The sequence below is a fragment of the Microcaecilia unicolor genome, chromosome 11 (genome assembly GCF_901765095.1).
Source record: "Microcaecilia unicolor chromosome 11, aMicUni1.1, whole genome shotgun sequence".
NCBI classification, from domain to species: Eukaryota; Metazoa; Chordata; class Amphibia; order Gymnophiona; family Siphonopidae; genus Microcaecilia; species Microcaecilia unicolor.
In genome coordinates this window covers 127,242,913-127,375,521 of record NC_044041.1, presented here as the reverse complement: position 1 = coordinate 127,375,521, position 132,609 = coordinate 127,242,913, and the positions used below count along the sequence as shown (strand labels likewise).

General features: G+C 44.0%; 1 protein-coding gene across 1 annotated transcript; it reads left to right on the top strand.

Annotated features, from left to right (window-relative positions):
- Nucleotides 1-69,216: 69,216 nt before the first annotated feature.
- Nucleotides 69,217-131,075, top strand: LOC115480823 (solute carrier family 22 member 6-A-like). Its single transcript, XM_030219747.1, has 11 exons — nt 69,217-69,433; nt 69,689-70,354; nt 71,028-71,131; nt 83,650-83,804; nt 96,572-96,740; nt 97,231-97,354; nt 98,850-98,965; nt 104,507-104,721; nt 115,271-115,379; nt 128,653-128,856; nt 130,991-131,075. Exons 2-11 carry the CDS (start codon nt 69,965-69,967, stop codon nt 131,058-131,060), a joined length of 1,656 nt encoding a protein of 551 aa, XP_030075607.1. The 5' UTR covers nt 69,217-69,433; nt 69,689-69,964; the 3' UTR covers nt 131,061-131,075.
- Nucleotides 131,076-132,609: the final 1,534 nt, after the last annotated feature.

The window sequence follows — 132,609 nt, the reverse complement described above, 5'->3', positions numbered from 1 at the left end:
ATGAAATTCTAATTCTAAATTTTAGGGCTTTTCAATATAGTGTACCATTATACTTGGCTAATAAAGTTATTCCATATACCTCAACTCATTTATTGAGGTCTCTAAATGACTTTAGGCTTGACCCTTCCAAAACCTTTATCGGCTACATTTGAACCTACCCGACATTCAGCATTTTACTTTTTAGTGCCTTCTATATGGAACCACCTCCTGTCATGAGGTTAGAGGTTAGGGCTCCTCAGCCTGAAAAAGAGAAGGTTGAGGAGATATAATAGAGGTCTACAAAATCCTGAGTGGTGTAGAACAAGTAGAAGTGAATCAATTTTGTACTGTTTCAGAAAGTACATACACTACGGGACCCTCAATGACGTTACATGGAAATACTTTTAAAACAAATAGGAGGAAATATTTGTCACTCAATGAATAGTTAAGCTCTGGAACTTGTTGCCGGAAGATGTAACAGCAGTTACTGTATCTGGGTTTAAAAAAGGTTTGGACAAGTTCCTGGAGGAAAAGTCCATAGTCTGCTTTTGAGACAGACATGGGGAAGCCACTGCTTGCTCTGGGATTGGTATCATAGAATCTTGTTACTATTTGGTTTCTGTCACATACTTGTGACCTGGATTGGCCACTGTTGGAAAAGAATACTGGGCTAGATGGACCAGTATGACTATTCTTATGTTCTTATGTTGTTTTAAAAGTTTAAAAATGGACTAAAAACACACTTTCAACTTTATTTAATGTACATTTTTATTTTTGGAGAAAGCCTTGTAAGTGATTGAGTTGGAAGCCACAGAGTAGGTTTTTAGTTTTTTTAGTGAAAGCTTCATATTAAACATATTTGCAAATGAAGGCATCAAAATAAGTAGTGATGGATCTTTTGTAACCTTGCTGTTCAACAACATTTTTTGAAGGTCAATTATAATTTCACATATATTGATGGGAGCCCAGATCCATATGTGCCCTTGAGTCAGATTTGACTCCTGGTGACCACATATCAAGGAATCGATGGAAGTAGCAGCATTAAATTATATCCATAAGATGGGTGAAAAGCAAAACAATGATACGTGTTTTTTGACACAAATGTCTACATTTGTTTTCATATGTTCCTGGGGAACTGAGTTCGATTCCCGGCACAGGCAGCTCCTTGTGACTGGGCAAGTCACTTAACCCTCCATTGCCTGCCGCATTGAGCCTGCCATGAGTGGGAAAGCGCGGGGTACAAATGTAACAAAAATAAAAATAAGCAGGTACCCTGAAGCAGCCAGCAATGGCAAATGAACATCTATTGTTAGTATCACAGGATGGTATTTTTTTACAATTTGCTTCTTGTCAGCAAAGATAGTTCATGGACTTGTTGAGGATAAGTTTTGTTGAATTACTATTATCATTGTGTATTTCTTTGAAACCTTTTGAATTACAACCTCCTTTATTCAGCAACAGCATATCATCACTTTGGGCATTGAAGAGCAGGGTACCACAAGGGTTCATACTGTCACTTATTTTGTTTAATATCTACAGTAAGCCTCTCACTGAACAGATTTGGTTGATGTTAATGGATACAAAATTTCTTATCTATGCTGATGATGTACAAATTCTCATAACCACTGAGCTTTGAGTAAATTCTTGATTGCTTATCTAACGGCAACTTAGGAAGGGTTAAAAAAAAACCCATCAGATTCTGCCTGAACTCAAGTAATTCTGTGGGTTTCTAACATAAGGTCAAGATGAATTACTGAAAGAGATATTCCCATCCCCACCAGTGCAGGCCTTCCGACAGCCACCAAATTTAAAACACAAGCTGATCAGAAGTAAACTTCCAACACAGACGGAAAAAGAAAAGGGCACGTTTCCGTGTAACACAGCCAGCTGCAAACTATGCCAAAACATTTCACAAGACCCCACAGTCATTCACAAAGGAAAAATATTCAACATAAAGGACTATTTTACATGCTCATCTTCCAATGTGGTATATATCATTCAGTGTAAAAAATGTAACGAAGGATGCTATATTGAAGAAACAGGCCAGATGCTTAAGACAAGATTCAATCTGCACAGACATCACATGAAAATAGCCGGTGCCAGTCAGGCCCCCACCCCTGTGGGCCAGCACTTCACAAGACCAGAACACTGCACCAGTGATTTCACAGTAAGAATACTGAAAGGTAATTTTAAAACAATACAGGAACGTAAGACCTTTGAAATAAGAATGATTGAATATTTTGACACCCAACAAACAGGACTTAATAAGGATCTGGGTATTCTAACTCATTATAAAACATAAAGCTGTATTTCTCTGTTTATTACCCTCCTCTCACCTACCAACACCCAATCTGTTAGAATATCAATGAAATGCTTTGATGTCCCCAAGCATATCCCCACCCTCCCACTCTGTCAGACTGTCAAAGTAATGCTTTGATGTTTCTCTCATATATACTATCTGCTACCACATTTGCTTATTTCCGATCTGAGGAAGAAGGGCAACCTTCGAAAGCTAATCAAGAAATGTATTAAGTTATGTCCAATAAAAAAGGTATCATCTTATTTTCTTTTCCATGTTTTATTTTGTTTGATTTCTATTGATAACACAAGGTCAGGAATTTACTTTGATCCCAAAGTAGAGAGGTGTGGTAGCCGTGTTAGTCCACTCTTAAGGTTATCAATAGAAATCAAACAAAATAAAACATGGAAAAGAAAATAAGATGATACCTTTTTTATTGGACATAACTTAATACATTTCTTGATTAGCTTTCGAGGGTTGCCCTTCTTCGTCTGACGAAAGCTAATCAAGAAATGTATTAAGTTATATACTTTGATCCCACAAATTCAGGCAACCTTTAAAAACTGTTCCTATCACCTGTAGCAACTATGAAATCGCCATATATTAAGAAGCTATACTCTACGTGACCTTTCAATTCTTTTAATGACACAACATAATACATTTACACATTACACTTAATACATTATATGCATTTTCCATTATTTATTCACACCATACCAGGATACCATCTCAGATGGAATTCCGCATAACATATTCACTGGCATACCCAATGAATCAAGATATTCCCAGTTACATTAATTTCTGCAGCTGTTTCCACCTTCTTAATAGCTGATCTTATTTGAACAGCTCAGACAAATGTCCAAATAGTTAGCACATCATTTCATAAACCTTATATCCACATTGAGATTCTGTCCATCCGTGTTAATTCCTTTTATCAAACATCCAGAAATCGCATAAAGATGAATCCAAATCAGTTTAAATGTAGCTGACAAACTCAGTCTTTACATTTGTATACAACGGAGTTCCACTTCCGGTATCCGTACTACTTCCATATATTTATCTCATTCGTAGATCTCAACACAGGCCGTGTTTCATATTTACTTCCTCAGGAGATCCTTTATGAATAATATACAAAAGCACAATCATACACATTCACCACCACATCTTCAACAAAACATACACTTTTTATAATATCCTACCAGCCGCATTAGAGCACCGAGCACACCATACGGAATCTCAGCAGAAAACGTGATGACATCACGATAACTTGAATACTCTAACTTTATGCAGTGCTTAGCTTTATACTGACATCAATAAAGCCCAATCTACCTCTTTATTTAGCCCTAAAAGCTGCACAGTTCTCCAATTAAAGATAAAACGCTGTTCTCTCCGAATTAATTCTGATTCAGCATTCCCATAGTTGCCTTGCAAACTGTTGATGACAACAAACTGCAGATCCTCCACCGAGTAATCCAGTTGTAACCAGTGATTGACTAACGGGGTCTCAGTTTTTTCAAACGAATGTTACTCAGGTGTTGTGCAATACGCATCTTAACTTTCCGTGTTGTTTCTCCAACTCAGTTGTATCCTTTGTATGCTAAGACCACATGTACCTCCTGTAATGTGATTTACTTGATAAAATGTCCATGCAATTTGTATTATGTGGGTCAGATTTCTAGACAAAGACATGGTTGATTGAGCACAGACATTGTATTCAGGCAAACAAGTTCAATGAACCTTTAGCTGTGAATTTGTAGAAAAACAGCATGTGTTAGCTGACATCCAACATATAGTGCTGGAACAGCTATGTGTCATGGAGCGCAGAGGAGATATTAGACGTTTATTCCGGTAGCATGAACAGCACTGGATTTTTTTCCCTTGCAATGTGTGAAACCCAAAGGGTCGAATTTGTTGATAGAATGGAAAGCATTTTCGTAACAGGTAAGGATAGTGACGTCATGACGTTCTATATTCTGACGTGGGACACTGAATGTTTAAATCTGGGTGTTCTTGTAGTGACTTCCGCCATATTGACAGTGCCATGTGTTTGAAAGCCATTTGGAAGTTGCAATTATTTTTTATTTTTGCTGTCTTGGATTGGACATAAACTTTTTTTTTCCCCTGAAGCAGCTTTGAGTGGCGAAACAGGGAACCCCTGTCTGGATACGAGTGGCTATACTGGAATATCATCTGAATTGCAGAGACATTTTGGTATTCCAAGATATGTAGCATGTGAAAATATTGATGTGGCAACTGAGTATTTTTTACAATATTTCCTGAGCTCATTCTGTATCAGTAAGTTTTTTTTGTTTTGCTATTTTTTTGCTATTTGAAGGACTATTTTGGGGTCCATATAGAAGTGGATTTTGTTTTATGACTGATGATTATAGTGAGCCACCTATATAATATAGGCTTGCCTTACAATTAGGTGTGTCTCCTTTTCTACTGAGTTCTTTTTTCTCCACTTTAGATATCTGAGGCAATCCTTCTGATAAAAAATATTACTGTAGAAGTGTTTGTTTTGGATGTGAAGTTTGATTCCTTGTGTTTGTGGTAATTGAAATCACCCATTATTATAGTGTTGCCCATTCACCAGCATTCCTAATCTCATCTCCATGCTGTTATCTGTTTCATGTGAAATGTTTATTTTATTTGACTTAATTCCCTATTTAACATATAGCGGAACCCACCCTCCAATTTGATTCTCTATCATTTCAATACAACTAGTACCCTATTAACACAGAGGGGCATAATCAAATGGGGGTGCCCATCTAAAAGGGCGTCCATCTCTAAGGATGGCACTGCAAAAGGGCGGGGTAACCCACATTATCGAAACAAGATGGACGGCCATCTTTCATTTTGAAAATATGGGCGGGGACTGCCAAATCTCAACATTTTGGTCGACCTGAGATGGCTGGCCTCGGTTTATAATAGTCTCTACCATTTTGCCCGGCATCGACATGAGGCTCACCGATCTATAATTTCCTGAATCACCTCTGGAACCTTTTCTAAAAATCAGCATTACATTGGCCACCTTCCAATCTTCCGGAACCACACTTGATATTAAAGATAAATTGCATATTACTATCAAAAGATCTGCAAATTCAATTTTCAATTCTATCAGTACTCAGAGATGAATACCATCGGGTCCAGAAGATTTGCTACTCTTTAATTTGTCAAATTGCCCCATTACATCCTCCAGGTTTATAGAGATTTTGGTCAGTTTCTCTGACTTGTCAGCTTTGAAGACCATTTCTGGCTCCGGGTTCTCTCCCAAATCTTCTTCAGTAAAGACCGAAGCAAAGCATTTAATCTCTCCTCTATGGCTTTGTCTTCCCTGATTGCCCCTTTTATCCCTCGGTCATCTAGCGGTCCAACTGATTCTTTTGTTGGTTTCTTTCTTTTAATGCACCTAAAACAATTTTTACTATGTGTTTTTGCCTCCAATGCAATCTTTTTTTCAAAGTCTCTCTTTGCCTTCCTTATCAACACTTTGCATTTGACTTGCCATTCCTTATGCTGTTTCTTTTTATTTTCAGTCGGTTCCTTCTTCCATTTTCTGAAGGATTTTCTTTTAGCTCTAATAGCTTCCTTCACCTCACTTTTTAATCATGCAGGCTGTCGTTTGGTCATCCTTCCTTCTTTTTTAATATGTGGAATATATTTGGCCTGGTCTTCCAGGATGGTATTTTTGAACAGCATCCAAGCCTGATGTAAATTTTTGACTTTCGCAGCTGCTCCTCTAAGTTTTTTTTTTACCATTCTTCTCATTTTATCATAGTTTCCTTTTTGAAAGTTAAACGCTAATGTATTGGATTTCTTGTGTACTTTCTCCAAAGCCAATATCAAATATGATCATATTATGATCACTGTTATCAAGTGGCCCCAGCACCATTATCTGAGTGGTTTACAATCCTAATGAGAGAGGAGTAGTGAGAGATAAGAGGGAGGAGAGAAGAGATTTCATGATTGTAGTTCCATTTTCCTTCCCTACCCCTTTGCTTATCCTCCCCCCTTAAATCTCTTCTCTCCTCCCTCCTATCTCTCACTACTCCTCTCTCATTAGGATTGTAAACCACTCAGATATTTCCCTATGAATTGTAGTATAGCACATACTAAATAAACTTGGAAACTTGAAACCCTTTTACAAAAGGGACAGCTATTTTTCTATGAAGAACCTAGCATGTGTGCATAACTCCCCTATTATTGTTGGCTCTTTATTCCAATAATTTATGTACTGCTACAATAAATATATTTCTATTTTTGTTAAATTTGAGCCTTGTGTCAGTTACTTGTCAGTATAACTAGGGCTGTGGACTTGGATCCATAAGGGATCATATAGTTGGTCTTATAAATTCCAGAGTGCTAATCCTAATTAGAATAGAGTTCTTGTTCTCAATTGCCCCACCCACTGAACAGAGACAGGGTAATCTGTTTAGCCCCACAGATTTGGAGGTCCCACCAAGACCTAGCTAAGATAAGAAATCTAGATAACAGCTGTCCCATACCCTGTATTGCATACCTTGGGTTTGCAGTACATTAACTTTTCTGTCACTGTTCAGAATGTTTTCCAGCCTTTGGTAGAGGTTTGGAGTACTTCCCAGAATATGCTGCCATTGTTTATAGTACATAGGGTACAAAATGTGTAAATAATTCTGCTTTGGTATTTTTCCAGAAAAATAGGACTCATAAAAAAAAAACTGTTTATTTCCTGAGTAATAATAAGCAGGAAGAAACTGCTCTGAAGCAGGGATGTCCTACTTAAATGCTGGGTTCTGCTAAGATGTCATAAGTGCAAAGTAATTAAAGACATAAACAATGAGTTGTGAGAGCTAGATCTTCTCCCTAGAAGAGCAATTAATTAAATAATTATAGTGACTAAATTCATACTGACAAGTGAATAACATTATTATTGGGGTCCCAGGCCTGACTTTGGGTCAGGATTTAAAATGAGATAAAAGCTTACAGGCCTGTGTCTCTGACTTGAACTTCAGTGTTGAAACACTGCAGAACAAGCAGAATACCACAAGAGTGGGGGGTCTAACTGACAGGGTAACATTATTTAGTAACATGGTGGCCACAGATGTGTTAGTGAAAAATGGAATAAAGATGGCTTCATGGGAAGATGACCTGGTGTCACAGAAAATGTTTTGAGGTAGGTGTGGTCAAAAATGTAGAAATGAGGGGTCTTGCAAGAACATGACTTAGTCTTCCAGTAAGGGGTGGTATTTTGCTAGCTTTTCCAGTAAACAATCATTACAATAGCCAATCAGTGTTAACCATAGCATTAACATAGATCCAATCAGGTGTGCTTACTGTCATTTTACCTGTATCCTGAGTGCACCTATAACAATTAGTGTACTTCCTACTTCAAGCTAGAGAGGGGCGGCCACTGCTCTCTCTCTCCATGAGAAACCAATGTAGCACATCAGAATTGGCAAATTACCCAATTGCTTTCTCATGAATACCTTTGAGTGATAAAAATATATCACATAAGACTAAGACCCAGAAAGCACCTGTGTACAGCTGGGATACTATATTCCTATAACCAATTGATTGTACATGCCACTTGTATATTCTTTGGAGCAGTGGCGTAGCCACAGGTGGGCCTGGGTAGGCCGGGGCCCACCCACCTAGGGCTCAGGCCCATCCAACAGTAGCACATGGTAATGAAAATGCTGCTCTCCACAATACTGGCACCTTCACATGCTCAGTTTTCAGCGCATGCCTGCTATAGACTACCAAGGTGGAGACTGGAGAGAAGCAGTTTCCCACCAGCTGAGATATTTTTTTGATGTGGGGGTGGGGGAGAGAACATTTGGTGCCCACCCACTTCTTGCCTAGGCCCACCCAAAATCTGCTGTCTGGTTATGCCCCTGCTTTGGAGTCTCGGATATAGAGGTAATTTCATATAGAAATATTTTGTAATAAACTTGAGAGCTAATTACTCATATTCACTAGTTCTTCTTGGTTATTGTCTTCTGAACTACCTTGAGTGAGTGCACATCTCTAGTAATTAAGGAGTCTGCACAATACGAGGTAAATATATTAAAAGCAGCCTTGGGAACTTCTAGGGATTCAGGATACCTTCAGCTGGTCTGGGGTATCTTGAGGACTGGAAATAACCCAGAAAAATATATACAAGTCTTTACTGCTTTTATATAAAGGCCATTAAATAGCAGCAAAAAAGGTGTAAGTTTGAGGCTTTCATTGTTCTTCCATGCTATCATTTTGTCTCAGTGTCTCAATCTGTGTGTTTTTATTCTGACATATTTTTCTCCAGAACAGAGAAACTTGGACTGAACTACTTGGTTGTAAGTATGTTCTTTTAAAATAAACATAGCAATAAAAGCTGTGAGAAACTTTAAATAACCAATGCTGCCTATTAGCCACTGTTGAACAAAGCTGTACGACTGCTGTGATATTACGTGTTTCTAAACAGCCTGTTTTTATTCTGTGTGCTGGACTGTAACGGAAATAATTTCTAGCATATCTTGCTTGTAAGCAAAGTAAACTTAGTGATGTCAGAGGAAATTTGGTACACAGACACTTTCACACCAAGGCCACTGAGGGGGGCAGGGGGACAAAATTCTCCGGGTCTCCAAGGGGGGCCTGGCGCCGGGGTCTCTCTCCTTCTCCTGCTCCCATGGGATACCAACAGCGGGGAGGTCTGCCCCTGTATTTTAAAGAAATCTCTGAATCGGCAGCGCAGTGCAACGCCAGCGTGCAGTGCCTCGCATCTGGGTGAAAGAAGCAGATCGCCTCGAGCCTTCCCTCACTGTGTCCTGCCCTCTCAGAAATAGGAAGTTACATCATAGGAGGGCGGGACACAGTGAGGGAAGGCTCGAGGCGATCTGCTTCTTTCACCCAGATTTCTTAAAAAATGTAGAAGACCGGGTGGCAGACAGGAGGAGGCTGTCGAGGGAGCTGAGGGTAGGCAGGTGGACACTGGGTGGGAGGGCTCAGATGGAAGAAGGGAGCTGGAACTGGGGTCTGAGAAGGGGCAGGAGGGAGAATAGGGCCTTGCTTTAGGCAGGGATAGGTGGGAGAATGGGTCTGGGGCTGAAAATGGGGGTCATAATGCAAGACAGATGGATGAAGGGCACTGGAACTGGGAGCTGAAAAGGGGCAGAAGCTGAAACTGTGGGGACTGGGGACTGAAAAGGGGACAGGGAGAAAGTGTCTGGGGATGAATCTTGGGACTGGTGGTGGGAGAAAAGGGCTGGGGCTAAAACTAGGAGCTGAAACTGGGGACTGGTGGGATAATGGGGCTGGAACTTGGGACTGAAAAAAGAGGAGAGAGAGAGAGAGAGAGAGGACAGATCCTGGATGGAAGGGAGAGAGAGAGAGAGAGGGCAGACCCTGGATGGATGGGACAGGGAGGGCAATGGTGGATGGAAGGGGCAGAGAGAGAGGCTAACCTCTGAATGGAAGGGAGAGAGAGAGCAGACAGTGGTTGGAAGAGAGGAGAGGGCAGACAGGGGCAGATAGTGGTTGGAAGGGGCAGAGGGAGAGAAAGGACAGATGGTGGATGGGAGGGTGAGAGAGGGCAGAGAGCAGAATGAAGAAGAGCAGCACTGGAGGACGATCTCTTCTGCTGGCGGGGCCTTGGGATCCCCGCCAGCCAAGGTACTTAACAGTTGCGGCAGGCAGGAGCAATCGGGGAGGGTGGGGTGGCGGTAGCATTGATTGGGGGGGTGGCGACAGCAGTAGCAATCGGGGGAGCAGTGGCAGCAGCAATAAGGGGTGGCAGTGGCGACGATCCTGGGGGGGGGGGGGGGGGGACCTGGCGGCGGCCTTGCCCCAGGCCCAGCTCAGTCTTTCAATGGCCCTGTTTCATACAAGTTGTTTGTAACTTAGCCATAGTGAGCTGTACATACAGACAGTTAAAAGCTGATCTGTTTCTCTGTCAGCAGGAGCTAAATGATACATAGTTGCTACTTGAGCAAGCCCTTGACAACTATAATAGTGCCAAAAATAGCTACTGGGAGACATACTCAAAGTGGAGGAAGCAGAGGTTCTAATGTAATATGGACAGATGTCAATTTAACTTGCACAATTAAGTAAAAGTGCTCCCCACACTAAGGTCCTTGCACTAGTCAGAATTCCTGTTTTATATTGCTTAAAGTAAGCATGACCTCATACAACATAAAGATAGATCACCCTCAGAGTAAGGCTAGGCTTGAGAACTTAGTCTGGCTAGTGAAGTTCTGTAATGCTCTAGAACAGTGTTTTTTCCCAGGCCCAGTCCTGGAGTACCCCTTGCCAATCAGGTTTTCAGAATATCCATAATGAATATGCATGAAAGAGATTTGCATATAATGGAATCAGTGTATGCAAATCAAGTTCATGCATATTCATTGTGGATATCCTGATAACCTGATTGGCAAGGGGTACTCTAGGACTGGACTTGAGAAACACTGCTCTAGAACCTCCTAGCTATAATGAAATAAATGAGCTATGTGATACCCTCAGAGCTTTACTTACGCAAATGGACATGGATGGATGGATGGATGGAGGGGAGGGAAATCAGGAAGGAGATGCACATGGATGGAGGGGAGGGAAGGGAGGAGAAATGCTGGACATGGATGGGGTGGAGGGCAGGGAAGAGAGGAGAAATGTTGGACGAGGATGGAGGGAAGGAAAGACAAAGGAAGGAGATGCACACAGATGGAGTGGAAGGGAGAGAGGAGAAATGCTGGTCATGGATGGAGGGGAGGGAAGATCCTCTGTAAAATGTACACAGCTCAATCACTGGTCAAATAAACCTCAGTTTTTTAAACTTTTTCTTTGCAATTTAAAACATCAAATATAAATTCTTTTTCCAAGCACTCATAACCAGCACTAAACTTCTTGCAGCAATCTCGACGGGGACCCATTTCGCCACCGGTTTTCTCAAGAGAACTGACTGCTTGTATCCTGTGCCTCTATAACTCTATAGAGAAAATGCTGCTTAGATAATGGCAGATGAGATGTAGAGGGGCATAATCGAACGTGGCACCCAAGTTTTCCTGCGGACGTCCTCGCAGGACGTCCCGGTGAAGGGGCGGGGAAACCCGTATTATCGAAACAAGACTTGTTAACTGTAAAGTCTCAATATCTTGAAGTATAACCTTGGCACACCAGAACACACCTGAAGTCTCTTTATTTTCTGAAGTTTCTTTTATTGAATAAATACAGATAATTTACTCACAGTCAGATGTTCAGAAGTGTTGCCCCAGGGCACATAGATTCCGTAATTCTGAGATGCACATGGATGGAGGGGAGGGGAGTGAGGAGAAATACTGGATATGGATGGAGGGAAAATTGCTGAATTTAAGGGCTGGATTGGAACACTTTGAGGGCAGATGTTGAAACTGGAGAAAGGATAGGGATAGGACTACAGATGGTAGACAGGACACATAAGGACACGGAAGGATGGTGGACATGGTGAGAGAAAAAATATGAAATGGAAAGAAGACACTGCATAAAACAGAAGACACTGGGACCAAAGCTAATAGAAAAACTAAATGCTCAGACAGCAAAGATAGAAAACATTTTTTTAGTCAGAATTTATTAATTGGAATATGTCAGCTTTTGGAAATGTGCATCTGTGATATTTTGTATGCAAGTTTCAATTTTTCTAGTATTGCTGCATGCTGAGTCTGACTTCTTGAGGTAATTTTCCAGTTCAGTATTTTGCCTTCATATCTGTTGTGTCATGTGTTTTTCATATGTGATCAAGATGCAGTAATCTGCTAGCGTGTAGTATTTGCAGCCCTTTTTGTTTTGTTTTTGTTTCACTAGGTTGTGTAATTATGGTGCTGCCTTTCCACGCATAAGGTTGTAGCTCGTCCTGTCCTTGGAATTAGTGCTGTTATGGTTTGGTAAGGTTATGAGTGTGTTTTTGCACAAGTTTGTGTATAGTGTTTTGCAGTGGAGAGATTGTGTGTTAGCCTTACTGAGGTGGCACCAAAATATCAGAAAGGGTATGCAGCCTAAATCATGACACACTACCTCTTGAAGGATCTACATATGGTCATTAATAAAAGGAGCTCATTGTGAACACTATCTACCCTAAAAGGGTGTTTTGTGGCTCTACATGAGAATTGTGATATTATGATCCCTTGTTTCAAATTGTTGACAGTCTGCATTTTCCGTATGGGTGGTATATTGGTGTATTAGGGTCTGCCCAGTGTAATATTTATGGTACAGTAAGGTTCTGAGTGTGTTTTTGTACAAAGTTGTGCATAGTGTTGTGCAGTTGAGCGATTGTGGTTAGTATATGCTTTGAGCAACCAATATGCTCTGTAATTTTGTTCTTAATAATAATCTCTACCATTTTGCCTGGCACAAAAGTCAGAGTCACCGGTCTATAATTTCCGGGATCTCATCTGGAACCTTTTTTAGAAATCGGCGTTACATTGGACACCCTCCAATCTTCCGGTACCATGCTCGATTTTAAGGATAAATTACATATTACTAACAATAGCTCTGCAAGCTCATTTTTCAGTTCTATCATTACTCTGGGATGAATACCATCCGGTCCAGGAGATTTGCTACTCTTCAGTTTGTAGAACTGCCCCATTACATCCTCCAGGTTTACAGAGAATTCATTAAGTTTCTCTCACTCGTCAGCTTCGAATACCATTTCCGACCATTTCCCACCCAAATCTTCCTCGGTGAACACTGAAGCAAAGAATTCATTTAATCTCTCCGCTATGGCTTTGTCTTCCCCAATCGCCCCTTTTACTCCTCGGTCATCTAGTGGTCCAACCAATTCTTTTGCCGGCTTTCTGCTTTTAATATACCTAAAAAACTTTTTACTATGTGTTTTTACCTCCAACGCAATCTTTTTCTCGAAGTCCCTCTTAGCCTTCCTTATCAGCGCTTTGCATTTGCTTTGACTTTCCATATGCTGTTTCTTATCATTTTAAGTTAGTTCCTTCTTCCATTTTCTGAAGGATTTTTTTTTAGCTCTAATAGGTTCCTTCACCTCACTTCTTAACCTCGCCGGCTGTCGTTTGGTCTTCCTTCCTTCTTTTTTAATACGCGGAATATATTTAGCCTTGGCTTCCAGGATGGTGTTTTTGAACAGCATCCACGCCTGATGTTTTTTTTGTTTTTCTCATTTTATCATAGTCTCCTTTTTAAAAGTTAAACACTAACGTATTTGATTTCCTATGTATACTTACTTCAAAGCTAATATCAAATCCGATCATATTATGATCACCATAGGCGCCGGGTATAAGAGGCTTGGACAGGCTAAGCCTCCCCTGCTGTGCTCTGAGGGGTTTAAATTGTTGATTTACCTCCATCCTCACAGCAGGAGCTGCAGTGAAAGCCCTCTAGCCTTGTGTGTATTCAGTTGTAGAAATTGGTTTATGGTTTATGGTTTGTTTACTTTACTGCTGGGAGAGTGGGGGGGGGGGGGGGGGGTTGGCTGGAGGTGTCCTGGGTTGCCAGGGAGATATTTAACGAGGATGACTTCCTGACCTGCACTGAGGACAGATAGCAGCAGATACTGGGACAAAGGTAGAAAAGATCATTTTATTTTCGTTATAGTGTTTGGAATATGTCCACTTTGAGAATCAGGTGCTCAACATTAAAAGTTTATATTTATTTACTTATTTATGGCATTTTATCCCACATTAAACATTAATTAGGGTGTTTTGTGGCTCTACATGAGAATTGTGATGATATGATCCCTTGTTTCATATTGTTGACGGTCTGCATTTTCCGTTTGGGTGGCATATTGGTGTATTAGGTTCTGCCCAGTGTAATATTTATGGTACAGTAAGGTTCTGAGTGTGTTTTTGCACAAAGTTGTGCATAGAGTTTTGCAGTTGAGCGATTGTGCTTAGAATATGCTTTGAGCAACCACTTTATTCTTTGACATATGATACATATCTAATATCTAAACTTAATAAAAGGTATTAATTGTGACTTTTATTTTTATTTATTTATTTTTTCTGTGTGTTATTAGACAATTATGGATTTAAGCTACACCCCTGGCCCCACCCCTAACCCCACCCCCTTTAGCCTCCCCAAACAGTTGGGCCACCGACCGCCTATGATGATCACTGTTATCAAGCGGCCCCAGCACCATTGCCTCCTGCACCAGATCATGCGCTCCACTAAGGACTAGGTCTAGAATTTTTCCTTCTCTCATCGGCTCCTGTACCAGCTGCTCTATAAAGCTGTCCTTGATTTCATCAGGGAATTTTACCTCCCTAGCGTGCCCCGATGTTACATTTACCCAGTCAATATCAGGGTAATTGAAATCACCCATTATTATTGTGTTGCCCAGTTTGTTTGCATCCCTAATGTCCTTTAACATTTCTGCATCCGTCTGGCCAGGCGGACGGTAGTACACTCCTATCACTATCCTTTTCCCCTTTACACATGGAATTTCAATCCACAGTAATTCCAAGAAGTGTTTTGTTTCCTGCAGAATTTTCAATCTATTTGATTCAAGGCTCTCGTTAATATACAATGCTACCCCTCCACCAATTCGATCCATCCTATCACTACGATATAATTTGTACCCCTGTATGACAGTGTCCCACTGGTTATCCTCCTTCCACCAGGTCTCAGAGATGCCTATTATATCTAATTTTTCATTTAGTGCAATATATTCTAAGTATCCCATCTTATTTCTTAGGCTTCTGGCATTCACATATAGACATTTCAAACTATGTTTGTTGTTCCTATTTACATCATGCTAAGTACTTGACAGTATTAATTTGCAATCTTTTGTCTGACTTTTATTTTTTATTTAAGGACACCTGATCTACTACTGCCTCTTTTGCAACCTCACTATCAGGATACCCTATCATCCCTTTATGCAGTTGCTTAAATGGTAAGTGCAGGCTTGGAATTACTGCAGGCAGTGGAGAGGGAAAGAGGAGATTATCTGAGAGGTTCAGGAATTTGTAAAACATCACCAATCAGCCACCCCTGTGTAGCACTCTCTAGGTTTAAGAGCTGCCTTGTTTCAATGCAGTAGCTAAGGGTCTCTTTTACCAAGCTGCGCTAGCAATTCCCATATACCAATGCCGACAAAGCCCATTCAAAGACGGGCTTTGTGGATTGCCACACTGAGAATCGCTAGCACAATTTGGTAAAAGAGGCCCCAAGTTGGCAATTAATCACAAGAGGTGGGTTGGTGTTCCCTGAAACATCCTGCACACCACAGACAAATAAACCTATGTTGACAATGGAGTGAGTGTTTCAATCCCCTCAGGGAGCAAGCAAGGATCCTGTAGGTTTTTGCAAATCTGATAAAACTTATATTGCACAGATGTTTTAAAAATATAGAATCAAAGTGTCAACAAAGTGAAATGTTAAAGTGCCAGAACAATTTAAAATTGTTTTTAAAATCAAAGCTGAATAAATATTACAGTGCTTTTCTCTTTATGGTAACTCAATTTTTGGAAACCCTCTTGTGCAAGGTAAATAAAGCTTATACTCAACCTTAAAATTAAGTTTTCACACTTCCTTCTCACAGGTTCCACTCCTAATAGAATAGGTAAGTATTTTCTGTGTTAATATTCCCAGCAACTAATTTTTCTTTCCTTAGAATGTGCTTAGCTCTTTAATAGTTACCCTAGTGGGTGCCAGGTGTCTGAAGATATGCTATTGTCCAAAGAATACCAACAAAATTTAATTTACAAATAAAGGAAAAATAAAGTTGTTTAACAAAAAACCTGTATCTTCACCAGCTCGTTGCTTGCTTGCGTTGGGTACCAGGGTCCTCTGTGATGCCACCAGGAGCTCTTCAATAGAGAAACTAAAATCTCAGGAGCTCAGCCCCTACTATCCTCACTAAACAAACTCAGCAAGGCAAAACCTAATTTCCTTAGTGTCTGTGCTCTATGTCAGTGTCTTCTTAGGCACAGGCCATATACATCTAGCTAACTTTAAAATAAAATCAATAATTAGAGAGCCCTATGCTAATCCACCCAGTAGAAAATCAAATTCTGGCTCCACTCACCAAGCTCACCAAAGCAGATACACATTTGCCCCAAAACAGGACTTAAACATGTGTCTTGCTCTTTAGTAACAAACTAAACAGACATAAACCCAAACTCACGGTATGCCCAAAGCAGCACAACACTGCGGCCACTTGAACAGCTCTGCAGCAATTATTATTCACAGCTTCACATTGAAAATTCCAAAACTGTTTGTCAATAAAACCACTGTTTCACAGAAAAATTAAGCCCAATGAATATTTCTCCTTTCTGAGCAAAACAGGTTTCAGGCAACTCTACAGTCAAAATCACTCTGTTGATCCATCTCTCAGTCCCACTCTGATATCTCTAAAGACTGTTTCTCATTTAAAAGTACCAGCCTTTTCCAAGGTCAGTAGAAACCAGGAAAAATTATCAGTTTTTAAATCCCAGCATAAACTCTCTTAGGACCCTATTTATTAAGACAAGCTAGCATTTTTAGTATGTGCTAATATTTAGCGTGCACTAATGCTAGAGACACCCATATATTTCTATGGGTGTCTCTAGTGTTAGTGTACACTAATTTTTAGCACATTCTAAAAACGTTAGCACACCTTCAGCACGGCTTAGTAAATAGGGCATTTAATTTCTTAACCATACAGTCTATTCTCTGGCTATCCCAAAAGGCACAGACTTCAAAGAATTGATTTTCTTCCTCAAAACTCCAAACTCAGGAAAACTAGTCAAATTCCAAGACATTTTTTCAAAACCCACTAGAAGATGAGGTTCTAAAAGAAGCTATTACCAATCCCACCAATTTTTTAAGCTTCACTATCACACTTAGCTGACTTAAAGAAACCAATGTTTTTCTTAAAACAGAATTCAGGCACTCAACTTTTAGAATTAAGCACTTCCAATCAGATTTTTTCCTCAAACCCAGCCAAAATTCAGACACAGGATCCACACATAACATCTTCCGCATTATCCAGCTCCAACTGCTTAACAGTTGTTTTTTCAATCCTGCATGTGCTTGCCAGCATAAAATTCCATCCAAGTATTTTTATTCAATGTACACTCTCTATGTCAACATTCTGCTTCCTCAACAGCCCCTGAGCTGTGGCTGATCCGCTACTGCCTTGTACTGCCTACATTCTCCCACTGCTGCATACACACACGCACAGTACACCACGCAGCAAACATTCGGGGCAATCGCTCCTGCCTCTCCTTGTTGCTGTGCCCACAGGGGCCATTCAGGGACTGTTTCTTTGACACCGTGACCTTTGATGCCGCAGAACACCTGAGCTCTTGCTCTTCTCCCCCCTCTCTGAGCCGGAATTTCTGTCCCATCCATGCACATGCACACTAATTGCACATATGCGATTGGTGCAACTCCCGTGGCTACATGCCGCCGCAACTCCCACAAGTACAGTGGCTCCACTGCTTCTAGCGAGAGGAAAATGCCACCAAGAAGGTGGAGGTACGCTAGGATCCTATGCAAGGAAACGCACACAGCAGGGAGTAGGAAGGGAAGGTTCCTCCAAGAAACCAGGGAAGACGTATATTGTAAATCAAACCTTTATTCCAAGTTACACAGTGAAAAACTCAACTCGACACAGCGGTGTTTCGGCGCTAAAAAGTGCCTTCCTTAAGAGTCTACAAAATAAATATTACTATTAAAAAATATTTCACAAAGAAAGGAGAAAAAAACATCACATATGTATCTTAATATAAAGTATACAAATAAACTCTTTAAAATAATATAGTAAAATAGTAACATAGTAGATGACGGCAGAAAAAGACCTGCACGGTCCATCCAGTCTGCCCAACAAGACAAACTCATATGTGCTAGTTTTTGTGTATATCTTACCTTGATTTGTAACTGTCATTTTCAGGGCACAGACCGTACAAGTCTGCCCAGCACTATCCCCGCCTCCCAACCACCAGCCCCGCCTCCCACCACCAGCTCTGCCACCCAATCTCGGCTAAGCTCCTGAGGATCCATTTCTTCTGAACAGGATTCCTTTATGTTTATCCCACGCATGTTTTAATTCCGTTACTGTTTTCCTCTCCACCACCTCCCGCGGGAGGGCATTCCAAGCATCCACCACTCTCTCCGTGAAAAAATACTTCCTGACATTTTTTTTGAGTCTGCCCCCCTTCAATCTCATTTCATGCCTTTCATGACACACAAGCAAACCTATTTAAAAAAATGTATACAAAATAACTAATAAACTATTGGACAGGTATAAAAACTATTTCATAAAATGGTGTTGTAATTCATTTTTGTCATTTAAAATTAAAAACGTATAAACACATTTATAAACTTATTTAAAAGAGAAATATTTTGTATATTCGTCTGTGTCTATGGTATACAGCTTATAAATATTATGTACACAAATAAGGTTAACAAATAAATGATCATATATATATCCATAAAAAAATGTATGAGCATTAGAAATCAATATAAACTTATAGATCTACATGCTGTTTTCATGCTCACATAAAAATATTCTTAAAGAATTATGTATGCATACCATTGGCCTAAAAAAACATTATTATTTAAAATGCCAAATTAAGGACAAGATCAAAAATAATATATGAATAAACGAATACATTTTTTACTGACCTTATAGTATACAGCTGATTTTGTATATTCTATTATCTGTGATATATTGGTGTTACGTAATACCGGATATAGGTATTTTATCCTATAAATAATAGCAGAATAATCGCTAATTAATAAGCATGAATATCTCAGGATAAAAAGGACAACAACAAAGAAGGACTATCTAGATTTATGAGTTAGTGTGTACATGTTCCACCCATGTGTCAAAATATGGAACATACATTATAATGACGTGAATAATAAAGGCATGGGATGTCTAGCATAAATAAATGTTTCAATATCAAATATTAAGATAGACTAAAAACTTTGGATAAAAGGAAGAAAAAAAGACTTAAAATATATATATCTCATATATGTCAAATATGCTGGCTGTGTCCACAAAACATCTTAAAAGGTCAACATAGTTAAAAAAGGCACCCTACAAAAATATCCCAAATTGAAATAGGCGTGATTGGGGAAAAAAAGGGGGAGCTAAATAAAAAGCGTGACGAGATAAAAATATCTTGACCAGAATAGAATGTCCATAGTGCTGTGGCTCCACTGCTTCTAGCCCCAGTCACCCCAAAACCGCCCTCTACCTCCGGAGCCTGGCTCTGTGAACCCCCCTGAGTGCCTTCCCTTTCTAGCTCGGGAGCACATTCAGGTTTGTGATTGTGAGTACCTGTGGCCCCGTTTCCTGGACCTCATCCAGAGCTGGTATTTTTATCTGCTTACATTCACCTATTACTGACCTATGGCATATGAGGCCCCATATCCCTATGCATCATCAGCAAAGGACCACCCCCCTGCATGTGACTAGGAAAGCTCTGCAGTTGATCCGAGGCTGCAGGAGAAAGCACAGGCAGCAGAAGAGCCCTTCTGTTGTCAGAAGGAGTGGGTGAGCTCTTTTATTGGTTAGAGGTAGTGGGAAAAAACAAAAGAAATGATCAGCTCTTCTGATATATTACAAAACTATTGAATGGATGTTGCACAGTGAATATATGACTCACACAGGCTCTTTCAACAACCTGGCCACATCCTCAACAAGTTGCCATATGGGTTTGCAGAGTATTGCCAGATGGAAAAAGTTTCCACGCCTAAAACCAGCCCAAAAACCACACAAAGTCATTTGCATACGAATGACAACATTAATAAATATTAATGATGTTAATTTGCATACAAATGACATCATTAATAAATATTAATGAGGCCATTTGCACACGGTGGTAACCGGGTGGTAATCGTCATTGTATGCGAGCTGACGATTACCACCCAGTTAAACCGTGAGACCTTACCGCTAAGTGAATGGGTGGTGGTAAGGTCTCAGGCCCAAAATGGCTGCACATCCATTTTCAGCCAATAAAAAGGCCTTTTTTGAAGGTGCGCTGAAAATTGGATCTGCGTGTGTTCAATACACATGTCTACACCAACTCAGGCCACTTTTCGGCGCACCTTAGTAAAAGGACTCCTTATTTCTTCCATTGAGGCCGCCATCTGAGACGACCATGCTCTGTTTGAAGTTTTCTCTGGAGATGGAGGGTCGAGCTTTGATTGTTTGGAACCAGTTGATACGTTGGAATTGGCATCTTGTTTACTGGGTTTTGAATTAGACATCTATAGAAGTCTGAAGATGATATAGTAATGAAAAGAATTCACTGAGAGCTTATTATAACAATGATTTTCGAAAATCTCTGGGTGGAGCTCTTTTCTGAAGCAGCCATCACCAATGAAGTCTTCTAGCGCCTTCCCCCCCCCCCCCCCCCCCCGATTCTAAACCAATTCTGACCCAACATAAATACCTAAACCCTGCAACACAACGAAACCAAGGCTCGGATTAAACATAAATTAACTCTTCCTCTCTACGAAACCATAGCTCGTAATGGACATAAAATAACTCTTCCTCCCTATGATTCCCTAATGCGTCGGTCATATATGAAGTTTATTCTACCATGACATCACTTTTGTATTTGTTCATACCGGAATTGGCAAATGCCTTTATGGTTATATGTAAGCCACATTGAGCCTGCAAATAGGTGGGAAAACGTGGGATACAAATGAAACAAACAAACAAACAAATAAATTAATAAATAAATTGAAGTAATATCTGGCTAGGTCCTTTTCGTGATCATAACTGTAGGGGTCCTTTTATTAAGGTGCGCTGAAAAATGGCCCGCGGTAGGGCAGATGTGTGTTTTGGGTATGCACAGAATTATATTTCAGTGCACCTACAAAAAATGCCTTTTTAAAATTTTTGCTGAAAATGGACATGCGGCAAAATTAAAATTGCCACGCATCTATTTTGGGTTTGAGACCTTACCGCCAGCTATTGACCTAGTGGTAAAGTCTCATGCGGTAACCAGGCGGTAATGACCTACGCACGTCAAATACCACTTGGCACGTGCCCGATACGCACATCCGAAAATACAAATTATATTTCGGATGCACGTATCAGACGCGCAACAAAAATAAAATTACCACAAGAGCCACATAGTAGCCGGGCGGTAACTCCATTTTGGCGTGTGTCGGGCGCACGTTGGTGCTTATGCAGCTTAGTAAAAGGGCCCCTTAGTTCCTTATAGGATTTCCCGCCCATGTATTGTGGATTCAAAACTGGTTAAAATATAGAAAACAGAGAGTAGGGTTAAATGGTCAGTATTCTCAATGAAGGATAGTTAGTGGGGTTCCCCAGGGGTCTGTGCTGGGACCGCTGCTTTTTAACATATTTATATATGACCTAGAGATGGGAGTAACTAGTGAGGTAATTACATTTGTTTGTGACACAAAGTTATTCAAAGTCATTAAATTGCGGGAGGATTGTGAAAAATTACAAGCGGACCTTACGAGACTGGGAGACTAGGCGTCTAAATGGCAGATGACGTTTAATGTGAACAAGTGCAAAGTGATGCATGTGGGAAAGAGGAACCCAAATTATAGCTACGGCTTGCAAGTTTCAACTGTAGGAGTCACGGACCAAGAAACGGATTGTCATGTCCCCTACCTCAACGCAAGCGGTGTCCTCGGGCTGCGCAGGGTCCCATCGACACGCACACTTGACTGGCATAGCCCTGAGCCATGTGTGTGTGGTTCTTCTTTGGCTGCAGGCTCCTTGATTGCTTTGCTTCCATGCACCTGCCTCTGCTCTCTCTCTGCCTGGCTTCTAGGCTCCTTGAAAGCCTTGCTTCCACCCACCTGGGTCTGCTCTTCCTCTGCCTAGCTTCCCTTGCTTCTCTCCTATTGGTCTTCTGGTTCCTCCTTCCCCTGCTCTTGTCCTATGGCTGTGCCCCTTCTCCCTGCTGATGTCAGACGCCAGCACTTTATCAGCTGAGCTCTCCCTAGACTCCTTGCTTTGGCTTCCACTTTGGTAGGTTTTACTTGCTCAGTAGTGTGCTTCTCCTCTACTTTGTTCTTCATTACTGACTCTGCCTGTACCTGGATTACTCTTGTGTCTGCTGCCTGCCTACTGACTCTGCCTGTGCTTGGATTAATCTTGTGTCTGCTGCCTGTCTGGCCGTCATGTTCATCACCCCGTTTCTTGCTCCATCTCGTAAGCCCTGCCTGCACCTAGGGGGCTCAATCTCTCAGGAACGGCGGTCAGTGCAGCTGAAACACGAGGTTGTCTGGCCGCCAAGCAGAACCTGGTCCGAGTACCGGGCTCGGCAGCATTCTGCTTGGTACAAGAACTCACAGGCCTTACAGGGATCTAGATGACGTCGTTGACGATACATTGAAACCTTCTGCTCAGTGTGCTGTTGCAGCTAAGAAAGCAAATAGAACTTTAGGTATTATTAGGAAAGAAATGGAAAACAAAAATGAAGATGTTATAATGCCTTTGTATCACTCGATGGTGCGACTGCACTTTGAATATTGTGTTCAATTCTGGTCGCCGCATCTCAAAAAAGATATAGTGGAATTAGAAAAGGTGCAGAAAAGGGCGACGAAAATGATAAAGGGGATGGGACGACTTCCCTATGAGAAAAGGCTAAAGCGGCTAGGGCTCTTCAGCTTGGAGAAAAGGCAGCTGAGGGGAGATATGATAGAGGTCTATAAAATAATGAGTGGAGTTGAACGTTTAGATGTGAAGCGTATGATTACGCTTTCCAAAAATATTAGGTCTAGGGGGCATGCGATGAAGCTACAATGGAGTGAATTTAGAACGAATTGGAGAAACATTTTCTTCACTCAACGTGTAATTAAACTCTGGAATTCGTTGTGATAAAGGCGGTTAGCTTAGCGGAGTTTAAAATAGGTTTGGCCAGCTTCCTAAAGGAAAAGTCCATAGACCATTATTAAATGGACTTGGGGAAAATCCACTATTTCTGGGATAAGCAGTATAAAATGTTTTGTACTTTTTTGGGATCTTGCCAGGTATTTGTGACCTGGATTGGCCACTGTTGGAAACAGGATGCTGGGCTTGATGGACCTTTGGTCTTTCCCAGTCTGGCAATACTTATGTACTTATGACTTTTGGACAGCCAAAATTGTGGCGCCAGAGAGTCAGGCTACATTACGAGCAAGGATTGCGGTTTTGGAGAGTCACAGATCCCAGAGACAATACAAATGTAAAGTAGTCCATTGTCCAAGGAAAGCGGAAGAAAGATGTATTTCGGGCCAAGCATGACTTTCCTGGACATCCAGCTGAGGAGATTATGTTCAAGATCTTGCATAGAGATTACTATTGGCCAGGAATGAGCTGTGATGTGAGCAGCTGGATAAAGGAATATCAATGCTGCATATTAGCAAAAGACCTATATCCAAAGGACCATGCACAATTTAAATGTTTCCAAGTAGCTATTCACTGGAAATTTTAGCAATGGATTTTGTCATCCTGGAGGCAAGCAGCAAAGGGATGGGACATGTACTGGTACTCAGATATGTTCACCCGGTTCACAGTTGCTATTCCTACAAGGAACCAGACTGCACACACTACTTCAAAGGCTATAGTTTGGCATTGGATATCGTATTATGGATGTTCAGCATAGTTGCACTTGGACCAAGGCCAGAACTTTGAATCGGAATTAATCTTGGAGCTCTGTAAAATGCATGAAATGTGGAAAAGTCATGCAACACATTATCACCTGACAGGGAATATTCAGTGTGAGCAATTTAACAGAACCACGTTAAACATGCTGAGAATGCTATCAAAAGAGAAGAAGCGTAATTGGGTGGAGTATCTCCCAGAACTTGTCTTAGTATACAACAGTAGCTCACACAGCTCTACAGGCTATTTTCCATTTTATTACTTTTTGGTCAAGACTCCATATTGCCCCATGATCTGCAGACAAAGTTTGAGGAGACGGAAATTGGGAAGTTGGACAACTGGGTCCTGTCACATCATCAACGGTTAAAAGACTTTTTAAAATTTGCTCAGCAGGAGTGCACACAGCAAGCAATGGTGAGGAAGAGGCTATTTGGCTGGCACTTCAGAGAAAATAAGAGCTAAGTGGGAGGAGGTCCCTTATGAAATGGCTCATGTATTTGAGCCTGAGGGAAGCACATACAAAATTAGGGACCCTTGGAGGTAACCTTAAAGTTGTACATCAAAATAATTTAAAAGTGCTGTCAGCACCAATGTTGAATGCTTTTCCATGTTATGGTGGAAGTATAACACATAGGCCTCAAAACCAAGATACATATATAAACACAGATACTGAAACACATCAAGACAGTGGGACAAACTTAGACAATGTGGAGACTGCTTGGTTTCTCAAAGAAGATCCTAAGCCCATCTTTGAGGGAAGGGCATCTGGAAGCTTGAATGGTTTGCCTGAAATAGGATAATGTTAGGTTTGGCTCTGATACTAGCCAGACTAGGCCAAAGCATGAGAATCAAGGGAAAATGCCCAAATAACAGAGTGATTATGTGGTATACTAATTTGTTAAGAGTATGCAAAGTTAGAGTGAGTGTATGGTATGAATAGATGGTATGTGTGTGGTTGTGTGGAATGTCGAGGTCGACATTTTCAAAGGGGGGGGGGCAAATTTAAGAAGTTGAAAATATCAGCTCCTTGTGAGGTCTGGGGAACAGGGGTGCAGTTACTCACAAACCCGGAAGTGCTTCAGGGATGGAAAGGAAGGCACTGTGGGATTCGTGGGACCAGACTCTGGAGGCAGAGGGCAGTTTTGGGGTGCCTGGGGCTAGAAGCAGTGGTGGCAGTGGAGCTGAGGCACTCAGGTGTCGTGGAGGCATGGGACTGCGGGAGCCGAACCAATCGCACATGCACTATTATTGCGCATGTGCGTGGATAGGAGAGAAAGGCCGCTCAGAGAGGGAGGAGCAGAACAAAAGCCCAGATGTTCTGTAGAGTAAAAGGGGTCGAAGAAACAGTCCATGATTAGCCAGTGCAGGCCCAGCAACAAGGGGAGACAGGAACGAGGCGCAAGTGCCCCAGATGTTTGCCACATGGTGTGCATGCATTCATGCAGCAGTGGGAAAGTGTAGATATCATAGGACAGTTGCAGGCCAGACACAGCTGAATTTTTAAGCTCCCTGAGCATTTCTGAAGCTTAAGGACAGTTGAGGAGACAGTGGGGAGCTGCTGGGGCATAATGCTGGCTTGGAGAGTGGAAGCTGAAGTACTGTATGTGGCTAAAACATGTGGCTGATGGCTGCTAAACTAAAGGGAGTGTGGGAGTGACTGAGCTTGTATGAGTGCAAGACAGATGGGTGTGTGTGTGTGTGTGTGTGTGTGTGTGTGTGTATAAATTGAATGAAATTTTGTACTGGCAAGCACATGCAGGATCTGGAATGTTTAGGTGTGATGTCTCTAGAAAAACAAACAACCATTAGGCAGTTGGAACTAGGTAAGCCAGATGCTGGTTTTGTGTGGATACTGTGCTTGACTTTTGGCTGGGTTTTAGGAGAAAACTGATTGGAAGTGCTTAATTGTAAACGTTTTTGGGCTTGTATGATAAGGAAGTTAAGTGCTGTGTGCCTAAATTATATTTTAAGAAAAATGTTGATTTCTTTAAGTCAGCTTAGTTTGAAATTGGAACTGAAAAATTGATGGAATTGGTAAGGGCTCTTTTTTAAACCCAAGCTTCTATTGAGTTTTGAAAGAATTTATTGGAATTTGACTAGTTTTCCTGAGTTTGGAGTTTTGAGGGAGAAAATCAATTCTTTGAAGGCTGTGCCTCTTGGGATAGCCAGAGAACAAAATGTATGGTCAAGAAATTAAGAGAGTTTATACTGGGGTTTAAAAATTGATAATTTTTCCTAGTTTCTACTGACCTTGGAAAAGGCTGGTACTTTTAAATGAGAAAGAGTTTTTAGAATTATCAGAGTGACACTGAGAGAAGGATCTACAGAATGATTTTGACTATAGAGTTGTCTGAAACCTCTTTTGCCCTGAAAGGAGAAATATTTATTGGGCTTCAGTTTTCTGTGGAACAGTGGTTTTATTGACCATCAGTTTTGTAATTTTCAAAGTGAAGCTGTAAATTATAATTGCTGCGGAAGTATTCTAGTGGCTGCAGTGCTGCGCTGTTTTGGGCATACAGTGAGTTTGGATTTATGTTTGCTCAGTTTTTTTTTTTTTTTTTTTACTAAAGAGCAAGACACATGATTGAGTCCTGTTTTTGAGCAAACATGCATCTGATTTGGTGAGCTTGGTGAGTGGAACCAGAATTTGATTTTCTACTGGGTGGATTAGCATAGGGCTCTCTAATTATTGATTTTATTTTAAAGTTAGCTAGATGTATATGGCCTGTGCCTAAGAAGACACTGACATAGAGCACAGACACTAAGGATATTAGGTTTTGCCTTGCTGAGTTTGTTTAGTGAGGATAGTAGGGGCTGAGCTCCTGAGATTTTAGTTTCTCTATTGAAGAGCTCCTGGTGGCATCACAGAGGACCCTGGTACCCAACGCAAGCAAGCAACGAGCTGGCGAAGATACAGGTTTTTTGTTAAACAACTTTATTTTTCCTTTATTTGTAAATTAAATTTTGTTGATATTCTTTGGACAATAGCATATCTTCAGACACCTGGCACCCACTAGGTTAACTATTAAATAGATAAGCACATTCTAAGGAATGAAAAATTAGTTGCTGGGAATATTAACACAGAGAATACTTACCTGTGAGAAGGAAGTGTGAAAGCTTAATTTTAAGGCTGAGTATAAGCTTTATTTACCTTGCACAAGAGGGTTTCCAAAAATTGAGTTACCATAAAGAGAAAAGCACTTTAATATTTATTCAGCTGTGATTTTAAAAACAGTTTTAAATTGTTCTGGCACTTTAACATTTCACTGTGTTGACACTTTTATTCTATATTTTTAAAACATCTGTGCAATATAAGTTTTATCAGATTTGCAAAAACCTACAGGATCCTTGCTTGCTCCCTGAGGGGATTGAAACAGTCACTCCATTGTCAATGTAGGTTTATTTGTCTGTGGTGTGCAGGATGTTTCAGGGAAAACCAACCCACCTCTTGTGATTAATTGCCATTGATATTCTTTGGACAATAGCATATCTTCAGACACCTGGCACCCACTAGGGTAACTATTAAATAGATAAGCACATTCTAAGGAAAGAAAAATTAGTTGCTGGGAATATTAACACAGAGAATACTTACCTGTGAGAAGGAAGTGTGAAAGCTTAATTTTAAGGTTGAGTATAAGCTTTATTTACCTTGCACAAGAGGGTTTCCAAAAATTGAGTTACCGTAAAGAGAAAAGCACTGTAATATTTTATTATTATTATTATTTATTTATTGCATTTGTATCCCACATTTTCCCACCTCTTTGCAGGCTCAATGTGGCTTACAATACATCATGAGTAATGGAAATATATCAGAAAATAGACATTTAGTGTTACAGCAGGATTTTGGGTAACATGATAATGATAAAACATGGTAGTAGTATAACAAGCAGTTATTGTAAGACAGTCCTGAATATATGTGGGGGAGTTGTGTATATTCACATTGGTTGATTTTTGTGGTATGCCATGTTAAAGAGATAGGTCTTCAGTAGTTTGCGGAAGTCTGTTAGTTCGTAGATCTTTTAATTTGCGCGGCATTGCGTTCCATAACTGTGTGCTCAAGTAGGTAAAGTTTGACCATGCATTAGTTTGTATTTTAGACCTTTGCAGTTAAGGAAGTGCAAGTTAAGGAATGTGCAGGATGATCTTTTGGCATTCCTGGGTGGTAGGTCTATCAGGTCTGACATATATGTTGGTGCATCTCCATGAATGATTTTATGGACTAGAGAGCATATTTTGAATGTGATACGTTCTTTAAGTGGGAGCCAGTGTAGTTTGTCTCGTAAGGGTTTAGCACTTTCGTATTTTGTCTTACCAAATATGAGTCTAGCTGCAGTGTTCTGGGCTGTCTGAAGTTTCTTGATTATTTGCTCTTTACAGCCGGCGTAGAGTGCGTTGCAATAGTCTAGATGACTGAGCACCATAGATTGTATCAGGTTGCGGAAAACTGACCTTGGGAAGAAAGGTCTTACTCTTTTTAATTTCCACATAGAGTGGAACATCTTCTTGGTTGTGTTTTTCATGTGGTTCTCGAGTGTTAGATGTCGATCGATGGTGACTCCAAGAATTTTTAGGGTGTCCGAAATTGGAAGGTTCAAATTTGGTGTGTTAATGGCAGTGAATTTGTTCTTATTATGTTGAGAGGTGAGTATTAGGCATTGGGTTTTATCTGCGTTAAGTTTCAGCCGAAATGCATCCGCCCATGAGTGCATGATATGGAGACTTTGGTTGATTTCATTGGAGATTTCCGATCTTGTTTGAATGGGATGTAGATCATTACGTCGCCTGCGTATATGTATGGGTTGAGATTTTGGTTTGATAATAGTTTGGCTAAGGGTATCATCATTAAGTTGAATAGAGTCGGCGAGAGGGGGGATCCCTGTGGGACTCCACATTCAGGTATCCATGTGGCTGAAGTAGACGAGTTGGATGTCACTTGGTATGATCGTGTGGTTAGGAATCCCTTGAACCAATTGAGAACGTTGCCTCCTATTCTGAAGTACTCAAGGATATGTAGAAGTATTCCATGATCAACCATGTCAAAAGCGCTTGACATGTCAAATTGTAGAAGTAGTATGTTCTCTCCGGTTGCAATCATTTGTTTAAATTTAGTCATAAGAGTAACTAGTACTGTTTCAGTACTATGGATAGACTGAAATCCCGACTGGGAATCGTGGAGTATTGAGAATTTATTTAGGTAGTTTGTGAGTTGTTTGGTCACTAAGGGAATGGATGCTACTGGCCTGTAGTTGGTTAGTTCACTGGTGCTTTTCTTTGCGTCTTTGGGTATTGGGGTAAGTAAAATGTTTCCTTTCTCCTATGGGAAGAGTCCATTTTGTAGCATATAATTCAAGTGTTTCGTAATGTCTGTTATAAATTGTTGAGGAACAGATGTCATAAGGTTGTTTGGGCATATGTCTAGTTTGCAATGAGATTTGGCAAATCTTTTGAGCGTTTGGGAGATGATGTCCTCTGATAGTGTCTCGAAATTGGTCCAGGTTCTGTCTGTTGGGTAGATGCCTGGGTCTGGGTCTAGACAGTCGAGGAGTTCAGCATAATCGATGGTACTGACAGGTATCTTAAGTCGCAGTTGTATGATTTTTTCGTTGAAGTATCTCGCAAGATTGTCTGCTCCTGTTGCATCTGTGCTGTTGGTTGTAACTGGTGTAGTATTTAGTTGACTATTCACGAGTTGGAAAAGTTTGTGTGTGTCCTTGTAGCTTGGTCCGATTAGTTTTGTAATACAATCTTTTAGTTTGTCTAATGGTATATTTGTATTTTCTTTGGAGTTGTTTCCAGGCGTTAAGTGTGGGTTCGTCTTTCTTTTTATTCCATGCGCGTTCTAACCTTCTGATTTGTGTTTTAAGTTTTTTCAGCTCTTCATTGAACCATGGTATTGAATTCTTTCTATGTGAGGATCTAGTTTGGATTGGAGCAATGTTGTCTAATATAGATCTGCATCTGTCATCCCATTCTAAGAGGAATTGGATTGTATCTGCTTTTGTTGTCCATTCGTTGTAGTAGATCTGTTGCCAAAATATTACCAGGTCTATTTTTCCTCTCGTGGTATAGGTTTTTCATTCTTGTTTATTCGGTGAGTCTTTCTTTCGCCATTGGAGGGAGATGTTTGCTTTATAGTGGTCAGACCATGGTGTGGCTGTCCATTTTGTGTCTGTTAGTATAAGGTTTGATTCGGGATCAAATTTGTGTGTGACAATATCTAGTGTGTGTCCTTTGATGTGAGTTGGTTGAGTGATTGTTTTATGGAGATCCCATAGTTGTAGGAATTCTTCACATTCTTGGGTGTTTGTTGAATTCGGATGTTCAAGGTGCAGGTTGATATCTCCTATAATGATAAGATTTGAGGTGGAGACACAAGTGTTCGAGATGAAGTCCATGAATTGTGTTTGTGAGTCTTGCCAATTGCCTGGCAGTCTGTAGAGCAGGACTGCGCTAAGGTGTTCCTGCAAGTTGGGGTGATTGAATCTTACCGAGGCGATTTCAAGTTGTGGCAAAATGGATTCGGCTGTGGTTGTGATGTTGAACTCTGATTTATATATTATGGCTATTCCTCCTCTTCTTTTTCCGTTTCTTGTCCAGTGGGTAATTTTGTATCCTGGTGGACATAGATCTAAGATTATTCAGCTGTGATTTTAAAAACTGTTTTAAATTGTTCTGGCACTTTAACATTTCACTGTGTTGACACTTTGATTCTACATTTTTAAAGCATCTGTGCAATATAAGTTTTATCAGATTTGCAAAAACCTACAGGATCCTTGCTTGCTTGCTCCCTGAGAGGATTGAAACACTCACTCCATTGTCAATGTAGGTTTATTTGTCTGTGGTGTGCAGGATGTTTCAGGGAAAACCAACCCACCTCTTGTGATTAATTGCCAACTTAGGGCCTCTTTTACCAAATTATGCTAGCGATTCTCAGTGTGGCAATCCACAAAGCCCGTCTTTGAATGGGCTTTGTCGGCATTGGTATATGGGAATTGCTAGATCAGCTTGGTAAAAGAGACCCTTAGCTACTGCATTGAAACAAGGCAGCTCTTAAACCTAGGGGGCGCTACACAGGGGTGGCTGATTGGTGATGTCTTACAAATTCCTGAACCTCTCAGATAATCTTCTCTTCCCCTCTCTACTGCCTACAGTAATTCCAAGCCTGCACTTACCATCTAAGCAACTGCATAAAGTTATGCAAAACAGCTGCCCTAACTTGTGCTGAGTTAATCGGGCACCAGTCTGAATTGCCCCAGACAAGGCTTGCAGGACAGCGACTGCGTGCCCGACTCTGCCTCCTCACCAACCTGCTCACCCAGAGCAGGGAGAGACGATTGAGCTTCTCCCATGGGGGACCGCATGGGCTGTGTGGAAGCGGTCATGTGCCCGGCTCTGCCTCCTCACCCGCCAGTTCCTCAGACGGCAGCAGGAAAGGGGAGCACTGCCCAGTGGAGCTGCCCCAGGAGCATGGAAGTTATGGAGGTGTGAGGACGCTCTCGGAGGGAACCGCCGAAGGCTCAGTCGACAGCACCGAGACCAGAGCGCAGCAGCAGCGACAAGAGGAGAAGGGGCAACGTGGCGGAGGCCCTGGAGACAGGCTCTGAGGGGCTCAGAGCAAAGCAGTAATGGCAGCCTGAGGCTTCTGCCCCCCCCCTCTGGTGTCTACCTCCAACATAGACACAGCTCCCAAGGTTGCGGAGTCTCTGTGCCCTGGGCAACGCGTCCGATCACCGGACCATGAGTAAAGTGCCTATTATATTTCAAGATATTGAGACTTTACAACTGACAAGCCTTGAAAGGCCTGACAGTAAAAACCAAAATAAAAACTGAATAATTGCTAGTGAACTGAAGACACCTTCAGCGGGACAGGCGTGCCTGAGAAGGAGCCTTTTGCACTGCATTTGATCAACCGGAGAAGGCAGGCTTGTGAGGAGAGCAGATTGGGGCAACATGCTCTTAATAGTAACCACATACCATAATGAATACCCTCACCAGACCCACCCAAAAAACATAAGCAACTCATGCATCCAGCCATCAGAACACCGTCTTCCTAGAAGCCCACAGTAAAAAATAACCAAAATGAACACCTTCAAATTACTGCTAATAACCTACTCCTTAACACTGCTCCACTTTACATCAACCACTCCTCTCACGGAACATAACACTGTACACATATTGTACAACCACCAAAGACTGATCAGACACACCACACCTCATCAAACTGACAATAACTTAACCAGAGGAAGAACACCAACATGCAGACAATTACTACAGAATGCAAAGAAGTGTCCAAACAAGTATACCACAACAACAAACGACAACTAATAAAGGTCCACACAACACCTTACACAGAAGACTCATACCAAACAATCCAAGTGGGTTACATCAACGCCAGATCCACAGTAAACAAAACAGAAATACTAACAGACTGGACCATGACAGAAAACCTTGACCTACTCTTCATCAACGAAACCTGGATCCATGACCAAAAGGATCCCATAATCCTAGACTTGTGCCCTCCAGGACACAAAATCATACACTAGACCAGAAAGGGAAAGAGAGGCAGAGGCATAGCACTAATTTATAGATTCCACTTCACCACCAAAATCAATGCCGAGTCCATGACACCCCAGCTTGAAATAGCATCAATTAGAATCCATAGCAAAATATTACGTGACCATTTGAGTTGTGTCCTGTTCTACAGACCCCCAGGCAACTGGGACAAAGTCCAAACTAACTTCATGGACTTCATCTCAAACACATGTGTAGCTGACTCCAATGTATTAGTACTAGGAGACATCAACCTTCACCTAGAAGACCCAAACTCAACTAACACACGAGATTATAAGGAATTCCTCCATTTATGGGATCTCAAATGGCTGCAAATGCAAGCAACCCACATCAAAGGGCACACACTAGACCTCATCTCACACAAACTCTCAATAGACCAGAACCTCATAATAACAGATATTAAATGGTCAGAAACACCCGGGTCTGATCATTACAAACTAAATCTATCCCTACACTGGCGGAAGAAGGGATCACACCAAACCCAAGAACACACATCTTACAAAACAAGAGGTCATGTAGACACGAAAACATTCTGGCAACTGCTTTACAACAATGAATGGACAACACAAACAGATTCCATACATTATCTCTTGGAATGAGACAAAAGATGCAAACACATATTAGACGAAATAGCACCTCTATGAACAAAAACATCACGTAAGAATAACTTGATACCATGGTTCAACGACGATCTGAAAAACCTAAAAACACAAGCCAGGAAACTTGAACGAGCATGGAAAAAAACAAAAGATGAGCACACACCCAATAAATGGAAACAATCACAATGAAAATACAAAAACGCAATAAGACAGACCAAAAGATCATACTACAAAACTAAAATAGGGACAGATTACAAAGACACGAAGAAATTATACCAACTCATGAACAAACTCCTAGATACCAACTTGGTCACAACAACAAAAACAGCCATTCCATCTGCAGACAAACTTGCCAAGTAGTTCTATGAAAAAATCATAAACCTACGCAACACACTATCTCACAACAACACTGACATCGAATACTTCTTTAATGAACTGGACCCAACTAATGGAGGATACCCGGCTGACTGAATCTGGTTAAACTTCGACTTTCTCACCGTTGATATAGTTGCGCAGGTGATCAGCAGGTTCTCCAACACTCACTGCAAACTAGACACTTGTCCCAACTACCTACTGAAATCCACCCTTGACTGCTTCATAACAGACCTCACATCCCACTTAATTACATGCTTCAGTGAGGTCTCTTCCCTAAGGAAAATGGCAATATTCTACTCACCCAGATACCAAAGGACTCCACGAAAAAAAACAAATGAAACCAATAACTACCTTCTAGTTGCATCCATCCCGATGTCAGTCAAACTGATGGAAAGCATGGTAACCAAACAACTCACAGAATATATAAATAAATTCTCAATTCTATACGAATCTCAGTCAGTTTTCCGTCCCCTACACAGCACAGAAAATGTATTGCTCACTCTCCTTTCCTAATTCAAACAGGAAATAGCAATAGGCAAAAACATCCTCCTCCTCCAATTCGACATGTCTAGTGCGTTCGACATGGTAAACCACAACATACTACTAAGACTACTAGATAAGTTTGGGATTGGTGGTAATATACTAAGATGGATCAAAGGTTTCCTAACTACAAGAACATACCAAGTAATATCAAACTCAAACATATCACCGCCTTGGAAAGCTGACTGCGGAGTACCACAAGGATCACCACTATCCCCAATCCTCTTCAACCTAATGATGACCCCGCTAGCCAAGACCCTATCCAACCAAGGCCTTAACCCTTTCATCTATGCTGACAATGTTATAATATACATTCCTTACAAAGCAAATCTGTCTGAAATCACCAATGAAATCAAGATCAGCTTCAACATCATGGACACTTGAGCAAATGCATTTCAACTGAAACTCAACAAAGAAAAAGCACACTGTCTCATCTCAACACAGTGTGGACAACCCCACAATTATCAACTGTAGCTGGGTCACCCATCCAGGACCCAGCCAGGCTTGACCCTTCTTAGCTGCCTCTTCCTCCACACAACTGTTGCCTTCACTCCACAGCAATCTGGCTCCTCTGAGCCTTGGCTCCAGGCCCTGCGAACTCCCAGGACTTCCTCCTCCCTCCGTTCCTTTCACAGAGGCACATTCAAAGCCCAATGTTTATAAGTAAGAGCTTTTATTTTCTTGCTTCAAATCAACAAAACACCCTTCACTCCAGGTTGTTTAGGCTCGCAGCCCAGAGCACAATTCAGGTTCAAAAACAGTCCATATAACTTCAAACTCAGGTTCAAAAACAGTCCATATAACTTCACTTCCCTTTAGTTCAGATTACTTCACTTAGGGAACAGTACAATATCAGAGGGAAAAACCCAATAGCTTGGTAGGTTGCAGCCCAGACCTTTTTAGTATGAAACAGTTTACACAGTCTTTCTTGTACCTTCTTACAGCACGGTTACACAGCTTTATTCCCACCTGGTTCAGGCTGGGGTTTCAATTGTGCCCAGCTCTCTTTCTCTCCCACAGGCTGCACCTGTTTCCTCTTTAGTAGAGATTTCCCCCAGTGCCTTAGCCGCTCTCCTCCGGTCTTCCACCAGTCTCTCCAAGGTACAGCTAGCCACCCTCTTACAGCAGCTTTTTGGATTTGAGCCAGGGCTCCAATCTCCATCTGTTCCTCCCCTAGCCCTTCAGTAATCTCCATTTTATCCTCCTCTCCAACTTCCCCCGCCCCCAATCTCTCCAGCTGGCCCTCATCACCTTCCTCAGAGACCATTTCCCAATCTTCTATCTCCTCCCCTAACTCTTGCACAGCCGGGTGGGGAAGAGAAGGATTCTGGGACTGGTAGTTCCTCCCCTTCTTCCTTAACCCAGCCAACCTCTCTGCCTCCGGTAGCCCAGCTTTCTGGATGTGGGTGTTGTGCACATGAAATCTGCCCCGTTGGGATTCCCCAGCACCCTGTACCCCCTTTCTTCGTGCCTTCCCGGATTCCCTTTCACCTGCACCCTCACACAACACTTCAGACCACACCCTCCCTATCTCAGACAGCCTGAAAATCCTCGGCGTCACAATAGACCACTACCTAACACTAGAGAACCAAGTGGCATCCACAACAAAGAAAATGTTTCACGCAATGCGGAAACTCAAACGCATCAAACAATACTTCCCGAGGGAAACATTTTGCAATCTGATACAATCAATGGTACTAAGGCATTTAGACTACTATAATGGAATCTATGCGGGATGTAAAGAACAAACCTTAAAGAGACTCCAGACCGCTCAGAATACGGCAGCCAGATTTATCTTTGGAAAAACCCGATATGATAGCGCAAAACCCCTCCGTGAAAAACTACATTGGCTCCCAATTAAAGAACACATTGCTTTCAAGATCTGCACAATGGTTCACAAGATTATCTACGCTGAAGCCCCGGGATACATGACAGACTTGATCGACCTAGCTACGAGAAACACATCCAAATCATCACGAATGTACCTAAACCTGCACTACCCAAGCTGCAAAGGACTCAAATCAGGGCCGTGCCTAGGGTCTCTGGTGCCCCCCCTGCAGACTATCAGTTGGCGCCCCCCCCCCCCCCCTCCGTCTAGCAGAGCAAGAACAGAAGGGAGCAGGCAAGTTAGCCGGACCTCAGGAAAAAATAGCACTGTATGCATCCCTCATTGATAAGTCTCTGACTCTAAAGTTTAGCAATTTCATTAAAGCAAAATGTATTTTCATAACACTTCAAAGATTTCCAACTCAAAATAGGAATGCTAATTCAAAATGTGAGCAAAGTCCTCTTAGTTTCCAAAGATTCTTTTTCTAATCTCCTTTGCACCAAAGGATATAATTCAGATCAAACATTTATCTCTGATCAACTATCTCAGATCAAATATTTATTTCAGATCAAATATTAAGGTTTCCTTGCTTACAGTCACTTAAATCTACCTAGCCTTTATATAGCTTATAGGATTTAAACACACTCAAACTGAAATTCACCCTTTTCTATTCTTCATAAACTTCAAGTAATCCTGAAATATTCAGATCCTTTTCTCACTAGAGAAACTTCAATCTCCACCAACCTCTTTTCATTCATATTTTCTCATTTACCACATAATCAGGCACTCTTTTATAATTTCAGTCAACACACACAGGAACTCACAGCTGCATGTCTCTCTTGGCCAAACCGACAGTCAGTTGCTGTCTCACTCTGTTCCCTTCCTGGCAGATTTCTAACAGAAGCTGATCATCCAATCAGAGAGCTCTATTTGAATGCAGATTAACATACAGACACTCATGGGAATTTTTAGTGAAAAACACTAGATAAACCCTTCGTTTTTGGATCAAACTTTACACTTTTGATCAGAGCCATGACCTAACATTAAGGCTGTAAACATTCCATCATTTTTTTATCCATAAATATGCAAATGAGAACCTCCCAAAAACGGACTAATTTGCATATGATTTAAACAAATCTGAGCATATGACAACCAAGTACAGACTCCCAGCACCTGAATTCTGCAATTAGATTTAATGCAAATACTTTTAAAACTTATTTTTAGCACTTTTAAAATTTCAGGTTCTCTTTAATTTGAATGCTGTTCAAGCTCTGAAGCTCACTGTGAGTGAGGAGTTATCACCAAACCAAAGCATATATAGCAATCTGGTTACATTTTCTCACATAACTTGAAGAGCCTGCCTGCCTCAGTGAATACTGCTGTGTTGCTTTCACTTTCGGTGAAATCGCAACTTCAGGTAAAAGATTTTGCAAGTGAGCGGAAGACAGGGACAGCAGGGCAGCGGCGCCCCTCGAAGGCAGGCGCCCCCCTGCCTTGCTTACCCCGTTGGCACGGCCCTGACTCAAATACTGTCACACTAGTGAGGAGAAGTGAGCCCTTGGGCCACTGCCGAGAAGCGGCAGCGGCAGGAGAATCACCTAAGACAAGAGACAAGGCAGAACACAGACAATCAGATAGAACCAGGACTGAAGCAGCCGGACTGAAGCTGTAGCTGAAGTAGAGCAAGCTGGAATAGGCAGGGCAGGGCACAGAAGAAGCTTCCAGGAAACTAAACAGAGTCTTAGGCTGGCGGCAAGCAGTAGAATAAACCAGGGAACAAGCCAAGTCTTGGGCAGGCAGCAGGCAGTAGAAATAAACCAGGAAACACGCCGAGTCTTGGGCAGGCAGCAAGCAGTAGACATAAACCAGGAAGCACGCTGAGTATTGGACAGGCAGCAAGCAGGAGAAATAAACCCCCGGAAAACAAACAGGGCAGGTCCACCACAGGATAAGGAGAACCGGTAGCAGTGCAACAACTCTCACTGATGAGAAGCTCATCAGATGAACTCTGTTGCCAAAGCAAAGTAGAAAGTTTCCAGGTGGTTAATAAAGGCAACATACGGATTCAAGATGGCGGTATAGAGCAGACGTGTGTTCGGTGTGCTCTTCTGCCCAAGACTGGGATTGGAAATCTGACGCGCTCCCCATAGTAATATGGGAAAAGAAAGGGCAAAACCGGAGCCCCAACCTCCTCAGGCCCGGCGGTAAACCCCACCACACGCTAACCTACCTTAGAGGCATTTGGTATCCGAACGCCGGCGAATCCAGTGGTAACCTCGGAAGTAACTGCAATTCCAACGGCAAACAGCAGTTCGGAGGGAGTGTCTCTCAGCCCTCCTGTAGGTGTAACCCCGCCGCGACCTGGAAGCTCGACGGAGCTGGTGTGCAGGGCCCCGGAGACGTCCGAAGTGGGCTTTGTTTCCTCGTTCCCTGGAGGAGATCAGCTCATGGACAGTCCCCCTGGAGGTACATCAACTGGAGTTGGGATGGTGACATCTACTCCCACGCTGACCAGAGGGAACGCTTCCAGTGGACAAAGCGGTTTGGTAAGACCTCATAAAGTCACACTTGACAATCTTTGGGACGCTATCCAAGGGCTCAACTCTTCCCTTCTTCAAATAACAGCCTCTCTTCGAGGGGAGACAGTGGAAATGAAAAATAATATTGTACAATTGTCTAATAAGATGGAAGAACATACAAAAGGGATTGAGACTATAGAAGAGGAGGTTAAAAATGTTAAAGTGGTGGTGGAGTCAGTAATTAAGGATAATGCCGCCAAAACCAGGAAACTGGAATATTTTGAAAACCAGCTCAGAAGGAAAAATTTGAGATTTTTGAATTTTCCCGTCTCACCTTTTATCTCTCCATCTGAACTATTAAAGAAATATTTCCAGGATATTTTAGGTTTGGCAGTAGAAAATCACCCACCAGTGACAAAAGCTTATTATATAAAAAGAAAAGTAAGAAATTCTGACCAGCCACCTCAAGAGGATCTGAATCTCACAGAAGTTTTGGAAACATCTATTGAGAAAGAGCGTGCAACTTTACTGGTTTCTTTTGATCTTGAATTAGACAAGATAAATGTGTTGCGGTTATATTTTCATCATATAAATGACCTTTTCATGGGGCAGAAAATTAGTATTTTTCCAGACTTGGCTAAGGAGACCCAATTGAGAAGGAAGGAGCTCTTGACATTTCGGTCAAGGGTATTAGCCCTAGGGGCTACCTTCTTCATAAAGTTTCCTAGCAGATGTTGTATTTCCTTCGAATCTAATAATTACATTTTCTCCGACCCCAAGAAATTGCAAGAATTTGTGGTTAGTAGGGAACAGATGAAAGGCCCTGTTGGTGTAGCTTCCCAAATTAGAACTGCTGCCTGATTGTTACCGCTGAAGGAACTTCTGCTCTTGATTTAATTATGTATTGCATGTTATGATATTAGATTTTATAGTTCCTTGATCTTGAAGCCAGTATTATGGGTGGAGAATGAAAGTATAATTTCTTTATGTTATTTTGTAATTCTGTTTGATTGGAATATTTCTACGATTTCTGTAATGTTTCTATATGGTTTTGTAATATGGAAATAAATAAAGAGAATTAAATTTAAAGGCAACATACAAGGGTGTTCACCAGGTAAGGGTGCTGCTAAGTTCCAAAAATCCCAAGACAGTCTGGAAGGCTGGAAGATCCGGACCGGACCAGACTGGCATGACTTCTGGAACATGGGAAACAGCAACCAGACAATCCATTGCAGCCATGAGATCTGACCACCAGGGGGCGAAATGAATGAGCGCATGAAACATGGCCACAATCGTAACAAATACAAATCAACCTACGCATCCAACTTTTGCTACATAAGCACCCAATTGTGGAACGCATTACCAAAAGTCATGCAAACCTCGTATGACCACCTACACTTCCAGAGAACACTAAAAACTTATCTTTTAAAAAAAGCATACCCTACCAACCCAACAAATGCCTGATCTCTGCAACACAATAACACTAGAATTCAAAATGCACAACACACAAGTCTACCACTGTTCAACGACCTTATGTGGCTGTCCCACATGAACTTTATCTCATCTCAACATCACTCTGTATTTGTAAACACCGGAGACTGCAAACGCACCTCCGGTATGATGTAAACCACATTGAGCCTGCAAATAGGTGGGATAATGTGGGATACAAATGCAACAAATAAATAAAAATGATACATAGGGATATGGGGCATCATACGCATAGGTCAGTAGTAGTTGAAAAGCACCTGTGCTCTTTCAACAGTTTCCTGAATGGCTCAAAGTGCCCCTAGCACCAAACAGGCCAATGCAAAACATACTCCAAGTCAAATGGTGTATTTCTTCATAGACAGGATGTTTACAGTCTCTCTGTGACCTGCTGAGTATGTATATTATCTAATTCCTTGCCCTTAATATCTAGCCAAAATGTCTATGTACTTTGAATAAAATGCTAACGTGTCTGTTCAAACAAAATGAAGAAAGTCATTGCACAATGTTCCAGTGGTGAGAGGTCTGTTTCCAGCTTGGTATCTTCCTTCACCAGTAGGTGTGAGTTAGTCCTGCTGAACCAACATTTACAGAACATGGGTCAAGGGTTAGAGCATGTGAACTGATCTACGGTAATACTCACTGGCCAATAGTGAAGCAGCTGCAGATACAGCTCACAATTGAGGTACACACAGAAGGCCATAATCAAACGGGGTGCCCAAGTTTTCATGAGGGCGTCCTCGCAGGACGACCCCACGAAGGGGCAGGGAAACCCGTATTATCGAAATAAGATGGGCGTCCATCTTTTGTTTTGATAATACGGTCGGGGCCCAAATCTCAACATTTAGGTCGACCTTAGAGATGGTCCACCTAAATGTTGAGATGGTTGACCTTAAAGATGGTCGTCCCCAGTTTTCGGCCATAATAGAAACCGAAGACGCCCATCTCAAAAACGACCAAATCCAAGGCCTTTATTCATGGGAGGAGCTAGAATTCGTAGTGCACTGGTCCCCCTCATATGCCAGGACACCAACCGGGCATCCTAGGGGGCACTGCAGTGGACTTCAGAAATTGCTCCCAGGTGCATAGCTCCCTTACCTTGTGTGCTGAGCCCCCCAACCCCCAACAAAGCCCACTCCCCACAACTGTACACCACTACCATAGCCCTAAGGGGTGAAGGGGGGCACCTACATGTGGGTACAGTAGGTTTCAGGTGGGTTTTGGAGGGCTCACATTTACCACCACAAGTGTAACAGGTGGGGGGGGGGAGGGGGGGCTGGGTCCGCCTGGCTGAAGTGCACTGCACCCACTAAAACTGCTCCAGGGCCCTGCATACTGCTGTCATGGAGCTGGGTATGACATTTGAGGCTGGCATAGAAGCTGGCAAAAAAAAAAATTATGTTCTTTTTGAGGGTGGGAAGGGGTTGGTGACCACTGGGGGAGTAAGGGGAGGTCATCCCTGATTCCCTCCGGTGGTCATCTGGTCAGTTCGGGCACCTTTTTGAGGCTTGGTCGCAAGAAAAAACGGACCAAGTGAAGTCGGCCAAGTGTTCATCAGGGACGCCCTTCTTTTTTCCATTATCGGCTGAGGACGCCCATCTCTTAATTACGCCCCATTTTCGCCTTTGCTACGGTGCCGAGATGTACCCATGAACTTTGCTCGTCCCCGCGACGGAAAGCAGTTGAGGATGCCCAAAATCGGCTTTCAATTATGCCAATTTGGACGACCCCGAGAGAAGGACGCCCATCTCCCGATTTGTGTAGGAAGATGGGCGCCCTTCTCTTTCAAAAATAAGCCTGACAGTGATCATAGGGAAAAATGCTTTTGATAGGATATTCCACTACTGCATTGTGGAACACCATGTGATGACTAGATTATGATAGAGGAATCCACTACTCTAATCTATGGGACAGAAGCTATGAGAAATACAATGATTACTGACTGTGGTAGAATAGTCTAGGCCATGTCTTCAGACATACTAAGTCATACGCATTTGGCGTGTGACACATGCATTTGCCCCCGACTCCAGCTCACATGCTAAAGCCCCCTCATCTCATGTATTGGGATTGCCCTGGTAGTCTAGGGTAGGTTGGACAGCAGTGATCCCCCAGTCGCTGTTTCCTGTGCCAGTCAGAGGTTCTAAATGGTGGCTGCAAACTCTCGTGAACCTACTGCAAGAGATCACAGCTGCCATTTTGAGTCTTAGAGCCAGCACAGGAAGCAGAGAGAGGGAAGAGAGAGGGAGAGATGCTGGTCAGGAGAGAGAGACAGGAGGGAAGGAAGAGAGAGAGATAAGCTGGCAGGTGTGTGTGTGGTGGGGGGATTTGGGATAGGGAGATGCTCAACATGCCGGAAAGACGGGGTTGATGTTGGGTCAGATAGGAATGCAGAGAGAAGATGGATCATGGACATAGAAAAGAAGTGCCAAATGGACAAGGAGACTTTGGCAAGACAGATAAGAGAAGAAAGAGGAAAGCAGAAACCAGAGACTAGGACCAACACAATAAGAAAAAATAACCCCTCCGAAGGGACACTACCTTGTAGTGGTGGAGGGGCTTCTGTGTTTCAATGACTCAGAGGGCTATGCTGAAGGGTTACCCATATCAGACAGGCCTCTGAGGAGAAACCAAAGACTGTCCCAAACTGGGAGAGTGGTAAGATGGTGACCTGAAGTTCATATGCCCAACAGCCCAGCTGCCCTCTGAAGTTTTGTCTTCTTTAGGTAAATTTCCTCTCTGCAATTGCAGTTACCTTAACTGAGAGGAAGGGGATAACCGGCAGTCAGTCGCCGATGGCCAGCGTTTTGTCCCCTGAGCAGCAAGTGCGGGACTGCTGCGTGACGAACTGCCCACAGATAAAAGGGTTGGTAAGTCCTTTGACTAGCGCCGGCGAAGGAGCGTCGACGCTCTTGGACCTGGAAAAAACAACTCCATCGCTCCTGAATTATTCAACCACAATGTCCAAAGGAGTGCAGGAGTGAGTTAGAGGCATATGCTGAAACGGAGCACATTTACAGCAGAACCCAAATCAGCGGAACCACTCCTAAACACCTAAGAGAAATCAGCTTGGAGTTTTTGGCTCCTGTGGAAGTTACATTGAATATCATCTGGAAGGCGCTTCGGGACCTAATGGTGGCAGTAAATAACTTTGTTTCAGATATAATTTTATTGGAGAGTTACATGGACAATTTAACTGAATCCTTTGAGAGTGAAAAATTGATATAACAAATGATTCTACACGAGCAAGAAGTGGTTATGATCTTGAAAATGATAATAGACCAGAAACTTTGAATAATAAAATGAACATTATTATAGATGATTAATATCGAGATTATTGTTTTTCCCAGAGTTCAGGGTATGACTCCTAAAGTTTTCCTCAGAAATATTTCCTCAATTATTACTTTAAAAGGAGTGAAGCCTGTGAAAACTGGGATTATTTTAATCAGTGGGATTTGAAATAGAGATTTAAGTATATGTATTGTTAAATAACTTCTGGTTTTTAAAAGAGAAAGAATGTGAGGTCATGTGACGCTATGAGCTGAACAAGACGCATGTTGTTTCAGCTCCGAGACCTTCACCCCAAGATTGATTAATTTTGAAACGTCTAGATCTTTTAAAACCGCTGATTCAAAAGACAAAGTGCCTATGGACAAATTCCTACAAAAATGGCACTCCGGTCCAGGAAAAAAGAGAAAACTAAAGTGGGCGCCGCGGATGGGAAAATGGCGGATGGCCCCTCTGAAACACCGCCGTCTACAAGCTTTAATGAGCAACAACTAGCTCAGCTGACAACAGCAATCGTGAAAGCTTGGAACCCGAAATGGGTAGCTCTAAACGATAAACTGGACAGCTTTCAAACAGCATTGGACGGCTTGGGGACCCGCGCCAGTGATTCAGAAACATGAGTATCCGCGCTTGAAGATGATTCCCGCGGGTATGGCCCGGATCTGCGTGCCGCAACAATTGAAAGAGCAAGAAGATCGGCTTGACGACCTGGAGGGCAGATTGCGGCGGAATAATCTTCGTATCGTTGGCCTACCAGAACAACTACCTGAAAGAAATTTAGAGAGTTGGCTGGAAAATTGGCTGGCAAAGGAACTGGCTCTTACAGATTCCTGTGGCCCTCTAGTCATCGAACGGGCGCACCGCGTGGGACGTAAAATGAAGGCTAATGCCAGACCACGGGTGGTGGTAGCGAAGATTCTAAACTACAAAACAAGGTAGAGTAATACTTCAAGGTTTCAAGCTCCACAGAGACTCGCTAAAATATAGAGGACAGTCTATATTGATTTTTCAGGATTACACCCAAAAGGTCCAAGATCAGCGCAGGAAGTTCCAACCCCTTTGCACTATGCTAGCTGCGAAGAAGATAACATTTACACTACAATTTCCAGCAAAACTGCGTGTCTCCCTCCGGGACTGATGGCAGACCTATCACTCAGTAGAAGAAACAAAAACAGCACTAAATGAAAGTCAAATATTGGAAGGGACCTGACCAGAGGACTTGCTGGTAATCATGTTTGATTAGGTTATTCATGTATATGTATTCTTTGGTAAAGTTAAAGACACCTGTAATTTAGTCTTGGGGTGGGGGTCTCCTAGCGACAGTATGTGATTCTCCTATCTTCACGGGCCTAGCAGCCCGTGTGGATGACACAGGGTATGACAGGGGACAGGGGTAGGATAGGGTGGGAGGGAGGGAGTGGGAGGGAGGAGGGGGGGCGAGGGTGGGTGGCATGTGCGAGAAAGGTTTGGAACGAGAGAAAAAGTATGTTGGGCCACTGGAAAAGAGAAGTATAGGATATTGTTGAGATGGTCACCCCCTGCTCTGATGGTAGTAGATGCGCTTCCGGAGAGGGCTGGGCCTCCGGAGCCCTTTTTCGAATGTATACAAGGAAATTTGGAAGGATCTTTTGAGATTAGGGGGGATGGGTGATTCTGTCCTCAGAATGCTTTCCTGGAACGTGTCAGGAATAACATCCCCAATAAAACGTAGTAAAATCTTGACACAACTGAAATGCCACAAAGCCGCGATAGCGTGCTTACAAGAAACAAAACTAACAGATACTGAACATATGAAGTTGTGCCAGCAATGGGTGGGGGAGTGTCATTACTCCTCTTCTGGGAATTGCAAGAGTGGGATGGTGATTTTAATTCGGAAAGGTGTGCCCTTTCAAACCAAAATAATATATAAAGATACTGCTGGAAGGGTGGTATTGATACAGATTATTTTCCAAGGGAAAATTTTTTATCTTTGCTCAGTGTATGGGCTCAATATATTCTGCCCAGCCTTTTTCCAGTCACTAGCTGCGTTGGGACAGAGATACGCAGATGCCCCATGGGTGTGGGCAGGTGATTTTAACCAAGTCATGGATCCCTCTATGGACAGGTCTAACCCCAGAACTCAGTCATCAGTGGGAGGGGGGAGAGGCCTCCCAGCACTGTGGAAATCTCTTAACCTTGTAGACCCCTGGAAACTATTGCATCCGACATCCCGGGATTACACCCATCAATCTAAAGTCCACCAGACATGGCTGCGGATAGATTATGTGCTTTAAACTCATTCGTGGTTTTTTCAAGTTAAAGATGCATCTATAGGAACAACTGCGATCTCTGATCACTCGATAAGAGGACTTGAGATGGAGTTTAATATAGGCGGAGAGCCAGCCAGGTTTTGGTGCTTCCCCTCCTACCTGTCACAAGATAAACTCTTGATAGAACATATTAGGGCAAAATGGGCATACTATGTAGATACCAATGCGGCATCCTCCCCCTCATCCATAATATTCTGGGAGGCCTCCAAGGTGGTTTTGAGGGGGGAAGTGATAGCATTTTTAAGTGTGAGGGCCAAGAGGCTGGCAGGGGGTATTTCGCAATTAGAAAAAGAATACAAATTAGCTAAGAGGGCCCACATTACCAACCCTTCCGGAGAAAATAGAGAAAGAATGTCTGCAGCCCTGGCCACCCTGAACGCACTCATACAAGAACAAACAAAAAGACATCTCTTTGCAAAACAGTTGAACTTCCAATGGTTCGGAAATAAGTCGGGTAGACTGTTGGCTCGAGCGGCCCGAGCGAAATCGTCACCCCGTTATGTCCCATTGTTGAGAAGGTCCGATGGGACACAAACTAATAGCCCGGAAGAAATAACAGATTTATTTTGTAAGTTCTTTGAACACGTCTATTCAGAACAGGGGGAAGACCAGGGGCAGCTATTGGAAGATTATTTAGCTGACGCGGGCATGCCCAGTTTAGCACAGAATGCAAGGGAACTTTTGTCTGCCCCTATAGGTGCCCAAGAATTACAACGGGCTATTAAATTGCTTCCGTCGGGGTCCGCTGCGGGCCCGGACGGATTCTCCAACGAATACTATAAAATATTAGGCCATGAGTTGGTGGGGCCCCTCATTTCCTATTATGACTCTATAGTAGAGCGGGGGTATTTTTCACCGAGGGAGAATGAGGCATCGATTACACTGATACCGAAACCGGGCAAGCCCCCAGATCATGTGGAATCTTATAGGCCCATCTCGCTGTTAAACATGGATATTAAAATATTAGCTCGGGTTCTGGCAGATAGATTACCTCCCTCAGTTAGTGGGCAAAACCAGGTCGGTTTTGTACGGGGTCGGCATCCCACTCTAAACGTGCAAAAGATACTACTTTCCATAGCACATAGTCAAGTCACTCGGGACCCCCTATTATTAATAAGCCTTGACGCCGAAAAGGCATTTGACAAAGTTCAATGGGCCTACCTATTTCGGGTTCTAAAATATATAGGGTTGGAGGGGTGGTTTATGGAGGCCATTGTAGCACTATATCATTCTCCATCAGCACGTATAGTGGTAAATGGGATTCAATCGTCAGCCTTTACAGTGCAGAGAGGGACTAGACAAGGCTGCCCCCTCTCACCAGCATTATTTCTCTTATACTTAGAACCGCTCTTAAGAACAATCTTAGCTGACCCGGGTATAATAGGGATCTCTCTGCCTTCGCAGTTAGTGAAGATATTAGCCTTTGCCGACGATATTTTGTTGACACTCACCCACCCAGCCCACTCAGTGAAGCAATTGTTGGAAACATTGGAGGAATTTGGGTTCTTGACAGGGTTCACGTTGAACTTTCAAAAATCAGTAGCCCTGCCCATTCAGTCTGAGATCCGAACAACTTGGAGAGGTAACTTTCCTTTCCTATGGGCAAGTTCAGAAATAAAATATCTGGGTGTTTATATACCAGAAGATCTCAGAAAGCTCTATGATTTAAATATGGGATTCCTGAAACAGCGAACAATTGAGCTTTTCCATTTTTTCATAAGTGGCAGGTGCTCCCAATCACTTTGGTAGGTCGTATTGCATTGTATAACATGGTACTATTTCCAAAATGGACCTATGTGTTTCAAATGCTGCCTTTATGGTGGCGTGGCAGAGAGGATCGGTGGCTTAAGAAGCAGTTAAATTCTTTTTTGTGGCAGGGTAAACGAGCTAGGTTGCCACTGGCTTCAATAATGCTTCCCAAGAGCAAAGGAGGGCTGGGTCTGTTGGATTTACGCCTGTTTTCTATTGCCAGTAGTCTCAGACACATTTCGGATTGGTTCCGCTCCAAACAATTTTTCTCTTGTACCAATATAGAGACCTTGTTACTTTGGCCACTACACTTTGCATATTGGCTGCAGGCTTCACCTGGGAAATTGACTAATTTAGGCCCCTATAAATATATTCTTGCCCTTTAAGAGCTACCTGGAGGTGGGTGCATAGGCGGGGTGGAAGAGACGGAGAAATTTCCTTGTTGCTACCAATTCAGGGAAATTTGGAGTTTCCAGCGGGAACCTCTTCGGCTACTTTTCGGAGGTGGGCCTCCTCTGGAATTCATTATTTATATCATGTAGTATCGGAGCAGGGGGTCATCAAACCATTCAAGGCCTTGTGTGATAAATATGGGCTGGGAGCACAAGATGTTTTTGCATACTATCAAATTCAACACTATGTTGGCTTCCTCCCAACGGCAGCACTAACCCACGAGTTATGGGAAGAACTGGATGAACTGTTGGGCCTTGAGGCACAGTTGCGGATCCCTTTAAGCTATTTTCATAGACATCTCAGAGATGCATTGCAAGATCTTGACTTAACCAAGGTGACACAGGGGTGGAATCAGGAACTGGGCCTCTGCCTTCAACACGAACAAGTAGCGGAGTGCCTACGGTCTGCGCACCGACTTACAGAGAACGTGGCTTGGTGTGAAATTCAATATAAATTTCTGCTGCGTCTACACATTTCTCCCCACAGAGCATTCCGAGCCGCCCTCCGAGAATCAGACATTTGCTCGAAGTGTGAGAGAGGTGGTGCCAACTTGGGACACATGTATTGGAATTGCTCAAAAATTCAATCCTTTTGGAAGTCACTGGGTTCTCATGTATCACGAATGTGGTCTTGTCGTTGGAGCCCATCCCCGGAACAATTATTTGACATCTTCAAGACACAGAGACCGACACCAACAGGGTATAAATCATTTTTGAAACGAGCCATCCTGATGGCAAAGCGCACTATACTCCAACTGTGGTTAGACATTGAAGGCCCCAGTGTGGCCCATTGGAGGTCGTCCATGATCCACTGTTGTTCGTTGGAGAAGGGGGGAATCAAAGACTTAGCCTCCAAGAAAGGTGACACATTTTGTAAGACTTGGTCCCCATTCTGGGATACTCTCCAGTGGCCAGAAGTAAAATTTTGAATTGTTAGGGGAAGGGTTTAAAAGGGGTTATGGGGGGGGGGGGGGGGGATTAAGAGGGGGGGGGGGAGGAGAAGTAAAGGGGGGAAGGGTGAAATTGAGGATAGACACATAAAAATACTATCCAGTTTATGTTGCTTTCTATTTGGTTTTGTTTTGTACCATGTTAACTGTTCTGGATATTAATAAACAGATTAAAAACAAAGAGAAAGAATGTAATCAGATGTATTATTTCTAACTAATATTAGACAATAAGTATGTTTTCAATGAAATGATTTGACTATATACCGTATTGGCCTTGAAGAAGCCAACCAGATGATCAATGTGGAATAATGAATTAGATGAGTAATATCTGGGTGTCACGTTCCCTGTCTATGTAGAGTATGGGCACCGGAGGATTGGACGGCCATGTTGGTTTTGGGCTTGTTCCAGGTTTGGGTGGCCATCTTAGTAGGGGGCAGCTTAAGTTATGGCAGCCATCTTGGAGTAGGGCAGCTTCAGGAAGGAAGTCCATGTTTGGGTGTAGGGTGTTACCGATGGGGGCAGCCATCTTGATTTCAACTGTGCTAGTTTGGGCCTAATTTCTACACTAAGACTCTGCCCTCAGTCCTTCCGTGCTTTGGCTTCTACTCAGTTCGCTGATTAGTTGCAGTGCTTTTGGAACAGCTACTGACCGCTGCCTGGTACTGACCTCTGCCTGTTCCTGGATCTGCTACTGACCACTGCCTGGTACTGACCTCTGCCTCTCACACTCTTTCAGCTCTTTCTTTCGTTAGGATTGTGTTGCACTCACTTGCAAGCCCTCTCACTCTCAAACTCTTTCAGTTCCTTCTGTCGCTTATTAGAATTGTGTCACACTCAGTTGAAGGTTCTCACTCTCACACTCCTTCAGTTCCCTCTCTCACTTATTAGGATTGTAACACTCACTTGATGGCTCTCCCACTCTCATGCTCTTTGAGCCTTTCTCTCATTCATTCGGATTGTGTCACATGAAGTTCAAGGCTAACCCACTCTTACATTCTCTGAGCTTCAACTCTCACTCATTAGGAGTGTGTCACATTAAACTGAAGGCTCTCTCACTCTCATACTCTCAGAGCCCCTTCTCTCATTCCTTAGGAATGTGTCACATTAAGTTGAAGGCTCTCTCACTCTCACATTCCTTCAACGCCTTCTCTCATTAGGAATGTGTCACACTTACTTGAAGGTTCCATTTCTCACTTATTAGTACCAGTGCACTGGTCCTGATCATTGCTTTCATGAGAGTCGTGCCTAAAAGAAGATAAACTAAGTGCCCCAACCAGTAAGAAGATAATCTGAGGACATTTTCTGCTACTGTCTCCCCATGCCCCATCCCTCATCCCTGTTCCTTCATGTTCTGTGAAACCAATGCCCTTGCTTTTAGCCACTGAGTAGGGAGAGCCTATTCCGATCTGATGGGCTTCACCTTAACCAGGGTGGGACCAGGCTGCTGGCGTCAACTTTTAAAAAGGAAATAGAGCACCTTTTAAACTAGAAACGGGGGAAGGCCGATAGTCGCTCAAAAGCTCATGGTTCGGGAGAAGGTATTGTTTTTATTCTTCCTTTCTATCCCGGGAAGAATTGCCCCTCTCCCACAATGGACATGTGTCCAAATGGACAAGGGGAGTCTCCCAGAAGGCTTAAAATATATTCCTCTAACATGACCTCTTTCATCTGACTCCTGATATCCGTGAATATCAGTAGATGGGTAAGGGTCCTACCCATAACTAATTTAGGCTCAGGAGGTTAAGCATCCTGCTAGTCATTATTTAAGAAGGAGAGAAGACAGATAGCAAGGATAAATACCTTTATTCTATCTTACCACAGCAGGATCAGAAATACAAGCAAATGGGTGGACAGACGGGCAGCACTTCGTGTAGCAAGTCAAAAGGTCTTCTAAAACTCTCAGTTTTTGCCCTCTCTTATATACCATTTCGAGTACATAGAAAACCAATGCATTCCATTGACTCTAATGTAAGTTCCAAACTGGCTGACCACAATCTCGCTCACAGGAAAGTCCCCCTCCCCTCTCGGACAGCTACTTCCCTATTTTCTTTTGTACCTGGCATGACTCACTCATTTCTCAACTTGTTTTTCTAACTTAGATTAGAGAAAATCCCACTCTGTAACAGATACAGCTTCCATCTTGTGCTGAAATCAGCCATTTTGTTTCCATATCCCTTGACCTAACTCTTTCAATTCAGGCCATTCCAACCATATTCTAGGCTTGATAACTACACTTGGCCTTTCCATCAGACCTCAACAACTAGGCCATACTATTCAGCAAGCTCCTAGAGTCAAGTTAGCCATCAGATTTCTGACCTAACCAGAGTTTCTAACAGCTTGAGCTTTGAGGCTCAGCCCACCACCATTCCAGTGGGGGTCTCTAGCTGTACCATAATTATACAGTATCTTCTGAGGATATCACCCGGATAGGGAAAAAAGGGTTACTTGTGTGTATGGATGACAAAGAAATCATAGAGGATCATAAGCACATAAGCACCACCATGCTGGGACAAAAACAAAGGTCCATCAAGCCCAGCACTCCGTCTCCAACAGCAGCCAATCCAGGCACCAAGAACCTGGCAAAAACCCAAAATTTAATAACGATCAATAGCCTTAAATAAAATTAATAATGACCAGACAGAAGACAACATATTGATAATGCCATGTATTAAACGTAATAAAAAACGGAACAGCAAGCATACATTGAAATGTCTATACGCAAATGCCAGGAGCCTGAGGCATAAGATGGGAGAGCTGGAGTACATTGCACACAATGAAAAACTGGATATTATAGGCATCTCTGAGACCTGGTGCAAGGAAGATAACCAATGGGACACAGTCATACAGGGCTACAAATTATATCGTAGCAATAGGGTGGATAGGATTGGAGGAGGGGTAGCACTGTATGTAAATGAGAACCTAGACTCAGATAGGCTGCAAATATTGCAGGAGACAAAACCCCCATTGGAATCCTTGTGGATTGAAATTCCACGTGAAAAGGGGAAAAGGACGGTGATAGGAGTGTACTACCGTCCGCCTGGCCAAGACGAGCAGACGGATGCAGCAATGACAAGGGAAATTAGGGAAGCGAATAAAAAGGGCAATGTAATATTAATGGGTGACTTCAATTATCCGGATATAGACTGAGTTAATGAAACATCGGTACACGCAAGGGAGGTGAAATGTCTTGACAAAATCAAGGACGGCTTCATGGAACAGCTGGTTCAGGAGCCAACAAGAGAAGGAAAAATACTAGACTTAATCATTAGTGGAGCTCATGATCTGGTGCGGGGGGGGGGGGGGGTAACGGTGCGAGGGCCACTTGATAACAGTCATCATAATATGATCAGTTTTCATACTGGCTACGAAGTAAGTGAACTCAGGAAATCAAATACACTAGCTTTTAACTTTAGAAAAGGTGATTACAATAAAATGAGAAGAACGGTGAAAAAAAAACTGAAGGGAGCAACTGAAAGGGTAAAAAACTTGAATCAGGCGTGGATGCTGTTCAAAAACACCATCCTGGAAGTACAGGACAAATATATTCCGCGTATTAGAAAAAGAGGAAAAAAGACCAAACGTCAGCCAACGTGGCTAAACAGTAAGGTAAAGGAAGCTATTAGAGCTAAAAAACAATCCTTCAGAAGATGGAGAAGGGAACCGACTGAAGACAATAAGATAAAACATAAGGAATGTCAAGCCAAATGCAAAAAGGAGATAAGGAGGGCTAAGAAGGACTTTGAAAAAAAGTTAGCGTTAGAAGCAAAAACACATAGCAAAATTTTTTTTAGGTATATTAAAAGCAGGAAGACGGCTAAAGAATCGGTAGGGCCGCTGGACGACTGTGGTGTTAAAGGGGCGATCAGGGAAGACAAAGCCGTAGCGGAGAAATTGAATGAATTCTTTGCTTCGGTCTTCACCGAGGAGGATTTGAGAGGGATACCGGTGCCAGAAAAGGTATTTGTAGCGGATGAGTCAGAAAGACTGAATGATTTCTCTGTAAACTTGGAGGATGTAATGGGACAGTTCTGCAATCTGAAAAGTAGTAAATCAACGGGACCGGATGGTATTCATCCCAGAGTATTAATAGAGCTGAAAAATGAACTTGTGGAGCTACTATTAGTAATATGCAATTTATCCCTAAAACAGGTGTGGTACTGGAAGATTGGAGGGTGGCCAATGTAACGCCGATTTTTAAAAAGGGTTCCAGAGGAGATCCGGGAAATTATAGACCGGTGAGTCTGACGTCGGTGCCGGGAAAAATGGTGGAGGCTATTATTAAGAATAAAATTACAGAGCACATACAAAAGCATGGGCTACTGAGACAAAGTCAGCAGGGTTTTAGTGAAGGGAAGTCTTGCCTCACAAATCTACTGCATTTTTTCGAGGGGGTGAACAAACATGTGAACAAAGGGGAGCCAGTGGATATTGTGTATCTGGATTTTCAGAAGGCGTTTGACAAAGTGCCTCATGAAAGACTCCAAAGGAAACTGGAGAGTGCTGGGACCGCTGCTTTTTAACATATTTATAAATAACCTTGAGATGGGAGTAACTAGTGAGGTAATTCAATTCGCAGATGACACAAAGTTATCCAGGGTCATCTCGTCGCGGGAGGAGTGTGAAAGATTACAAGAAGACCTCATGAGACTGGGGGATTGGGCGTCCAAATGGCAGATGAAGTTCAACGTTGACAAGTGCAAAGTGATGCATGTGGGAAGGAGGAACCCGAATTACAGCTATATTATGCAAGGTTCCGCTTTAGGAGTTACGGACCAAGAAAGGGATCTGAGAGTCATTGTGGATAGGACGTTGAAATCTTCAGCTCAATGTGCTGCGACGGCTAAGAAGGTGAACAGAATGTTGAGTATTATTAGAAAACAAACATGAGGATGTTATAATGCCGTTATATCACTCCATGGTGCGACCGCACCTGGAGTATTGTGTTCAGTTCTGGTCGCCTCATCTCAAAAAAGATATAAAGGAATTGGAGAAGGTGCAGAGAAGGGTGACAAAAATGATAAAAGGGATGGGACGACTACCTTATGAGGAGAGGTTAAGACGGCTAGGACTCTTTAGCCTGGAGAAAAGGCGGCTGAGGGGTGATATGATAGAGGTGTACAAAATAATGAGTGGGGTAGAGCGGACTGATGTGAAGCGTTTGTTTACACTTTCTAACAATAATAGAACCAGGGGACACAAGATGAAATTAGAACGTGGTAGGTTTAAAACAAATTGGAGAAAGTTTTTCTTTACTCAGCGCGTAGTTAGACTGTGGAACTCATTGCCGGAGAAGGTAGTGATGGCACCTGGCCTTGCTGAGTTTAAAGGGGGTCTGGATAGATTCCTGAAGGAAAAGTCCAATGATTGTTATTAAATTTGGGGGTTTGGCCAGGTTCTTGGGGCCTGGATTGGCCGCTGTCGGAGACAGAGTGCTGGGCTTGATGGACCTTTGGTCTTTTCCCAGAGTGGCTGTGCTTATGTGGCCAGAGAATTTATTCAGTTTGCCCTCTACTCTCTCTGTATCCTTTAGGGCTTCAAAGTCAAGCAAATATTAACTCATACAGATTTCTTTCATTAATAAAGCAATACTAATACTAGCAATATATCCTAGACACACAGGGCCCAATGCATAAAGCTTACTGTGCTAGCAACGTCCAATTTTGACTGGTTCTAGCCAATGTAGCATGCATGCTGTTCAGCGAGTAATGCACAAAGGAGTTCTGCTTGGTTATTACCATTCACGGTAGCAGCCAATGAGAATCCTATGCAAATATATTACAATGAGCTGATTAGTATTGAAATGAGGATTCTGTGTGATGCACAGCCATTTCCAACCAAATTTTTACGAGAGGTCTGGAGCTGTCATAGCATGATGGTGGCTTCTAGTATTTGCACGTGTGGTGTCCTGCATGTAACAATACTGTGAATAAGTTGTCTTGGAACAAAAAAAAGGGCAGAAGTATGTTATGGAGGTGCATCCACGGCATCCATGTGTAGAAAAAAAGCTACACATGGATTTCATACTTGCATATATAAACAATAAACCTTCGGGACATGAAAGTTGTCATGGAACCCCACAAAAGGAAAGTTTTTGGCCCTGGGAGGTTTATTTCTTATATGTGCATGTATGAAAGCCATGTGTAGCTATGGAATGATGTGAAGGCACGCCCATAAGACACGCAGTTCTAGGCATGTGCATAGTATTGATGATTAGCGAGTGACTGTTCTACGCATGCGCTAGGCGCTTTCCCTACGAAGCAAGCAGCTCATTTGCATGAGATTTCCTTTGAGCATCGTTTGCTATTTCTAAGTCGGTAACTTTTATCAAGGATCTAAACGCAGACATATTTTGAATCAGCTACACAGTCTGGAAAACTTCGCTCTGCCACCTTTAGTCTCACCCTGGGACTGATGAAGTAAAAGTAAGCAGACAGTAGTGTGTAGTTAGTGAGGGGTCTGCACACAATTTTGTGGGTGAACGATACAGGAAAGAGTTTTGCACGGAAGCTAACTCTGATCCTTCGTCACTTACTTTTTCTGCTATTTTAAACTACAGTTTGTACCCATTCAGATCCACTTCCCTCAAAGTCTAGAAATGTAAGGACTTTTGATTCCAAATCCTTTATGTCTCACTGTACGTCTTTTCCAAGTGGCTTTGACTCTCTTCCACCTCTACACAGGTGCATTTATGGAATACTACTCTTCTCTCTGGATTAGATGAAGTTGCACCATTGCATGAACACCATTCTGGTTTCCAGTAGAACTTCTCACCCGTGATGTCACTCTGGCCTATTTGTGCCGTGCCTCTGGAGGAATTCTTGTACTCCCAGAACTTCACCAGTCTATAAAAATACTGCATCCTCCTACAGGTCCTCCATTATTCATTATTACATTTTATGAATCCCCCTCCTAGGTTATGTACTCCTTAATCTCTCACCGCTGATAATTTTGCCTTCTAAGAGGAAAATTACTAATATACAGTACAATCTGAATTATCCGACCTTCGCTAATTCAATCATCCTGCATATCCGGGGACCCCCCCCCCCCCCTCCTGCCCCGTGATGTCATTGTGTCTCTTTCTGTTTTCTGGCATAACACAGAGGGAAGTTTTGCACCTGAGACAATTTGTGTCAGACCTGTTGTGACTCAGGACCCTAATTTTACAGCCTTTATTTATGAATTCTGTGAGGGTTACCATCGTTTTCCATATTATCTGACTTTTCACTTATCTGACAATGGGTCAGTCCTGTTTACATCAGATAATCAAGACTGTACTGTATATGCTTCTCTTCATAGCATTGCTCCTTCCTCTACAACTTTATTTTAACCCTCAATCTATTCCCTGCTCAGGATCCCTCATTCCCCATAGTAAGTTTTCTTAATTTAAAATTCCATCATGCCGGGAAATGAGGGAAGTAATACTGGCTACGAGTTTCTCTACCTCTCCCGTGGATCTCATACCAACCTTCATTCTTAAGCAGGCTTTTTCCTCTTTACTTCCCTTTCAACATCATTTAGAGGTCTTTTTATTAAGGCGCGCTAACAGATTTAGCTCGTGCTAACGATTAACACATTCTAAATGATAAGACACCCATTATATTCCTATGCATGTCTTATCATTTAGCATGTGCTAATCATTAGCATGTGCTAAATCTGTTAGCATGCCATAGTCAAAAGACCCCTTGGTGTCCATACAGGGGGGAGGGATTCTATATATGGCGCCCAAGGTTAAGCACCAGGAAGATCCATATTAAACTAGTATTCTGCAAAGCGCGCTCAGCGTGGAGTGCCCTTTACAAAATACTAGCTTACCTCAGATCTTGTGCTTAACTTTGGGCTTGGCTTATACGTCTGCTGAAAATTGGTGCAAATGCTGACATGCAACTAATGGCAGTTGAGCGTGCAACTTACTCTATTCAATAACACTGGACCTTACGAGACTGGGAGACTGGGCGGCTAAACGGCAGATGACGTTTAATGTGAGCAAGTGCAAGGTGATGCATGTGGGAAAAAAGAACCCGAATTATAGCTACGTTATGCAAGGTTCCACGTTAGGAGTTATGGACCAAGAAAGGGATCTGGGTGTCGTTGTCGATAATACACTGAAACCTTCTGCTCAGTGTGCTGCTGCGGCTAGGAAAGCTAATAGAATGTTGGGTATTATTAGGAAAGGTATGGAAAACAGGTGTGAGGATGTTATAATGCCGTTGTATCGCTCCATGGTGCGACCACACCTTGAGTATTGTGTTCAATTCTGGTCGTCGCATCCCAAGAAAGATATAGTAGAATTGGAAAAGGTGCAGCGAAAGGTGACTAAAATGATAGCGGGAATGGGACGACTTCCCTATGAAGAAAGACTAAGGAGGCTAGGGCTTTTCAACTTGGAGAAGAGACGGCTGAGGGGAGACATGATAGAGGTATATAAAATAATGAGTGGAGTGGAACAGGTGGATGTGAAGCATCTGTTCACGTTTTCCAAAGATACTAGGACTAGGGGGCATGCGATGAAACTACAGTGTAATAAATTTAAAACAAATCGGAGAAAATTTTTCTTCACCCAGCGCATAATTAAACTCTGGAATTCGTTGCCAGAGAACATGGTGAAGGTGGTTAGCTTAGCAGAGTTTAAAAAGGGGTTAGACGGTTTCCTAAAGAACAAGTCCATAAACCGCTACTAAATGAACTTGGGAAAAATCCACAATTCCAGGAATAACATTTATAGAATGTTGTACGTTTGGGAAGCTCGCCAGGTGCCCTTGGCCTGGATTGGCCACTGTCATGGACAGGATGCTGGGCTCGATGGACCCTTGGTCTTTTCCCAGTGTGGCATTACTTATGTACTGTGCGTAATTTCTGGGAACACCCTGGCCTGCCCATACCCCTTCTGCAGCCACGCCCCCTTTTGAGTTGAGTGCTATACATTTTAGCTGCACATTTTATAGAATAGGGTCAGGGCAGATGCGCACGTAAACCTAAATGACTGCCAATTAACTCCAATTATTGATTGTTAATAGCACATTAATTAATTAGTTTATGTGCAGATCTCATATCCCCACCCAAATTTGCTCAACTTTGGGCGACCTATACATAGTCCAGAGGATACCATCCATCAGTCTTACAGAGGATCAGCTCATTTCACAATGGAAAGAAGCAACCATTCAACCTTGTCTCAAGGTTTCCAAAGCAGACCCCACTGTACCATTGAATTGCTGTCCAATTCCAATTTATCAAAATAGTGATTGGTTGTCACTATTGAACTGTCCTCTTATCTTGATAAAGGCTTTTCACCTTAAAATAACACTGAGTAAACACTCCTTGCCCTGGTTGACTATATTAAGGAGTCCTTTCATCAAGCTGCGGGAAAAAGGGTCCTGTGCTAGTGGCGGGAACTGTTTTTCTTGCAGGCCAGGGCCATTTTTTCTGCAGCCAGAAAAAGCCCCGCCTCCCCCCCAAAAAATGGCCATGCAGTGAGATAACTCTTACCGAATAGCCGTGCGGTAAGGAGCCCTTACCACCACCTGTTGAGGTGGCGATAAGGACTCCTGCGCTAACCTGTCTGTAACCGGGCAGCGCACGACAATGTCCGATTACCACCAGGTTATCACCACGCAAGCCGTTTCTGGGGGGGGGGGTTTTCCCTTGGAAATGGTGCACGCTCAGGCTGGGACTACTGCCTGCAGTCAAGCTGGCCCACAGTAGTCCAGGAAGAGCAAGCGGTAAGTCCGCTTTGGGCTTACTGTCACTGTGTAAAAGGGCCCCTCAGTTGGGCCTCGACAGTGATAGGGAAGTTATGCTCTTTTCTTTAGATCTCGCTGTCACATTGGACCTTGGAAATCATGACACCTCCAAGTTTAGCGCCAGCTGTCTGGTGAAAACAAATTAGTAGAGATAACCCCACAAACATCTACAGTTACCTCTCCCCCCTGAAAACTCAAACCATACCTCCAAGTTTGCTGTCTGGCAAAGCTTATTTCATCCAGTCAAGATGGCGATGGCATTTTAAAATACTACTTATAATCCCAACCTTACCCTGATGTTGCATTGTTTACATCCATCCCCAAAGCCTCCCAGTCAGACTAGCGTCATCCATTCTACTTCCTGGTTCAACCATGAGGCGATACTGACTGCAGTCTAAAAATCCATTGTTCCTTAAATTATTCTCTCAATAAATTTAAACATCTGTAAAAGGAAACATAATTTTGTTGGTTATACAAACTTCAGCAGTGAACATTTAGCTATCGTGCACATGTATTTTATAAAATTCACTCTACCACCACTCCACCCCTGGGGAAAGCCTATATGCAGATCACACAAAAGTAGGCTGTGGTGGTATGGGTAATAGCCAGCTTCGGAGCCTCACAGAATCGGGCAACAGACAATGAAAACCCAAAAGAATTTATGAACTAAAAAGTACCAAAGTCTGTTATTTGTCACAGATCTGCTATGCAAACATAAGCAGGATATATCCACTCCTACCCTAGCTGGGATAACATTTAATCACTTCTCTGACCTCACGTGCAACTTTCTTTAAATGTCACCTTATTTTTCTAACTCCTCTTACTGTCTTACCTATCTATATGTTCCATCTTTGCTTATACCCTGCCTACGCTGTCTATTAAAATGTTTTATTACATATTGTACGCTGGCTGCAAAGAACAGACTATCAAAAAACAGCCCAGAATACGGCCGCCAGACTCATATTTGGAAAAACTAAATATGAAAGTGCAAAACCCCTAAGAGAGAAACTTCACTGGCTCCCTAGGAACGCATTGCGTTCAAGATCTGCACGATTGTACACAAAATCATTCACGCAGATGCCCCAATCTACATGCTAAAACTCGTGGACCTACCTCCAAGAAATGCCACAAGATCATCCCGCAAATTTCTCAACCTGCACTTCCCCAGCTGTAAAGGACTAAAATACAAGCTGATGCATGTTTCTACCTTCTCTTACATGAGCACGCAATTATGGAATGCATTACATACAGACCTTAAAACAATCAACGAAATAAACAACTTTCGCAAATCTCTGAAGACATATTTCTTCAACAAGGCATACAAAGAGAACCCACAACCATACTAATCCACCTCACCCACCACCCAGTTATGAAAACCCACCTTCTATACTTACCCGCCTAACACTCTCCTTCTTTCTCCCCTTCACTTAATCTTTGCACATCACTAATTGTATCTGATATCCTGTATGACCACGTCATAACAAAACTATGTAAGCCACATTGAGCCTGCAAATAGGTGGGAAAATGTGGGATACAAATGCAATAAATAAATAAATAAATATTGTGTTGATATTGTAAGTAGTCTACTATGCCATACTTTTTATTGTTTGAATATTTTTACTGCTGTAATTGTCTATTGCTTGTTTGATTTATTCTTACTGTACACCACCTTGACTGAATTCTTTCCAAAAGGCAGTAAATAAATCCAAATAATAATAATAATAATGATATTCTTCTTGCCAGACTTTTGACTTTACTATATTTGGTACTGTTTTGGCCTGGTTTAATTTATATCCTGAGAATAAGTCTTTTGGGATTCATTGGCACCCATCAACCTCCAATAATTATAGCCTACCTTGTGGGGATCCAACAGGGCTCTATACCTGGGCCTATTCTTTTTAACATTTTTTTGGCACTCCTTGCACTTCTTATATAGTCTCTTAAATTTACTTTCTTCATGTACACAGATGGCATTCAGCTGGTAACTATTCTTGACTTTATAAACCATAGCAAACCTCTCCCTCCACTGGCGAACAAAAGATTCACAACATAAACAAGAACAACGTACCTACACCATGAGAGGCAAAATAGACCCGCTAATATTCTGGCAACAATTCTATAACAGCGAATGGTCAGCATCTACAGACTCACCACAATTTCTTCAGGAATGGGACAACAGATGCAGAATCATATTAGACAATATAGCGCCAATTCAAACCAGAACCTCACATAGAAAAAGCTCAATACCATGGTTTAATGAAGAATTGAAAGAATTAAAAACACAAGTCAGAAGACTAGAGCGAGCTTGGAATAAGAAGAAAGACGACTCCGCACTTAACAACTGGAAACAACTACAAAGAAAATACAAATACACCATCAGACAAACTAAAAGATCATATTATAAAACTAAAATCGGACCTGACTCATAAACTCTTCCAACTAGTAAACAAATTATTAAATACCACACCGGTTACTTCTAACAACATAGACACCCCATCAGCAAACAGTCTTGCCAACTACTTCAAAGAAAAAATTATAAAGATACGATTCATGATGCCTATCAACACAACTGATTATACAAACCTACTTGAGTGCTTAGACCCAATTCCTGGGGAACATCCAGCAGACCGATCATGGACCAACTTTGACATACTCTCGAACGACAGCATCTCCCAATCGCTCGGAAGATATGCCAAGTCGCAATGCAAATTAGACTTCTGCCCCACTAACCTTTTAAAATCTGCCCCTCAACAATATAAAGTAGACCTTACGAGGCACCTGAACTACATGCCACAAAATGGGCTCTTCCCAAAGGATAAAGGAAACATTCTACTTACCCCTTCACCGAAAGATGCAAAGAAAAGTACAAATGACTTAACCAACTACCATCCAGTGGCATCTATTCCGCTGATAACCAAACTTATGGAGGGCGTAGTGATGAAACAACTCACTAATTACCTAGATAAACACTCAATTCTTCATGAATCTCAATCAGAATTTCGGTCGAACCACAGCACTGAAACAGTACTAGTGACTTTAATGAACAAATTTCAACAAACAATTGCAACTGGCAATAACATACTTCTCCTACAATTTGACACGTCCAGTGACTTCGACATGGTCAACCATGAAATATTACTACATAAACTAGAATACTTTGGAGTTGGAGGTAATGTTCTTAACTGGTTCAAAGGATTCCTGACCACAAGGACATACCAAGTAACAGCTAACGCGAATATATCAGCCCAATGGACACCTGAATGTGGAGTCCCCCAAGGATCCCCCCTCTCACCAACTCTCTTCAACCTAATGATGATACCCCTAGCCAAGTTACTAGCCAATCAAAACCTCAATCCATACATACATATATGCAGATGATGTCACGATCTACATCCCGTACAAACATGATCTAAAGGAAATCACCAATGATATCATCCAAAGCTTCCAAATCATGCACTCCTGGGCGGACGCATTTCAGCTAAAACTTAACGCAGAAAAAACACAATGTCTTATACTCACATCACAACACAACACTAGTAAGTTCACTACCATAACCACACCAAACGTTTCCCTTCCTGTCTCAAACACTCTGAAAATCCTTGGAGTTACCATTGACCGACATCTAACACTTGAAAGCCACGTGAAGAATACAACTAAGAAGATGTTCCACTACATGTGGAAACTCAAAAGAGTAAGGCCTTTCTTCCCAAGATCCATTTTTCGCAACCTAGTACAATCAATGGTACTAACCAGATATTTAAGAGCAGAGTACTCCTCTGGGTAGTCCTCCCTACGAAAGGAAGGGAGACAGAGCTGCTGATTCACATGGAAGCGAGAAACAATCTTGGGCAGGAAGGAAGGCACTGTGCGAATAGTCACTCCTGCCTCAGTGAACTGCAGAAAAGGCTCTCGACATGAGAGTGCCTGGAGCTCGGAAACTCTTCTGGCTGAAGTGATAGCCACCAAAAAGACTGCTTTCAACGTCAGGTCTTTCAGAGATGCCCTCGACAAGGGTTCAAAAGGCGGCTTCTGTAATGCTCTTAGCACCAGGTTGAGATTCCACGCAGGCACCACCGAGTGCAGAGGAGGGCGCAGGTGATTAACTCCCTTGAGAAAACGCACCACATCTGGCTGCGAAGCCAGGGAAGCACCCTTCAGGCGGCCCCTGAAGCAAGCCAGGGCCGCTACCTGGACTTTAAGGGAACTGAGCGACAGGCCTTTCTCCAGGCCTTCTTGCAGGAATGCCAACACTTGCGAAATTGGAGCAGTGAATGGAGACAATGAGCCTGCTTCACACCACGCTGCAAAGGTACGCCAAACCCTGGCGTAAGCAGTAGAAGTAGAGCGCTTCCTCGCTCTCAGCATAGTGGCGATGACCTTGTCTGAGAAGCCCTTCTTCCTCAGACGCTGCCGCTCAATAGCCAGGCCGTAAGACCAAAGGGAGAGGGATCCTCCATCACCACGGGACCCTGATGTAACAGACCCTGCTCCACTGGCAGCCGCAGAGGATCGTCGACTGAGAGCCTGATCAAGTCCGCATACCAGGGACGTCTGGGCCAATCCGGACCCACCAGGATTATCCGGCCCGGATGCTTTGCCACCCGGTCTAGCACCCTGCCCAACATGGGCCAGGGCGGGAACACATAGAGAAGCTCTTGTGTCGGCCACTGTTGGAGAAGAGCATCTACTCCCAGGGATCGAGGGTCCCGTCCTCTGCTGAAAAAGCGCGGCACTTGGCAATTGGCCGATGACGCCATCAGATCTAGGCTCGGCTGGCCCCAGCGCTTCGTGATGCTCAAGAACGTCTGAGCAGATAGCTGCCACTCTCCGGGCTCCAAGGTATGGCGACTGAGAAAGTCCGCCTTGACATTCATGACTCCGGCAATGTGGGCCGCTGACAGCTGTTCCAGGTTCGCTTCCGCCCACTGGCATAGATTCATGGCCTCCTTGGCTAGAGGGGCGCTCTTGGTACCTCCCTGGCGGTTGACATAGGCCACAGCCGTGGCATTGTCCGACAGGACCCGTACTGGCTTCAACGCCAGTACCGGGATGAACTCCAAAAGCGCCAACCGAATGGCTCTGAGTTCCAGGAGGTTGATAGACCACTTTGCCTCTGCAGGAGACCAGAGCCCCTGTGCTGTCCTTCCCAAGCAGTGGGCTCCCCAGCCCGACAAAGAGGCGTCCGTCGTGACGACAATCCACTCCGGGGTCACCAGAGGCATTCCTGCAGACAACTTGACTGTCTGTGTCCACCAGCTCAGCGCCTTGCGCACTGCTGGGTCCAAGGGAAGGCGCACAGCATAATCCTCCGACATCGGAGTCCAGCGCTGTAGCAGAGAGTGTTGAAGTGGTCTCATATGAGCCCTGGCCCAGGGCACTACTTCCATCGTGGCCGTCATAGAGCCCAACAGCTGCACATAGTCCCAAGCCCGAAGAGGGGAGGCTACTAGGAACTTGTCCACCTGAGCCTGAAGCTTGACAATCCGCTTGTCCGGCAGGAACACTCTGCCCACTTGGGTGTCGAATCGAACTCCCAGATACTCCAGGGACTGAGTTGGGCGCAGCTGGCTTTTCTCCCAGTTGATGATCCATCCCAGGGAGCTCAAAAGAGCAACCACCCGGTTCACAGCTTTGCCGCACTCTGCATAAGAGGGGGCTCGGATCAACCAGTCGTCCAGATAAGGATGGACTTGTACTCCTTCCTTTCTCAGGAAGGCCGCGATGACCACCATTACTTTGGAGAAGGTCCGCAGAGCAGTAGCCAACCCGAACGGGAGGGCTCTGAACTGGAAGTGTCGGCCCAGTACTGCAAAACGCAGAAAGCGTTGATGAGGAGGCCAGATGGGAATATGCAAGTACGCTTCCTTGATGTCCAAGGATGCCAGGTACTCCCCTGCCTTCACTGCCGCTATAACAGAGCGGAGAGTCTCCATGCGAAAGTGGCGAACTTTCAAGGCCCGATTGACCCCTTTGAGGTCGAGGATAGGCCGTACAGAACCTCCTTTCTTTGGCACCACAAAGTAAATGGAGTAACGTCCCTTGCCAAGCTGATTTTCTGGCACTGGAACGACCGCACCCAGGCGGATCAGATTGTCCAAGGTCTGCTGCACTGCCACAGCTTTGACCGGAGACTTGCAGGGAGAGAGTACAAACCCGTCTCTTAAGGGTCGGCAGAACTCTAGCTTGTAGCCGTCTCTGATGACTTCCAGCACGCAAGCGTCTGAAGTTATTGCGGTCCACTCGCCCAGGAACGAGGACAGCCGTCCTCCAATCTGCACTGGGGCGTGGACCAAGGCCCCGTCATTGGGCACGAGACCCTGGGGGAGGACCGGAGGGAGCAGCTCCGGGACGGCGGTCTCTGCGAAAGGAATGCTGCTTGGGGGAGAAGTTCCTCTTGAAGGAAGAGGAGGCAGAAGAGCCTGACCTGCCCGGGCGGTACCGACGGGCTTCCTGAAACCGTCCTCTGGAGGTACCGGGGCGAGTACTAGCCCGAGCCCTGACCTCTGGTAACTTCTTGCCTTTAGACGTGCCGAGATCGGTCACAATTCTGTCCAGCTCGACCCCAAAGAGCAGCTTGCCTTTAAAAGGCAATCTAGCCAGGCGGGATTTAGAGGCGTGGTCAGCAGACCAATGCTTCAGCCAAAGCCACCGCCGCGCAGAGATTGTCTGAGCCATGCCTTTAGCTGAGGCTCTCAAGACATCATACAGCAAGTCTGCCAAATAGGCTAAGCCCGATTCCAGGGCCGGCCAATCAGCCCTCAAGGAAAGATCCGAGGGGGAAGCCCGCTGCACCATAGTCAGGCACGCCCTGGCCACATAGGAGCCGCAAATTGAGGCCTGCAAATTTAAAGCAGCCGCCTCAAAGGACGACCTTAAGGCCGCCTCCAATCTTCTGTCTTGGGCGTCCTTTAGGGCCGTGCCACCTTCCACTGGCAACGCCGTTTTCTTAGTCACCGCAGTGATTAAAGAATCCACGGTAGGCAACAGAAAGGCCTCACATTCGCTTTCAGGCAAAGGATATAGGCGGGACATAGCCCTAGCCACTTTAAGGCTCGCTTCCGGGACATCCCATTGAGCCGAAATTAAGGTGTGCATGGCATCATGCACGTGGAAGGTTCTAGGCGGGCGTTTCGTCCCCAGCATAATGGCAGAGCCAACAGGGGCTGAGGGAGAGACGTCCTCCGGAGAGGAAATCTGCAAAATGCCCATGGCCTGCACTAACAGGTTGGGCAACTCCTCTGAGCTAAAGAGCCGCGCTGCAGAGGGGTCATCCGCTCCATCCAAGCGGGGATCCGTCTCCTCCAAGGAATCCGCAAAGGACCGTTGGGAGAACTCAGATATGCTGCCCTCATCTACATCGGAAGAGACAAAGTCCTCCAAGGCCTGGGAATCTCTCCCTCAGCCCCTGTTGGCTCCGCCATTATGCTGGGGACGAAGCGCCCGCCTAGAACCTTCCACGTGCATGATGCCATGCACACCTTAATTTCGGCTCAATGGGATTTTTCTGGAAGCCAATAAGTTGCAAGATCCGAGAAACATGGTTTTACCAAAGGGAAATCGTGCCAAACGAATCTCATTGAGTGCTTTGATTGGGTGACAGGAGAATTGAATCAGGGACGAGCTATGGACATAATCTACTTAGATTTCAGCAAAGCTTTTGACACGGTTCCCCACAGGAGGCTCTTAAATAAACTGGAGGGGCTGAAGATAGGACCTGAAGTGGTGAACTGGATTAGGAACTGGTTGACAGACAGACGCCAGAGGGTGGTGGTGAATGGAATTCGCTCGGAGGAAGGAAAGGTGAGTAGTGGAGTGCCTCAGGGATCGGTGCTGGGGCCGATTCTGTTCAATATATTTGTGAGTGACATTGCCGAAGGTTAGAAGGTAAAGTTTGCCTATTTGCGGATGATACTAAGATCTGTAACAGACTGGATGGACCGTGCAGGTCCTTTCCTTCAGCATCGCTTCCATTACTTTTTCAATAACCGAAGTGAGGCTTACCGGCCTGTAGTTTCCAGCTTCTTCCCTATCACCACTTTTGTGAAGAGGGACCACCTCCGCTGTTCTCCAATCCCTCGGAACCTTTCCCGTCTGCAAGGATATATTAAACAAATCTTTAAGAGGACCCGCCAAAACCTCTCTGAGCTCCCTCAATATCCTGGGGTGGATCCCGTCCGGTCCCATGGCTTTGTCCACCTTTAGCTTTTCAAGTGGTTGATACACACTTTCTTCCGTGAACGGTGCTCTATCCACTTAATTCTCAATTGTATTATTTCCAGTCCATCGCGGTCCTTCTCCAGGATTTTCCTCTGTGAAAACAGAACAAAAGTATCTATTTAGCAAATCTGCTTTTTCTTCATCATTTTCCACATAGCGGTTCGCAGTATCTTTTAGTCTCACAATTCCCTTTTTAGTCATTCTTCTTTCACTAATATACCTGAAGAAATTTTTGTCACCCCTTCTTATATTTCTAGCCATTTGTTCTTCCGCTTGCGCTTTTGCCAGTCGTATCTCTCTCTTGGCTTCTTTCATTTTCATCCGGTAATCCTCCATGTGTTCCTTTTCTTGAGTTTTTCTGTATTTCTGGAACGCCAACTCTTTAGCCTTTATTTTCTCAACCACTTGCTTGGAGAACCATATCGGTTTCCTTTTTCTATTGCTTTTATTTACTTTCCTTACATAAAGGTTCGTGGCCCTATTTATAGCTTCTTTCAGCCTGGACCACTGTCCTTCCACTTCTCGTATTTCCTCCCAGCCCATCACCTCCTTCCTCAGGTATTCCCCCATTTTACTAAAGTCAGCATGCTTGAAATCAAGGATTTGGAGTTTTGAGTGGCCGCTCTCCACTTTAGCTGTCATATCAAACCAAACCGTTTGATGGTCACTGCTGCCCAGGTGGGCACCCACTCGGATATTTGACATGCTATCCCCATTTGTGAGCACCAGATCCAGTGTCGCTCCCTCCCTCGTGGGTTCCATCACCATTTGTCTGAGCAAAACACTTTGGAAAGCATCCACGATCCCTCTACTTCTTTCCGATTCCGCAGACGGAACCTTCCAATCTACATCTGGCAGATTGAAATCTCCCAGCAACAGCACCTCTCTCTTGCTTCCCAACTTTTGAATATCTGCGATCAGGTCTTTATCTAATTCCTCCAATTGTGTCGGAGGTCTGTAGACAACACCCACATGGACAGAGGTTCTATCATCTCTTTTTAAGGTGATCCATATCGCTTCTTCCTTTCCCCAGGTCCCTGTCATTTCAGTCGCAGTGATATCATTCCTCACATACAGAGCTACTCCGCCACCTTTACGACCCTCTCTATCCTTCCTATATAGCTTATAGCCTGGTATGTTTGCATCCCTTTCATGGGAACCATTTAGCCACATCTCTGTGATTGCAACAACATCCAAGTCTGCCTCCAACATCAGGGCCTGAAGGTCATGAACTTTATTGCTTAGACTGCAAGCATTTGTGGTCATCGCTTTCCATCTACATTTCCTGGTATGCGTTTCAACAATAGTGATTTGGGGGTTTCTTTTCTCTTTGGGTACCTTCATATCTTTTTGTTCCACTTTTATTATTTTTTTCTTTGGCTTCTGTTCTGTTTTCAAGAACATCACAGTGCTGTAATGGAGTAAAAGAATTTTGTAGTGGTAACACTTGTGAGGTCGGATGTTTTCTTGTCACATAACGAAGTCTGCCTGAGCCTACAGTGATCCATCTATCTTTAGGTGGTTTTATCCTTTGTGGTAGTGGTGATAATTTGGTATGATTCTGTGCAGTATGATATTGTGCGGTCCTAGATGCTGCTTTAAGTGCATCTAGTTCCTGTTTTACTTTACTGAGCTCGTGTTTTAATCTAGTGAGTTGCAGATAGATAGGACAAGCCTTAAGTCTCCAGATAATTGGTCTTGAAACTAAAGCACCACAATTATTACAGAGAATAAAAGTCATCCTGATTGATTGAAATGGGTATGAACAGGTATGATATAGTGAGAACAGCAGCCTATGGGTCTGTTGGCTGAGATTCTTATTTTTAGAGCAGTAATCCTTAGCTGGTGAGTAGAAGACTGGGGATTCCTGTGATAATGAGGGGTTTTCTTTTCAGAGACAGTTGTAATATGGGTGGAGTAAAATTGTGATAGTGTATTTGGGGAAGTTATTTATGAAGTGTCTGTCTTGGGGTGGGTGGGCTTAAGCTTAAGACTGTAGGAATGTTTCCTCTGTAACCTATCTGAAGAGCTGCACTTAAATTCACCAGAAGAAATTTGCAGGTGTACAGCTCTAAGGATTGGGACATGCAAATCACTATTTTAGCAGAGTATGTAACAAAACAGGAAAGATATAAAGATATAAATGCAGAATTAAGCCAGAATTAAAGGCAGAGCAATTCTTATCTGTGTGTATCTTTCAGGCAGGAGCCAGTGAAGACCATGTGGTTTAACTGCTCCTCTTTACAATACAACCTCACCTTAGCCTACAGATTTACAAACCAGATGGGGGAAGGGTACACTTTTAGGGAGCAAACAAAAGATCTAATTCTTTTGCTAGTTTTCAGATGTTTTAGCATTTTACTTTTATATAATTATGTAAGGATATTTTTTTTATTTACACCATTTTATTTTATCATTAGGCTTGTTAACCCCTGAGGCAGGCCCATGTGCTGAAACAGGGCTATGTCAGGTCCCTTTATACGACTGCTACAATAAAGGTCTTTGCATACTTTGATATCCTCCTGGTATTTGCCTCACTTCGTTTTATTTGATGCTCATGATTCTATGAGGTTTTTGTCTTCCTCCTCTTTATTTCTTCTATTTGTCTTCATGGCTCTTATTTGTGGACTAATGATCTTGCCTCCACTTGCACTTTTTCCTCTCTTCAATTCACATCTAGGCGCAGCTTCTTTCTTTCTTCTTTTTTTTTTTTTGGTTTGACACTTGAATTTGTGCTAATCCTGTCAAAAGAGCGAGTGAAACATTAACCAAGTGAGTGCCTGAAGTGTATATAAGATGCTGGAGGGCTAGACAGAAACCTCCAGAGGATAGGTTGGGATTTTAGAAGTTGAATTTAAGTAGTGAAACCAGCTCCCATATCTCCAAGAAAAGAAAAAACTCTTCTGCTCCTTGGCTCCAGGTGGTTTAGGAAGTGAGTGCAGGTCTGCTCTGGGGTGCACCCACTGAAGCTGAGATTCAGGGAAGAGACAGTGAAATGTGAAGGAGAGAGAGGATTTGAAACAAGGTAGCAGAAAATTCCTTTTGAGAAGAACTGTCTTCTACTGACACTGAATCTACTTCTTATAAGGAGAGAAAGCAGGAGGAGAGTCAGTGGCCAGGCTAAAGCTCTTTCTTTTGGTTGCCATTAGTCATCTCAAGAATGGGAATGCACATACTTATACTGCAGATTCCCAGGCCTCATGATCAGTGAATGAATCTAGCTAGCAGATCTGAATTGTCCAACTCCAGTACTGATTTTTATATTAATTTCTACTTGCAGGTGACATCTTTATTTTTCAACTTTCAAGGAAACTCCAACAAATTTTAAGTTTGTAATACCGTAGAGAGAAAGAGGGCCCCAGAAGATTATCAGGGACTGCCGGCGATTTAACATAATCTGGTAATACTTCTAGGCTTTTAGCCTTTAAACTAACAATTTCTGAGGTGTATTTTCAACAAATTTCATACACCTTTAGCTTGAATAAGAATTTGTTTCAATCAGAAAAAAAAATCTTTTATTCTAATTTTTGTGGCTGTGCTGTGCACTGAAGACGCAATGGCTTTTGCGGACCTCCTGGAGCAGGTGGGTGGCGTGGGACGTTTCCAGATTATCAACGTATTGCTGCTGTCCCTCCCTGTCCTGTTTCTAGCCAATCACAACCTCCTTCAGAACTTCACAGCTGCAATCCCTAAGCATCATTGCCGGCTGCTTCCTGTAGATGATGCCAATGCCAGCTGGGTGGCAGGCTCAGTAAAGCTGGAAAAGGTCTTCATCCCACTGGATAGGAGCTATCAGCCAGAACGGTGCCTGCAATATACCAAGCCTCAATGGTGGCTTCTGGAGTCCAACTTCACAGTCACTAATACCACTGAGATGGATACAGAGCCCTGCAAGGAAGGCTGGACATATGACAGGAGTGAGTTTAGCTCTACCGTCATCACTGAGGTAAGAGAAATGGGCTAGTAGTAAAGACTCAAGTCTAACTTCCCTGATTACATTGAAGGCTCTTCAGAGAATGAATGCAGGATCCAGTATGAAATATTCAGCTCATTGTGCACTCACACTCCCTTTTAATTAGCAAATACTAATATTACACAAGCCTAGAAATGAGATGGCACATGGCGTGATGAATTGTTAGTCTCATCCTGAGATGTTTATTCTTGTGTGAGTGTGCCTGTCTCTGTGAGTTTGCATGTGTATGTTCTTGGAATTAATGTTCATGACTACCACCTTGATATGAGGAATGGGTTCTTGCCTTTTGCCTCCCCTCTCAGTTTTTATTTCTCCCGCGTTTCAGGACTCTACTCCTGAGATTGAGTGTGGCCGCACTCGTTGTGCCATTACCAGTTTCTATTGTCCTTATACACCAATGAGAATTTTTCATCACATTTGACAGATTGTGTGACCCCTGAGGCAGCCTGTCACCACATGTATCAAGTCCTGTGTCGGGTCTTGGTACATGTGGTGCTTTTCCAATAATTTTTTTTACTGACATGTGGAAGAACATTGTCCATCCCTGCTTCCTTTCTGTTTGTTGTTTCCTGCATAGGAATTTCTCTTCTGGTTCCTCTCTCAGTCACCATGTTAACTGTCAATGTCCAATTCTGTTTTCTTATAGTGGGACCTGGTATGTGGCCAGAAAACTATGAAGCAGATAGGACAGTCCATTTACATGGCAGGGGTGCTAGTGGGAGCCATTGTCTTTGGTAGCCTCTCTGACAGGTGAGTCTGATCTTAAGTGCTGCCACCACACCCAGTAGATTTTCATTTTGTACAGTTTTCACCATATTGTTTATGGGATTTTTCATTTTGTTCATTCTTTTAATTTTTTTTTTTTTTTCATTTTGGGGCAATGCAGTCCAGGGCTGGTGTTAGACATGCCAGGGCCCATGGGCAGAAATTAAGGTGGAGGAGGCCCCCCCCCGATCCCCTCTCCTCCTTGCCCCCTCCCCTAATCGCCCCACCTGCCATTACTACTACATATAAAACAGCTTTGAATGACCTTTTCACACATAAAATTCAGAAAAAGGGATCACAAATAGGAAATGGAAATATGAATACAAAAATTGAACTGGGAACCCCAAGAAGTTAAACTTGGCAAGTACAGCAACACTGGAGAAATAAAAATAGAAATACACTTACACTGGGGTTTATTAAGCTGCTTTCGCAGCTGGTTGTATGCTAATGCTAACAGAGCACATTCACTGTGTCAGCACTTAGTAGACAGACCCCTAACATAGTAACACAGTACTGGTCTTACTTCCTTTAGTACTGAACATAATACAAATGCATATATCCAAAAGCTAATACATTCCAGTTGATAAATTCAACATAAAACTTTTTTCTATCTTTGTAGTCTGGACATTTAATTTTTCCATTGTTAGTCCCAATTTCTCTTTTCTTCTTTCCTGTCTGCCTTCTGCTAATTCTCCTTCCGGTGGCTGCAATCCATTTGTCTCTTCTCCTCTTTTCTCTCTCTTCCATTTTCTCACTACAGTTGTGTTTGACATATGGATATTTTACTCTTAGCTCTTTTTTTTCTTTTCTGCCTCTCTGTCCATTCAAATTTCACCCGCTTTTTCACCCTTCTGCTTTTTAATTTTCAGCTACCTATCAACTTTACATATTCATCTCTCACACCCTAGCTCTCCATTTCCCATCTCACTCCTTCCCTTGCTTCCTATCCCCTTCCATCTTTCATCTACTCCCCATTACATTTCTATCCTTTGTATTCCCTATCTTCCTCTCACTCATCACCATGCCACCCCTCCCCCTTGGCCTCCCACATGGTTCCACCATTTCTAGCATCTTCCCTCCCTCCACTCTTGTAGCTCAGCATCTTCTTTCCTTCTCCTTCTCCATATTCCTCCCCCCATCCTTGTAGGCTTCATCTCCCTGTCTATTCCATGTAACCCCCAGCTTCTTCCTGTATCATCTGTCTTCTCTCCTAATCCCGCCCCCCCTCGGTGGTCCATTATCTCTTCTTCTTTCCCCCATAGTCCAGCATCTCTCCCTTTCTCTTTCCTTCTGTCCTCCTCCCTCATGATCCAGAATATCTCTTCCTCTCTTCCCACCACCCCTTTCACCCCCAGGTCCAACATCTCTCCGTCTTTATTCCCTCCCACCCTCCTGTCCAGCATCTCTCCCTCCCTCCCCTCCACCCCAAGGCCCACCATCTCTCTCCCACCTGCTGGTCCAACATCTCTACCTCTTTCTTCCCTCCTGTCCAGCATTGCTTCCTCCCTCCTCTCCACCCCAGGTCCACAATATCTCCTTCACTCTTACCTCCCTGCCTCCTGTTGTCAAGTATCTTGCCTTCTAGCCCCTGGCCAAAAATCTCTCCCTCTCTCTTCCCTCACTCCATCCTAATTTCTATCATCTCTATCTCCCTCCCTTTTGTCCTTGAGACATTACCTTCAGTTGCCTCTCCCCACTCTCAGTCTGGAATTGCCCGTTCTCTCAAATTTCTTTCCCAGCCCTAGATCTTTATCTCTGCTGTATTCCACCCAGATGGAAACAGGATGTTGCATCAGAGAGGGGCAGGATGTAGCAGTGGGAAAGGTTTTGGTCTGGCTACAAACAGTGTAGCAGAATCGCAGCCAAGCTGGTGACTTCTGTGAAGAAAAATACATTTTAAGATATACTGGATAAGGGGAGGAGCAGGGGGGGGGGAAGATGTAAGACTGGGGGGGGGGGTGTAATAACTGTATCCCGGTAGCAATCCCTCTGGGGTGGTGGTAGGCTCCCTTCAGCAGTCCAAAACAAAGTCCTTCCAGACAACACAGCTTTTAGTTCAAACCAGTTTATTCCCCCTCCTCCACAAAACACAGTTCAAAGGGTTAATGTCCCATTAGGTTCCAAAACATAGCAAAAAGAAAAACTCTCCATTTAAATCCAAGTTCTCCCAGTTTCAACCTCCTGGGTTTCAGGTTATTTTTTTAATAACTCTTGTTTATTCTTGCAGATTCAAAATAGCAGGACAGAGTCATCAGTGATACAATTTCAAAATTCAACATTGCATGTCCTCTCTCTTTTACCGATAACAGTTATACAACTTTTTATAACCTTTTAAACCGTTTCCCTCCGCCCTCCTCCCTCCCTCTCTCCCTTCCCACCCAAACCTTCCCCACCCCTCCCCCTCTTCTTCAGGAGTTCAAAATTCTACTGCGGGCTACTGGAGTCAAGGTGTCCCAAAATGGTGCCCAAACTGTACAAAAACTATCTCCTTTTGTTCCTGCAAGGTCAGCAATGCCACTGCGTTCAAGTGAGCACATGTAGATCATTGATGAATGCCACTGCGCTACTGTGGGGAATTCCACATTCAACCAGTGCTGTAAGATCGTTTTTTTCCCCATCAGCATAGCTTTATGTAGAAATAAGCGTAAACCGGGCCTTGTCCGCCCCTGGGTATTGTAGTCACCAAACAATTGTTTTGGAGTCGGACGCCATCTCACTCCCCACATAGAGGAGACATGCCACGCCAAATCCTTCCAGAACTTCTGAATGCCTGAGCAAAACCAGAACATATGGCTCAAATGAGCATTTTCTTTCCCGCACTTAGGGCAGCTGTCGGAGTCCCGCAAGGTGATCCGATAGGCTCTCCTCGGCGAAACATGTAGGCGAAAAACAAACTTGTATTGTATTTCCCACCAACTAACATTTTCAGTCAGCTTGTAAGTGCCAGTTAAAATTGACTGGATGTTCTCCGGAGTTACTTGTATACTCAGTTCACTCGTCCATTGCTGTGCTATCCGAATAAAATCTGTTGGACGTGAGTGTTCACGTAGGTGAGAATGGAAATACTTCAAGGGCACCCTTAACTGCGCATCCAGCCCAAACATTGAATTAAAACATTCATACACATCAATGGATAGATCTTTCTTAGTTAAAGAGTTCAAATAAGTGGCTTAGTTGCATGAAAACAAATGAATCCCTCTCTTGCAAGTGAAACTCCTTACTTATTTCTAAGAGTGATTTAATCCCTCCTTGCTCTGATACTACCTGGCTCAAAAAGGTAATTCCCTTGGCCGCTCAATGACGAAATGTTCTGGAGGTGTCTCCCACTGGGAACTCAGGGTTGCCCCGTATAGATAACAAGGGGGAAACTGATTTATTTAAGGTAAAGAATTTACAGAGCCATCTTCATGTTTGTCGTAGTGGGTAAAGTATAGGGGCAGCAAAATGTAAGGTCTCAAACCAGCTAGTTTCATCCACTGTAAGGGAAAAATAATTGGTAGCCCGGAACCAATCTGAGATATATCGCATTCCGCTTGCCACTGAGAATTGATGGAGGTCCATGAATCCCAATCCCCCCTGGGCCCTCGGAAGAATGGTTATATTAAGGGTCATCCGGGCCCGTTTCCCGTGCCACAAAAACAAATTCAGTTGTGTCTTCAGCCATCTTTCGTCCCTGGCGGTCAAAAACATGGGGAGAGTTTGATAAGCGTATATCCAAATTGGAAACAGGACCATATTATAAAGGGCTACCCTACCCATCAAAGAAATGGGCAGTTCCTGCCAGCTCTGCAGGGTCCAGGCCACTCTCTCCTTCAAATGTGACATATTTTGCTCATATAATGAATTAAGATCAACTGGGAATCTCACTCCTAGGTAGGTCACCTCCTCCTGTGCCCATTGTAGTAGAAAGGGTCCCTTCCAGCCTGACATTATCCCCACCTTGGAGGGAAGAGCTATAGATTTCTGGAGATTCAAAGCAAGCCCCGAATAGATCCCAAACTCATCAATAGCTGCCAATACCCTAGAGAGAGACTGCTGAGGGTGAATCAGGGTCAAAAATATATCATCCGCAAAGGATAAAACCTTTACCAATTGAGTTTTGAGATGGACCCCTATGATGTCTGGGTCCATCTCTATGGTGCGCAGCAGTGGCTCCAGATATAATAGAAACAATAGTGGAGAGAGGGGGCACCCTTGCCTAGTTCCTGCTCTGATTTGCAACGGGGGAACTTTGACTCATTAATTAAGAGCTTGGCTACTGGCTTTCTGTATAATACCTTAACTGCTTCGAGGAACCAGCCCTCTATTCCTATATATTCTAAGACTTGAAATAGGTAATCCCACCGCACTTTGTCGAACGCCTTTTCTGCGTCTAGGCTAACCAGCAGCAACTCAGTGTCACGTTCATGACATTGTGCGATGGCCAAGAGTACATTCCTTACGTTAAGAACTGAGTTCCTTTCTTTCATAAACCCCACTTGATGGCCTGCTATCAGTGTACCCATGCAGTGCGTTAATCGATCCGCAAGAACTCGGGCGAGAATTTTGAGATCCACATTTATGAGGGAAATAGGGCGGTACGATTCCACCCTATTGCTAGGCTTACCCGGTTTTGGACATAAGGTAATTAGTGCCTCGTTTCCTCCCGAAGGCAGTCCTCCCCGCTCTATCACCTCCTCAAAATATTCAATGAGTGACCCACTGAACTGCGGTGGCAAGGCCTTGTAGTATTCTGCCGAGAACCCATCGGGGCCTGAAGCAGAACCCAGTGGGAGGGACCTCAGTACCCTCTGTATTTCCTGCACCTGGAATGGGTTCGAGAGCACCTCCCTGGCAGCTGAGGGAAGACGGGGAAGGCCCGCGTCCACCAGATAGTCCTCCACCACCATGTCAGTAAATTCTCCCTCCCCAGAGTATAATTTGGAAAAGTATGAATGGTACACCCTTGCAATCCCCTCTGCGGTGTGTATCCTAGCCCCACTAGGCGAAATGGCTGATGTTATCAATTTCCGCTGACTGCGTACTCGCACCATCTGAGCTAGCAGCCTTCCCGGTTTATTCCCATATTTGTGGAAATGGAACCCTCTGGCCGCTAATCTCTTTTGGTTTTGTTCATGAATTAAGGAATTTAGAGCAACCCTTGTGGTGGACCAAAGATCCCGAGTTTCCTGGGTAGGGTTCTGCAAATAGCTTGCTTTAGCCAAGCGTAAACTGCGCTCTAATCGAATTATGCCCACTGAGAGCCTCTTTGCTCTAGCACTCATGTACGCTATAATAGCCCCCCGCAGTACGGTTTTGGAAGCTTCCCAGAAAACTACTGAGGAATCACAAGAATCAAGGTTATTGGCTACATAGTTCTCCCATTGAGCTTGAATATATTCATTATAATTTTTCATCTTTGTGTAAATAGGAAGGATACCTCCAGAAGTATCCCAACGCTCCCGGGGCCGCAAATACCACTTCTACCCAGATCAAGGAGTGGTCAGTGATTTCCATAGGGCCTATCTCAGCTTGCGTAATATGAAAAAATAAAGATTTATGTGCTAGTATGTAGTCAAGCCTCGACCAGGACGGGTGGACTCTGGATTGGTGGGTATAATCTACCGTAGAGGGATGGAGCAACCTCCAAGGGTCAACTAAGTCGAGGGACTGGTACAGAATGGAGAGCCCTCTCTCCCCCCTTCTCTCACCCCACTGCTTTCCTACGGATCTGTCTACCTCAGGGTCCATGGTCTGATTAAAGCCCCCCACCCACACCCAGGGGGCATCAGTATACTGCAGACCCAGAGAAATTAACAATTGGAAAAAAGTGGGGGAGTAGGCATTAGGGCCATATACAGCACACAAGTATACTTTTTGCCCATGGAGAGTCAGATGTATCAAAACCACTCTACCTTCTTGGTCTTTATATATGAGCTTAGGGTTACAAAGAATGCCCTTCTTAATCAGTATCACTACTCCACTTCTTTTAACTACCGAGGAGGAGTAGAAGCACTCACCCACCCACTGCTGTTTAAGTTTAACATGTTCCTGGTCACTCAGCTTTGTCTCCTGGAGACAAGCAATGGAAGCTTTATGGCGTTTCAGTTGGGCTAATATCTTGGTTCTTTCTATTGGTGATGAAATACCGGATACGTTCCAAGATATCAAGCGCACTGGAACCTTATGTGGTCAAGTTGAAGTTGTCACGCTTATCAACACCACACACTCTCAGTTTCCCCAAAGAGCCCAGCCCTTCTCCCCGGGGAATCGCGCACTCCGTTTATTTTGCGTAATGACTCCAGTATGGACCTCCACCTCGCCTTTGTGAAATCCTGAAGCTACACCTACCCATCCCTCCCATCCACCCACCCCACCCCACCCCTCACCCTCCCCGATTTCCGCCCCTCCCCCTTCACCCTTCCAAAGCACAGGCTACCCGTTCTATCAACGGGCTTGAGGTCACTTCCATGCTGAAGACCCCCCGTCCCTTGCTTTTAACAAACACAAACTCCAACCCTCACAGTGTCAATGTTCTCTGCGCCCCAAATACCTGTTACAAATTAGATCTTATGTCTGATATACTCATTTATAGTGAGTCCTCAGGTCTCTGCAACCTCCGCCACCACGCTGACTTGCTTATTCTCCAAGCGCTGCAAGTGGTCAGTTGCTTCTGCAACATTGGTAAATGCTTTCCATCCATTTCCCTGCTTGATTTTCAGTATCGCAGGGTACAGAAGCATGAATTTAATTTGTTGTTCATGCAGCCGTTGACAGATGGGATTAAATTGCTTCTGTTTTTCCTGCAAAGTGGATGAGTAGTCTTGAAAGATTCTTATTAGCTTCCCTTCATACTTCGTGGAGTCACGCTTCTGTCGGTACCCACGTAGGATTTCATCCTTGTGTATGTAATTGTGTATTTTAGTGAGTACTACATGCGGGGTCTGGCGGCCATCTTGCCGGCGCCCTACACGGTGGGCCCGTTCCAAACACAGTGGGCCCATACTGTCGGAGAGTGCAAACTCCCTCTTTAGCCACTGTTCCAGTTCTGTAGCGAGGACTCTGTCTCCTACTGATTCTGGGAGTCCCACAATTCTAAGATTAGCACAACGAGATCTGTTTTCCAGGTCGTCGACTTTCATTAATAGTTGCTCAACCGTGTTAGTCAGCTTCTTTATCTGGTCCTCCGCTGGGTTGCACATGTCTTCCAACTTGGAAACTCAGCGCTCAAGTTCTCCCGTTCGATTTGTTGTATCCGTCAGGGAGGATGCTAAGGTGGCGATTTGGGTCAATAGTTGATCCAGTTTCGGTGCAAGCGCTAGTCCCACTGCCTCAGTAAGTTGTTTCAATTGCTCCGGGGTGAACACGGAGCTCTCGCGCTTTGCCTGCTCGTCGTCACCACCCACCGCCTTCGCTTTGTCTTTCTCCCTTTTTCCTCCTCTGGCAGGCAAACTGTTTGGGGTTCCACGAACTTATCCATTTGGTATCCTCGGGCAACCAATAGAATATTAAGGGCTAGAGTCCGCTTTTTTGCAATTTAAAATTGCATAAATTGATGGAGGGGCCTAAGAGAGCACAGAACCACGTCTTTCGCTCTCTAGTGCATAACGTGACCCCCTGGGTTTTAGTTTTAAAAAGTCTTTCCTCCTAAGGGGTTGCAGTGTTGCAGTACACCTCCCATAGCACAGCTACTTGACTCCCGTGACCACCCACTGCCTTCAATCCCTGCAACTCTGCCCCAGAGTACAATTACAGTCCATGGCAATCGGTTCCTCCAAACCTGGTGAGCTGGGCCCTCCTGACTCTCCTTCCTCCAAGCACTCCATTAACTCTGCTTCTCTGCTAGTTTGTTGGTTAGAGCCTTCCCCTTCCTCCCAGGTGGGAGGAATCTTGTACTGATTTCTGACCCAAGGGAATTGAGCGTTGTCATCACGGCTCCCCCTTCTGGCCCTTGTCTGCCATAGCAGCTGCTCTTTCCAGTCCTTACCTCCCTCCCTTCCACGTGGTGTCCCTAACGGGTTTTGGAACCTACAAACCCGATTCCTTCTCTCAGGGGCTTGTGGGAAATGTAGTCTGGCCCCTTACTGCCTCCTAACCTGCTTAGACCCTTCAACCTCCTTACAGGGGGGAGGAAGGGATGTTGGACAACAGGGACCCCTTGTAACTGTGGGGTCTAGAGTAGCTGTCCTGTTTGTTTCTCCCCAACACCAGCCCTGATGTCATTAATATTGCACACTATTGTTTGCTCCTTTGCTCAAATATTGTTCTCTATTGTTCATTTTCCAACTGTGCTGCATGGAACTGAAGACACAGGAGGTTCCTTCTGCCCAGTTTGATTCTGAAGACTAAATATTCCAATATTTTTCAACTAGAGCATAGCAGATTACTGAAAGTAATCCACTTAGTTTTAAAAGCTTTGTACCACAGCATTAACAGATAGAATCTAACAGCCACTGCAGGATCTAATTTAGTCTTCCCACCCCTAGGAAAACTCTTCATTTATAATCAGTTATTTTAATTAGGGTAACAAGCAAGGAGTGCTCTTACAGAGTTTTAAATACATTTCATTACCATATAAGAAGGAAACACTAAATAAATCACACAATATACTATATAAACTAAAAGACACATTTATATTAGGCTAATATCCTTAATACTGTAGCAAGTTTTAAATTATTGAAAAACTCAAAAACACTAAGATGGAGTCAGCAGTCCAGCAGCAAGAGGGGTGCTATCCAATCTTTTGCATTGAGTATCACATGTATGATTATCTCCCAGTTGGTGAGATGTCATATGTGTGTGCCCGATGCAAAGAGCTCCTAGCTCTTAGAGAACGTGTCCGTTCTCTTGAGGCTAGAGTAGCAGACTTGGTGGAGCTGAGGGAGACAGAGAGGTACATAGAGGAGACCTACAGGGATGTTGTAGAGAAGTCCCACCTCCAGTCTGGTAGCCCTTGTGCTACCCTGGAGGAGGGAGGTCTCCTAGAAGGAGAGCATCACCCTGGTGAAGTAGGAAGTACTCCTGTAGCCAGGACCTGCCCACCAGGGGATATACTATCCTCTCGCACCGAGGATATGTCTCCAAGTGCTGCCAGGGAGGGAAAGGTTAGGACAGCTGTTGTAGTTGGTGATTCGATCATTAGGCATATAGATAGCTGGGTGGCTAGTGGACATGAGGATCGCCTGGTGACTTCCTGCCTGGTGCGAAGGTGGCGGACCTCACTCGTCATCTAGATAGGATTCTAGATAGTGCTGGGGAGGAGTCCGCTGTCTTGGTACATGTAGGTACCAATGACGTAGGAAAATGTGGGAGAGAGGTTCTGGAAGCCAAATTTAGGCTCTTAGGTAGAAAGCTCAAATCCAGATCCTCTAGGGTAGCATTTTTTGAAATGCTACCTGTTCCACGCTCAGGGCCCAAGAGACAGGCAGAGCTCTGGAGTCTCAATGTGTGGATGAGACAATGGTGCAGGGAGGAGGGTTTTAGATTGTTAGGAACTGGGCAACATTCTGGGGAAGGGGGAGCCTATTCCGAAAGGATGGGCTCCACCTTAACCAGGGTGGGACCAGGCTGCTGGCATCGGCATTTAAAAAGGAGATAGAGCAGCTTTTAAACTAGAAATGGGGGGAAGGCTGACAGTCTCTCAAAAGCGCATGGTTCAGGATAAGGTATCTTGCAAAGATACCTCACAAACAGGGAAGACAGGGTTTATGGATAGTGAGGTTGCACAACAGACTGTGGTAGGCCAGGTGCCCTTAAATACAACTAAAGATCAGCCAAAAGATGGCAAATCAGTAGTGTCCAGTACTAAGCATCGTGCAAATAGGAACAACAAACATACTTTGAAATGTCTATATGTAAATGCTAGGAGTCTAAGAAATAAGATGGAAGATTTGGAATATATTGCAGTTAATGAAAAATTGGATATAATAGGCATTACTGAGACCTGGTGGAAGGAGGATAACCAGTGGGACACTGTCATACTGGGGTACAAAGTATATCGTAGTGATAGGGTGGACCGGACTGGTGGAGGGGTAGCATTTTATATTAACGAGAGCCTTGACTCAGATAGATTACAAATTCAGCAGGACACAAATCACACCCTTGAATCATTGTGGGTTGAAATTTGATATATAAAAGGGGAAAGGACAGTGATAGGAGTGTACTACCGTCCGCCTCGCCAGGATGAGCAGGTAGACGCAGAAATGATAAAAGAAATCAGAGACGCAAACAAAATGGGCAATGTGATAATAATGGGTGACTTCAATTATCCAAATATAGACTGGGTAAATGTAACATTGGGACACGCTAGAGAGGTACAATTCCTTGATGAAATCAAGGACAGCTTTATGGAGCAGCTGGTGCAGGAGCCGACGAGAGAAGGAAAAATTCTAGACTTGGTCCTTAGTGGAGCGCATGATCTGGTGAGGGACGTTATGGTACTGGGGCCGCTTGATAACAGTGATCATAATTTGATCAGTTTTGATATCAACCTTGACGTAACTATACACAGGAAGTCAAATACGTTAGCGTTTAACTTTAAAAAAGGAGATTATGATAAAATGAGAAGAACGGTGAAAAAAAACTTAGAGGAGCGACTACGAGGGTAAAAAAATTTACTTCAGGTGTGGATGCTGTTCAAAAACACCATCCTGGAAGCCCAGGCCAAATATATTCCGCGTATTAAAAAAGGAGGAAGGAAGACCAGCCGGCATGGTTAAAAAGTGAGGTGAAGGAAGCTATTAGGGCTAAAAGAAATGCCTTCAGAAAATGGAAGAAGGAACCATCTGAAAATAACAAGAACCAGCAGCATAAGGAGTGTCAAAGCAAATGCAAGGCGCAGATAAAGAAGGCTAAGAGGGATTACGAAAAAAAAGATAGCATTGGAAGCAAAAAAGCATAGTAAAAACTTTTTTCGGTATATTAAAAGCAGGAAGCCGGCAAAAGAATCGGTTGGACCGCTGGATGACCGAGGGGTAAAAGGGGCGATCAAGGAAGACAAAGACGTAGCGGAGAGATTGAATGAATTCTTTTGCTTCGGTCTTCACCGAGGAAGATTTGGGTGGGATACCGGTGTCGGAAATGATATTTCAAGCGGATGAGTCGGAGAAACTTACTGACTTCACGGTAAACCTGGAGGACGTAATGGGGCAGTTCAGCAAACTGAAGAGTAGCAAATCTCCTGGACTGGATGGTATTCATCCTAGAGTACTGATAGAACTGAAAAATGAACTTGCGGAGCTACTGCTAGTGATCTGCAATTTATCCTTAAAATCGAGCGTGGTACCGGAAGATTGGAGGGTTGTCAATGGAACGCCCATTTTTAAAAAAGGTTCCAGGGGAGATCTGGGAAATTATAGACCGGTGAGTCTGACGTCGGTGTCGGGGAAAATGGTAGAGGCTAGTATTAAAAACAAAATAACAGAGCACATCCAAGGACATGGATTACTGAGACCGAGTCAGCACGGCTTTTGTGTGGGAAGGGGAGCTGGTTGATATTGTGTATCTGGATTTTCAAAAGGGATTTGACAAGGTGCCTCATGAAAGGCTACAGAGGAAATTGGAGGGTCATGGGATAGGAGGAAATGTCCTATTGTGGATTAAAAACTGGTTGAAGGATAGGAAACAGAGAGGGGTTAAATGGGCAGTATTCACAATGGAGAAGGGTAGTTAGTGGGGTTCCTCAGGGGTCTGTGCTAGGACCGCTGCTTTTTAATATATTTATAAATGATTTAGAGATGGGAGTAACTAGCGAGGTAATTAAATTTGCTGATGACACAAAGTAATTCAAAGTCGTTAACTCGCGACAGGATTGTGAAAAATTACAGAAGGACCTTACGAGACTGGGAGACTGGGCGTCTAAATGGCAGATGACGTTTAATGTGAGCAAGTGCTAGGTGATGCATGTGGGAAAAAAGAACCCGAATTATAGCTACGTCATGCAAGGTTCCACGTTAGGAGTTATGGACCAAGAAAGGGATCTGGGTGTTGTCGTCGATAATACACTGAAAACTTCTGCTCAGTGTGCTGCTGCGGCTAGGAAAGCGAATAGAAAGGAACATTTACAATCAAATGTTTTCAGTTAAAAGATGTCCTAAATGTAGGTCTGCTATTCATTTGCTTTGATTCAGAATCCATGTTCACTCTAAGCCATATGGAAATTTGCTGCCCGCATGCTTAACATTGGCATGTTGCAGCAGAGTCACATTTTCAATCATATGGGACCTGCAGGTCCTCTGAGAATCCTGCAAAGCATATTTGCCCTGTGCGACTGAAGCTGTGAAACTGCTGCAGCACGCCTGATGGTAAGAACATGGGAATGGACTATTGTACAGCTTAGAGGAAATGCTGTCATAGGTTAGGTGCCTAGTGCTGAAATTTGGTGCTAGGTGTGTAGCCGCCCAGTGATTAAGCTCCTCAATTAAAGAGCTTGGCCTGTCAAAGGGCCAGTTAGACTTCAAACTCTGAATGTTGAAAATGTATCCCTTTCATTACTTGCTTTTCTTGGTATGTTCCCCACACCTTAGGTTTGGACGGCGAACTATCCTAATCTGGTCTCACATGCAGCTGGCTGTCATGGGAGTCTGTGCTGCATTCTCCTATAATTTTGTCTCATATTGTGTGTTCCGCTTCATGACTGGGATGGCCATTCCAGGCATTGGACTGAACACGATGTGCCTGGGTAAGTGATATTCCTGAACATAACAGTGAGACAAAACCTTCAAGGAGAAATATTTGGTAGGAGTCTAACTAGTACTCTAAGCCATGGGCATAGTTTGACTGTGTCATTTGGTGGGCAAAGGGTGTGGCTTGGCACATTAATATATTCATTTGCATACATGTACCTCATACATATTCATTATGGTTATTAAAAAATATCAACAAACACACACACGAATCAGACTAAAATATTCAATATGAAATCAACGTATCAAAACAATGAAGGTATATACTTTTTTGTTTTTTGTACTGAAATTAGCCAGCATCATGGGAAATTTCTCTCACTACGCCCCCTCTCACATTCACACAAACAAGCAAAGGGAGAGTGCACTTTCTCTCTCCCTCTTCCCTAGATATCACACCGGCATCCTCCCTTTTTCTTCTCCTCCAAATCCCAGCTCTTTCGCCCTCTTTACCAGCAACTCCCTGTACCATGCCACATGGATAGAAAAAAATACCCTCCCAAACAGCCAGTGCTTTTTTCCTGGGGCCACCCACAGCAGAGGTGTAGCTAGATGAGACACCAGGGGAGCGATCGCTCTCCTAAACGGACTTTGGGCGGCACCAGCACCTATTTTTCAGGCAGTCTGTTGCATCTACCAGTGCGTGCGTGTGTGCCTCTCCACTCAGTGGCATACCAAGGGGGGGGCGGTGGGAGCGGTCTGCCCCGGGTGCACGCCACTGGGGGGTGCCACGGCGCGCGCCTGCTCCGAGTTCGCTAAACTTCGTCACTCATTCGCTGCAGCTCCCTCTGCCCAGGATCAGGTTACTTCCCAGCGGCGTGCACCCGGGGGGGGGGGGGGGTCATTTCACCGGAGGGGGGGAAAGTGTAATTTAGCGGGGGGCGCATCGGCGCTCCGCCCCGGGTGCCATCCAGGCCAGGAACGTCACTGTCTCCACTCCCCCTGGCGTTACAACCTGGCTGTGCTGCTGATCCACAGACAGTGTTTTTTCCTCCCCCCCCTTACAGACAGCACTTTTATTCTAGCCCTCCTCCCCCAGAGGCATTCACCATCCCCAGCATAACTTTTTTTTTCTTGGCCCCTTCCACTGATAACACTTACTCCCAGGTGCAGCTCATGACAGTCCGCTGCCTGAAGCGAGGGATGAGGTGGCACCTCCCAAGGCAACCAAAAGTAAGGACCCCTGAAAACTCTGATCAGGAAGGTGAGGAGATCCCCTCACTCTAAACATTAGTCAGGCAGTTACCCCAGGGAAAAAATGCAATTTATAGAAAACAAAATAAAACAACAGCAGCAAAACTGCCAACATTGATTATACACAACAAAAATTATTTGAGTTAAATTATGTGGAGCGGCTTCTAACCTGCGCCTGAGTGAGCACCATCCCTGCAGGCAGTCGTGCATAAGAATGATAATGAATTGGTGGTTCCTCCTGAGGAAGTGAAACAAAATGCGGTCCAGAATAGGGGAACCGTGTTGAATAGGAGAAATATCTCTGCCGTGAAGGTGTTGTCATTAACTTCTCACCCAGCACCTGCAAGTTGATTACAACGGACGCCATTTGGTAGCGTTGTGTTGGGATAAGTAGCAGAATTCAGTTCGCACAAGGATAATATTTCATCAAGATAGTGGCTGAGTGGAGCTGCTAGCGGGCTGAGTAACATGAGCTAAGTGCCATGCTGTTTGATCTTGTTTTTATCCCCCCTCTTATAGACCTCTTTCTGACTCTTTCCCACGGGGGACTAAAGGTACTTATTTCATATATCGGGTTCTGTATAGTTTCTCTAACCTCCATTGTCACCCAATCATAAGGGGGTGGCATTAGGAGCTGTAATTGAAAACTAATTCCCATAACTACTGCTTTCTGTCCAACACTGAGTGTCACTTGTATGTGATCTACCTTGTAGGCTAAATGTTAGGTAATGAGAAGATAGAATCAATACAAATAGAGACAGAGATAGGTTTAGATAGATAGTTACATTTTATTTCTTACCCTAAGACAAGTCTTCAAGTTGATACAAATACAGACATCAGACAGATTCTGGGTTCATCTGCACAGCGCCCTGCCGTCTGAGAGAAGCGTTGGGGAGGACTCCAAAACTAAGGCAAAATCTCCCCTCTTTTATACACAAACCTCTCCATAGAAGTGAATGGTGAGAAACCTTGCTCCTAATCTTTCTCACTTTCTGAGATCATACTTTCCCACGCGGTCTTATCAGCATGTTTTGGGAAGCGTTGAGATAACAGTTTCACATCTCCCTATTGCAATACTTTTCACACCATCTTATGAACTCTGTATGACCTCTGTATCATTTTATACAAAAATTATAAGCTCCATTTTATTCATCTGATCCATCATTCTTTCATTACAGGTGCTGTATTTGATTTAAAAATTGTACCAATTTGTGGCAGGACTCATTGTTCAGACCTGCTTTGCGCAGATTCTCAAATATTAAATCATTTACTTGTTGTTTGGCCTAGTCAGTACTTTTTCAGTTGTTTTAGGCTGCATAGCTTTGGCCATCACTATTCCAGTGGTAGCCTTAAAGCCAGGCCATATATTAACATTCCCCTCTTCACCCTATCCCATAGGGTGACACCAGGGTTAACGTACCTTGGTACCATCCGTTCCAGAAGGTATTCTATGAGGCCATCAAATTATCTGAGTCTTAAGATCAACTGGTACAATTTGTTTAGTTTTCGGTTGAGACTTACTCAAACCTGTAGCGAGAAATGTTTTTATGAATGGGACTAATCCATGAGCTCATTTACAAAATCCCATGAAATATAGGTATGCGGGTAATAGCAATTTCAGGTGGATCATACTAATAGGCTGTTTAAGGTTGTAGGTATTCAGAATCCTTAAACAGGTCGGGATGCCTGGACCTTACTAGTACTCATCATTGGCATCCAATCATGAGCACTAATAAGTGGATAGCAAGTATGAGGTTGCCTCATACAGCAAAAATGGTCAATCCTAGGAAAATTTATATTAACCAAGGTCATGCATGGATCTTGACATATGCATAATGACCTGGAAGTATGGGAAGCATTGTATATATCCGTTACCCCTCTTGGAGCTTAGTCAAACCTACAGAAAGACATGCAGCTCAAGTAAGCCTACACCAAAGTTAAACAATTGCATAACAGGTTGATACTAACAGAGTTTACATCTACATTATGATATCTTAGCCAGTATTAGGGTTTGATTTTACCCTTGTATCTGAGCAATATCGACTTCAATTTAAATTACATAAACAGAAATAACGGGGAAACTCTTGGAAAAACATTTAGAACAATAAAGGAAATAAAACCTTTTCACTATCTAGACAGGATTACTGCTAAATTGAAAATAAAACATAATATGAATCTATAATGTCCATAAACAGCAACAGCAATTCTCAAATTAAGTATCAGTTCTAAATTCTCTTTCATCGATCATGGTTGAGGCGGTGGAAGCGCTGAAGAATCTGGACGGAGATCTGGAAGATCTAACAGGGCTGGGTTTTTAGGCTGGCTTGCTGAAGGAAGTTGCCGGTCTTGAGATGTAACATCTGGTTCTGCGGCTGAGTAAACCCGTATATCTTTCACATGGACCCAAAACTTGTGGTCCAGTAGTTTGCAAGGTGTAAAGATTATTGCCACAACTTTGGGGGATCTAACATCATTTGGGCCTGGATAGATCTTGAAGACGTACTTGTGGTGTACAAACTGGGATCTTTCCATGTCTTTATTCTAGGCATGCACCATCATAATTAGTCCATCAAGAGCCAGAGGCTGGCAAAGGAATAAGCAAAATAACTGTATGCTTGAATGATACATTGCTATATCTTAGTGGGCATAATGCGGTGTGAATTGAATAGACATGAAAGACAATGTCAACATGGAGAAAACAGTGCTAATTAGGTGCCCCTTCCCCTTGACACGCCATTTGGTAGCGTTGTGTTGGGATAAGTAGCAGAATTCAGTTCGCACAAGGATAATATTTCATCAAGATAGTGGCTGAGTGGAGCTGCTAGCGGGCTGAGTAACATGAGCTAAGTGCCATGCTGTTTGATCTTCAGCTGTTGAACTTTTCGTAAGGACAACACTGGTTAAGAAGATATGTGCCAGTGTTTTCCTGTTGGACATTGATGAACTGCAACAAGTATAGTGCATGGGTTTTCATGTACACGATATGGTCAAGCCTGTTTTTGCTGTGTCATGATATCTAATTCTAAGAGTCAGGTAGAACGGGGGAGTGGTGGATGAATGGTGATGAATGATTGTTTGAATAAGTCATTTGTGCCAAGTGACATGTAAGAGCACATTGATGTATTTTGATATAAGTACCATACTGGAGTCTTAAATGAGTTAAGTTAAAATTTAATGCCAAGAAGTGTAGAGTGATGCACTTGGGGTCCGGAAACGAAAAAGAGAGATACCGGATAGGAGGGGAGAGATTAGTAAGCTCGACTCAGGAGAGAGACCTTGGGGTGTTGGTGTCAGAGGATCTGAAGGTGAAGAAACAATGCGACAAGGCGACGGCCGTGGCCAGAAGGATGCTAGGCTGTGTAGAGAGGGGCATAACCAACAGAAGAAAGGAGGTGTTGATGTCCCTCTACAAGTTGGTGAGGCCCCACTTAGAGTATTGTGTTCAGTTTTGGAGGCCATATCTTGCTAAAGATGTAAAAAGACTGGAAGCGGTGCAAAGCAAAGCTACGAAAATGGTATGGGATTTGCGTTGCAAACCATACGAGGAGAGACTTGTTGACCTGAGCATGTATACCTTGGAGGAAAGGAGAAACAGGGGTGATATGATACAGACGTTCAAATATTTGAAAGGTATTAATCCGCAAAGGAACCTTTTCCGGAGACGGGAAGGCGGTAGAACTAGAGGACATGAAGGTTGAAGGAGGGCAGACTCAGGACTAATGTCAGGAAGTATTTTTTCATAGAGAGGGTGGTGGATATGTGGAATGCCTTCCCGCAGAAGGTGGTGGATTTCAAACATGCGTGGGATAAACACAAAGGAAACCTGTTTAGAAGGAATGGTTCTGTGGAATCTTAGCAGAGATTGGGTGGCGACGCCGGTAATTGGAAATAACACGGGAGCAGGGCAGACTTCTATGGTCTATGCCCTGTTCATGACTAAATAGATAGGGATGGGCTGGAGTGTAAATTTTAAGGGGCTTTGATGCTAGCTCCAGAACTTAGTACAAGAACAGTGCTGGGCAGACTTCTACGGTCTGTGCCCTGAGAAAGACAAATCAAACTCAGGTATACATATAAAGTATCACATACCATATAAAATGAGTTTATCTTGTTGGGCAGACTGGATGAACCATACATCTACTATGTTACTATGTAAAGATCCGTATGTGATACAAAATAGGGAACCACAAAAAACATGCACACAAGAACTGAAATAGAGATCCCTTCAAGAAAGCCAGACTCTGTAAGCAGTGCAAATACTGATAAAAGAGAAACAGAAATGTATTTTCTCCTGTACTCTGCAAAATACAAAAATAGAAAAATGTACATTTCACAAAAAAGGCACATCTTAGTCTTTAAAAAGCATTAAACAAAAATAATTTTGTCTTTTCTACCTTTGTTGTTTGAGCATTTTATTTTTCTAATTGGACTGGTCCCAGTCCCTTTTCTACTCTCCATGTGTCAGTCTTCTCCTAAATTCTTTTCCAGGTTGGCATTTCCATTTATTCTCTCTCCTCTTGTCTTCTTCTTTCCCTTCTCTACATCTGTCTGGCACTGATCTTTCATTTTATGCTTTATTCCCACTTTTCTCTCACACTGTAGTTCTTAGGCTGTGTTTTATTTCTTTTCTACCTACTGGCTTTTACCATCTCCAGCACTCTCATTGTCCCCTCTGTCTAACTATTACCCAGTCTCCTAAACCCTTTCTCCATCTTTCACCCACTTCCTTAGTCCCCTATTCCCATCTTTTGTTCTCACCCTCTTAGCCCTCATCTACCCTCCACTGCATCTCACCATCCTATCAGTCCCAGCTCCAAACCTGTCTCTCATTCATTCCCTAGCCTCCAAAGCCATTCTATCTCTTACCCTATACCCCATGTCCAATAGCCTCTCTTTCACCATCTTTTTAACCCCATTTCCATCCTTACTCAATCCTTTCAGAGATCCATCCCCTTCCTCACATATCCCTCCCCAGTATCCCCATCCCTTTTCAATGCCTCTCATCCTCTTTCCAGTCTTCTAGGTCATTCACATTATGTCTCAACCTTCCCTACTACTACTTATCACTTCTATAGCGCTACTAGACGTACGCAGCACTGTATACTTGAACATGAAGAGACAGCCCCTGCTCAACAGAGCTTACAATCTAATTAGGACAGACAAACAGGACAAACAAGAGATAAGGGAATATTAAAGTGAGGATGATAAAATAAGGGTTCTGAATAAGTGAATAAGGGTTAGGAGTTAAAAGCAGCATAAAAAGGTGGGCTTTTAGCTTAGATTTGAAGACAGCCAGAGATGGAGCTAGACGTACTGTCTCAGGAAGTCTATTCCAGGCATATGGTGCAGCAAGATAAAAGGAACGGAGTCTGGAGTTATCAGTGGAGAAGAGGGGTGCAGATAAGACAGATTTACCCAGTGAATGGAGTTCCCAGGGAAGAATGTAGGGAGAGATGAGAGTGGAGAGGTACTGAGGAGCTGCAGAGTGAATGCACTTATAGGTCAATAAGAGGAGTTTGAACTGTATGCAGAAACGGATAGGAAGCCAGTGAAGTGACTTGAGGAGAGGACTAATATGAGCATAACGACACTGGCAGAATATTAGTCGTGCAGCAGAATTTTGAACAGATTGAAGAGGAGAGAGATAGCTAAGTGGGAGACCAGTGAGAAGCAAGTTCAATAGTCTAAGCGAGAGGTGATAAGAGTGTGGATGAGGGTTCTGGTAGTGTGCTCAGAAAGGAAAGGGCGAATTTTGGTGATTTTATAGAGAAAGAAATGACAGGTTTTAGCAGTCTGCTGAATATGTGCAGAGAAGGAGAGGGGCAAAATGGTAGAGACTATTATTAAGAACAAAATTACGGAGCATATTCAAAAGCATGGATTAATGAGACAAAGTCAACATGGATTTAGTGAAGGGAAATCTTGCCTCACCAATGTACTACATTTCTTTGAAAGGGGAGCCGGTTGATATTGTGTATCTGGATTTTCAGAAGGCGTTTGACAAAGTACCTCATGAAAGACTCCAGAGGAAATTGGAGAGTCATGGGATAGGAGGTAGTGTTCTATTGTGGATTAAAAACTGGTTAAAAGATAGAAAACAGAGAGTAGGGTTATATGGTCAGTATTCTCAATGGAGAAGGGTAGTTAGTGGGGTTCCCCAGGGCTCTGTGCTGGGACCGCTGCTTTTTAACATATTTATAAATGACCTAGACATGGGAGTAACTAGTGAGGTAATTAAATTTGCTGATGACACAAAGTTATTCAAAGTTGTTAAATCGCGGGAGGATTGTGAAAAATTACAAGAGGACCTTAGGAGACTGGGAGACTGGGCGTCTAAATGGCAGATGACGTTTAATGTGAGCAAGTGCAAAGTGATGCATGTGGGTAAGAGGAACCCGAATTATAGCTATGTCATGCAAGGTTCCACGTTAGGAGTTACGGACCAAGAAAGGGATCTAGGTGTCGTTGTTGATGATACGTTGAAACCTTCTGCTCAGTGTGCTGCTGTGGCTAAGATAGCAAATAGAATGTTAGGTATTATTAGGAAAGGAATGGAAAACAAAAATGAGGATGTTATAATGCCTTTGTATCACTCCATGGTGTGACCGCAGCTCGAATATTGTGCTCAATTCTGGTCAACGCATCTCAAGAAAGATATAGTAGAATTAGAAAAGGTGCAGAGAAGGGCGACGAAAATGATAAAGGGGATGGGATGACTTCCCTATGAGGAAAGACTAAAGTGGCTAGGGCTCTTCAGCTTGGAGAAAAGGTGGCTGAGGGGAGATATGATAGAGGTCTATAAAATAATGAGTGGAGTTGAATGGGTAGATGTGAAGTGTCTGTTCACGCTTTCCAAAAATACTAGGACTAGGGGGCATGCGATGAAGCTACAATGTAGTAAATTTAAAACAAATCAGAGAAAATGTTTCTTCACTCAACGTGTAATTAAACTCTGGAATTCGTTGCCAGAGAATGTGGTAAAGGCGGTTAGCTTAGTGGAGCTTAAAAAAGGTTTGGCTAGCTTCCTAAAGTAAAAGTCCATAGACCGTTATTAAATGGACTTGGGGAAAATCCACTATTTCTGGGATACGCAGTATAAAATGTTTTGTACATTTTTGGGATCTTGCCGGGTATTTGTGACCTGGATTGGCCACTGTTGGAAACAGGATGCTGGGCTTGATAGACCTTTGGTCTTTCCCAGTATGGCAATACTTATGTAACATAGAGGGGAATAATCAAACGGCGCCAGCAAAATAGATTGCCGGCGATCTATTTTGGCGGCGCTGCGAACAGCTGGCCGAACCGTATTATCGAAAAAGATGGCCGGACATCTTTTCTTTCGATAATACGGTTTAGCCCGGCCAAATGGCAGAGTTTGCCGAGGTTGAGATGGCCAGGTTTGTTTTTCAGCGATAATGGAAAGTTATGTCGGCCATCTCAAACCCCGGCCAAATTCAAGGCATTTGGCCGTGGGAGGAGCCAGCATTTTAGTGCACTGGCCCCCCTGACATGCCAGGACACCAACCAGCCACCCTAGGGGTCACTGCGCTGGACTTCAGAAAAGCTCCCACTTGCATAGCTCCTTTACTGAGCCCCCCAAACCCACTACTCACAAATGTACTGCACCCACTAAAACTGCTCCAGGGACCGGCATACAGCCTCTAGGACTTATTGCTGCTGTATAACTTTGGCACACCAGTTCACACCTGAAGACTAATCTCTCTGAAAAAGTCCTTTCTTGAAATAAGCACGTTTACTCACAGTTAACTGCAGATCAGAGGTTGTGCCCCACTGGCAAAGAGTCCCCTGGTACTAAGATGAGCAGTAGGTCAGAGCTGGCACAATGGTGTACAATGCCCTCTTTCAGCACCATTCAAGGTAAGAACTACGTTCTCTGACGTGGGTAACACAGAAAAGGGAACTAAAACTGGCTTACAAAAATGGCCACTACCGCATGGACTATAACAGGAAACAAAACAGGGCACACTCTGACCCAGTTAGCAGGGGGGGAAAAGCACCATGGGAGTAGAGCCTAGTACCCTACACCCACCACAATGCATTGCTAATGTGACTCTGCAGGGCACCTAACAGAAAAGGTGTCACACTCACCCGAGAGCCACATCGCAACCAGGGAAAGGCTGTCGGAGGATAGCACACATTCTGCTGTCATGGAGGTGGGTACGGCATTTGAGGCTGGCATACAGGCTGGCAAAAAAGGTTTTTAGTTTTATTTTTTTAGTTTGGAAGGGGATTGGTGACCACTGGGGGAGTATGGGGAGGTCATCCCCCATTCCCTCCAGTGGTCATCTGGCCAATTGGGGCACCTTTTTGAGGCTTGGTCGTGAAAATAAAAGGACCAAGTAAAGCCGGCGAAATACTGCTTAACGCCGCTTTTTTTTTTCCATTATCAGCGAAAGCTGACCATCTGGTAGCCACGCCCACGCCCTTAGGGCTATGGTAGTGGTGTATAGTTATGGGGAGTGGGTTTTGTTTTTTTTGGGGGGGGCTCAGCACTCAAGGTAATAGAGCTATGCACCTGGGAGCAATTTCTGAAATCCACTGCAGTGCCCCCTAGGGTGTCTGGTTGGTGTCCTGGCATGTGAGAGGGACCAGTGCACTACGAATGCTGGCTCCTCCCACAACCAAATGCCTTGGATTTGGTCGTTTTTTAGATGGGCGTCCTCGGTTTCCAGTATCTCTGAAAATCGAGGACAACTATCTCTAAGGTCACCCATCTCAACATTTAGGTCGACCATCTCTAAATGTTGATATTTGGGCGACCCCGACCGTATTATCAAAACGAAAGATGAACGCCCATCTTATTTCGATAATAGGGGTTTCCCTGCCCCTTCGTGGGGGCCGTCCTGCGAGGACGTTAGTGGGTGGGGGGCAGGGGCGTATCTGAACTGCGGCGGTAGGGGAGGCCAGGGCCAGAGTGAGGGGGCACATTATAGCCCCCCCCCCCCGCCGCCGCCATTGCCGATCCCCCTCCCCCCAGCCGCTACCATTGCCAACCCTCCCCCTCCGTTGCTCGCTTACCTTCGCTGGCGGGGGACCCCAACCCCCGCCAGCCGAGGTCCGCGTCCTCCTGCCGCTGCCGCTGCCGGCTGCCTTTGGTGCTTTCATTTGTCCATTGAAGCTGGCGCCAACTAAAGTTTCTTTTGACTCTGACGTCGCTGCACGTTGTACGTGCAGGACGTCAGACTCAGAAAATGTTTCTGAGTCTGACGTCCTGCACGTACAACGTGCAGCGACGTCAGACTCAAAAGAAACTTTCATCGGCGCCAGCTTCAATGGACAAATGAAAGCACCAAAGGCAGCCGGCAGCGGCAGGAGGACGCGGACCTCGGCTGGCGGGGGTTGGGGTCCCCCGCCAGCGAAGGTAGGCGAGCAACGGAGGGGGAGGGTTGGCAGCGGTAGGGGGGTCCAGGGCGAAATCTGCGGGGGCCCAGGCCCCTGAGGCCCCACGCAGATACGCCCCTGGTGGGGGGGGGGGGGGAACGGATGGGCCTGGGTCCGCCTGCCTGAAGTGAACTGCACCCACTAAAACTGCTCCAGGGACCTGCATACTGCTGCGATGGATCTGAGTATGACATTTGAGGCTGGCAAAAAAAAACAACTTTTTTTTAGGGTGGGAGGGAGTTAGTGACCACTGGGGGAGAAAGGGAAGGTCATCCCCGATTCTCTCCGGTGGTCATCTGGTCAGTTTGGGCATCCTTTTGAGGCTTGGTCACAAGAAAAAATGGACCAAGTAAAGTCGGCCAAATGCTCATCAGGGACGCCCTTCTTTTTTCCATTATCGGCCGAGGATGCCCATGTGTTAAGCACACCCCAGACCCGCCTTCGCTATGCGTCCGACACGCCTCCGTAAACTTTGGTTGTCCCTGCGACGGAAAGCAGCTGAGGACGCCCAAAATCGGCTTTCGATTATGCCGATTTGGGTGACCCTGACAGAAGGACGCCCATCTCCCAATTTGTGTCGGAAGATGGGCAGCCTTCTCTTTCGAAAATAAGCCTGGTAGTGGAATTAGAAAAGGTACAGAGAAGGGTGACGAAAATGATAAAGGGAATGGGACAACTTCCCTATGAGGAAAGGCTGAAGTGGCTAGGGCTGTTCAGCTTTGAGAAAAGACAGCTGAGGGGAGATATGATAGAGGTCTATAAAATAATGAGTGGAATGGAATGGGTAGACATGAATCATTTGTTTACTCTTTCCAAAAATACTAGGACTAGGGGGCATGTGATGAAGCTACAAAGTAGTACATCTAAAACAAATTGGAGAAAATTTTTTCTTTACTCAATGCGTAATTAAACTCTGGAATTTGTTGCCAGAGAATGTGGTAAAGGCGGTTAGCTTAGCGGGGTTTAAAAAAGGTTTGGATGGCTTCCTAAAGTAAAAGTCCATAGACCATTATTAAAATGACCTGTGGAAAATCCACTGCTTATTTCTGGGATGAGCAGCATAAAATGTATTGAACTTTTTTGGGATCTTGCCAGATATTTGTGACCTGGATTGGCCACTGTTAGAAACAGGATATTGGGCTTGATGGACATTTGTTCTGTCCCAGTGTGGCAATAATTATGTATTTATTTACTAGCTTTGATCATTGGCTCCTAATTGAGTGTTTACTTGTGGAAAATTCCGCTTTGAAAATTGCTCACCCCTTGTTGGGGAGACTGGGCAGCACCAGGAGACGAGTTGGAGTGAGCTGCAGGAAATTCACACGAAGATTTAATTTTGAGATCCCTGCACATTTTTCCTCCTGCTTTTCCCCTGTTGTAATTTGTGCCTGCAAAGAATGTAGAACTTCAGCACCAGAGGCCAGGCAATATTTGCAAGGGAATCTTTGTGATAAGTTTTCCTTTCAAAAATCTAATTGCAGGTCACTGAATATTTCTCTCCATGAATACACCCGGGGACTGATATTTAACTACGGAGGTCAGCAGTGAAGTAAAACATTATTCATTGCAGTTAAAATAACACTGGATAGACAGCACCAGTGCTCAGATACTGGCCAGTGCTGAATATCTGGATTCAGTACAAACCTGGAAGTACTATCCAATTGCAGTGATAGTGAACCGCTAAGCAGATAGCAAACCAGATTAACTTAGGACAGCCTTTTTGCCATCCTAATTCTATCTGGTTGTTATCAGGCTAGAGGTCTGAGTATTACAGCTAACCACAAAACCTCTAGCTCTGCTCAAGCTCCATCTATGGACTGCCCTAGCACTATCGAGCTAGTCAAAGGGCGTATTCAGCTGCCCTGCTAACCAATAAGTGCCTTTGAATATCAGCCCGCTGTAGTTTGCTCCCCTGCCCAAGTATCCCTTTAGATGCCTCTTTTTACATGGACAAGAAGCATATCTGTTGCAAAGCAATGAAAATAACTTTAGCTTGGTGAAAATTCACTTATTAGATTGTCTTTTTATGTAAAACTCATTTGCCCCCATCTATGCATTTCAGCATTGCCTTCTTGTTTAAGACCATCCTTTTCCTTGACCCTTAAGTATCCCACCTTGTGGAAGTATCCCTCATAGGGTAATCTAATTACATACACCTTTTCTCTTTCAGTTGTTGAATGGATTCCCACCAGAATGCGCACAATCACTGGGGCATTTATTGGATATTTCTACACCTTTGGCCAAATCTTCCTAGCGGGGTTGGCTTATGCCATTCGGGATTGGCGCTTGCTGCAGCTCATTGTCTCCCTGCCTTTTTTCATTTTCTTCCTCTGTTCCTGGTATGTAGCCTTGGTTGTCCCCACCTGCTGCCTGTTAGATAGCCTTACAGTTTTAATTAAGCTGGATAGGTCTCACATGAGGGGGGGGGGGGGGGGAGAGAGGGCAAGACCAGGAACATATTAGTCTGTCCTGCTGAAACTGAACCAGTTTGCCATGCTACACATAGGCAGGGCAGAAATCAGCCATGGCATTTGGATGCTAATGTAAGCAACATATACAGCAGTCAAAGTACCTGAGCTAATAGTGTGATCTATATGGACCCCTGGTGGTAAACTACAGGAAATGCAGCTGAAGGTTGGTGACTGAGCTCCCATAACTTAACTATCAGGAAGTCTCACTCTTCTTCCAGGCTGGTTAACAACACTGAAGTAGCCACCCAAAAGGTCACTGGCTCCAGTAAAGCAATTGTCTTTAAAGGAAAGAAAAAAAAAAAAGCTAATTAACAGATTTAAGAATAAAAGAATTTTCATATTTGTTTGATTTCCACAGGTGGCTTCCCGAATCAGCACGGTGGTTGATTCTCACTAAGAAGCCTGAGCAGGCAGTGAGGATGCTGAAGAAAGTGGCAAAAATAAACAGAAGACATGAAGAAGGAGAAAAGCTGACCACCGAGGTACAAACCTTCCCTCTTACCACCTCCAGTTAGCTGCCCCACTGCCAATGGTGGAGGAGTTTAATGAAAATAAGAAGCCATGCTATGTATCCTTTTGGTGGCTGGAGTTCAGAAGGGTAAAGGGGGAGGGCCTGATGAGTGGGTGGGGAAAAAGACAAAGAAAGACTGAATTTACTGTGGACACTGTCCCATGGTTACATAGGGAAGGACATCTCTTGAACATGATGCCACTGTTAAGTGTCACAGGTTGCACTCCCAAAGGCCTGCTCTGAGTACCTCTTCATCTCCCATCACCTTTCAATTCTTCTGCAGTTCCTCTTTAAGTTCATTTCTATTGCCTTCTTCTCAACCCCTCCAAAATTCCTCTCCAGCTGCTTGCCCCCTACCAGAGCTCTCTACATCTTCCCATGCCCTTGTGTTTCTCTATTTTTAGTTTCCTTTTTTCTGCATCTCTCCCTTCTCATATCTCTCCATTTCATAAGAACATAAGATGTGCCATGCTGCCTCAGACCCCAGGTCCATTAAGCCCAGTATTCTGTTTCTGACAGTGGTCTTAAGTACATAAGTGTTGGCATACTGGGACAGACCAAAGGTCCATTAAACTCAGTATCCTGTTTCTAACAGTGGCCAGACTAGATCACAAGTACCTGGCAGAATCCAAGAAAAGTAGATTCCATGCTGCTGAATAAGCAGTGGATTTTCCCCAAGTCCACCTTAATAATAGCTTATAGACTGAATACAATTTCCAGCAGGTAAATACACACCAGTGCAGTTTTGCTCCCTACAGAAGCAGGCCCTGTCTCAGTACTTCTTTAGGTCAGTCAGGGTCACTAGGATGTATCCAGCAGATCCCAAAGAATATATCAATTTCTTTTTGCTTGTTAACAGGGATAAGTAGTGGCTATCCTAAGTTAATATTGCTAATAATTTATCAACTTCCTCCATAAACTTGTCCAAACCCTTTTAAACCATGCTATGGTAGAAGACTTGACCAGTTTCATATTCCTTTCTCTTACCCCACTCTCAAGCTTGCCCTCCTTCTCCCCATTTCTCCTCAGATTTCTGTACCACTGCCAGGTCTCTATCTCTCCATCTCCCCCCACACTCCGGTTCCTCTCAGTTTCTTGGGGTACAGAATGATGGGTTGAGTAGTGGCAGTCTGGTAGAGTGGTGAAGCAGAATATTCTCTCTGTCCCTTCAGATATATCATGCATCTTTCCTTTCTACTAAAGCTGGGCTTTTAAATATGGCTTTTCACAAAGGGATACCCTGTAGTCTGGCCTGGTCTGACCACCTTAGTTATGAGCTATGACATCATCAGAGGGCTTAGGTTAGTTCAAAGGGTTGAGAAGTCACTGATTCAAGGCTGTGGCTTCAATAGCAGAGCTGCACTACTTGGAAAGGCTGTGATGTCACAACCACCAGGCTGACATCAACAGAGGAATTGGACTGGTATCTCACTGGTTTCTGAACCTTGGCATGTTCTCCTTCCTAGGTCCTGAAAAGCAGCATGCAGAAAGAAGTAGCTGCAAGTGAGTTCACCTACACTGCTGCTGACCTAGTGCGCACTGCTGTCATACGACGCATCTCCTTCTGCCTCTCCTTAGCCTGGTGAGTGGCCTCTTTAGCTACAGTTGTTAATGACATGCTGACATAACTGGGACCTCTGATAATGGTTGTATGTAAGGGTTGATAAGATCTTCACTCTTGTACTTAGGGCATCGTACTGGAGGCTGCTATTCAGTTTTGTTATTTTGTAAATCAAACTTTATTTATTTTTCTTAATATTTTAAACAAGCACAACCATGTGCATATCAACTTCTCTCTATTATGCATAAGCAGTAGCAATGCTATGAATTCCACAGGTAAAGAAAACACAACATGAAGTGTAGTCATAACTTTGTCTTCTCTTAACATATCCAGAAAAGGACCACCGCATTTCCAATAGAGCATGAGCCATTTTTTCACACATCGTCTTTACACGAGGCTTGGCTATCCATTCTGAAGGGTGAAGTTCAGGAGGCTTCCACTTTCTAGATATCACAAAGAGCAACATATAGTTAGGATGTCACAGTTGTTTGAAACAGTGTCTCCCTAATTCTATAACCTTAGCACCTAAATGTAAGTGCCATTTGCGAGCTAAAATGATAGAATACTAGCAGTTATGTGTCACGGTTGTGCCCAGGTTCCTTGCTCTCAGTCCCCTCACCCCCCGGTGGTTAGACCTGGTAGCTGCTGTGAACCGATGGCTTGCCGTTTCCCATGTTCCAGAAGGTACTCTGGTCCGGTCCGGATCTTCCAGCCTTCCAGATTGTTTTGGGAGTTTTTTGGAACCAAACAGTACCCGTACCTGGTGAACTCCCTTGTCTGCCTTTATTAATCATCTGGGAAGTCTTCTTGTTTGCCTTGCAACAGAGGTCCTCAGAGGAGTTTCCTTTGGTGAGCGTTAGTTGGAGTGCTGCTGAGTTTTTCCTGGTTGTGGCTTTGACCCTGTTTGTCTCCTGGTTTCTCAACTGTTTGCTGCCTACCCTGATCCGGTCTGTTTCCTAGTTTATTCTACCGTCTGCTGTCTGCCTAGACCCGGCCTGTCTCCTGGTTTATTCTACTGTCTGCTGCCTGCCTAGACCTGGCTTGTTTTCTGGTTTCTTCTTCCTGCTGTTTCCTTCCGGCCCTGTCCAGTAAGTCCTGCCAGCCACCTGCACCCAGGGGCTCAACCCCTGAGGAACGGTGGTCAAGTGCAGGTGAAGTTTGGGCTGATTTCCTGTCCTGCTTGTTCCAGCTTGAGTTGCCCCGGCTGCAGTCGCCGTCTGGGAGTTCCGGTCCTAGGTTTGCTGGTACATCTGTTCTGCCTTGTCTTGTGTTTGGGTGATTCTCCTGCCACTGCCGCTCCTCGGCAGTGGTCCAAGGGCTCACTAACCCAGAGGTTCCACGAGAAACCTGACATTATGTGCATGAATGTAACACCTTGAGTATTTTGTTCAGTTCTGGTTGCCGTATCTCAAAAAAGATATAGCAGAATTAGAAAAGGTTACAAGAAGAGCAACCAAAATGATAAAGGGGATGGAACTCCTTTCATATGAGGAAAGGCTAAAGAGGTTAGGGATTTTCAGCTTGGAAAAGTAACAGATAAGGGGAGATATGATTGAAGTCTACAAAATCTTGAGTGGTATAGAACAAGTAGAAGTGAATCGATTTTTTACTCGTTCCAAAAGTACAAACACTAGGGGACACTCGAAGTTACATGAAAATACTTTAAAAACAAATAGGAGGAAACATTTTTTCACTCAACAAATAGTTAAGCTCTGGAACTCTTTACTGGAGGATGTGGTAACAGTGGTTAGCGTATCTGGGTTTAAAAAAGGTTTGGACAAGTTCCCGAAGGAAACGTCCATAGTCTGCTATTGAGACAGACATGGTGAAGCCACTGCTTGCCCTTGGTAGCATGGAATGTTGCCACTATTTGGGTTTCTGTGAGGTACTTGTGACCTGGCTTGGCCACGGTTGCAAACAGGATACTGGGCTAGATGGACCATTGGTCTGACCTAGTATGGCTATTCTTATGTTGTTATACATATGTACATTATAGAATAGTTATTTTATTTACACACTAAAGTGCTACATTTAGGCATGCACTTTTACACCTCCTATTGACATGCCGCCCGATATTTAAAACTATTTAACCAGCTAGGACCTGCTCCTGGCTGGACTTAAGCCAGCTAAGCACTAATATTCAGCGCAAGATAGCCAGCTACCTCAGCTGAATATTACCACTTAATGGCTAGTCCGCTATCCAGCTCATTTTTGAAAGTGATCGCCGGCCATCTTCTGACATAAATCGGGAGATGGCCGGCGATCTCCTGAAACCGGCCAAATCGGTATAATCGAAAGCCAATTTTTTGACACCCTCACCGGTTTCCTGTCGCGGAGCAGGCGAAAGTTCAAGGGGGCGTGCCGGCAGTTTACTGAAGATGGGACATGGGCGTGTTTAAGAGATGGCCGGCTTCAACTGATAATGGAAACAATTCATGACCAAGCCTCAAAAAGGTACTCCAACTGACCAACCGACCACTGCACGGAATCGGAGATGACCTCCCCTTATTCCCCCAGTGGTTACCACCCCCCTCCCACCCTAAAAAAAAACTTTACAACATTTTTTTGCCAGCCTCAAATGTCATACCCAGCTCCATGACAGCAGTATGCAAGTCCCTGGAGCAGTTTTTAGTGGGTGCAGTGCACTTCAGGCAGGTGGACCCAGGCCCCCCCCCTACCTGTTACGGTTACCCCCAAAACCCACTGTACCCACATGTAGGTGCCCCCCTGCACCCCTTAGGGCTATGGTAGTGGTGTAGAGTTGTGGGGAGTGGGTTATGGGGGGATTTGGGGGGCTCAGCACCCAAGAGAAGGGAGCTATGCACCTGGGAGCTATTTTTATTTATTTTTTTAGAAGTGCCCCCTAGGGTGCCCAGTTGGTGTCCTGGCATGTGAGGGGGGCCAGTGCACTACAAATGCTGGCTCCTCCCCCGACCAAATGCCTTGGATTTTGCTGGGTTTGAGATGGCCGGTTTCGGTTTCCATTATCGCTGAAAATCGATCCCGGCCATCTCAAACAAGGCCAGCTCTGGCATTTGGTTGGGGCCAACCATATTAACGAAGGAAAAGATGACCGGCCACCTTTTTCAAAAATACGGTTGGCTCCGCCCACTTGTGACGCTGGCCCCGGAGATGGCCAGCGCCTTTTGATTATGCCCCTCCACATCACACGACATAGCTGATTAGCGCCAATATTCATTGGTTTTGGCAGCTATAACTTAACCGGTCAACTGATGAATATCAGCTTGACCAGCTATGTGCATAGTGGCCAAAAAACCCTGGAAATTCAATGAATTTCCAGGTTCCCTGTCAACCGCAGGAGTTAAATGGGCTCCCTCCTGCGGTCTCAATATCAGCCCCAGAGAGTAAGTGGGCACGCCTAAACATAGGGACAAAAATGCCAACTTATGCTAGTATTCTGTCATGGAAACTGGACACCTAGATGCTGTTATATAATTCATGATCGGCACACTGCATTTTGGTGCCTAAATTGTGACACAGTTTATAAATTGCTCTTTATATCGCTATCTCTTTTCAAACCTGAAGAGAAAACAGGCTTATATATCTCCTTTACCAGGGCCGGTGCTAGACATGATGCAGCCCAGGGCAGATGCTAGGGAGGGGGTCCCAAAGCTTGTTTGCATATTGTCCCTTTTTCAACTTCAGGCAGGTTTGGGGCCCCCAGTGACAAGGGGGTACAGGGCAATTGCCCTGTTTGCCCACCCCTAACGCCAGCCCTGCCCTTTACTCACAATTTGCAATTGAAATATTTAGGTTAAGACCATGAAATACAAAGCACAGATTTCAAAGATCATGCCAGTTGGCAGTTGACATGTTTAAGACAAGGCACTTTTTGTAAATACAGCCAATCACATCACGTTTGGTCCGACACACAGACCAATCGCGTTCCAGGCATTTCAGATTTATATTAGCTACGTCATAGCGGTAGACTCCTGATCCAGGCCTGTTGGCCGAAACACAACAGTTGTGTCGAGTCTTTTCACCAATAAAGAAATTTTTAAGATATTGTTTCCAGGATTGGTACTTCTGTGGTCAATCATCCCACTTTCTACCCATAACTATGAAAAACATTTCATAACTCTAGACTTGTGCTAATTTTAAAAAGCAAAGACATTCCCTTTGAAATTATTTTCAAGGAAAAGCACTCAGAATAATTTGAAGCTATTTTCTCTGCATATACTTTTTCAATAAAAATAAATAATGTTTTGAAATACAAAAACTTCATACATTATTGTCTCTCCTGACTGAACCCAACCCAAGCTTCTAGGTAAAAGCCACGGCCAATTTGCTTGTGCAATTTAATTGAATAACAAGTCAATTAACACCAACATTTTGGAGCTAACAATTATTGGCACTAATTGGCAACAATTTGCATTTAAGCATGCATCTTTATAGTCAGTATTCTATATAGATGCGTGCGTAAATTTTTATGTGGGGATCTGAAAGGAGTGTGTGGCCATGGATGGGGTATGGGTGGATTAGGCATGTTCCTAGAATTTGTGCATAGTATTATTAAACGCGACAGATCTGCGCTTAATTCAGGATTCAGTTGGTGCAAATCCTCATTCCCAAAGTTCGACGTGGATCCTGGCACTAAGCGCTATATAAATGGCACCCAACTTTGAGCCCGTTGCCCATTGTTCCTCAATACCCAGATTTGTATCCTCAAGTATAGGAAGAATTGCTGAGGCTGGATTAGAGTGGGAGAGGCAATAATACAACCTTAAAAACCTAGGCACAAATTTGGGCTGGTACTTTCCCTTAGGTAATATAATCAAAGTAAAATTGCCTGGGTAGCAGAGCTTTGATTTTCATGGGAAACCTTATGGGTAAAAACTAGTAGCAGAGTTTGTTGTACCGTGGGTAATCTGATCATTTACTCCCTGGAGACTTCCCCCTATTGGTACCTGATTCAGCCTCATAGTTTTTCCTTCTGTACTCAACTATTAATAAACAGGACAAATTTATTGCAACACTCTATAGATCTCTCATCTGAATTCCCCCACAAATCACCTTACAAGAAATTTCTGGGTGTGGATCCTTTTCGGTACTACTGTAGACACACTGCACAAACTCCTCTTCTGGATGTAGAACCTCCTCAGTACTAGCATACACATGGCACACACTCCTCTCCTGGGGAAGAGCCCCTTCAGTTCTAGACACACTGAGCAAACTCTTGCATGTAGAACCTCTTCAGAACTAGATACACTGCTCACACTTCTCTCCTGGGTGTACTGTAGAACCTCTTCAGAACTAGACATGCCACATACACTCTTCTCCTTGGAGTAGAACCTCTTCAGAACCTCTTCATTACTAGACACCTTGCACACTCCTCTCCTGGACTTAGAATCTCTTCAGAACCAAGCCCACTGGATGCCCTCCTCTCTGGGTGTTGAATTTCTTCAGACTTAAGCACATTGTCCTGATGCCATAGGATCCTATCATATACATATGTCACTAGTTACGGTTAGTGTTTCCAGTTTGTTGAGGTCAAGTCCCAGATAATAATGAGAATAAGAAGAGACTTATGCTTTTCTGCAGGTTCTCCACCAGCTTTTCCTATTATGGCTTGGCCATGGACCTTCAGAGCTTTGGAGACAATATCTACCTGATCCAAGTAATCTTCGGAGCTGTTGACATCCCTGCTAAATTGATTGCTACTACAGTAATGTGCTCCATCGGACGCCGCATAACCATGAATGCATCCCTCGGCTTGGCCAGCCTGGCAATACTAGCCAATATATTTGTGCCAAAAGGTGAAGATTCATTTTCATTTTGCTAATAAGAACATAAGACAAACCATGCTAAGTCAGACCAAGGTCCATTGTTGTTAGCATCCTGTCTCCAACATTGACCAGTCTGGATCACAAGTACCCAGCAAATCCCAAAACAATAACTCAAACCATGGGCGTAGTTTGACAGTTTCATTTGGGGGAGCAAAGGGTGGGGCATCGGGCATGTCTCTCTCCCGCCACCGCCCCCCTCCGCTGCCCCCCCCCCCCCCGAAGTCTTCCAGTGGCGCCCGGTATCACCCTTCCCCGTCTTCCAATCCCCCAAGCCACCGGCAGCCTTAGCAGAAGAAGCACGCACGCTGCTTTAGACCTGCTTCGGAGCCCCTTCTCTCTCCTACAGCTTCCCGCCTGCACAGGAACATGTAGTTGAAGGAGAAAGAAAGACTTCCGGGAGCAGGTCTAAAGCAGTATGCGTGCTGCTTTCTTGCAGAAGCTCTCAGCGACTCGGGATTGGAGGATGGGGTGGAAGCTCGTTTGGGGGGGGGCACTGCCCCCCTCCCCCCCCCAAACTACGCCCATGACACTCACCTATACAATGGAGCAAATCAGGGGTTCCCCAACTATAGCTTGGAGAGCTCATTTTTTCAGCCTGCTGTACATTTCCTGACTATGGTTGAATCTGGTCTCTAGACAAAATTTTAGGGGTCAATATTCAAAGTGATTTAACGGGCCAGGTGATAGTCCTGCATGGTTAAATCACCTGTGTGGGGCTATCTGCTCAAGTTCAAATTGAAGTTTAGTTTTAATTGATATACACCCTATATATCCAAGACAATCTAAGCAGTTTGCAATATTTAAATAAAGGAGATAGGGGCTCAGAGACACAATGGGGCTCAATTTCGAAAGAGAAAATCATCCAAAAATTGTCATAAAGCAGCATTTGCATGAATTTCTTCTCAAAACAAATCAATATTTTCAAAACCTATTTTGTAGACATATATCTATGCAATTTGTTTGCAGTGTGTCCAAATCACAAGGGGCATTTTGAGGGTGGGCTTAGGGCGTTCCTAACACTTGGACATTTTACATCCATAATGGAACAAAACGAAAACGTCTAGGGCTGAAACTTCAATGTTTTGGTCTAGACCTGTTTTTAGAACAAATAAGGCACAAAAAAGTGTCCTAAATGACCAGATGACCACTGGAGGGAATCAGGGATGACCCCCCCCCCCCACTTACTCTCCAGTGGTCCACCCCCTAAAACTACCCCTAATATTTTCAAAAGCTTCAGAGCACATGTAAATGCCCATGCTGAGATTTGGGTTACAAGCTTCCAAAATAAATTCTTACTTAATTAATACAAATTTATGAAATAAAAAAAGCTTTCAGAGATTTTCAGAACTGTTTGTAGTCATGGACAGGGCCCCGGCATTGACTATCTGCATAAAACGCAATGGCAGAGAAAAATTGCTGACTGCCACTTGCAAAATGTATTTATTTATTATTAATTAGGATTTCACTGCAAGGGCTGGTGAGGATTGGGATCTCTATGAAATTTGCTGAGCCAGGTGGAATAGGGTCCCCATTGGAATTTGTTGAATTTGTTGCTATGCTCTATTACCATTACCATTATCTTCTTCAGCTGGTGAAGTCTGGAAACCCTGACACCTTTGCTGCCTCAGGGACTGCCATGCTTGAAAAATACTTGGCTCTTCAACCAGGCCTTTAATGAAAGAAGTAACTGCTAATCTCATTCACACACACAAGGAGTGACACGGGCTGCACATACTGTAACTGACATAATATTTAACCATCAATCTGACCTCATGTGCACCTTTCTTTAAATTAGTCACCTTACTTTCTAACTCCTCTTACTCTCTTACCTATCTATATGTTCCATATTTGCTTATACCCTACACTGTCTATTAAAATGTTCTATTATGTATTGTGTTGACATTGTAAGTAGTATACTATAATATGGCATACTTTGTATTGTTATTTGAATCTTTTTACTGCTGTAATTGTCTATTGCTCTTGTTTGATTTATTCTTACTATACACTGCCTTGAGTGAATTCCTTCGAAAAGGCAGTACATAAATTCTAATAAATAATAATAATAAATAATAATTTACCGCCTTTTCGAAGGAATTCACTCAAGGCAGTGTATAGTAAGAATAAATCAAACAAGAGCAATAGACGATTACAGCAGTAAAAAGATTCAAATAACAATACAAAGTATGCCATATTATAGTATACTACTTACAATGTCAACACAATACATAATAGAACTAGGGAGATAGAGAAGTGCTAGACCTGCTAGGAAGATGGGGATGAAAGAGAGATAGAGAGAGGCCAGAATGGAGGGGGGATAGGAGGGAAGCGACCACAGGAGGAGAGACACAAGACCCATGGAGGGAAAGAGGGAGATATGCCGGACAGTGTGGAGGAGGGGATAGGAGAGAGAGAGAGAAGGGGAGAAATGCTGGACCCAGGGTGGGGTGCAGGAAGAAGAGGAGAAAAGGGATAGACAGGGCACAGAGAAGAGAAGCTGAGCATGGAGAAAGCATAGGGACAGGGATACAGTGGAGCAATGATGGAAAAGGGGTAGTTTGGGGGGAGAGAGAGAGAGAGAGGTGATGTTAAATATAAGTTGAGGAAAGGGGACACTAAGATGTCAGATGCTGAACATATGTGGGAGGATAGGAACAGAGACACAGAGGAGAGATCCTGGACAGGACAGATAGTGACATGGAGAGAGAAGTGTCAAATGTACAGGAGACCTGAAAATACAAAAGAATAGAAAAACAGAAGAGACACTTGGACCAAATAGAATGGAAAAATAAAATGCTGAGACTACACAGGTAGACAAAACGTATTTTATTTTGAATGTGTTAATTGGAACGTGTCAGCTTTTGGAAATCAGTATCTCTGATATCTTGCATTTCAGTTTTTCTAGTATTGCTGTATATGCAAGTCTGACCTGAGTTTTACAGTTTTTATGACTATATCTGTGGTTCCTTATTTCATATTTATTTATTTATTGCATTTGTATCCCACATTTTCCCACCTATTTGCAGGCTCAATGTGGCTTACATTGTTCCATTATGGCAATCGCCATTTCCAGAGTGAGAGATACAAGTGTTATTACATTAAAGAAATTGATTGGCATAGTAGATTAAGCAGTCAAGTATCAGGAGTTCATATTCAGAATAAGAGATAGGGTGGTATTGCGTTAATGTTCATTCATGGTACAGTAGACCTTCCAGCTTATAATTGAAAAAGAAAAACACCTATATTGCGACCCAAATCAGGAGATAGACGTTTATCTCACAAAAACGAATAAAGCTGTATAATCGAAAGCCGAATTTGGACGTTTTCAACTGCACTCCGTCGCGGATGCGGACAAAGTTGATGGGGGCGTGTCGAAGGCGTGGTGAAGGCGGAACTGGGGCGTGGTTATCGGGCGATCAGAGATGGGCGCCTTTCGCCGATAATGGAAAAAAAATATGCGTTTTTAGCGAGAATTTAGGGCACTTTTCCTGGACCCTGTTTTTCCACGAATAAGGCCCCAAAAAGTGCCCTAAATGACCAGATGACCACTGGAGGGAATCGGGGATGACCTCCCCTGACTCCCCCAGTGGTCACAAACCCCTTCCCACCACAAAAAATGCCGTTTCACAACTTTTTATTTTTACCCTCAAATGTCATACCCACCTCCCTGGCAGCAGTATGCAGGTCACTGGAGCAGTTATTAGGGGGTGCAGTGGACTTCAGGCAGGTGGACCCAGGCCCATCCCCCCCCCACCTGTTACACTTGTGCTGGTAAATGGGAGCCCTCCAAACCGCCCCCCAAACCCACTGTACCCACATGTAGGTGCCCCCCTTCACCCCTTAGGGCAATAGTAATGGTGTAGACTTGTGGGCAGTGGGTTTTGAGGGGGATTTGGGGGGCTCAACACCCAAGGGAAGGGTGCTATGCACCTGGGAGCTGTTTTACCTTTTTTTTTTTGTAAAAGTGTCCCCTAGGGTGCCCGGTTGGTGTCCTGGCATGTGAGGGGGACTAGTGCACTACAAATTCTGGCCCCTCCCACGAACAAATGCCTTGGATTTATTCGTTTTTGAGCTGGGCGCTTTCGGTTTCCATTATCGCTGAAAAACAAAAACGCCCAGCTCAAAAAAAGATAAACGTCCATGTTTTTCGAAAATACGGTTCGGTCCGCCCCTTCACGGACCTGTTCTCGGAGATAAACGCCCATGGAGATAGACGTTTTCCTTCTATTATGCCCCTCCTTGGTAGTCAAGTATATAGAGTTAGGTTTTATCCAGTTCAGGCTTGAGTTTCATTGTCTGGTAATTAGGATGGATCATTGTGGTATGCCTTGTTGAACAAGCTGGTCTTCAGTGATCTCCGAACGTTAGTTAGGTCAGGTATTTTTTTCATGGCGAGTGGTAATACATTCCATAGCTGCGTGCTTATGTAGGAAAAGCTGGATGCTTATGTTAATTTGTATTTTAGTCCTTTGCAAGTGGGGTAGTGGAGGTTCAGGAATGTGCGTGCTGATCTTTTAGTGTTCCTGGGTGGTAAGTCTATGAGGTCTGGCATATATACCAGGGCTTCTCCGTAAATGATTTTATTTATTTGCATTTGTACCCCACATTTTCCCACCTATTTGCAGGCTCAATGTGGTTTACATAGTACCGTCAAAGGTGTTTGCCCAGTCGGTGGATAACAAATACAAAGTTGTATAGTGATCGTATGAGGTATAAGTGGAGGGTCGGAATGGATGAAGAATGCGTGATGTCCTGTTCGATCATAGTCATGCTGTGTTGGTAGGTGAAGAGGGTTATTTGGGGTCGTTGGGGTAGGCCTTTTTGAAGAGGTAGGTTTTTAGTGATTTCCTGAAGTTCAAGTGGTCGTGGATTATTTTCTTAGCTTTTGGGAGCCCATTCCATAGTTGTGCGCTTATGTAGGAGAAGCCGGCTGTGTAAGTTGTTTTGTATTTCAGTCCTTTGCCATTTGGGTAGTGTAGGTTTAGGTAGGATCTTGATGATCTGACTTTGTTTCTTATTGGTAAGTCTATAAGGTCTGTCATGTATCCTGGGACTACGCCGTACATGAATTTGTGGACTAAGGTGCAGATTTTGAAGATGATCCGTTCTTTGACTGGGAGCCAATGCAACTTTTCTCGGAGGAGTTTGGCACTTTCAAAGCGTGTTTTGCTGAATATCAGCCTGGCTGCTGTATTTTGGGCGGTCTGGAGTTTTCTTATGAGTTGTTCTTTGCAGCCCGCGTAGATTCCGTTGCAATAATCTGCATGGCTTAGGACCATTGATTGCATTAGCTATCGAAAAGTTGCTCTTGGGAAGAAAGGTTTTAATCGTTTGAGCTTCCACATTCAATAGAACATTTTCTTTGTTACAGAGTTTACTTGGCTCTCGAGGGTAAGGTTGCGATCAAGTGTGACACCGAGTATTTTCAAACTGTCCAAGGTAGGGAGGGTATGTCCTGGAGTATTTATGGGTGTGGGTTTGTATTTGTTATATGGAGAGGAGAGGATGAGGAAATGTGTTTTTCCGGTGTTCAGTTTCAGTTGGAATGAGTTTGCCCAGGAGTCCATGATGTTCAGACTATCGTTGATTTTGTTGGTTATTTCTGTTAGATCATGTCTGAAGGGGATGTATATTGCAACATCATCTGCGTAAATGAATGAGTTAAGGCCTCGGTTGAATAAGGACTGTGCCAGTGGAATCATCATCATGTTGAAGAGTATTGGTGATAATGGTGATCCTTGAGGTACTCCGCAGACTGCTTTCCATGGTGGTGATATGTTTGACTTTGATTTTACTTGATAAGTTCTGGTGGTTAGAAAGCCTTTGATCCAGTTAAGTACGTTTCCTTCAATCCCGAAGTGGCCTAGTATTCTTAGTAGTATGTTGTGGTTTACCATGTCGAATGCGCTCGCCATGTTGAACTGGAGGAGGAGTATGCTTTTGCCTGTGGCAATCTCCTGCTTGAATTTGGCCAGGAGGGTGACTAGGACAGTTTCGGTGCTATGGTGGGATTGGAATCCTGATTGTGAATTATGTAGTATTGAGAACTTGTCCAGGTATTCTGTAAGCTGTTTAGTCACGAAGCTCTCCATCATTTTTACTACTAATGGGATAGACGCATCTGGCCGGTAATTGGTGATATTGTTTGTGCTTTTCTTGGCGTCTTTTGGTATTGGGGTGAGTAGGGTGTTGCCATGTTCCTCAGAGAAGAGACCTTGTTGTAGCATGAAGTTTAGATGGGATGTAAGGTCTGCTATGAAGCGGTCTGGGACAGACTTGAGTAGATGATTGGGACATGTATCCAGTTTGCAGTGGGTCTTGACGAACCTGTGATTCGTTTGTGTAACTGATTCGGTGCTGAGGAGATTAAATGTTGTCCAAATTCGGTCAGCTGGGTATCCTTCGGAGGATGGGTCCAGATCGTTGAAGAAGATTTCGATGTCGGTATTGTGATGAGGAAGTGTGCTGCGTAGTTTTATTATTTTTTCGTTAAAGTAGTTAGCAAGTTTGTCTGCGGGTGGGATGTCTGTGTTGGTTGTGGTGATAGGGATGGTTTCTAGTAACTTATTTACGAGTTGGAATAGTTTGTTCATATCTTTGTAGTCCGGTCCTAATTTGGTTTTGTAGTAGGACCTTTTGGTTTGTTTTATTGCGTATTTGTATTTTCTATGTATTTGTTTCCATGCGTTGAGTGTGTGTTCATCTTTTGTCTTTCTCCATACTCGTTCAAGTTTTCTAGATTGTGTTTTCAGTTTTTTTAGTTCATCATTGAACCAAGGTATAGTGTTTTGCAGTGGCGTTTCTTGCCTGGATGGCACCCGGGGCGGAGCGCCGATTCGCCCCCCCCCCCGGGTGCAGCGCACCCCCCCCCCCACACACCTTCCCCCCCCCCCCAGCGAAATGACACCCCCCCGGGTGCATGCTGCTGGGGGGGGTGCCGCGGCATGCACCTGCTCCGAGTTTGCTAAACTTCTTTGCTCGTTCGCTGCAGCTCCCTCTACCCCGGAACAGGAAGTAACCTGTTCCGGGGCAGAGGGAGCTGCAGCGAACGAGCAAAGAAGTTTAGCGAACTTGGAGCAGGCTCGCACCGCGGCACCCCCCAGCGGCGTGCACCCGGGGCAGACCGCCCCCACCGCCCCCCCCCCCCCCCCGGTACGCCACTGGTGTTTTGTCTTTTTGATATTTTTGTTTTTAAGGATGCTATTTTGTTTAGTATGCTGTTGCATCTGCCATCCCAGTGGTTGAGATAAAGTATGGAATCAGTGCGTGTTGTCCATTCGTTGTCGTATATTTGTTGCCAGAATATTTGTGGATCGATTTGCCTTCTTCTAGTGTAAGTAGTACGTTCTGGTGTACTGTTTGAGCCCTTCTTCTGCCAGTTTAGAGTTAGGTTCAGTTTGTAATGGTCAGTCCAAGGTATTGCTGTCCATTTGATGTCTGCTATTAATAGATTATTGTCTGTAGGTAGTTTATGTGATAGGAGGTCCAATGTATGTCCTTTGATATGGGTAGTTTGCATGTGGGGCCATTTAAAATCCCAGGACTGTAGGAAGTCTTTACATTCAAGTGTGTTTGTGTAGTTGGGGTCTTCTTGGTGAAGGTTAATGTCGCCTAGTAGTAGTATGTTGTTGTTATTTACACAGTTGTTTGATATGAAATCCATGAAGGTGGGCTGACTTTCCATCCAGTTGCCAGGTGGTCTGTAGAATAATACGCAATTCAGGTGATTGGTTAGGGAGTTGTTATGGATTCTAAATGAGTCAATTTCTAGTTGGGGTGTTATGGAGGCGGCTGTGGTTTCGGTGGTGAATTTTTCTCGGTATATTAGTGCTATGCCTCAACCTCTCTTTTCCGATCTGGTTCGATGATTTGTGAATCAGAGTGCAGATTTTGAATGTAATACGTTCTTTAACGAGGCTCTGTCTGTGTTTTGCATGTATGACCATAGATAAATAAATAAAATATTAAATAAAAAATTATTTAAAAAATTTCTTGTCATCAGGGGATGTGGTGGAATTGGGCAAGGGGCCAGGGGGGGCCCACTGAACTGGTCGTCTGCACAGGTCACCGCAATTGCTAAGACTGGCCCTGTCTGTGAGTACTCTTTTCGAGCCTCTTAGGGTGTCTTCAGAAGGTGAAAGCAAAGGTTTATTACCCGCAGGTACCACTGTGGGGCCAGTTGGATGAAGAAGCTTCAGAGAGTGCATTAAATACAAAATAATTGTGCAAGACTGGAGTGGGGGCATAGGCGCCCGGTATAAGAGGCTTGGACAGGCTAAGCCTCCCCTGCTGTGCTCTGAGAGGTTTAAATTGTTGATTTACCTCCATCCTCACAGCAGGAGCTGCAGTGAAAGCCCTCTAGCCTTGTGTAACCAATTGTAGAAATTGGTTTATGGTTTGTTTACCTTACTGCTGGGAGAGCAGGGGGAGGGGGGGTTGGCTGGGTTGCCAGGGAGATATTTAAGGAGGATGACTTCCTGACCTGCACTGAGAACAGATAGTAGCAGAATCGGACAACCAGACAACAAAGGTAGAAAAGATCATTTTATTTTCATTATAGTGTTTGGAATATGTCCACTTTGAGAATCAGGTGCTCAACATTAAAAGTTTATATTTATTTACTTATTTATGGCATTTTATCCCACATTAAACATGAATTAGGGTGTTTTGTGGCTCTACATGAGAATTGTGATGATATGATCCCTTGTTTCATATTGTTGATGGTCTGCATTTTCCGTATGGGTGGTATATTGATGTATTAGGTTCTGCCCAGTGTAATATTTATGGTACAGTAAGGTTCTGAGTGTGTTTTTGCACAAAGTTGTGCAAGTGTTTTGCAGTTGAGCGATTGTGCTTAGAGTATGCTTTGAGCAACCACTTTATTCTTTGACATATGATACATATCTAATATCTAAATTTAATAAAAGGTAGTAATTGTGACTTTTATTTTTATATATTTATTTTTTTCTGTGTGTTATCAGACAGTTATGGATTTAAGCTCCACCCCTGGCCCCCCCTAACCCCTCCCCCTTTTAGCCTCCCCAAACAGTTGGGCCACCGACTGCCTATGAGTGGGGGCTTTACACAGGAGATCAGAGCAGGTCCAGTAAAATCTTTCAAACTTGGCTGGGCTTTACAAAGTAGTTGTCCCAGTTAGCAAACTTTATATGGCATCACCTTCAGTGTGGCTGAATTAGGCTATATGATCTGCAGAAAAATTCAATGCCAGGACGAATCCAGTTATTGGTGCTAAATATCTGGGTCTTAGCCACCACAAGTTATCTGGGTCCAGAAGATATTTAGTGCCATGTATAATTAACAGAGATAGTTAAGATTGCATGTTATGTGTGGTTCTACTTGCACAGTTAGTTATCCAGGCACCTGCACTGAATAGCAGTGGTGCCTGGATAACTTCTGAGTGTATCCCAACTGTACTGCTATTGATTTACAGCCTGTCTCACTACTATAGACTACCCAATAATTACCATGGATTCTTTTGGATTCGTAATAAGTAAATGAAACCTTTATTAGGGAAGCTAAATTCTACAATGGTTAATATATATATATATATACACACACACACACACACAATGGTTAGCACATATACCATGATTAACTCTATACACAATCATTACATCACTGGCCTCTACATCTCTTAGACCAGGAAAAGAAGCAATACATTATATACATACAATCATCACTGGTCTCCATCATCCAGGCTCTTATCATCAGCTGGGGGGGCCCGGTTCACAACGAGAGCTAGGAGCTTTTTAGACCAGGAACAACAGATCCTCTGCGCAGTCCGTATGTTACTCACAGATGAACCCCTCCTTACTGTGACAAGCCCTCCATTTTATTAGGCTCTGAGCCATGTCCAGAGCTAAGGAAAGTTACAGAAAGCTTCTATGGAAAGTCACAGAATGCTTACGTCTGTGGGAACGTGGTCACATGCTTTCCCAAGTCCAGGTGGCCAAGCTGGGCCTGGGAAACATCCTCCCCTTTGCATACCAAATTAGTTAGAGCTGTATCTTATCTTCTGCATTCCAACTTGTTTTTTATATTTACCAGAAAATTTACTTTCGGTCAAAGACAAGATTTCAGAGTGTATTATAAGCCAAAAGCAGGGTTGAAAAGCAATCCTTTAAGGTAACACTTAAACAATCATTTTTAAACAGAATTACTTCTAATCAATAATACAGACCCCGAGTGCACAGGTTGTTCAAGACAGGGTTGAAAAACAATCTTTAAAATTCACTTCCATTACACCCAACTCCACCCTCATACTGCCTGGGCATTAACCAGAGTGTTATGGTAGAACTGGGGCACAGGAAAATAGAGATTTTCACATGGTTGTAAAGGATTAGACTTAGCCCCAAGTTTTCTGTTTATAGATTTGAGCTGAAATACCCATAAATCCTGTGCCTAAATGTGACCTTATTTATGCTCTAACATGATCTCTCTCACAATCAACTTTCCACCTTCAGTGAAATAGAAATCTGGATCTCCTATTCTCTCTCCACAGATATGCAGATCCTACGCACTTCACTGGCTGTGTTTGGTAAGGGTTGCCTCGCCAGCAGCTTTACCTGTGTCTTCCTCTATACCACTGAACTGTACCCCACTGTCATCAGGTAAGGATCTGAGTCCTCACAGCGAGAATGTGCAGTTGCAAAATCCAGAGGGATCCAAATTCTAATCCCACTGCCACCACCAATTCATAGCAGTCTTGGCTTTATTTCTAATGCACCCTCCCATCCTTATGCTAGGGCTTAAGCTATAAATTTATCGAGGAAGGAATCTCTTAGAGCTGTGATTTACGTCATACAGCACTGGGTATAAACCTCATTATGGGGGCAAATTTTAGAAGCTCATGTTGCTGCCAAATACATAAAGAAGTAAATATTCAGCCAGGAAATTGCCACAGGGTCAGAACCATTCACAACCGGGTTAATCCACTCCTCTTTTTTGTTCTCAGTTCCAGGAAAACCAAGCACAGGTATTTAAAGCCTTTTCCAGTAACTTCTTTCAAATAACATCTCTGAAAAATTCCTCAATATGGACTGGATACCTTAAGAACTCTTTAAAAGTTCACTTCCTTCCCTTTGCCAGAGATGGACCTCTAGATCTTAAAGTCTACATTGTAACCAGTGGTGTAGCCAGATGGCTGATTCTGGGGGGGAGGGGTGGCTGAGTCCAAGATGGCTGGGCAGCAAATTTTCTTTCCAATCTCCACTTGGTGCCCCACATCCCACACCTCCTGCCCCTTGCCCAAATGCAAAGTATAAATGCCTGAGTTGGCAGCCAGAAGTTTCCAAGCTCTGCAGGTGTCAGCAGTGGCTGACTATCCAAAACATTTAACTGGATAAACATGTAGGCGTAATTTTGCCACTTGTCACAATATTGCATAAGAACATAATAATTACCATACAGGGTAAGACCAAAGGTCCATCCAGCCCAGTATCCTGCTTCCAGCAGTGGCCAAAAGTAGCATGTTTCCATGGTACCTACATAAGTACATAAGCATTGCCATACTGGGACAGACCGAAGGGCCATCAAACCCAGCATCCTGTTTTCAACAGTGGCCAATCCAGGTTACATGTACCCGGCAAGATCCCAAAACAGTACAATACATTTTATGCTGCTTATGCTAGAAATAAGCAGTGGATTTTCCCCAAGTCAATTTTAATAATGGCATGTGGACTTTTCTTTTAGGAAGCTATCCAAACCTTTTTTAAGCCCTGCTAAGCTATCTGCTTTTACTATATTCTCTGGCAACGAATTCTTGGTCCCGTGCAGAGGAAGCTACTTCAAAGAAGGCGGGACCAAGCAGAGAGAAGCACTGGGGTAGCCTGAGGCAGGGCATCTTTAGCGCTGCTGATGTAACCTGGTCCTGCTAGGGGCTCGAGAGGCATTGCATGTTTTATAAGTTACTCACTCTGGTCCCGTCAGCTCATCCACTCAGGAACCACACGACACTCAGAGGATTATAAGAAAACTGGAATATTTATTAATTCTTAACTGATAGTTTCCACTGCACTGGTCTTCTTACAGTCAATTGTAATTCATATTGCTCTACAGATGATCGTAACAATAATACATATCTGGGCTAATACACATGCTTAACCCTCATACCTGTCCTGCAGCTCAGTCAAAACCCAGAGTGGATTTCACACTCCCAATGTACTTCAATACCATCCAGGTTGAACTTTCAGTAACTGCATACTCCCTTCAGGCTGCCACCCCGAAGGTCTCGCTATCAGCCAGGGGTAGACTGCAATTCCACCTGAGCCCCAGTTATGGCTGGACTCCCCAATCCACCGAATTTCTGGCTCCTATAATGGCCAGTTAACTGTCCAGATAAATAATCCACTGGTTACAATGCTACTGGAGTTCCCCATCTCATGCAATGGGTTATCTGGCAGGGGAACTGACAGTAACATGTAGGGTTACCATATGTTCGGACATGTCATCTTTTTGAGGACATGGCCGGGCAACCCGACGGGTTTTGCCAACTTGCCCGTTTGTCCAGATATCCGGACAAACGGGCAGGCGGGCGGACCTAGTGGTTTCCTATCCTCCACTCCCCTTACCTTACTATACTGCCCTGGTGTTGCAGGAATTACCACTATTGTTAGCAGAATCTGTGGTACTTCAGGAGTCAAACAGCACACACCAGAATGAGGGAGAAATCTTCTTTATTTGCCAGCAAACAAAGTAGGACATCAGCACTAAGTCTCTTCTTCTCTTTCTCAGCTCTCTCCTTCTGGCTTCTGTCTCAGCTCCTTCTCTTCTTCTTAGCTCTCTCCTTCTTCTCACGTAAGCTGCTTCTGCTCCCAGTTATATACAGTTTTAAACCCCTCTAGCCCCCCTTACTTTCCAGATGGTAAAGAATAGATTGATTACCCTGTCTGAACCAATCATCTCTACACATATATTCAAAATATCAGTTACATAGATTTAATATTTCCCAAACTGACCTATGACCTGGGGCCTCTCACACTAGACAATGTGGCACCTATCTCTTGGCATTTTATTATGATTAAATTCTCAGCTAACTTCATAACTTAGGTTCATTGAGGGGCTAAGGGGCCAATCTTACATTTACCTATAATTAATCAAGACTTTCCCTGACCTCTTTCACCTATTAGCTTCCTACATAGAACTCGCTAGGACTGTGGATAATTCAAACCAGATGATCTATTTAAACTTGCAGAAATATCACTTGAAAGGTCAGACAAAGTTGAATTGAAAAGATATTCTACATAGAAATAGAACTTACTAATTACACAGAATAAAACATATTCTAAAATAAGCAGAAATCAGAATTCCTTATAAGACAAAATATAAAGCATCAAGAATATCTAAAATTATTTAAACAGCATTCAGCCTACTTTTAAAACTGCAATGTGCCTGGCTCATAATGGTATCCATATGTACTAGCATTAGCAATCCATCACTCAAAAAAGGGACCAAGAGAGTTTAATTTCTCTCTGACCTTTCCAACCTTTAGTCTAGCAAAAGTTAGACTTCTTGAGCAATTAAAAACAGATGGCTTTCCTCCACTACTTGCAGAACTGAACCAAACTTTTAAACCCCAATTAACAATTAATATAATTTCTCTGCCCAAGCTGCCTCATTCCCCCCTTTGAGACTAAAATCAGCTTATGCAGAGATAAGTCTCACAACTCAAACTCTGGGGATTATAGTGATCCCAACTCCATACCTCCTCCTGGGGCATAACTTCTAGGAATAGGCTTGTGAATCACCATTACCCTACTCGTTAAGGTCCTACGGCATACTGCCGAAGCACATGAGGCTAAGAAACAAAACAACAATCCTGCTAAAACTAAGACTATTAGGGAAATGAACAAGGGACGTATCCATGAGGTCAATGACCACCACCAGGAGGTAAGGTCTAATCCTCCTCGGTAATCCTCCACATTAAGACTGGCCAACTGTAGGACTTTATCCATGGCATGCCTAACTACATGCGTCCTATTTATGACAATGGTACAGCACTCTGAAGAATTGAGCACTGTGCAGAGGCCACCCTGGGCTGCAAAGAGGTAGTCAAGGCCCATACGGTTATACCGAGAAACTATACTTAATTCATTAATTTGATCCTGCAATGCATTGACTACCACGTTCAGCTCATGAACTAAAACATGGAGTAGGGACTGAAGTCGTCGGGTAGCCATACCTAGTTCAGTGATACCCGCTACCGGGCCCCCAATTGGAATCCAGGCCATGGCAGAAAGGGCCACAAGTCTCTTTTTAGTCAGAGGATAAGTAGAGTTGATGTACTGGATGGCTAATTCAATCGCCTCATCCTCTGTGGCAACGGAGGAGGGTAAGGACAAGGCCTCTCGCTTAGAGCGGTGCGGGGATGGTGGCCTGAGAAGAGGAATAACTTTAGGAAAATAATTCAAGGTTACCAATACACAAAAATCATACGTGGGGGGAAGAATCATGTGGAGGACATTATCACAGAGCCAGTAATGGCCAAGGAGAGGTTGAGGGAAGTTCCCAATAAATGTTGGCTCAGGCTGGACAAGGTACTTAGGATGCCCATAATGCGAGCCCCTATCCCAGGGGGAACGAAGACGAAATGGAGACTTTGCACACCATAGGTGCCAATCCCCAATTGTGACAGGCTGCTCATTTGTTATAAACTCTTCATACCCCGGGGACTTCTGAAAGTAGAAAATAAGCCGGGACACTATAGTCCTCTCAGTGGTACGGTTAGGAGCCAGATAATCACCTGGGTCATAATCTGCAGGTACGGTAGTAGGGCACATAGGAGTACCTGGAGAGACTACCCACACAGATTCCCCCTTCTCTGGGAGAACATTGGTATAGTTACAGGAAATGGGAAGAACAGTTGAGATGTTTCTTGTTAAACAAAACACTCCAGAAGCTGGATAGGGAGACGTAAAGACTGGCCTTAGAGAAGATTCAGAGGGGGAGGTAGCATTATAAAAGGACCACCAAGTATAATCCTGGCTCCAAGGGCCTGAACTCGAAAAGTAGGGAGGTATAAGAGCTGTAAGCGGCACAGGGACAGGAACAGCTGGGACATCTGTGGTATAAGGAGAAAATCGGGAACACACAATACAAGGGGAAGTAATCTTTGCCTGGCTAATTAGTTCCTGGACAGAGTGTAGCCAAAGGTTGGAGCGAGTTGGGGTATTAGGAACAAGGAGGCAAGGAGTAGAAAACAACAAAAGCACCCAAACTACTAACATTTTCTTTCTTCCTAATCTAAAACAAATACAGCAAACTAATCAAGCAATAATATTCCAACAGTCTGTGCTAGTCACAGATTACTCTAATATAATGTTCTCAGTCTTTGAGTTCTTATACCAGTTGGGATAGAACCTCAACTGACAAGGATCAAGCTCTCAAATTCCAGGAAAGCCAGAATCAGGCAAGAAAGAGTCTCAGTATGAAGCCGAAGTTCAGCAGCTCCTGCGGTATGCAGTTGACCCTTCTTTTCAGCTAGTAGATTCTCTGATTCCGGTCAAGCGCAACTTCAATGGCTCCGCTGGATCACTTTCTGCTCTCCACTGTTTAGGCTCCGTCTGATCCGTGCTGGGCTCAGTCTGGTCAGCAGACTTGATTCGAGACCAATGGACCCATGGAGTTATCCCTGTGACCTTCACAGCTGTAGGGGTAGAAAGCAAAACAGTAAAAGGTCCTTTCCACCGGGGCCCCAAAGGCTGGAGCCTCCAGTCTTTCACCCAAACTCTATCCCCTGGCAGGAAGGAATGTACCTGAGCCTGGAAGGGGACAGGGTTTATTTCTCTCACATAAGACTGAAGCTCAGAAATTATCCGGCCCAAAAGGGCTACCTGCTCCTGCACCTGGGCAGACCCTAAAGTCCCAATGTCTCCCTTAATTCCCTGCAAAATGGCTGGGGGCTTCCCATACACAATTTCAAAGGGAGAAAGAGCTGTTCCTTTAGTTGGGGTGCATCGGAGGCAGAAGAGGGCTAGTGGCAGTGCCTGTGGTCATTTCAGTTGAGTTTCCTGACAAATCTTTGCTAGGCTATTTTTCAAGGTTCTGATTGCTCGCTCAACCTGCCCTGAACTCTGGGGACGGTAAGCACAATGCAATTTCCAGGTAATGCGCAATGCGCGGGACAGGGCCTGAAGTGTGGCTTCAACAAAGGCAGGACCATTATCTGAACCTATGGCAAGGGGCAGTCCATACCTGGGGATGACATCCCTAAGGAGGGCTCGAGCTACTTCTGTGGCTTTCTCGGTGACTGTAGGATATGCTTCCACCCACCCAGAGAAAGTACAGACCATGACCAAGAGGTATCGGAGCCTACCGCTCCTGGGCATTTCTGTGAAGTCTATGACTAGGGACTCAAAGGGTGTTAGTCCTCTAGACTGAACTCCTGGTGGAATACGGGGTCCCTGACGAGCATTATTCTGGGCACAGAGAGTACATCGGGCAGAGGCAGTGGCAACCAGACTATCCAATCCTTCCAGCACCACTACTCGACTGAGTAGGCGGGCTAGTGCTGTCTTCCCTAAGTGTGACAGGTCATGAGCTTGAGACACTACTGGCCAAGCTAGGTGGCGTGGCACCAGAACTCTGGTATCAGGGAGATGTAACCAGCCATCAGGTCTCCTTACTGCACCTTCTTCTTGAGCCCATTTCTCTTCCGTTTGGGTGTACATAGGCGTCCATTCTTGCAGTCGAATCTGGAACAGGGGAGTCACAGTACCTGCTGGGGGTCCTCGAGCAGCTTCCTTGGCCACCCGATCAGCATGGCGGTTCCCTCGGGCCACTGGAGTATCTATCCTTTGGTGTCCCCGGCAGTGAATGACAGCTACCTTCTTAGGGGCCCAAACAGCCTCTAGCAACTGAAGTATTTCAGGTCCATACTTAACAGGTTGGCCTGCAGCATTTATGAGTCCCTTTTCCTTATACAAAGCTCCATGAGCGTGTAGAGTTGTGAAGGCATACTTGGAATCAGTATAAATGTTGGTCACCAGTCCTGCTGCTAGCTCCAGAGCTCGTATGAGGGCCACAAGTTCTGCTTTCTGGGCTGAAGTTCCTTGGGGCAGGGCCCTTGCTTCTATCACCTTGTCCTCTGTCACCACAGCATAGCCTGCCAATCGTTTGGAGTTCTCCACGTAACTGCTTCCATCTGTGAAATAGATTACATCTGGGTCCCTCCAAGGAACATCTTTGAGATCTGGTCGACTGGAGTACACTTCATCCATGGTTTGGATACAGTCATGATCCGGTGGTCCCTCAGATGCTGGCAAAAGAGTGGCGGGATTGAATGTAGCTACTGTTTCCAGGTGTATCCGTGGATTCTCACATAAGCTGGCTTGGTACTTAACCATACGGCTATTTGTAAACCAGTGGTTGCCCTTGTACTCCATGAGGGTGAGAACTGCATGGGGGACTTTAACAACCAGTTCTTGCCCCAAGGTCAACTTGTCAGCTTCCTGGACCAGTAAGGCTGTCGCTGCAATAGCCCTCATGCAGGCTGGCCATCCTTTAGCCACTCCATCCAGCTGTTTAGACAGGTATGCAACAGGCCTCTGCCAGGATCCCATCATCTGGGTCAGCACACCCAGAGCAACCCCCTGTCGCTCATGGACATACAGTGAGAAAGGTTTCTCCACATCAGGAAGGCCTAACGCAGGGGCTTGGAGTAGGGCTTTCTTTATGGCGATGAAGGATTATTGAGCAATAGGTCCCCATTCAAATGGTTCCTTTTCACCCCCCTTTGTGGCCTGGTAAAGGGGTTTCGCCATCAGTGCAAAATTTGGAATCCAAATTCTGCAGAATCCAGCTGCTCCCAGAAATTCCCTAACTTCCCTTCTGGACTTGGGTTGGGGAATTGCAGCCACCGCTTGCTTCCTACTGACATCCAGTCTCCGACTTCCCTGGGAAATGCAGAAGCCCAGATACTTCACTTCTGACTGACAGAGTTGGGCCTTATAACCCGCATCCAAGAGTAACTCCAGCAATTCTCTGGTAGCCTCAAAACACTCTTCCTGGGTCACTGCTGCAATCAGGAGGTCATCTACATACTGGAGTAAAACTCGCCTGGAAGGCTCGGATTTAAAAGTCTTAAGGTCTTGTCCTAGGGCAGTCCCAAAAATGGTGGGGGAGTTCTTGAACCCCTGTGGCAGGCGGGTCCATGTATACTGAAGCTTCCGTCCTGTTACTGGGTTTTCCCATTGAAAGGCGAAAAGCAATTGACTGGCGGGGGCCACCCGAATACAAAAGAAGGCATCTTTTAGGTCCAGTGTTGTGAAATGGGTAGCTCCAGAAGGTATCAATCCCAGCAGGACATATGGATTAGGCACTACAGGGTGTAATGAAATAGTGGATTTGTTGACCACTCGTAAGTCTTGGACTGGCCGGTAGTCCTCAGTCCCTGGCTTCTGGACTGGCAACAGTGGCGTATTCCATGGAGACTGGCAAGGTCGAATAATTCCATGGGATAACAGACGATTCAGATGTGCTTGAATCCCTTCCAGAGCCTTTCGGGGAATTGGGTATTGGCGAAGATGGATTGGCCGGGCACTTGGAAGTAAATCTACATGGACAGGAGGAATATTTCGGGCCAACCCTGGGGGATTATCTTCTGCTCATACCCCATTGACCTGGAAGCTGTCGGCCAGGGATAGGTCAACTTGGCCATGCGACTGATGCAGCCGAAATTCTTCTTCAAGGGGGCAGCAGAAACTCAATATGCCCTTAGGGCTAGATGTTGGGGGCCGAAAGGAGACTGAAGTCTGGCCATCTGAGTCAAAGGAAATTTGGGCCCTAAGCTTGGACAGCAGGTCCCGGCCTAACAAAGGGATTGGACAGTCTGGCATATACAGGAATTCATGAGTGAATGTGTGTGAGCCTAATGGGCATCTACGGGTCGTCAGGAAGGGCCTCCGGTTCTGCACCCCCGTGGCTCCCACCACTCGGACAGTTTTCCAGACACAGGCGCTAATCGCTCCGTCACAACAGAATGTTCAGCTCCTGTATCAATCATGAATGGAATTGAGCGGCTCCCTATGGTTAGCTTGACCATGGGTTCCTGGGAGCCCAGTTTGTAGGAACCCGGTCTGTCCTATTCATCCCATTCTGCCATCTCGGCTATCCCAATGATGTCAGATTCAGAAGGCTCATACCTTCCCTCTCGAACTCGGCCTCGGCTTCCTCGATCTCCTGGTCCCCTTCTCAGTCCCTGGCGCCTCTGGGGGCATTCATCTTTCCAGCGCCCTCTTTCCTTGCAGTAGGCGCACTGATCCCTCTCCAATCGTGGTCTGGGATTCTCCCCTCGTGGCCGGGATTGATTGAAGGAATCTCGGGGCCTGGCTGGCGGTCCGGGGTCCCACTTTGGCTTCCCATTGGCTAGAGGTCGACCTCGGTTAAGGGTGGAATTAGTAATGGCTGCCGCCAAAAGGTCGGCCTTCTTCTGCATCTTCCGGTCAGCCTCTCGGCGCATCTCCTGATCCCTATTAACGAAAACCTTTGTTGCGATCTCAATTAGCTGGGTGGTATTCATCCCTGCGAATCCCTCCTGACGCTGCAGCTTCTTCCGGATATCTGGCATACTCTGGGCCACCAATGCACTATTCACCATTCTCTGGTTTTCTAGTGCCTCAGGGTCAAATGGGGTGTATGTTCTGTAGGCTTCAATTAGTCGCTCTAAAAAGGCCCCAGGGGATTCAGTTGCCCCTTGGAGAATTTCAGAGACCTTTGCCAGATTAATGGGCCTCTTTATGCCTTTCCTCATACCTTCCAGCAAGTCCCGGCAATAGCCAGACAACAGTTCATAGTGCTGCCCATTATTTGGATCCCAAGCTGGAGCTGCGCGAGGGAACCGAGTTCTAACCCATTCCTCTGGGTCCTGTGTCCCCTCGGGGACACGTGCTCGCGTAATGGCCTCAGCATTTTGTAAAATCTTCCGCCTCTCCTCAGTTGTGAAGAGGGTCAGGAGAAGTTGTTGACAATCAGTCCAGGTTGGGTTATGGATGGCCATAATGCTAGCCACTAGGTCCACCACTGCCTGAGGCTTTTCAGTATAAGAGGGGTAATGCGTCTTCCAATTCAGGAGATCGGTGGTTGTGAAGGGTACATACTGGTAGGCCTGTGCCTGCATAACCTGACCCTCATTATTAGGATCCGGTCGAGTGGTGGTTACCTGACGCAGGGGCAGAACTCTCGAGGAAGTGGGAATGGAACCTGAGGTAGAGCTAGGAGCTACCCCCCTATCATGCTCAAAGGTGATTGCAACAGGTCTAACCCATTCAGGGGAGGCGTGTTGAACCCCTGAGGGATGAGGAGGGGTACTCATAGACTGAGAGGTGGTCACAGGTGATTCAGTCCATTGAAAGGGATGCTGAGCCCCTGATGAGTGGGTAGGGGTATTAGAGGGAGAGGCTGGGCTGTCGGGAGTTGAGGAGTCAGGGAGTGGAGCCCAAAGCGGGTCTTTGGAGGTTAGCAGGGAAGGATGTGGCAGAGGAGGGTAGAGGCTGGGTGAAAAGTCCAACCTAGGATGTGGCGGGGTTCGCACAGAAGGGGAGGAACTATCCGGGGAAGCCTGTGCTGGAGAGGCTTCGGCTGGACGCCGTGGATCTCTGGGGGTGGCACGGAACCCCAACAATGGACCATAAGGTGGTGGCTCAAGATCTGAGGGGTCATCAGAGAGTATGGGTTTCTCGGACAGGGTAGGGGCGGAAGCCACCGATTGGGTGGTAGGCTTCCTGGGGCTCTTTCCCTCTTCCAGTTTAGATTTTCTAATAATCTTTCTTTGAACGCGGCCCAACATGAACTTTACTGGGGATCCCATATAAGTTTTCAACCAAGAGGGAGGGTCAGTCACAAGGCTGTCCCAGGAATCTATATAGGGGAGTTGTTCAGAATATTCTGGTTCTCCTACAACTATGCTGTAGACCTTCCGGATTACTTCAATATCTAAGCTGCCACTAGGGGGCCACCCCACTCCCATAGATGGCCACTCAACTTCACACAAGGTTCTTAGAGTACTTAAGCTTAAAGTCTGTCCATAATCATTAATTAAAAATCCTTTCTTAAAATTCTTAAGCATACAATCTAGGGGAGTAGCAATTTGTCTAGATGATGTCCCCCCCATAATGCTTACAGTTACAACACACAAAAAGGGAGGGAATTTTTTTGGAAGTGTGGTAAGGGGTCCACAGATCCAGAGACAAAAAAGGTAAACAGACAACAATCGCTTCCTTCCGTCGCTGGCCAGTTGAACTCGCGTTAACTGGAACCGCAGCTATAAGAAGTCCACACTCATTTAACATTCATTCATGCATCACACACATACTGTACAAAAAATCCCACCCAACAATTTCAGATTTCTCAGATACAGATAAGCTCTAGCGGTTTCCCTACTAATCTCCACTAGACTAGAGGTACTAAGGCCTTCACTGAGAGTTGATCAGACTCCCCTTCCCTCAATTTTTGAGGGGCTGGTTTACAGTTTCCTAGCTAGGATTACAATACAGAATACAGAATACATACCCGGCGAATGTTCCTCAGTCAGTTGGGTGCCAGAAATTGATGCAGGGTCCAGGATCCCACCGCTGCCACCAAGAATTGTTGCAGGAATTACCACTATTGTTAGCAGAATCTGTGATACTTCAGGAGTCAAACAGCATACACCAGAATGAGGGAGAAATCTTCTTTATTTGCCAGCAAACAAAGTAGGACATCAGCACTAAGTCTCTTCTTCTCTTTCTCAGCTCTCTCCTTCTGGCTTCTGTCTCAGCTCCTTCTCTTCTTCTTAGCTCTCTCCTTCTTCTCACGTAAGCTGCTTCTGCTCCCAGTTATATACAGTTTTAAACCCCTCTAGCCCCCCTTACTTTCCAGATGGTAAAGAATAGATTGATTACCCTGTCTGAACCAATCATCTCTACACATATATTCAAAATATCAGTTACATAGATTTAATATTTCCCAAACTGACCTATGACCTGGGGCCTCTCACACTAGACAATGTGGCACCTATCTCTTGGCATTTTATTATGATTAAATTCTCAGCTAACTTCATAACTTAGGTTCATTGAGGGGCTAAGGGGCCAATCTTACATTTACCTATAATTAATCAAGACTTTCCCTGACCTCTTTCACCTATTAGCTTCCTACATAGAACTCGCTAGGACTGTGGATAATTCAAACCAGATGATCTATTTAAACTTGCAGAAATATCACTTGAAAGGTCAGACAAAGTTGAATTGAAAAGATATTCTACATAGAAATAGAACTTACTAATTACACAGAATAAAACATATTCTAAAATAAGCAGAAATCAGAATTCCTTATAAGACAAAATATAAAGCATCAAGAATATCTAAAATTATTTAAACAGCATTCAGCCTACTTTTAAAACTGCAATGTGCCTGGCTCATAATGGTATCCATATGTACTAGCATTAGCAATCCATCACTCAAAAAAGGGACCAAGAGAGTTTAATTTCTCTCTGACCTTTCTAACCTTTAGTCTAGCAAAAGTTAGACTTCTTGAGCAATTAAAAACAGATGGCCTTCCTCCACTACTTGCAGAACTGAACCAAACTTTTAAACCCCAATTAACAATTAATATAATTTCTCTGCCCAAGCTGCCTCACTGGTGGTCAGGGCAGGAAATAGCCCCCTCTTTCCTGCCCCCAGCGTCTGCATACTGTTCCTTGCTGACGGTCCCGGCGCAGATTCAAAATGGCCACCGAGAGTTGAAGTCTTGCAAGGCCGCTTCAACTCACGGTGGCCATTTTGAATCAGCGCCGGGACCGGAGTCAGCAAGGAACAGTATGCAGGCGCTGGGGGCAGGAAAGAGGGGGCTCTTTCCTGCCCCAAAGAGGTCACTAGACCACCAAGGCAGTATAGTAAGGTAAGGGGAGGGAAGGATAGAACACCCTTAGGGGTGTGTGATAGGGGTGGTGCAGTATGTGACAGGGGGCGGGGTGGGGTGTGTGAAAGGGTGTATGGTGTGGGCGGAGTGGGGTGTGGCGGGGCGGCGAATGTGTCCTCTTTTTTGGGGGAGCAAATATGGTAACCCTAGTAACATCTAACTCCCACATCCAGAACTGGTTACTAGCAGAACCAGAGACTGAAGGATCCTTCCCCAGGGCTTCCCTTATATAATCTCTGAGATCCTCCCGGGTCCTCCAGCCACTCCCCCAGTGACCTGTCACCCGGGACTCACTTTATCATGTTCTCAAACAAACCATAGGTTACACTGACACTGGTTGATTTCAAGTGAAGCCAGAGGGGGAAGGGAATGGAGGAAGGGAGAGATGCTGGACCCATGGGAGGGAAGGGAGAGAGAGAGAGAGAACTGCCAGACTGTGGGCAGGGAGCCTGAAGCAGCAAAAAAACCCCAGCTTTCTGGGTGTCGAATTTAAAGCTCTGCTATTGCTGGCCTGGGTTTTGCAAAATTGGCCAGGCCAGCTTAAAACCGGCCAGTTGGCAACCCTACGTGTGATTCAAACATGGATCCTGGTGGCAATGTATGTGTGATTCAGGCATGGGCTCTGGTGGTATCATGTGAGGCTGTCATGCAATTCCAATGACTTTAAGGGAAATTCTTTAATTTAGGCATCCACAGCGCACATAAATGTCTAGAATACTAGCACTTATGTAAGTGCATACTTGTTGTGCGCTTAATTTACATAGCACAAAAATACAAGGGAGTGTACACACAGGTGGAGCATATGGGGATATGGGCGGGGCTCACACTTACACACATAACTTACAGAATACTGTAAGTTATATGCAGTTCTGCTGCATTTAGGCATCCACAGTTACGCCAGCTCTGTGAGCTGTGTAATAGAGGCCTGAGGCATTCTTTAATTTTGCCCATTCAGTGATTTTAAATATTAACATTTTTTCTCTGCTCTCACAGACAAAGTGGTCAGGGACTGGGACAGACCATGGCCCGAGTGGGTGGTATCGTGGCTCCCATCGTGAAGATGACCAGTGAATATGTGTCCTCCCTGCCACTCATTATCTATGGTGCAGCACCTCTGGTTAGCAGCATCGTCACCTGTTTTCTTCCAGAAACTAAGGACCAGCCTTTGCCTGAAACCATTAAAGAAGTAGAAGAGAGGTGAGGAGTGCTTGTGTTTTGTTTGTTAATTTAGATACAGCAACCAGCTCCTGTTACACACACATTGTTACTTACAGTGACTGTGTGATAACATGCATGAGGGAAGGGCACGGAACCTTCGCTAAAACAGCCAAGCCTCAATGCAAAAGTAAAGCAAAATTCTTTTAATGGTGGCTTCCTAACAAATATACACAAAAGCCTGTTCACAGGTCTGGAAACTCAGGATTAAACATATATAGGGTTAACATATGTCCGGTTTTACCCAGCCATGTCCTCTTTTTGAGGACACTGCTGGGCATCCAGGTGTGTTTTGCCAGCCTGCCCGTTTGTCCAGATTTGTGGACAAATGGGCAGGCTCCCCTCCCCTCCTTTACCTTATTGTAGTGCCCTGGTGGACTAGTGGCCTCTTCGGGGCAGGAAAGAGCCCCCTCTATCCTGCCCGGCGTGATTGCAGACTTGTCTTGCTCCTGGCTCTGCTTCAAAATGGCTGCCGAGAGTTCAAGCAGTGGGCTCACGAGACTTCTGCAGAAGTCTTGCAACATCACTGTTTGAACTTTCGGCAGCCATTTTGAAGTGGCGCCAGGAGCAAGACAGGTCTACAGCCATGTCGGGCAGGAAAGAGGGGGCTCTTTCCTGCCCCGAAGAGGCCACTAGACCACTAGAGCACTACAGTAAGGTACAGGAGGGGAAGGGTAGTGAATGGAGTCATGTGGGTGGAGGGAGGCTGGAAAATTGAGGAGGGGATATACATGGGGGGAGAGACAGGGAATCTGGCTTTCTTTGGTGGGGGGGGGGTCATGTACAAAGGGAAAAAAGCCACAGACAGAATCCCCCTTATAGTGACGTACAACCCAGAGCTGGAAAAATTACAAAAAATCATAAAAAATCTTCAGCCTCTACTCCAAGAGGATGAATTACTGAAAGAGATATTCCTAGCCCCACCAGTGCTGGCCTTCCGACAGCCACCCAACTTGAAACACAAGCTAATCAGAAGTAAACTCCCAACACAGACTGAAAAAGAAGAGAAGGGCACACATCCCTGCAATATACCCAGCTGCAAGCTATGCCAAACCATTTCATAGGACCCCACAGTCATTCACAAAGGAAAAATATTCAACATAAAGGAATCTTTCACATGCTCATCTTCCAACGTGGTATATATCATTCAGTGTAAAAAATATAACGAAGGATGCTATATTGGAGAAACAGGCCAGATGCTTAAGACAAGATTTAATTTACATAGACATAACATGAAGAATGCTGGTGCCAGCCGGGTTTTTACCCCTGTGGGGCAGCACTTTACCAGACCAGAACACTGTACCAGTGATTTCATAGTAAAAATCCTGAAAGGTAACTTTAAAACAATACAGGAACGTAAGACCTTTGAAGTCAGAATGATTGAATATTTTGACACCCAACAGACAGGACTTAAGAAAGATCTGGATTTTCTAGCCCATTATAAATCATAAAGTTGTATTTCTCTGTTTATCTCCCTCTTCCCTCACCTATTTATTTTTTTTATTTATTGCATTTGTATCCCACATTTTCCCACCTCTTTGCAGGCTCAATGTGGCTTACAATACATCATGAATAGTGGAAACATTTAAGAAAATATATGTTTAGCATACAGAAGGATCTTGATAACATGATAATGATAAGACATATTAGTAGTTTACCCACACCCACACCCATCCTGTTAGACTATCAATGAAACGCTTTGATGTTCCCATGCATACCTCCTACCCCCCCCCTTACCCTGCTAAACTCTCATTGAAATGGATGTTTCACTTATATATTCTGTCATCTTCCACATTTGCTTATTTCCGATCTGACGAAGAAGGGAAACCTTCGAAAGCTAATCAAGAAATGTATTAAGTTATGTCCAATAAAAAAGGTATCATCTTATTTTCTTTTCCATGTTTTATTTTGTTTGATTTCTATTGATTACATATAAAAATATAAAATTTTGGCAGACACAACATGACTGCATTGTCTCAAGTGACAGATTTAACCCATATTCCTTCTAAATGATAAACTGTATCAGTTCACTATCATATATAATAGTTGTCTCTATTTTTGTGCTTTTTTTTTTATAAAACATGGTATACATTTTGTGGGGGACGTCTTCTAAAAGAAACCAGCTGCATAAAGTCCAGAAAATTGAAGAAAATGTGGACATCCCAATGTTTAAGAATGCCTGCTGACCACAGAGAACCAGAACGAATGCTGAGGAAGAGGATAAAGGGTTTTGAGTACCCAAATGGGAAACAAAAATAACGAAGAATTGAAAGAACTAAAAACACAGGTCAGAAGATTAGAAAGAGCATGGAGCAAGAAAAAGGACGAGCACACACTTAATGCCTGGAAACAATTACAAAAAAAATACAAATACACTATCAGACAAACTAAAAGAACTTATTACACAACCAAAATAGGACCAAACTACAAGGATACACACAAACTCTTCTCATTCGTAAACAAACTACTAAATACTACACCGGTGACCTCTAATAATATGGACACCCCATCAGCAACCAATCTTGCAAACTACTTCAATGAAAAAATTATAAAGTTCCGACTCATGATATCTATCAACGTAACTGAATACACAAACATCCTTGAATGTCTAGATCCAATACCCGGGGAACACCCAGCAGATCAATCATGGACCAACTTTGACATGCTCTCGGCAGATGAAATCTCACAATGGCTCGGAAGATACGCCAAGTCGCAATGCAAATTAGACATCTGCCCCACTAGCCTAATAAGATCTGCCCCTAAACAATTCAAAACAGACCTCACGAAACACATAAACCACAGGCTTCAAAATGGCTTTTCCCCCACGGATAAAGGAAACATCTTACTTACCCCTCTGCCTAAGGACACTAAGAAAAGCACAATGGACCTAACCAATTATCACCCAGTAGCATCTATCCCACTCATAACCAAAGTCATGGAGGGCATAGTGACGAAACAATTCACTGAATACCTAAATAAACACTCAATTCTACACAAGTCTCAATCAGGATTTCGGTCGAATCACAGCACTAAAACTGTTCTAGTGTCCGCAATGAACTCATTCAAACAAGCAATTTCAACTGGCAACAACATACTCCTCCTACAATTCGACATGTCCAGTGCCTTTGACATGGTTAATCATGGAATACTACTACATATACTAGAATACTTCGGAGTAGGAGGTGCAGTTCTCAAATGGTTCAGAGGATTCCTGACCACAAGATCATACCAAGTAACAACGAACACGGACATATCAGCCCCCCCAAGGATCCCCCCTCTCACCAACCCTCTTTAACTTAATGATGATACCTTTAGACAAACTACTAGCCAATCAAAACCTAAACCCCTACATATATGCAGACGATGTCACGATTTATATCCTGTTTAAACATGAGCTAAAAGAAATCACCAACGAGATCAACCAAAGCCTCCAAATCATGCACTCCTGGGCGGATGCATTCCAGCTAAAACTTAATGCAGAAAAAACACAATGTCTGGTACTCACTTCACAGCATAACACAAACAACTTCACTACTATAACGACACCATATTGTTCCCTTCCCGTCTCACAAAATCTGAAAATACTGGGAGTTACCATTGATCGAAACCAAACACTCGATACCCACATGAAGAATACGACAAAAAAGATGTTCTACTCCATGTGGAAACTCAAAAGAGTAAAACCTTTTTTCCCGAGATACATCTTCCGTACCCTTGTACAGTCAATGGTAATAA

What these genes read in the sequence shown, in the direction of transcription:
- LOC115480823 (XM_030219747.1), top strand. Translation starts at nt 69,965, where the DNA reads ATGGCTTTTGCGGACCTCCTGGAGCAGGTGGGTGGCGTGGGACGTTTC. An exon ending in ATTTTCTTCCTCTGTTCCTG is followed by an intron (nt 96,741 to 97,230) that starts GTATGTAGCCTT and finishes TGATTTCCACAG; the next exon opens with GTGGCTTCCCGAATCAGCAC. An exon ending in CTGTACCCCACTGTCATCAG is followed by an intron (nt 115,380 to 128,652) that starts GTAAGGATCTGA and finishes CTGCTCTCACAG; the next exon opens with ACAAAGTGGTCAGGGACTGG.